Genomic DNA, 144179 nt, shown 5'->3' on the forward strand with positions numbered 1-144179 from the left:
GTCGACTGTGGAGGTAAAAGTTATACATTACTTAAGTTTTAAAAATATTTGTCTTCACACACTAAGAGAACCAATAAATGTGTTGAAGTGATTTTTTTTTATTGTTTGCTGAATGTGAGCTAGAATGTGGAATAAGTTGTTTTCTAAGTTTTATCCTTAAATCTGTTTTATTCTCTTCCTGTTTGTCAACAGATGAAAACATTTACTTTACTACTCATGAAGTCCTGGAGGGAGGAGCCCTGAAGACGCTATATGAGGCTCCTAAAGACAATCTGGGGGGGAAATATGTGGAAGGAAAATTCAAAGAGTTCCTGATAGAAATCTTCTCTGATAAAGTCTGGAATGAATATAAACAAAACTTCCCCAATGAGGTTCAGAAGATGATGTATGATTTTATTCATCTCAAACATTTGGATGAAGATGTTCAGATCAGTTGCCCAGGTAACCTGGTCATAGTGGCTCAGAAACAGAAACAGATTGAAACGTTCTTTGATTCAGTGGAAGGAGCTTCCTGGGATGATGGATCTATCAGGATCTCCAGAGAGAAACTGAGATCTTTCTATGATTTGAGTCTGCAGGACATCACCAAGAAACTCAAAGAAATATTAGACAAAAATCCCAACATTGGGTTTATTGTGTTAGTGGGAGGATTGGCTGAGAGCCAGATTCTACGTCAGCACATCACTGATCAGTTTGGACGTCAGTATAAAGTCCTGTGTCCTCTTAGACCCCAGGAAGCGATTCTGAAAGGAGCCGTAGAGCTGGGGAGAAACCCAGAGATGGTGGAGCCTCAGAGGAAACGTCCAGCTTGGTTCAGATGTTGTTCATGAGATTTTATTTTACTTTCTTTAATTATGAATAATTCAGACAGTGTGCATAGTTTTCTTTTGTTTTTTGTTTGTTTGTTTAGTTTGTTTGTGATTGAGTAACTTTTTCCATGTTAAATTTTTTGCTGTTTTGTACCAGAAACCATTAAATCAGTTCTACAGACTTCAGTTTGTAAACTGAATTAAAAATAAAAGTTAATTTGATTTAACCTGGTTCTCCTTCCTCCCTTCTGTTTGTTCTGGTTCTGATTCTTTATTTTGAGTCATTTGATTTCTGATTGCAGGATTAATTTAGACCTGAACGTTAAGCACCAAAATGTAGGTGTTAATATTTAAACAATCCTGTAATTTTAATTGTTTTATTGTGGTGTTTACACAATGAATGCTTTACAAAACTAATATTTGCTCTTAAGTTTTAGCTTCAATTAATTAATAAACCATCTGAAGAAGTTTCAGGTGGTTTATTGTTCATGTTCTATTTCTATATAGTTGCACATTTATTAAAATCTCCAAGTAATATTTTTGAATAACTAGTTTTCTTATGGGTTTAATTAGTGTGTAATCTTTGGTCATTAACATTATTTCAGATAAAATAGAGATAAAAATATATAAACCACAGATGAAAACATTGATTTATTTATTTTTAATTCTTATTCCACTCAACATTTCCTGCAGGCAGCAGCTGCAGTAACACATTTAATCACTAGATGGCGCACTGAAACCAGAAAAGATGGAGATGGTTTGGTTTAAGTTGCGCCACATTTAATGACGTCAGAGCCGCTAGAAGTTGAGTCTGAACAGAGACCTTCATCATGATGGAGAATTATCACCTGGAGGCTCTTTAAATGTGTTTCATCACATTAATGTGTCTCATCTGGCTGTTTCTATCAGAATCTGAGCTGATGACCAGAACCAGATCAGAGCTGGTCACTGATCAGAGTGAGATCAGCAGCTGAAGCTGTTTACAGTCAGACATCATGTATCAACCAGCAGCTTCATCACCTGATGGTTTCCTCCTGATCTCAGACTCTGATCTGCTCTCTGGGAATCAAACGTGTCGTTTCTGTGTGAATCTCTGAGGCTGAATGTGGAACCAGAATCTGAGTCTCTCAGCTGTGAAGGATGTTTGTGAAACGGTCGACTGACAGGAAGGAATCTGCTCTGATTAAAACCTGCAGCATGATGGGAAGTTTTCAGGACAGAAAAGCTTCAGATGAACCTGAGGATGAACTCAGTGCAGCTGATGGAGGTTTAGATCTTTAGTCAAGTTGATCATGCAGAAATTAAAGCTACTCATAAGAAAACTGCAAAGAAAAAAAATTTAGTGCTGCAACTAATGATTATTTTAGAAATCGATTATCCTGATGACTCATCAGATTTTTATAAATAAATTACACAATGATATTATTTTCCTTCTCATTCACATTTGTTCTTCAATTTTAGTACCATCTTTCACCACCAGAGGGAGCTGTTGAAAAGGAAATGAGCCATTCAGGAAACTTGTCGAGATGGCGAACAGGTAAACACACATTATTTATTTACTGATGTAACTTCTATGTTCATTAAGACTCTCGGTTCTTGATAAGAACTTGTTTTATTATCAGACATCATTACATCAACCCTGCAGCTTTTCTACACTGAAATATCATCACTGGCTGTAATGAATACAGATCTTCAGCCTGAAATCTGTGGCCATGAAGTCATTTGAGTGACTGATGTTGAACCATCTGAACAAGACAGAATGGATTTCTGTTAAAAATATCAATCAGGAGAAATACAGCCATGTTGTTTTATGGACACGTTAGTGGATGTGAGAGTTTATCAAACTGGGAGATTGAGCTGAATGAGCTGCTGTCTCCTGGTGACCCATTTTGTTTTCATTTGTTCCAATGTTGGTTCTATGGGATGTGAGCATTTTTGGGAAATATATCTTCAAGTTATGCCGACTGAGCAACAGATTCTGGGTAAACAAGCAATTATGCATTTGATTTATATATCAAGTACACAGATAGAGCTCTAATTAAGCTCAATCTGTGTTAGTTATTTTCCTTTCCTCTGCAGCTGCTCAGCATTATTCTCTGATTAAACTCATCTGGTGCTAGTGTCATCTTTCACCTTTTCACCAGAATATAAAGTCCTTGATTTTTGTTCTTCTGCAGTTTTAGAGGAAATAAAACAAGGATAAAGACACAGGATGAACAGGTTGTCCTGCTAGTCTGATTTCTCATTCTCTAAAGTTTTTGTTCTTTGTTATTAAAAATCCTTTCACTCACCGTGCTGCTCACAAGCTCTACTCTGAACTTTGGTCCAGCTACAACCTCATAAATCAGATGAACCTGAGGATGACTCAGTGCAGCTGATGGAGGTTTTATCTTTAGTCAAGTTGATCATGCAGAAATTAAAGCTTCTCATAAGAAAACAGCAAAGAAAATTAGAGCTGCAACTAATGATTATTTTAGAAATCAATTATCATGATGGCTAATCAGATTTTTTAAAATTTGCAACATTCTGCAGATTTTTAATTTAACCACTTATACCTTTTTCATGCAATATTAGAAATGTGTTAGTTACAAATAAATAATTACATTTATTTTAAACAAACAAAAATAACATTTTATGTCCTAAAATGTTTTTAGGAAGTAAAACCATTTTAGAGGCTCTTTCAGCAAAGAACCTCTAAGATGTTTTCTGATTTATAGCAAATAAAACATCTGCAGCTAAAACGATACAACATGAACATTTGATAATCTTTCTGTTTGACTGAACATCAATACAGTGAGAAACTTAACTTTGTGCTGATCTTTTCACTATTTTCATAATTGGAAAGCAAAAGTTGTTCAATATCAGATTTTCTTTTATATGGTTTAAACCAGGTGAAGCTAAAACTGCCACTTGATGAGTTTTGGATCATCTTAAATGCAAAATGTTTATATTTTGTGCAAAATTCTATCCTAATTACTGCTGTGAATTTGTTGTTTTCTGTAAATGTTTTTGTTCTGTATGTTCTAGTTAAAAAAAATTCATTTTATTTTCTAAATCAGTTGTGGATTTTTTAAATAATCGATTCAAAATGATTAATCTGATTAATTTCCAATTAATCCACAGTGTCGAGAAAAAGTCGAGCTCAGCCCACTTCCCCATGCTGGAGATTTTAGTTTAATAATAACAATAAATAAAGTTATCTTTAAAACTGATTACACAGGTGACATCAAGACCCAACAGTAGAGTCAGACAATAATAAAATTAATCTGGTTGTGTGTGTTGTTATAGTGTCCTGCAAACTTTGCTTTAATTCTACTTTTTTCTATTTAATCATAAAAAATCATAATCAGGCAGAAAGAGAGTCATGGAACAGGAAAAGCAAGTTTCCTGGAGAAAGAGGAAGTTTCCAGCCTGCAGTGATTAAAAATAGTTCAGACTGCTCATTTTGAGCATTAAAGGTTTAAAGAATAAAATCTAAACATTTTGAGTAATTGGATAAAACCCAGAGTAAAATACTTACATTAATAATGATAACTTATGATTAAACTAATAATTAATATTGGTTTAACCGATGGTTGATGTTGGTTTGATTATAAGAATATTTACACGTACTCTTATACTTATGGAAGTACTTACAGGTGAAACAAGTAACTAACTTTGGTATCAAATAATTAGAATAATGGATGATTCTTGGTTTATTTTCAGAAATGTCTGTAATAACACATCATGATTACAATAAGAGTAACTAATAAGTTATGGTTATTATAAAATTATAAATGAATGCTAAATCAGAGAAACTAAAAGGTTATAAATGTGATTTTGACATTGAACTTGAAATGGTGTAAAATGTGTAACTGTAACTAAAAGCCTCTATGTTGTGTTGGAGGTAGATGGTAGGTGAAGGGTCAGGGAGAAAGAGGAACCGAAAGGAGAGCAGAGGTGACCAAGGCATTAGGTCGTTAGAACAGACATCATGTCTCCAAGATGGTGATGGATATGAGATCATCTGTCCAAGCAGTCAGTACGGAGGAAACAGGTGCAGAATTCAGACAGGGAACTGAAAGTGCAGCTCAGGAGAAATAAAGTTCATCTGTAGTCTGAGGCTAACTAAAGAACAGTTGACGTCAAGTAAAAACGTCCACGAGGAAAGAAAGTGTGTGGCTGCTGATAAGAATAAAAAGACACCAGACAGGAGGATCGAGGTTCTTTGTTCCGCAGCGTTCGAGTCGAGCAAATGGAGAAGCAGAGTCAGCGGAGGCCTGAGTGATGATACCCCGGGATGACTACGTGCTGCACACGAAAGGGACAAGATCCGTTTACCCACAACCCGGGACTCTGATTCGACCGCGGCCCTGCACTCAACCCAAAGTATTACAACGATGCTGCAGTGGACATGGGGAATATACCAAGATCTTTTGTGGATAAAGAACTGAGTTCGTTGAGGATTCTCACCAGTTCAACTTTGGATTTATTCTGAAAGGATCCTGCCAAGACAAAGACAGGACTCCATCCATGGACGTTAAAGTTTCTGCTGCCAAAGAAACTTTAACGTCTCTGCATCTGGGTTTGAGTCACTGCCTCCTCCCAAAGCCTCTATTTAGATTTAGACACAGTGTAGGGTTAGAATTAGGAGTAATTGCTGTTGATTCTTAAAAGTTTTAATCTCTTAATTTTACATTGAAATGCTGTATGTCTTTTCCCCTGCTAAAGCTTGCTAATAAAATTGCTAAAGTCTAATTTGATGTTGTGGACAGTTAAATTAATTGAGTCACCTAGATTTAATTTCTCTGATCATTGTAAAATCAATGCTTATGGTCCTAGCAACTTAGGGTGGCTTTGTACGTTCTTTAGTTCAGATAAATCATGTCCCTGGGACTTATTCCTAGTCGCTAAAATTATCCAAGTCGGTTACCAAGTGCACGTTAATTATAGGGGAAGAGCTACCGTTAACAGATGTGGTTTATGAGTTCGGACATCGGCGGGGCTACTCCGATGTCCGGGTCATGAACTGAAGCGGGGCATAACGTCTGGAAGAAGGTAGTTAGAACTTGGACGAATCATCCCCGTTCCCAGCTTAAATAAAAGTACTCTAAATTCTTATCTGCGGTAAGACCCGGGAATTAGAGTCTTTTCGGACCCGTGAGACGGAGAGCTGGTCAGTAGTCAGTCTGCTAGAGTTGGGAGGAGTTAAGGGCGTGGCTGAGTACTGAGAATTAACAGAATGGCGTCCCTGGGTGGGCGTCGACTCTTAGAAGAGGCAGAGCCCTAGGGAAGTAGGTGGGCTATAGGAGAAGAGCTCTGAGGCAACCTACTTAGAGTAGCAGCACTACAGAGGTAGAGCTGTGGGTGACTGAAAGGCCTCAGTCACCACCCTCGCAGTAACTACACGGCGTGTGGGTGAGGGGGGCTCACTGTGGACAGTGACCACGTCCAAACAGTGAAGCTAGTAGCCAAAGTAGCTTGAACCCATCCCTGCTCTAAGGTACCTAGAGAGGCTTTGAGGTCAGGCAACTCGAGGACAAAGACAACATGGAGAATGAGGAGGACGACGCGCATTCGTATGTCAAGCAGATGGAAGTCATCCCATGAGGAAGTGATGATCAAGGCCCAGGAGGGCAAAGCCAGAGAAAAGAAGGAGAACAATCCCTGTCTAAATCCCTGCTCCAGTCAGCCCCAGTGAGAGTGATGCTGTGTACAGAGGGATTCGAGACATGGACTCAAGTGAGCCAAAGGATGGTTCATCAGTACCATTATGGCACCAATCAAGAACAACTGAAAGAACACCTGAAGACAATGCTGCAGATGAAAGACCACTACAACTGCACCCGCTACAACTATGGGACCTGTCTTGTGGTGGTTCGGCATCCAGTGGAAGTGAGCAAGAAAAGTGGATCAAGAAAGGTTGTATTTGTCGGAATCGAGAAGTGGGACAGTACTCCCAGAGGATGGGAGGTCCCAGAAGAACACGTGGAGGAGGGCGTGCGAAGCGTGCATGAGGCCTTAGGACATGCAGGCATGCGACCTACATGTGAGGAGCTGGTGGAACAGGACCTGTGGATCCCGGTGAGAGAGGTCCAACGCGTGCTGAGGGGCTGCGAGGTGTGTGGTCAATACAACGCAGGCCGCCGAGGGCAGCGTATGGAGGGGTTGACCATCAAGAGCACCGTCCCCTGGGGCTCAATCTGCATGGATGTGGCAGGCCCCATGGAGGTAAATGGGAGGAAAGGTGAGAGATACCTCCTAGTGATTGTGGATTCTATGTTGGGATTCGTCATCGTGAAGGCAGCCCGGAGAGCGAACGGCAGCAGTGTTGTTGGCATACTGGAGCAAGTGTGCAGCGCTCTGGGGATCCAAGGTGTTGAGCGATTGAAGCCAGTTCCTAACTAAAGTAACCAGAAGCCGGTGAGGGCCAGCGGACCATGTAACATTCCACCCTACGTCGAACTGGCCACGATAAAAGGGGTGGTTGTGATCAGAAGAACACCCTCGGGGTTGTGGACAGGAAGAGCCCTGAGGAAATTGAACAGCGCTAAAGAAGAACTCCTGTCACAAACTGATGAATTACACTGGAAAAGGGACTGAAGTCGTGAGGAAGGAGTGGCATCATAGACAACCACCAAGATCATCCTGCAACAAAGCATTGGACACCTGGAAGGGGAAGGGTCAACAGTTTCCTCCCAGGACCTGGACAACTTCTGATGCCTCCGACAACTGCAGTACCCCTTAATGACCTCCAGCGACGGAAAAGGATTACGATTGTGGATAAAGCATCATGCTGCTTATGCTTTTTGCTTTGTTATGCTGAACTTCCAGATTTATTTTTGGAGGTTTCTGCCTCAGCCCGTCAGCTCATCAACATGTTCCTAAGGAATGTTCCACATCCTGAAGAACCGACAGTTCATCCAGCTGAGGATCAGAGCGACCTGGGTTCTCTTCGACATTCATCACTTCCTGGGAGACATCAAAACTCCAAGGAGGGGGTGTCAGAGAGCAGTGGAGTTTTGAGAATCTCCATCTTCACATCACAAGCTGCTGAGTCCTTTGTGACGACTGAGGATCTGCATCTTCACATCACAAGCTGCTGTGGCCTTGGTGAGGACTGAGAATCTGCATCTTCACATCACAAGCTGCTGTGGCCTTGGTGAGGACTGAGGATCTGCATCTTCACATCCCAGAGGACCATCTTCTCTTTCCAGAGGATGAAGACGCAGACCTGAAGGAGGGTGTTGGGTTCCCAGCATGTGAAAGGTCTGACCTCGAGGAGGGGGTGTCGAGAAAAAGTCGAGCTCAGCCCACTTCCCCATGCTGGAGATTTTAGTTTAATAATAACAATAAATAAAGTTATCTTTAAAACTGATTACACAGGTGACATCAAGACCCAACAGTATAGTCAGACGGTAATAAAATTAATCTGGTTGTGTGTGTTGTTATAGTGTCCTGCAAACTTTGCTTTAATTCTACTTTTTTCTATTTAATCATAAAAAATCATAATCAGGCAGAAAGAGAGTCATGGAACAGGAAAAGCAAGTTTCCTGGAGAAAGAGGAAGTTTCCAGCCTGCAGTGATTAAAAATAGTTCAGACTGCTCATGTTGAGCATTAAAGGTTTAAAGAATAAAATCTAAACATTTTGAGTAATTGGATAAAACCCAGAGTAAAATACTTACATTAATAATGATAACTTATGATTAAACTAATAATTAATATTGGTTTAACCGATGGTTGATGTTGGTTTGATTATAAGAATATTTACACGTACTCTTATACTTATGGAAGTACTTACAGGTGAAACAAGTAACTAACTTTGGTATCAAATAATTAGAATAATGGATGATTCTTGGTTTATTTTCAGAAATGTCTGTAATAACACATCATGATTACAATAAGAGTAACTAATAAGTTATGGTTATTATAAAATTATAAATGAATGCTAAATCAGAGAAACTAAAAGGTTATAAATGTGATTTTGACATTGAACTTGAAATGGTGTAAAATGTGTAACTGTAACTAAAAGCCTCTATGTTGTGTTGGAGGTAGATGGTAGGTGAAAGGTCAGGGAGAAAGAGGAACCGAAAGGAGAGCAGAGGTGACCAAGGCATTAGGTCGTTAGAACAGACATCATGTCTCCAAGATGGTGATGGATATGAGATCATCTGTCCAAGCAGTCAGTATGGAAGAAACAGGTGCAGAATTCAGACAGGGAACTGAAAGTGCAGCTCAGGAGAAATAAAGTTCATCTGTAGTCTGAGGCTAACCAAAGAACAGTTGACGTCAAGTAAAAACGTCCACGAGGAAAGAAAGTGTGTGGCTGCTGATAAGAATAAAAAGACACCAGACAGGAGGATCGAGGTTCTTTGTTCCGCAGCGTTCGAGTCGAGCAAATGGAGAAGCAGAGTCAGCGGAGGCCTGAGTGATGATACCCCGGGATGACTACGTGCTGCACACGAAAGGGACAAGATCCGTTTACCCACAACCCGGGACTCTGATTCGACCGCGGCCCTGCACTCAACCCAAAGTATTACAACGATGCTGCAGTGGACATGGGGAATATACCAAGATCTTTTGTGGATAAAGAACTGAGTTCGTTGAGGATTCTCACCAGTTCAACTTTGGATTTATTCTGAAAGGATCCTGCCAAGACAAAGACAGGACTCCATCCATGGACGTTAAAGTTTCTGCTGCCAAAGAAACTTTAACGTCTCTGCATCTGGGTTTTAGTCACTGCCTCCCCCCAAAGCCTCTATTTAGATTTAGACACAGTGTAGGTTTAGAAGTAGGAGTAATTGCTGATGATTCTTAAAAGTTTTAATCTCTTAATTTTACATTGAAATGCTGTATGTCTTTTCCCTTGCTTAAGCTTGCCAATAAAATTACTAAAGTCTAATTTGATGTTGTGGACAGTTAAATTAATTGAGTCACCTAGATTTAATTTCTCTGATCATTGTAAAATCAATGCTTATGGTCCTAGCAACTTAGGGTGGCTTTGTACGTTCTTTAGTTCAGATAAATCATGTCCCTGGGACTTATTCCTAGTCGCTAAAATTATCCAAGTCGGTTACCAAGTGCACGTTAATTATAGGGGAAGAGCTACCGTTAACAGATGTGGTTTATGAGTTCGGACATCGGCGGGGCTACTCCGATGTCCGGGTCATGAACTGAAGCGGGGCATAACGTCTGGAAGAAGGTAGTTAGAACTTGGACGAATCATCCCCGTTCCCAGCTTAAATAAAAGTACTCTAAATTCTTATCTGCGGTAATACCCGGGAATTAGAGTCTTTTCGGACCCGTGAGACGGAGAGCTGGTCAGTAGTCAGTCTGCTAGAGTTGGGAGGAGTTAAGGGCGTGGCTGAGTACTGAGAATTAACAACAGGTTGAATATTACAGAAGGTCAGTAAAATATTATTTTCAGTAGAAATATTAGGGTTATATAAAGTAAGTTAATTTGCTCTCAACAGGAAGTCAAGGCACCAGAACCAACGATGTATTTGACCTGAAGGTCGTTGTCAAAGCAACTGGACTTCCTGAACATCCCAGCAGAACCACAGGCTGATATTCTTCATTGATCCATGATCATTTAAATATCATTTCATTATTGATCTTTAACTTTCTCAGAAACCTAATTTTGTGTTTTCACAATCTATAGATCGTGATAATCAAACTTACAAAAAATGGTCTTAAAATATTTTGCTCTGTTTGAATCTATTTTAGTGTCATTTTCTGAAATAAGAGACAAAAAAGTTATTTATTCATGAAATTTTCATCTTTGAGATGTACCTGTACATGGTGTCACTACTGAGGTTAAATGTATGAAATAAATATTTTAAAAATCATTGATCAAAGTGTATAGGGTTAATATTTTTTTTCTCATGCTGCCACATTAACAGCTGGTTTTATAATTTTCCTGTTCAAAGTTCAGAGTGTATTTTCTACATCCAGGCATCAGAGCCAAAAATCACCCAGTTAACAAAATTAGTTTAATTTTTCCTTGGATTTAAACAAATCTTAATCTAGAAACGTGTTTCCCTGTTTTATCACATCTAATAAATAATCTTTGAAGAGGGTTTCAGTCAGAGTTCACCAAGTCAGGGTTTGGCATCTGGTTGTCATAGTTTGGCAAACAGCAGAGAGTGTGGGTGTGTTGGACCTGCTGATCTGGTTTCTGGCATTTTTTCCTGTTCGTTGTGTTTCCAGAGAACTTGAATCAAACCAGAAACTCACCTGAGGTAAAATGTGTTTACAGAGCAGTAATGAAGGAGAATCAATAAAATGATCTTTGTTTTCTAAACTTTAACTGATTTACTTCTAGACATCACTCATCCTGTATGATCTTCAGAAACACATTTACCTCCAAATACTTTAGCCATATTGTTTCATATTCAGTGGATTTAAAGCCTTTTGTTGTCCAATAACTGGTCAATGGCCAGAAAACTGTCTGGGGTTTTTTCAACAGTTTCAGGATCTTTTTGATGAGCTGAATCCAAATCATGTTAGTTTTTCTCAATCAAGTCGACTTTCTGAGCTATGGAGCAACATGAGCATCAAAATGCAGGACTAGTTCACACATCTGGATCAGTTTCCTGAGAATCTGATCAATGAGTGAAAAGCAGGAGGAGAAATCAGGACAGAAAAGAGACGGAGAATTTAGCACATTGAAGATGTAATGATCAGTTCACATGTATTTACCCTGGTCAGTGTTTATTATTCGATTTACAGAAATCCAAGTTTGTAACATTTAATTACTGTTAGAAAACGATTTTTCATCCTAAAACCTTTTCTGGATTAGAAACATTAACGGAAATGAACTGATAATGTCACAAAAATGTCATCAATTTAGTCAGAAGATCTGATTTCTCTAAATAAAATTAGAATAAAAACTTGATTCATTTTTGGATTCAGCAGTCCTAAATAGTTCTAATTCAGTAGAAAAACACACAACTTCCAAAAAATATATTTTTTTAACCCAGTGTAAATATTCTAGCAGTTTTTCTCTTACGATCTGCTGTTGTTTGTGTTTGTTCTTTATTTATTTCCTTTCTGTTCATGTCTGGGTTGTTCATTAATGTTAAGGTCTTGTTGTACTTTACTGTGTCATATATTTGTTTTTTTACTTATTTCTTGTCTTCTGTTCTCTGTAAATTCTTGTTAGACTCTGTTTTCTTTAGGTTTTTAGATCCTTTATATTTCCACATTCCTCTGTGTTCATTAGACTCCTTCCATCAGTTTTTCTGCTCTCTGCGGTTTTTTTATTTTTATTTCTTTATTTAACCAGGTAAACCCCATTGAGATCCAGATCTCATTTTCAAGGGGGACCTGGGCAGAAGTCTACAGCGCACAGCAACCTGGTTACAAAACAAAATTGATTAATACATATACACAAATATAAAACAGTATAAAACAATTTAAAAACAGTGACACTGTTTAAAAGAATCACGTTGCCTGTTTTTAAGAATCGCTCGAAATAAATCCAGTAAAATCAATTCTGACATCTTGAGTTCAGACTGTAGCTGATTCCAGGCTGAAGGAGCATCGCACTGAAAGCTTGCTTTCCTTTTTCAGTTCGGTAACATGGAACATGCAAAAGAAAATTGTTGTTGGAGCGTAAAGAATGGAAATTAACAGATCTATGTAAAAGAGAGTTTAAATATGCTGGAGCCAAACCGAGTAGAGATTTATAGATCAGGATCATCAAGTGATTGTTTCTCCGTACGCTTAAAGGAGGCCATTCAGCTTCTCTTTGATTAAATTCACCTGGTTTCCATGTTACTCTCAGTATTTTAGCTCTTTTGTTTCCATTGTTCAGTTCTGGTTTCTTCCATTGTGGTGGTTCCAGTTCCATAAGTTTGGTTCTGGTCCTCCTACAAATCTCACTTGTTACATATTTATCTGTTCTGTAAAAAGAGTGGATCTGTAATTTATGTCAGTTTGTAATAAATCATCCTGTAGTGGCCGGTTAGTCTGTTACCTGAACCATAATAAGTTAGTTCAATATTTAAACATCTTTTATATAAACTATTTGTTCATTTCTTACTGTTTTGAGATTCCATGTTAGACTAAAACTCAGCAGTGACTTGAGGCCAACATTGTTCATAAAGAACCAAGACAAATGTTTTTATAAATATCTGCATTTTCCCCACATAGGATGAAATCTGGATATCAGGAGGTGAAAGAAATTAAATTCAGTTCAAATCAGTCTCTTTATACAGCACCAACATTTATGTTACAATTTTTACTAGTTAATCTAACCATCATTTAATCTGTAATTCTTGTCCAGACTTGGTTTGTTAATGTTCCACCAGCTGCTCTGATCCAACCCGGAACAATAAAAACTGGTTTTACTGGTTGACCTTTGACTAACAGCAGTGAACTTTCAGTTTGTTTTCAGTTTGTCGTCAGAAACAGTTTCAGAGAGTTTGGAGGAAATCACTTTTCAAAGACTTTGGTGTTTTTATTTTTAGGAAGATGAAGCTGTTTGCTGTGTTTTTGCTCCTACTTTACGGTAAGATCAGATATGCTGTATAAACCTACCAGACTCTGTGGCATTCAGGTTTTTCAGTTTCAGAACAGGTGATATAAACCAGGTAACTCATTTCTGAGTTAAGTCGATCCTGAGCAATACTGTTGCTGCTGTAATAGGCCAGCTGTGAAAAAGCTGCAATCCAGAATCTTCTCCTATAAACAAATCAATGGAAGAGTTAGCAGCAGCTATCAGAGGCTAACAGCTCAACTTTCAAATCTGGAACATCTTCTGAGCTCTGGTTTGAGCATCAGTGACGTTTGATAAAGTTGCATCTCAACCTTGGAGCTCAGCTGGTCGGCTGCTTGTCTTCTTCTCTGGTAATCAGTGTCAGTTTCTGACAGCAGCTTTCATGATCTGGCATTTGAATTGGAAACTTGTTGGGTTTCAAAGTAAAGTCTCTTTATCTGCATACAGAAAAGAGGAGGTGGGGCGTAAAGTTCAGGTGATAAAGTTGGTTAGGAAGCTGTTCATCTTCTTGGTTGTAACATGGCTACAGTTATAAAAGCTTCCATCACATCAGAACTTCTGTCTGAAACTTTAACCTGCTGCAGAAAGTGGGTTGATGCAGTGGATTATGGGATATATAGTCCTTACATGCCTGATGACCCAACAATGTTATCAACATGATACTTCCTGAAAGTCGAGGTAGAAACTAAATTTTACAGTAGAGTTGATTGTTACAATTGAAAAAGGCAACATTGTTACCAGGTGAGTCTGTTCTCTCTGCCTCTGGTCTCTAACAATATATATACTATTCACATAAAGAACTGCAGTGAGATGAATTTAACTTGAGCTGAAATTGTAAAAGTGATGCTTTTTTATTTCAATCACTGGAGTTTTTGTTATTCCTTCATAACACTGCAGAATAGAAATACAGAAAACTGGGAGTAAGTTGTGATTCTTTGGTTATTAAATGGCCAAAAGATAAATATTTAGGATTAAATTTGTATTTATTTTAACACACTGATTTAAAACATGTATTTTATTTATTTATCATTCCAGCCTCTGAAGATGTGTTGACTGTAAAAGTGGAGGTTGACGACTGGGAACCGTCTGTTGTTCTGCCCTGTCAGTACAGTAAAGTATTAGAAGATATTGTTACAGTGAAATGGAGCCGATTGGATCTTAACCCCAACATTGTCCATCAACGTCAAGAAGCAGACGACCTGCGAGGACAAAATGAGATTTTCAAAGAACGAACATCAATGAGACTTGAAGCTCTAGACTCTGGTGATTTCAGCCTCACTCTGACTGAACCTCAAGTTTCTGACAGCGGGGTCTACATCTGCAGCCTGGATCAGGAAACAGAAGAAATTATGGTGTCAGATGTTCAGCTGAATGTTACAGGTTAGCAACTTACACACACACACACATCATATTGCAGAAAGTATTGAGTCATGACCCCGATTATTGAACTTTGGTGTTAAAATATGTAGAAAACGTCTCATTGACGACTCTAGACCAACGTTTTGCTGTGGTGTACCAAACCTTTTTTCCTTCTCAGCACTCAAGTTCATTTTTAACTGCATTGCCTTTAATATTATAGTTTGAATGTTTATATTAACAATCACTTTCCATAAAGGTGATAGACTTATAAGTGATTAATTATTAATGTAGTGAACAAAGTTACTCACTTGAAGCAGAATTGTACAAGACAGATAACATAGTGAAAAAGTATTTGAAGTTTTTCATTGAGCTGAAATTTAAACTTAAAAACATCTAAAGATAAATTAAATGATCAAAGAAAACCAGAATTATAAATTCTTTTAAGGGCTAAACATCTAATGAACATCTGAAAACAAACATAATAATAAAATTAAGCCATTTTTCTTTGGAAGAATTATTTCAGACTAACTTTTGTCTTTGCAGTGTGGTTGGTAACTTTAAAGTTTATCATAATTTTTCCCTCATCTGATGATCTGTTGACTGCAGCTGGAAGGCAGCAGGAAGAAGGAACATAAAGCATGTATCACAATATGTAATGTGTTTAATAGATGCATTGTACTTCTGCTTTGTTTCAATTTAAAAAGCTTCAGAATCACAAATGCATTAATGTCAACCCGTTTTTTCCACAATCTGTACAGTAAATTCACTTCATTATATTATTGGCTTTGCTGTAGTTCACCGTAATAATTAAACACTGACTGATGTTTTCAATTCTTTATTTAAATTAACTGTAATTTTGCATGTACAGCTTTTGATAACAAATTCATGATTAGAATATTAAATTAGACCAATGGAAACATTTGAAAAACAGAAACGGGATTAATAAAAAACTATGTTTAATACCTGCTTACAAGACAAGAAAGTTTGTTTAAAAGACTGTCATGTTTTCTAACTAGACAAGAAAGTTTAACTGGAACTAATATTCTAATTTATTGAATATAAACCTGTGTGTTCAGGGTTATCTTCTCAAGTTAATTATTTTGGCTACAATCTTTATGTATTTAGGATTTATTCTTTGGTTTCTTGATAGATGTTAAAAGATAAGATTAAAAATTATGTATATTTAATGGACAATAAAGTATCTGACCTTTTATTAGCTTTCTGTATATGAATTTGATTTTTTCTTTTTTTTTTGTAAGTTGCCCTGAAAGAAATTTATTATCAATTAACATTAAATAAATAACTTTGCTAACTATATATTTCTATGTAAACCTTTTTTTTTTTTTTTGCTATTTAATGCTTTTTTTCAAGGTACTTTATGTAGGAGACATGCAACAAACAATGACATTAAGAACATACTAATGAAGATTTTTTACAACTTTTAAAGACAATTATATCCTAATTTTTAAAGGAAACTCTGGGATATGTTAACATATTCTTCAACCGATCATATTTTTCAGACAAAAACAAAACTGCACAAATCTCTAAGATCTGCTTGGTCTTAATTTTTCTCCATAGAAAAGTTTCCAACTTGGGTCAAAGTTCTGCTGGTTCTGCTGGTTCTTCTTGTTTCTGGAGGCCTTTTATTTCATTTCCGACATTATTTCATATCAGGTAAGTTAATTTTACAACAGAATCAATAGAAATGTTTAACATGCTGATATTTTTAGTTTTCCTCAGACACATTGTGACCATTTCAGACAACGAATATGAGCTGATACAGAGAAAGTGAAGATGGTTTAAATGATTTGATGGAAATTATTCTAAAATTATGGGTTGGATTGAACAACATGTTGAGTTTCCAGGCTTCATATGTGTTTTGGTCTCTTCTTGTTTTCTTTTATTGTTTCTGTAGTATTGTTCATGTGAGAAAGTGGCTCATTATGTTACTTACAGCTTTTTATACTATAACACAGGATGCAGTTTCTAGATCAGTGATTCTTAACCTTTTTTGAGCTATTGAACCCACCAATTTCATATGTCCACTCACTGAACCCTTCTTTGGTAATAAATAAATATGATTTTTATTTTTATTTATTTTTTCAAAAAAATAATTGCTCTGCTGAATGTCAATGATTTCGTCAAGGTATTCATCATTGACATCCGCTGTCTCAACAGCAAACATAAATGGCTGTCTCACCCACGCTGGATAGGACTCTCTTGGAGGGAAATATCCGTCGAGAGACTTTGCAAGCTCATTTAAGTGTGTGGCAAATTTTTGCTTTAGTTCCATGGATACAGAAACATATCAGATTCCAGGCACATCTTCAATCTTACACAGTCATTCAAAAGGGGAAATATTGGCAAGTTATTGTTCTCTGTTTGTCGTTTCCATAACAGCAGATTTTTTTTGAAAAGCCATCAGACCTCTTCTGCTTGCATGATGTTGACACCACCACCCTGCGTTTGCTGATTGAGATTATTGAGCTGCAAATATATCAGCCATGTAAGCTAAAATCCCAATGAATTCAGGATTTTTGAAGCAATCTGCATAACGATGTTGCTGCTCTTGCAAAAACAGGGCTAATTCCACACGCATGGCAAAAACATGATTCAGCACATGTTCCCGGGATAACCACTGAACATTAAAATGGTACAGGAGTACCTCGAATTCAAAGCCCATTTCTTTTCACAGCTCACTGAAGATGTGATGCCTCAGAGCACTAATTTGCACATAGTTCACACATTCCACCACCGTTTTTAATACTGCTGCCATTTTTGGAGGCGAGGTTTTAGTTGCCAATGCATGCCTGTGTAGAATAAAATGTGTAACAATGATGTGTGGTGCATCGGCTTTCCAGACTTTCTTCCCAGCATGACTGGAGCTCCGTCCGTACAAACTGCAGAAACCATATCCCCATGAAAGATTAATGTCTCTGAAGAAGTCATCCACAAGCTTCTTGACATCAGCTGCCTTAGTTGTTGTTGTAAGAGGCTTACAAAATAAACAATCTTCTTTTATCATGTCTTCTTTCACATAGCGCACAAAAACAGGAAGCTAGCTTAGGTTAGAAACATCTGGTCTCATCAAGTTGAAGGCTGAATTTTGCCTGACTTGAAAATAGATCTGCAACTATTTGAGCCAAGATGTCTTTACTCATGTTCTTTATTCTGTCGCTGATGGTGTCATTTGAAAGAGGAATTTGGGACAATTTACCTTTGACCACTGTTCAGAGTAGCAGATTTGTCATCTTATCACAGCTGGTTTTATGAGTGTTTCACCCTGCTGTGTTATCAAGTAAGCAACTTCGTACGAGCAGGCAGAGTGGCCCTTTCATCGAATCTGGATCGTTTCACCTTGAATTCAGCTATCGTTGTGTTCTTGTATTCCCCTCCATGCAGCTTCATGAAGTGTTCCTTTAGTTTTGCCGGTGCAAGACTAGAGTTGCTCAACTTGGCATTGCATATCATGCAGAGAGGACGCTGACTCCCATCCTGTTCCGTGACACACTTGAATCCATGTTGTACATATTTGTTGAGGATTTGACCTCTGTTGCTGGATTTTCTTAACTGATCACGATAGGGCTTCGGTCAGAAAGCAGGCTGGTCATCAGGGTGTTTAAATGGTTTACTGAAGAATTACTGACAGGACGGTGCAAATAAATTGAAGCAGTTTCTGAAAATACAATAATAATACAGATTCAAATTACCATTTAAAAATTAACATCATTGAGCAAACAAACCTTAAATATCAGCATTAATTCCTTTCTAAAGCACTGTTTAAATTTGAATGATGCAGAACAACATCTGGAATCAGTCTATTTCCAACTGCCCAAATCTCAAGACCAACAGCCAAATACAAAGATAGTTTCAACACTAAATTCCAACCATTAAGAGCAAAACAGACATTCAAAAACTATAGAACACACTTGTAACTAAATAAGTGTTGTCAGAAGTGACAACCAACATCCACCCATTCATGACACATGACTAACACCACGACTTACATCATCAATGACTGTGGCAACAGCCTCAACAGTAAACAACAAACAAATCAACTGAATGTCAAGAAGAAGAAATAAACGGAACAAACCTCCTTCCAATAAAAGGAACCACTTCAAAATAAAAGCATAGACATGAGTCATTGAAGTACTTGAAGAATTAATAACAATATTCGTCCAACCACCTTTTTTTGCTTGACATATCTGGTGTATTAAAATATTAAGGAAAAAAACCGCACAATGTACAACTACGCCAGCCATTGACGACTGCACGCACTAAATTCCCCACAGCCAATCACGTGATCTTCTGCACTGTAGAGGATGACTCTGCAGCCATCACTTGCTGCAGGGCCTAGCAAGGTGTGTCATCATGACTTTACACAAGTGTGTCTTTACCTCCGCGACAGAGGCTCCATCGAACCCCTGAGACTGACTCAACGAACCCCTGGGGTTCGATTGAACCCAGGTTAAGAACCACTGGTCTAGATGAAGGTTGTTATTAAAAAGGGAGAAAAAAATCCAAACCCACCAGGCTCTGTGTGAAAAACTGTCTAAAACACACAAATCACATCTACGGAGCCCCTAAGGGGACATGGAGAAAAAAAAAGGGAAAGAATTCCCGACTTATTATCTCGAGATCCCGACTTAATTCATCAATAACCAGCTACAGTCCTCTGGACATTAATGAATTCTACCAAAACTGCCAAGTAGGAAAAGGACTTGCGCCGAAGGAGTCCCCATGCTCTGAAAACTCTCTTCAGATGTCTCTCACTAATACAAAATCCATGTCTGCTGTCAAGCACTGATTTAATGTGTTTATATTCAAGCCCAAGCTCAAAATAAAAATCTGTATATCTACCCCATGGGTGGGTGTCCTCCATCACTGTGATTAGGTCGTTATGTACTGATGTCGGGATCTCGAGATAATAAGTCGGGATCTCGAGATCTCGACTTAGTTTCTCGGGATCTCGAGATAATAAGTCGGGATTTCTTTCCTTTTTTTTCTCTCTCTCCATGTCCCCTTAGGGGCTCCATACAAATCCACTTCTGGATAACTAAAGATCAACAAAGTGAAAACTTTGGCATAGTCTACTCAAAGTCCTGACTTGAATCACATTGAGATGACCTTAAAAAGACCGTTCATGATTGAAAATCCTCCAATGTAGCTGAAATAGAACAATTCTTCAGACATGAGTGACAAGAATTCCTCCTCAGCTGGAAAAGAGTCACTAATTTATCACAAAAAACTTGATAAAAGTTGTTGCTGCTCAGGTTGGGCCAATCAGTTATCAGGTTTAGGGATCAATCACTTTTTCACACAGGGAGATGTAGGTTTGGATTTTTCCCGTAATAAAAACCTTGATTTAAAACCTGCAGCTTGTATTTACTTGTTTAGCCTCTAACTAATATTTAATTGGTTTGATGTTCTGACGGGCGGCAGCCGAGGGTGGGGACTCTGGGGGTCTGATCCTCGGCTGCAGAAGATGGCTCTTGGGACGTGGAACGTCACCTCTCTGGTGGAGAAGGAACCGGAGCTAGTGTGCGAGGCTGAGAGGTCCCGGCTAGAAATAGTAGGCCTCACCTCAACACATGGCTCTGGTTCTGGAACCAGTCTCCTTGAGAGGGGCTGGACGTACTTCCACTCTGGAGTTGCCCACGGTGAGAGCCGCCGGCAGGAGTGGGCATACTTGTTACCCCACATCTTGGCGCCTGTACATTGGGGTTTACCCCGGTGAACGAGAGGGTAGCCTATCTCCGCCTGCGGGTGGGGGGACGGGTTCTGACTGTTGTCTGTGCTTACGGGCCAAACAGCAGTTCAGATTACCCACCCTTCTTGGAGTCCTTAGAGGGGGTACTGGAGGGTGCCCCTCCTGGGGACTCCCTTGTTCTGCTGGGGGACTTCAACGCTCATGTGGGCAATGACAGTGAGACCTGGAGGGGCGTGGTTGGGAGGAACGGCCCCATCGATCTGAACCCGAGTGGTGTTCTGTTGTTGGACTTCTGTGCTCATCATGGATTGTCCATCACGAACACCATGTTCAGGCATAAGGGCATCCATATGTGCACTTGGTACCAGGACACCCTAGGCCGCAGTTCGATGATTGATTTTGTCATCATTTCATTGGATCTGCGACCGTATGTCTTGGACACTCGGGTGAAGGGAGGTGCGGTGCTGTCCACTGACCACTACCTGGTGGTGAGTTGGCTCCGGTGGTGGGGGAGGAAGCCGGTCAGACCAGGCAGGCCCAAACGCGTAGTGAGGGTCTGCTGGAAACGTCTGGCGGAGTCCCCTGTGAGACGAAGCTTTAACTCCCATCTCCGGCAGAACTTCGAATGTGTTCCGGGGGAGGTGGGAGACATCGAGTCTGAATGGACCGTGTTCCGTACCTCCATTGCCAAGGCGACTTATCGGAGCTGCAGCCGCAAGGTTGTTGGTGCCTGTCGCAGCGGCAACCCTCGAACGCGTTGGTGGACACCTTCGGTGAGGGATGCTGTCAAGCTGAAGGAGTCCTATCAGACCTTTTTGGCCTGTTGTCCTCCGGAAGCAGCTGATGGGTACTGGTGAGCGAAGCGGCATGCGACTCGGTGGTCGCTGAGGCAAAAACTCGGGCGTGGGAGGAGTTTGGAGAGGCCATGGAGAAAGACTTCAAGGCGATTCTGGTCGACCATCCGGCGTCTCAAGAGGGGGAAGCAGTGCAGCACCAACACTGTTTATAGTGGGGATGGTGTGCTGCTGACCTCAACTCGGGACGTTGTGGGCCGGTGGGCAGAATACTTCGAAGACCTCCTCAATCCCACCAACATGCCTTCTGCTGAGGAAGCTGAGCCTGGGGACTTTGGGTTGGGCTCTCCAATCTCTGGGGACGAGGTCGCCGAGGTTGTCATAAAGCTCCTCGGTGGCAGGGCCCCGGGGGTGGATGAGATCCGCCCGGAGTTCCTTAAGACTCTGGATGTTGTAGGGTTGTGTTGGCTCACGCGACTCTGCAATATCGCATGAACATTGGGGGCAGTTCCTCTGGATTGGCAGACTGGGGTGGTGGTCCCCCTGTTTAAAAAGGGGGACGGGAGGGTGTGCTTCAATTACAGGGCGGTCACACTCTTAAGCCTCCCTGGTAAGATCTATTCAGGGGTCCTGGAGAGGAGGGTCGAACCTCGGATTCAGCAAAAGCAGTGTGGTTTTCGTCCTGGTCGTGGAACACTGGACCAGCTCTACACCCTCAGCAGGGTCCTGGAGGGAGCATGGGAGTTCGCCCAACCGGTCTACGTGTGTTTTGTGGACTTGGAGAAGGCAACCGTGTCCCCAGGGGAGCCTTGTGGGGGGTTCTCCGGGAGTTTAGGGTACCGGGCCCTTTGATACGGGCTGTCAGGTCCCTATATGACCAGTGTCAGAGTCTGGTCCACATTGCCGGCAGTAAGTCGGGCTCATTTCCGGTGAGAGTTGGACTCCGCCAAGGCTGCCCTTTGTCACCGATTCTGTTCATTACTTTCATGGCCAGAATTTCTAGGCGCAGCCGAGGTGTTGAGGGGATCCTTTGGTGGCCTTGGGATCGCATCTCTGCTTTTTGTGGATGATGTGGTCCTGTTGGCTTCATCAGATTGTGATCTGCAGCTCTCGCCTGAGCGGTTCGCGGCCAAGTGCGAAGCTACCGGGATGAGGCTCAGTGCCTCCAAATCCGAGGCCATGGTCTTGAGCCGGAAAAGGGTAGAGTGCCTTCTCTGGGTCAGGGGGGTCGTCCTGCCTCAAGTGGAGGAGTTTAAGTATCTGGAGATCTTGTTCACGAATGGGGGAAGAAGGGAGCAGGAGATTGACGGGCGGATTGGGGCAGCATCTGCCATGAAGCAGGCGCTGTACCTGTAGGCGCTGTACCTGTCCGTCGTGGTGAAGAGAGAGCTGAGTCAAAAAGCGAAGCTCTCGATTTACCGGTCGATCTACGTTCCCACCCTCATCTATGGTCATGAGCTTTGAGTCATGACCGAAACAACGAAATCCCGGATACAAGCGACCGAAATGGGTTTCCTCCACAGGGTGGCTGGGCTCTCCCTTAGAGATAGGATGAGAAGCTCGGTAATCCAGGAGGGACTCAGAGTAGAGCCACTGCTCCTCCACGTCGAGAGGAGCCAGTTGAGGTGGCTCGGGCATCTGGTAAGGATGCCTCCTGGATGCCTCCCTGGGGAGGTGTTCCGGGCACGTCCCACCGGGAGGAGGCCCCTGGGGAAGACCCAGGACACGCTGGAGGGACTATGTCTCTCAGCTGGCCTGGGAACGCCTTGAGATTCCCCCGGAGGAGCTGGAAGAAGTGGCTGGGGAGGGAAGTCTGGGCCTCCCTTCTGAAGCTGCTGCCCCCGCGACCCGACCCCGGATAAGCGGAAGAAAATCGATGGATGGATGGATGGATGGATGGATGGATGGATGGATGTTCTGAAACATTTGCAAAAACAAAAGAATGAAATCAGGAAACAAGCAAACATTTTCGTACCACTATACTGTTGTGGCTGAACAAGAACACAAAGAATAAAAATCATCTCTACTTTGTTGAACCATATTTCTCTGATGCTACAGCAATAAGACTTTTGAAGAAACGTCTCTGCCAGCTTTGCTCATTTGTATTCGTCCTTGCTAAAGAGCAAAGTTCACTCTGGATGGACAGAGTCTGTAAACAGTAATTAATGACACTGTGCCACAGAATCCAAGCTGGGTTTAGAATAAACCTTTGACTAGCTCATTCTTACAGATGAATCTGCTTTGATACAAAACATCACATTGTAGTTGTAGCTTTAGGTTCAGGGTCGTTGTGCGGGAAGATGGATGTTCACTCCAGTGTCGTTCTCAGCCTCTGACAGGTTTCCTTCCAGGATTGCCCTGCATTTAGTTTCATCCATCTTCCCATCATGTATAACCAGAAACTGTCACTGCTGGAGGAAAGTCTTCATCCTTTTCTTTCTCTTTCTTTCCTGTTCCCTTCGATCCTCCATCTAATCCCCTTCTGGATTCTGAGATTATATTCCAGTTGTTGCAGGTCAAAACTGACATTAATCCAAAATTTCATTTAAATATGAAACCTGCACAGCAACCCAGCTGCAGACCAACAACCTTTTCTCTGTAAGACCAACTGAGTGAGTCTGATTTGTAAGGATGATGGGCTGCAGTACAAGATCATCAAGTGAAACAAAGATTAAATAATTACTAACAATCAAATCTTCAATGTGAGATATTTCCAAATTAATCTCCCTAAAGGAAAGGAAATGTTTAAGCTTTGTAAGACTGACAAAGTTTAATAAAACCACAAACTCTGTTAAGTTATCAGAACCAGAATTCTGATCAGTTTCTGTCTGTCCTGCTGAATATTCCTGCTGTCTCCTCTAATTGAAACTCTTCTCAGCTTTGGATCCATCAGCAAACTGTTTTTCTCTCCAGTCAGTAAAAAACAACAGTAATGTAGTTTATCTGTTGGTTAAAAACCAGAAACATATCAATGATTTCTCTTGATAAACAACCATGTGGATGATAGTGAATCTTTTCTTCTGAGTCTTTGAGAGGAAGTTTAGATCACATGGATCCTCTGTCAGCATCTGGTCACTAAATCCTGAGCTCCACTTTGTGACTGAGGTGTTTTTCTCCTGGATTATCACTGAGGCTCCATCACTGTGAACATCAACATCATCAATTCTGCTGCTGTCAGTGCAGCTCATCTGTTTGTTTCTCAGTCTACAGGGTGGAGGTGGATTCAGGAGAGGAGTCTGTTCTGCTGCCATTTAAAACTGCAGTCCGTCTGCCTGAAAGAGTCACAGTAAAGTGGACGGAAAAAACAGGCAGGATTGTTCACAGGCATCAGGGGGAGTCGAATAGTTTATTAAGGACTGAACAACAACTATGGCGTTACGAAGACAGAACAGAGATGAAGCCAAAATTTAAATCTGGAGACTTGAGTTTGATCTTGAAGGATCCCACAGACAGAGACACAGGAACCTACACCTGCACCGTCTACAGAAGGGACAAAGTCCTGACCATGAAACAGGTGGTGCTTAATGTCAAAGGTCAGTACTGTCATAAAATTAGAATATCATGAAAAAGTTGATTTGTGTCAGAGTGACACTGGTATATTCTTTTCATCAATTACACACAGATTGATATATTTCAAATATATATTTGCTCACTAACATTAATGGTCATTTTTATTGCTTGTGAAAGAAAAATGTAGAACTGATTTTGAAATTGTATCAAATCCAATTTACAACTTGCTTAAATTCGCTGTCCAAGCTGCTGGACAGAGTCTCAACAGATGAACCTGACATATAAATTGTGATGTCATCAGCATACATCAGTGTTGTGGTGCACTGAAGGATAAAAGGCAGGTCATTGATGAAAACTGAAAACAACAAAGGTCCTCAGCAGCTGCCCTGTAGAACTACACATTGTAATTTCTTTATAGATAAAAACTGATATTAAAATTGAGTGCATGTTGCTCCAAAGTTATTCGGTGATTTGTAAACTAACAAAACTGGGGAGATGTGTTTTAGTAAAAATACTTGGAGCTGCTGTCTGATTGTTATTTTAGCCAGACCTGTGAGACACAAATTGCATTTATTTTTAATCAATGCAATTAAAAATAAATGTGGCTTGTAAGCTGGAAAAACCCCTAAATCTCCCCCTCTAACTTGAACGATGAACCTACTACTTCTATTCCACTGGGTAAACCTCCAACAGCCTCTCTCCTGCTAAACAGGTGAAAACAGATTATTAGACTCATTATTACTCCTCTCTGCACATCACCAACTGTTAGAAGATGTAAATGTTAGGAATTCAATCCATTCAGGAGAGACTGATTGAAAGTATTTTATCTTATTGCTGTGCTTTACTATTCAAACAAAGGAACACAAACTAAACACTTTATTTTATATAGTGGAATTATAAGAACAGTTTAACAAGAGAGACTTCATATCTTCAAAATATATAGAGGAATGAGCAGAGAATAAGTTTAAATATTCAACAAAATTCTTCAAATGAGAGACTCTTGTGATTCATAAAAATTTTGATGGTGCAGTGTGTAACTTTTATAATAAATATTTTTGTACATATTTGTTGAAACACTATTCCGTGACAGTATTGCATGAGAAAGATAATCTATTAAAAAATAAGCTCCTTGTGGAAGAGATTGATATATTCACAGATTGTCTCATAACAAACTCACAACATGGTGACAGTTTTAACAAGTGTATATTTTGATTACTTATCACAGTTGAATTCTCCAACTTTAAAGAACTGAAACAAATGTAGAAAAATATATCATTTGATTAAATTCAATAATAGAATAGAAAAGAGTATATTGTTCTATAGCACTTTTAGGTAGTGCGTTGTCTCTTTGAAAAGTAAGTAAAGCAATTATTAAAGCAACTAATTATTTTTGAAAATAAGTAATCACTATACTAACAGGATCAATTTCTTGGAGAAATTATCAGATATTAGTAGCTAATATCTTCCAACACTTACCAACACTTACCAACACTTCCTGCCAACCATTTTGTGTTTGTGCTGGGAGTTTACCTGAGCTGAACTCCAAACTCTAGGGAAATATAACACAATAAAAAATGTTTGTGTAATTTCAAAATTAATCACATTTTTTGCACAAAAATCCCTATTTTGAAAAAAACAAAACAAAAAAAACTACTTGTTTATCATTTAGTGGTTGTCGAAAACAGGTGTGTCCTTCTCCCTACCTCAAGTCTAAGACTTTTCACCCAGAATCTCACACTCATTCACATATTTATGTGTATAAAGAATAATTATTAATATTCGAGAATAACTTGTCAATGCATAAAGAGATGTTTAACAGTGAACAACTGCTCTTTTTTCACATTCCAACTTTCTTATAATTTTTGAACAGGTGGAGGAAGTTCTGCAACATGTGACTCATTTATTGTTGCAATAGACCTCGGGACTTCATACAGTGGGTATGCCTTTAGTTTAACAACAAGAGAGGAAAAAATTGATCCCATGTTACCAAGGTGGGGAAAAGAGTATGGATTTGACTCCCCAAAGACTCCAACCTGCATTTTGTTTAATGAAGATGAAACATGTCTGAGTTTTGGCTATGAAGCCAAAATGGCATACAAGGAAATGAGCAGAGAAGAAGCAAAGAAGCATTATCTCTTTGAAGACTTCAAGATGGCCCTCTACAGCAAAGTAAGTATGAACAATAATTTTTGACATTTAGTTAACGTTCCTTATTCTAGATTATGTGATGAAACCTTTCAATGTCAAGAATAGGAATGGAGATTGATCATTTGCTAAACATTATGCTTGAAATTATGTAGGATAGAAATGAAGAGTACAATCACTGCATATACACTGCTGTATCTAACATCTAAATAAAAATGTAATCAACAGAAACTCAGCAGTAATCTGAAGATTAAAGCTGCCAATGGAAAATCTATGAAAGCATTGAAGGTTTTCTCAGAATCCCTGAGATTTCTTAAAGAAGAAGCACTGAGAACAATCAGCAGAAACACAGAAGGGAAAATCTTCTTGGCCTCTGACTTCACCTGGGTCCTGACTGTTCCTGCCATCTGGGATCTTTCAGCTAAACAGTTCATGAGAGAAGCTGCAATGCAGGTAACATTGGGTTTTACAGAGACCAATAAAGTTCTGAAATGTTCAGAAGGATGAGAGTTTTTCTTTTTATAGGCAGGTATTGTAACAGAAGGAGATGAGGAAAAACTGGTGATGGCACTGGAACCAGAAGCTGCTTCAATCTGGTGTAAGAAGCTTCCATCTGAGGGTTTCATCTCTGAGAAGCACAATGAAGAGTCACTGGATCAGTCTGCAGGGACGCAGTACATCGTTGTCGACTGTGGAGGTAATGAGTCTGTGATTCTAACGAAATGTTATTGATTCATTCACAAAGATCATTACACAGGAGAATATATGAGAGGTTGTTGATATTGGTTGTGAACTAAACTTGAATACTGTAAATGTGATTCGTTGGATTATTAAACCATTCTTCTCTATTACTCCCTCTGTTTATTTAAGGAGGAACCATTGACATCACTGTTCATGAAGTCCTGGGTGGAGGAGCCCTGAGGGAGCGACACAAAGTCTCTGGAAATGATCTGGGAGGACAAAGTGTGGACAGAAAATTTAAGCAGTTTCTCAGAGGGATATTCCCTGAAGGAGTCTGGGATGAATTTGAACAAAACTTTCCCAATGGAGCTCAGAAAATTATGTATGATTTTACCTATCTAAAACAGGTTGAAAAAGATGTTCAGATCAGCTGCTCATTCACACTGGGATCATTAGTTAAAGAAAAATCAGACACAGGAAACATTAAGTCAGAACTTGGTGCTTCCTGGGATGGTGATTTCATCAAAATCTCAAGAGACAAAATGAGATCTTTCTATGATGAAAGTCTGCAGGGCATCACTGAGAATCTCCAGGAAATCTTTACCAGTGGTCTCAACATCAAGTACATTCTGTTAGTGGGTGGGTACGCTCAGAGTAAAGTGCTGCAGCAGCACATTACTGACCAGTTTGGACATCAGTGTAAAGTTCTGTGTCCTTTCAGAGCTCAGGAGGCGATTCTTAGAGGAGCTGTAGAGTTTGGAAGAAACCCAAATGTTGTGGCTTCTCGGAAAAGTTCCTATACTTATGGATTTGCTGTTTGTGAAAAGTTTGATGAGAGCAAACATAAGAAAGAAAAGAAATTTACAGCCAAAGGTGTGGAATGGAGTCGAGATATTTTCAGGAAACTGGTGGAAGAAGGTGAAGATCTTGGTTCAGAGGAGACAAGAGAGTTTCTTTGTTTTCCAGAAAGAGGTGATCAGAAACAGATGAAACTGAGATTCTTCCGCTCAGTAAGAAAACATCCAGTGTATGTAGATGAGTGGGGAGTGGAAGAGGTTGGTTCATTCATTGTAGACATGACTGGAGGCGGTAAAGTCAAACTGGAAATTGACTTTGGCTCCACAGAGATAACAGCTACAGGGACAAACCTGAAGAGTGGGAAGAAACAAACAGTAAAAATTGACTTCATGACTACAGACATGGAATGTGTCATTGATGGTTATGAAGAAGATGATGCTGTTAGTGTTGGAACAGAGCAATCAGGTCCTTTAGAGGGCGCTGATTAAAACACGCTGAGCCATAATAGTTCCCTTGATATTTTCTTTGAATTTTTCTGTGTGTTTATTTAGGTTTCGGTTTTCTGTTGAGTCTCAGTGTTGTCCCGTCTACCTCTTGATTGTCCCCAGCTGTCCCTTGTTTCTCCTGATTGTCTCCCTGTGTATTTAAACCCACCAGTGTTCCTTGTTGGGTCCTCATCTTGTCTTCCATCAAGTCTGTCATCTGTGTGTTGTTCTCAGTATCACCAATTGTGACCAGTTTTGAGCCTCTGCCTTCTGATGTAACTGTGCTGCCTGGACATTGGAATATTTGTGTGCTATTTATCATTAAAACCGTAATTTTCATAATTTCAACCTGGGTCCACTGCATTCTGCCTCACCACCTCTACCTCAGATCATGACAGAATGTGTCATTGATAATGATACAGAAGAGCTGCTTCACCTTCATCTTTAATGTCTTCATGTCTGAAAACAAGCTGCAGATTATCTGAGTTTCCAGGTCAAAGGTCAGTCTGATGGCCTTTCTGCTGCATGTTCTCCTGATGTTGGTGATGAAATGAAGAGTCTGTTTCAGTTTTCCTGTTTTCTTCTGGCTGCTGCAGAGAAATGGAGATGAAGGATCATCAGTCAGACTGAACTGCTGCAGCCTGTTCAGAGCTGAGATGAGATTCAGTCTCACATGATGGAGAATTATCACCTGGAGGCTCTTTAAATGTGTTTCATCACATTAATGTGTCTCATCTGGCTGTTTGTATCAGAATCTGAGCTGATGACCAGAACCAGATCAGAGCTGGTCACTGATCAGAGTGAGATCAGCAGCTGAAGCTGTTTACAGTCAGACATCATGAATCAACCAGCAGCTTCATCACCTGATGGTTTCCTCCTGATCTCAGACTCTGATCTGCTCTCTGGGAATCAAACGTGTCGTTTCTGTGTGAATCTCTGAGGCTGAATGTGGAACCAGAATCTGAGTCTCTCAGCTGTGAAGGATGTTTGTGAAACGGTCGACTGACAGGAAGGAATCTGCTCTGATTAAAATCTGCAGCATGATGGGAAGTTTTCAGGACAGAAAAGCTTCAGATGAACCTGAGGATGAACTCAGTGCAGCTGATGGAGGTTTTGATCTTTAGTCAAGTTGATCATCATTAACTGTTTAACTGGTCAGTCCAGGAGAGAAGAGCTTGAAGAAATTAAAGGTCCTGCAACTTACAATTATTTTAGAAATTGATAATATGACTAATGAGAGATATTTTTTTTTAAAAAAAAGGTACATTTTGCAGATTTTTATTTTAATCACATAAGCCTTTTTTATGCAATATTAGAAATACATTAGTAGATGCAAACAAATAATTCAGTTCTTTTGGAAAAAAAGAGGGTTTAAAATGCAATAACATTCCTTTAGTGAAACTGCTGGTTTATAGCAAAGGAAGCATCTGCAGCTAAAATAACACTTTTAACATAAACATGTGAGAATAATTTTTGCTTGACTGGACATAAATACAGTGCACAGCTGAAATGTTGACTATTTTAATTATCGGACAGCAAAATGTGTTTCATTAGTTATTTGTTTTTGTATTTAATCCAGTTGAAGCTAAAACTGCCACTTGAAGAGTTATGGGTTATTTTAAATACAAACACATTTATTTTTGGAAATTTTGCCCTAATTGCTGCTCTTAATGTGATGTTCTTTTAGAAAATGTTTTTCTTTTGTCTGTAAGCTTCTGTTAATAATTCTTCATTTTCTAAATTTATTGTAGATTATTTAAATAATTGATTAATAATGATTAATCTGATTAATCATTTCAGCCCTAAAGAAAATCCATCTAAGTTGTTCAATGTCATTTTTCTATTTTTCATTCATAATTTCTTCCTGAAGCTCTTCAGATTCTCTTCACACCAAATTATGATTGTGTTATCATTTTTAAACCTATACAGCATTCTCTCCAGGTAGATGCTGTTTACTTCACATTTTAAATGATAAAAACAGAAATTGTTTTGAACAAGCTCATATTTTCTGTACCAAGATTCAGATTATTATCAATGACAAGAATATTTTCTCCTAATTGAGTTTCTTATTCTTCATGTCCTTTCAGTTCAGAAATTAAATGTTGTGTAACCTGGATTAAAAATGGATGGATGGATTTCTGCACAGTGTATTAACGGGACTCTTGTGTCACAACATCTGATTATCAAAGAATTTTGTGTAATTTGTGGTTTGAGAGCGGCCTCTGGTGGCAACAAGCTGGAACTACTTTTCTCTACTGGGTAGAAAATGTATCAGAAAAATCATCCACAGCTCCCATCTTTCCCTTCCTTCATTTATTTTCTGACTCAAATTTGTTTAGTTTTTAAATAAATAAAATTAGATCACCATAAAAAAAAACCATGTTGCACACATTTAATAGTGTGACGCTGATGTAGGAGCCGTTTATTTGGGAAACATGGATCAAATGTTTAAGGCATAACTGACAAAGCCTCTTTAAAAATAAAAACTCATTTGCATCCTTCCTGTGTTGTGCAGTCAGTAACTGCACAGAGGAATTTATTCAGTTATTGTCTTAATTCATAATGTCAGAGCGTCCAGCCTTATTGGCAGGAAAAGAGACCTGGTCGGTGTTTCAGGCTGAATAATGATTATTAGTTCTAGTTTGATTAACTTTCACTAATTATTGATCTAGAATATAAGAACAATATCAGTTTATTACAAATCAAACATTTTTTGGTTTAATGCTTACATGAATTATTTCCAGTTGTGTTTCTTATGCTGTGAATTTGTTTTTACTGAACAGAATGTTATTCTATGTTTGTGTTCATTTCCATGTTTTGATTTTTCCTGTCACTCTGCTGCTGGTGTAGTTGAGTTTATCAGTAATTTTATTCTATTCTGGAAAGTTTGAATATTACTGAAGATCAGTGAAAATATTATTTTAAGTAGGTTTCTGTAAAGTGTGCTAATATCTTTGCTCTCAACAAGAAGAGGAAGATGAGGCACCAGAACCAAAAAGATATTTGACCTGAAGGTCGTTGTCAAAGCAACCTGGACCAGAACCACAGGCTGATATTCATCATGGCTCCACGATGATCAATGAATCTTTATTAATGTCACTTTCTGAAACAAGAGACAAAAATTTCACTTTTTCATTCAATTTCCATGTTTTGAGATGTACTTGAATATAGTGACATTTGAGGTTAAATATATAGAATAAATACTTTTTAATAATCATTTATCAGAGTTGAATATATTACTAACTTTTTCCTCATATTTTGAAGAATAAATGCCAGGACATTAACAGCTGCAGTGTGAAAACATATTATTGTTTTCAGACTGATTCTCCCCAACCACACACTGAGTAAAAACAGGATCAACTTATTTCTGCAGTGAGTCTTTAAATATCAGGGAAAGGTAAACTTTGATTAATCAGAGCTGATTTTTTAGAGTAAATTATGTGTAAAACTGCTTCTTATTAACAATAATTACCTGAACTCCTCTTTTGATGTACAGTCTGTATTTTCTACAGCTGTGCATCAAAGCAACAAAATCATCCAGTTAACAAAACGAGTTTTTCTAATTTTAAACAAATCTTAGTCTAGAAATGTTCTTTGATCACATCTAATAAATACTTTTTGAAGACGGTTTCAGGAAGATCCTGTAGAGTTGATCTCAGGTCAGGGTTTGGTAAACATCTGTGTGTGTGTGTGTGTGTGTGTGTGTGCGCGTGTGTGTGTGTGTGTGTGTGTGTGTGTGTGTGTGTGTGTGTGTGTGTGTGTGTGTGCGTGTGTGTGTGTGTGTGTGTGTGTGTGTGTGTGTGTGTGTTGGACCTGCTGATCCGGTTTCTGACATTTTTTTATTTTCATTTCCAGAGAACTTATTATGAATCAAACCAGAAACTCACCTGAGGGCAAAAATGTGTTTTATAGAAACCAGAGTCATCAAATTGATCTTTGTCTCCTAAACTTCAACTGATTTATCTGTTAACATGATATTATTTTATATTCAGTGGATTTAATGTTAAATGTCCAATAAATATTCTATTTATTTGTTTCTATGCTGATAATTTATACGTAGTTTGTTCATTATTGTTTGTCTTTAAGGTCTTAATTCATTTTGTTTTACTTATTTCTTGTCTTCTGTTCTGTAGATTCTGGTTAGACTCTCTTTAGTTTTTCTCTCAGTGTTTAAGCTCCTTGGTTTCTGTTGTTCAGTTCTGGTTTCTTCCATCCTGATCGTCTCAGCTCCATGTCCTGTTCTTATGTCATCGTTATAAGTTTCTGTGTTTTCATTATTATTACCTTTCAATTACATCTGGTTCTCCTACAAGCCTCTCATTATAACATATCATTTTTTCTGTTAAAAGAGTGGATCCATATTGCAACTAAAAGAAATTTACTTTAGTTCAGTTCAAATCAGTAAATCAATGGAGCACCAACATCTGTGTTGCCATAGATTTTCACTAGTTGATCTCACCATCATTTAATCTGTAATTCTTGTCCAGACTTGGTTTGTTTACGTACCAGCTGATCTGATCCAACCCGGAACAATGAAAACTGGTTTTTCTGGGAGATCTTAGATCAACAGCAGAGTGAACTTTCAGTTTCTCCAGAGAAACTATTTCAGAGAGTTATAAAGAAATAATTTAGCAAAGACTTGGTGTTTTATATCGAGGAAGATGGAGCTTTTTGCTGTGTTTTTGTTCCTGCTATACGGTAAGATATTTTTCCTCTCTCCAAGCTGAAGTTTATTCAGCTGATCTTTATTTTTTTTACCTTCTTCACGGTCAGTAAAATAATTACCAGGTACAACTAAGGCCACAGCAATGTTTTAAAATGTAGGTCCTTGCTCTTTCTCATAAAAAAACCTTGTGATTCTGTCAAGTTTATTGTGAAGTCATTTTCAGAATCAGCAGAAAATATGGCAACTAAAGAGTCTCTTTACGGTAAATACATCATCCAGAGACATACAGCATCACTGTAGCATCATGTCCTTGCAGAAGCTTAATAACAAATAGTGTCAAAGTAAAATTTAAATCTCTACTGTAACAAGTTCTGGCACGGCTGATTGACAGTAGATTACAAACTGCCTCCCTGTGAGTTTAAACTACACTTTTAGAAATGGCTGTAAATTTACGGTGGAATTCCAGCAGTAACATACTGTTATTCCAAAATGCGGTAGGAAATTGTCAATTTGATGTCTTCTTCTGTTGTCACAATCAAGACTGATGACTGGCAGTAAACTACCGTAAAATAATTGTACAATATAGTTTTTTCCCCAGGAAAGACATTTTACTTGTATTTGCATCTTAGAGAACCAGCATTTAAAGACAATATTAAACAGAAAGAAAAAAAAACATTCTATCGGTGATAACAGCCGCTTGTCGCTAATAGAACCTTATTTTTTAACCTTTTTTTAAAAACCTTTATTTATAATTTATCTGCTAATTTGAACAGGATATTAAGAATTTATTAAAAATACAAAAGCCAAACGTATCCGTCATAAGATTTTAATTAGGTATTTAAAAACAACTCACTAAAATCTAAAACCGGAGGGGTTTTATTGTGCTTGTTGTTAGCTTGATTTAAAAGCCTTAAAAAAACAAAACAAAACAAAAAAACTATCTTTGAGTATGATATCAATGATTTACACCAAATAAATTTAAGAAAAATTAAGATGTGTTTTCGTTTGTGATTGTAAACCTTTTAATATGTTTGATTGAAATAAAAATAAGGACGGATCCCACAAAAACCCAAGAAGAAGAATAAGCTGACGTCATCCTATGCGACACTTACACTCGGTGAGTATAAATCTGCATCTGTCAAAATGTTTTTGTACTCTAAAACCAAAAATAACTACAAAGTGTTACGTTATAAAATTACTGATGATAGTTTTAGGACTTAGTGGCAGTAGGACTGTGATGCGAATGGTTGAAGACACGTTTGTAACATTTTTTTTGCCGGAAAATATACGGTGGACGCTAGCTAAATTAGCCTCTTGGAGGCTAATTGTACCTGTACACTGTACCTGTGCTTAATACGTTTAATTAGCAATGATAGAGTCACATAATAATGTTTATAGTCATGGTTGTTGTTGCCACTTTGTAATATTGGAGGGTTGCTAAAAACATCAGTGCCCCTAGGCTGTGATGATCTTTAAAGTTCTGAACCCTGTCTGAATACACTGATTGCAGCTGTAGGTCATTTACTTGAATTAAAAATGAACTTGCGTCAGTACAGGCACATTTCTTTTCTCCTGTCTGTTATTTATTGCTGTTGCAAGCCAGATGAAGAGAAGTAAAGAGCTGAGAACCTGATCTTTGAACAGACAGAGACCATAGCTGAGGAGCATCCAATGATGATACCAGAGAACCAGGAAGAGACTGTGATAGTGCTTGATTTGGTTCCTGTTTCTCATCCTGTTGTCCCATCCTCTCAGTCTTTTCAGAAGAAGAAAAGACCCAGAAGCATCTCTCCAACTGCCTCTCCTCCCGCTCCGTCATCTCTCCTTCCCCCACCCCCGCCCGTAGATCAGCCACATCTGCATTCATGTCACCTGCTGACCATGCCGTCTCCTTAAGTCAGGGTAGACTATAAGAAGAGAAAGCGTAAGTTTTGTTTTCTTTACATTCATGCATCCAACATGTCAACCTCTTTAGCACGATTCGTACCTGTGGAGATCCCAGTTAGAATTTGATTGTCCATCAGAATGTTTGAGGATCAAACCAGGACAGGAAGTCACTGTGGTCATGCTCAATGGTTGTACTTTCTAAAACGTTCCATGTTTGTCTTGTTAGTCAACCAATTTTTTTCCAAGAAGTCTTAGTGATATTGTAGATTGAAATTTGGCAGATGTGACCAAAAAAGATATTGGTTGGAATCTAGTTTTTCCCTGAGTAAATGAAAGCACACCCTTCTTTGTGCAAATTATGCTTATTTGAATGAATAACAATTCTTTGAATGACTCAAAACCATAATATAAAAAACTATATTATCAAAATTTAAATGACTGTCAACTTTGGCTGTGTGAGTACTTTGACATACATATCCCAGAAGGGCCGTCTGACTCTATTCTTGAGTGGTTATGCTATTCAACATTTTGGTGTAACTGGTTAAACACTTGAATCAAATGGCTGAGGTGCCACCTCATTCATTCTGCATTCAGATCATATGAAGTCCTGGTAACATCAACATTAATTGAGTGAGATGTTTTGTCCCAGAGAAACACCTAAAACTTGAAAGACACCTAACCTATTCTTGATGCCTGGTATTTGGACACCTATGTCCTATTTTATGTTTTCTTTTTCTATCTCTCATTTTAAATCACAGTTAAGATCTCGGCTGACAGCTTCCTGAAATGATTTTTGAGCGGGAAGCCATAATATGAGTTGGATAAGATGTTAAGGAAGGATCCCTTCAAGTGTCAAGCTTGTACCCCAGATGTGCTTTCAGTTTCAGTGGATGGAAACTGCAAGTATTACCATTTAAAGAATGCAGCAAGGTATTGTAAAATGTGTAAAATATAACAATTCTTTGTATATGTTAGTGATGTTCACTACCTTTGGACTGTAACACCTCATGAAGTGTATTTTATTGCTTTGTTTTCAGATTGGAGGAACAGGCTATATTTCAGGACCTTTTCATTGCCAAGGATGAAAACGTAGGAACATTTGTGGACTGTATACACTAATCAACCAAAAATGTAAGACTGCAGATTGTAAATGTATAATAACAGTAACCTTTTAGCCTGTAATAACAGCTTGCCTGACTGAATTGTATGCATTCTGGATTTTGTGGTGGGCAGCCAGGGAGATCTCTCACAGATCCAGCAGCAAACTGGATGAGGAGGCTTGGAGCTAGCGTTGTGTAGACATGGAGTGCTGCTTAGTGCTGTTCGAGATAGTATGAGATATTTGCATAAGCTTTGTTCTTTCATCAAAGGCTGGCCAACAGACAATCACTTTTTTCCATGGATGTAACATGTAAGTACTGGCCATATCTTGACAACTAACAAAAAGCTGTCCTGAGCTCCAACACCTGCTTAAAATGAAGCCATTTCTCTCAATTTTCCATGGCAAAGCCCATGAATGTAAGGTAAGGAACACTGACCAGGCATTGTATAACCTTGCTGGTACATACTGCATAAACATCTTTGACACAGTTGATGATGTTTGTGCAGATACAGATGGACAAAGCTTGTGCCAAGGCTCATCGCAAGATCAGAAAGGAGAAAACATCTTAGCTTTAGAAGATGTTGGTCACTTGAAGACTGATACAGACACAGAAGTTCTGTCTTTGGAAGAGATCCTGTCCGGTGACACAACATTGCCATGGCAACAATCACACAGTGGTAAGTAAACATACACTAATATGTTTTATACTGTCATCATACCTGACAGATAATGTGACTAGATACTCCAGGTGTTGACCTCAACTTACAAATTTAAACTTTTAATGAGTTGATTTGTCCTTTTCATAAATGCATTTCAGACTCTCAGTCTTCACACAAGAACAAGGGCAATCGATGACATCATGATAGTAAAGAGACTGGAAGAGGAAAAGAGGATCTTTGTTGATGGACCATCGTTGGAAATCTCTGTCATCCTATGAAGACACTCTAAAGGAGTTTCCCACCTGTTATCAGGAGGTAAATTTAAAAGTAGGTTTTTAAGTAACGCATAATCATACCGAAAGTAAAAGCATCTAAATTTTGGATTTTTATTCATGTTCAACTTTAAAGGTTTGTCCTGTGACCTAACTGACGAAGGACCAAGAGGTCTCCAGAGCATCATCCTCAGAGAGCTGCAGCACCAACAGATGAAGCTGCAGGCAACAGAGTATTATCTACAGCTGGGGAGCCCAAAGTGGGTCCTGGAGGCCCGGCATCCTGCATGTTTTAGTTCTCTCCCTGGTTTAACACACCTGCATCAAATGATGGCTCGTTAGATGGCCTAAGAAGAACATTGACAAGCTGAAAAGGTTGTTTCTACCACCAGGGAGAGAATAAAACATGCAGGATGCCGGGCCACTAGGACCGACTTTGGACACCCCGATCTACAGACTTTGTCAGGAGCAGAGAGCGTTACCTTTGACGACGACTTCAGTAGTGACTGATAATATTCATATATATATAGTTTGCTCATAAGTCACATAGAGACACCTTACAATTTGTTCTTGTGCTTTCATGTTTCCAAATGGGCAGTGTTTTATCTTGTTGATTCTTTTTTTTAAAATAGTTAATTTGTTTGTGCCTTTGTATTTTCTAGAAGGGCTTATTAGAGCTGTAATTACTTCCACATGCATGTCATTGAGTGTGTTTCTTTTTCACTTATGTTTCTGCACATCTAGTGTATTTTCTAGGTAATAAGAGAAATTGTAGTTAATTTAATAGTTTTACTATTTTTACTACAAGTGGAGTAATAACACTTGTGCTTATGTTGAGCAGTTAAATGGCTACAATGCTACGTTAAGCATATATATACATATACGTATATATATATACGTTTTTATCATGCTCTTCATCAATAACTTCACTTAAAGTTGCTGTGTTTAAAAATAAGTACTGCATTTGAAAGCAATTTTATTATAGCATTTTGCAAATACAGTCTTGATTGACAAAATCCATGACACAAAAAAGATAATATTAAAATAATAGCTTTTTGAGTTAAAAAAAAAAAACACACTTCCACTTAGTTATATTGACATCAAGTTGTGCTTATTTTGTTATGTATTTTTATAGACTTTACTTTGTACATCCACATCAACATTAAAAACACTCAAAAAGAAGTGTGTACAATACCATGTTTAAAGTTTTTAAGACTTTAGGTCATATTTACTGAACAAAATCTACAAACAATTCTGTTCTAAATTTCAAGACTTAATACAGGAACAATACCTGCCTGATGCAGTGACTCAATCAGCCTCACTTAGTCTTTAACAGAACTTGACAAAAATGTGTCAGTAAACAGCCCAACATAAGCTTACATATATTACAACCATAACATTCATTTCAGTGAATGGACGAAAACAATATTACACAGAGAACTTCGTAAAATGGTCAAACTGCAGTAAAAAAAAAAAGAAAAGAAATTAATACTTTGTAATACAAAAAAGAAAAGGCAACATCATGGAAGGACTTGTTCGCTGTCTGAAGGAAGTGGCACTTGGGGGACAGCAACATGAGAGGATTTACTTGCAGGTTCCCAGGTATCATCCCAGATTTTTCCGCTAGAAAACAATAAAATCAGGATGTGGATTTTTTGTGCTGTAAGATTCACAAATCTGTCTTTCTAAGATGTATACCTGACTTTAAGAGGAGGTGATGTAGCCACAATATTTTCTCTGCCTACATCCACCCAAATGCCAGCTAGTACTTACATATTGTTTTGTCCCAAATATACAATATTATCTTGACTTATTAAGTGTTAAATGATAAACTGACTGCAGTCATTTTTACCACTACACAAACAATGAAAATCTCTCATAGTGCTTCAGTTTCTTAGAAAAGTCTAAAAATCAAAACAGAAAAAAAGTGACAGTTTCAGATTAAATGTCCAGCTTATATTAATTATAAAAGGCAAAGTGTTAAATAATAAGTGTTGAATCACCTTTAAAGAGTCCAAACATCAAAATCAGCATTCCTTTGCTGATAAACGGCCTAATTACGATATTTGGAGTTCTATTTCTATATTTCTGTGCAAATGCTGACTTTTTGTATGAATTTGTTTCACCCAAAGATGTTGCAACTTATGTGGTATAAGTATTACTGATTCATGTTGTAATGCCCGTTTTTGTCCTCATAAAAAAATAAAGACAAATATAAAGAAAGAAAAGGAGTCTGGTAGGCCAGTAATTAAAGCCACAAAGTTTATAAGTAAACAACTGTGCTTATTTTTTGCAGACCACTGCCTCCCTTATCACCCCTCCCCCCATCTACTCATCTGTACCTTGGCATGTTTGACTGGGGTGGGGATGTACTGTCACAGGGTGGATTAGTTAAACTTTTAGACTTACCGCATTATTTCTACGCCCAGGGATTGATTTTGGGTACTACATTTCCACCAACCTAAATAACAAGAAAAGGAAAAAAAACTATTTTAAAACAAAATAAGAAATGAAGTCAAAGCGTGTACACTTGAAAATTGAAAACTAGTGTGGTGACTGTCATATTTTATAATCCTTCTAAACTTTACTCTTCTTTACATGGATTAACACATTTTCTCAAATTAGTTTAACATTAACTTAAACCACTTTACAATGGCCACAGAAATGGAAACTAAGCCCAAAACAAGTTGCCTTTCCTTGTAAACGGTCTATATAGGTTTTCTGTTTCTGTGAGAATTTTGACATTTTAGGGCTGGACTCCTTAAGTCGTGAGTTCAGTTTTCTTCTGGGTTCGATTCTTGGCCCGAGGTCTTTCTGCATGGAGTTTGCATGTTCTCCCTCTGCATGGTGGGTTCTTTCCGGGTTCTCCGGCTTCCTCCCACAGTCCAGAAACATGACTGTCAGGTTAATTGGTTTCTCTAAATTCTCCCTAGGTGTGTGTGTGTGTGTGTGTGTGTGTGTGTGTGTGTGTGTGTGTGTGTGTGCATGGTTGTGTGTTCTGTTTCTGTGTTGCCCTGCGACAGACTGGCAACCTGTCCTGGGTGTACCCTTACGCCACCCTGACTTAAGGAGACGGCATGGTCTGCAGGTGACATGAATGCAGATGTGGCTGATCTACGGGCGGTGTCGCGGCCTTCTAGTTTCCAAAAAACAATACTCCAACAAAGGCCGTGGGTGTTGACAGGTGGTTTCTGATTAGAACGCACTTCCAACTTAATTTGTTTGAAAAAATATATTCTTTATTTCTTGTAAAAATAGCGACAAAATAATTACCAAAAAATGTCCTACAACTTAGTCAAAAATGAAGGTAAAAGTGGTCAAAAAATCATTTACAAAACCTCCCATTCACACACCAAACATTTGCCAAAACCATCCCTCCACTCAGGACCCGGTGTGTTTTAATTACTTAAATTAATGGGAGGGTCTAACCAATTACCAACATAATCAATTCAAACATACAAATTAACTACAGATTTTGGATCTAAACTAACTTAAATAAATTCTAAACTTCCCAAAATGAAAGACTAAATTAGTAGAAATTATAAGTTTCAAACATTACATAAATGGCCACCACATCCCGGCCCCTAATTCATGTACAAGAATTATAATATCTGCATACGAGGCCATTACCAAATACAAGATCAATATTAACATTAGCAGATTTTTAGCTCTTCAATGTTTCTGTATCAATGACAAAATTCACTTAAACATCAATTTATGCAGTAGTCCACAATGTTTTTTTTTTTTTTTTTTTTTTTTTTATCCATTTGTTTTAGAAAAAATGAAAAAGCAAAACAGTCAATGTGTTCCATGACTTCCAAGTTAGTCTTGTCCATGTGCATGGTCTGTGTATGTATAAAAAGGTGTATGTAGCAGAATGTGATGTTCAGCATGTCAGTAAATGAGCATCAGTGTAAATGTAGAGCCAGAGGTTCCAGAACTTAGCTCAGTTGGAGACAAACATTTATTGTTGTCTCTATACAGCCTCCAGCAGGAGACATATCTTGTTGATAGGCTTCTCCAGCTCATTTGTTCTTGTCTTGACTCGAACACGTCGAACTAATCCACTTGCATCTGCCATGGTTTCTGTGATGCGTCCAATAGGCCAAGAATTTCTCGGTGCAGCCTCGTCGACAACAAGCACCACATCATCAATGGCAAAGTTTCTGTGAGTCTTGTTCCATTTCCGTCGCTCTTGCAACAAAGGAAGATATTCTTTCACCCACCGTTTCCAGAACAGGTCCACAATGTACTGGGCTTGCCTCCAACGTCTCCGAATGTACAGGTCCTCTTTCTTGAACAAACCTGGCGGTAGCACAGGCTTACCCTTTAACTGGAGCAAATGATTTGGAGTAAGAGCCTCCAAATCATTGGAATCTTCAGAAGAAGGTGTAATCGGGCGATCATTTAATATAGCCTCCACTTCACAAAAAACTGTGAGCAAGCCTTCATCATCTAGTACCTGATGGTTTGTGATGGAGCACAGCACTCTTTTTATTTCCTGCACCAGGCGCTCCCATACACCACCATGATGGGCTCCATAAGGAGGGTTGAAAGACCACTTTATGCCATCTTGTGCTAAGCATTTTTGGATTTTGCTTTGTTCTAGCTCCAACACGGCTTGCTTTAACTCACGATTTGAGCTGACAAAGTTGGTTCCGTTGTCCGACCTCATTTCCTTTACTTGTCCTCTGCGGCAGATGAATCTCCTGATGGCGTTTATGCAGGAATCTGTGTCAAGAGAATGTGCCACCTCCAGGTGAACTGCACGACATGTTAGACATGTGAAGAGAACTCCATATCTTTTAACAATAGTTCTCCCTCTCTTCACTGCTATTGGTCCAAAGTAATCAACACCAACATAAGTAAATGGTGGAAGATCAGTTAAGAGTCTGTCAGTAGGAAGATCTGACATTTTTTGCTCACCTGGCTTTCGTCGTTGTCTTTGACACATCATACAGTCTCTGATTATCTTTCTAGCTGCTGAATTAGCATGTGGGATCCAGTACTGTCGTCGAAGAGTAGAAAGCATGTGATTTCTTCCTCTGTGTCCAACCTTTTCATGGATATGTTGAAGAATGAGCTTTGAAACATGGCTTTCTTTAGGCAATATTACAGGATGTTTTGTTTCTTCAGGTAATGCCGCTTTGCTCAGTCTGCCACCTACTCTCAACACACCATCAGTAACAACAGGATCAAGCTTGTACAGATGACTTGACTTCTTCACTGCACCAGAGCTCAGGGCAGCTATTTCATCACCAAAATGTTTTCTTTGCACAAAGCTCACTATGGCTTCCTCGGCCTTGAAGAGATCATCAGTTGTAAGATGAACATCCATTTTGTTGTCCTGATCATTATACATTTTATTTCCACAGTGTCTAGTTAGCAACTTCTTTGTTTGCATCTTTTCTTTTAGTTTCAGGATCCATGCTACACTTCTTTTTAGCTTTGTCCAACTGGAAAAGTACATTAACAGCTTAGTAGTGGGACACACTTTTTCCAACAAAGCTACGCATGTCAGGATCTGATCTTTAACCTCTGGATCAGTTTCCAAATGGACAGGTCTTTCTTTGATCACTGTTGGCCATTGAATCTCAGGTTTTACGAGAAATTCTGGTCCACTGATCCAGGTGGAAGACTTTAAAAAAGGGCTAATCTTCATGCCTCGAGAGGCTGCATCAGCGGGATTTAACTTTGAGCTAATGTATCTCCATTGAGTAACCTTTGTAAGATCACGAATGATGGACACTCTATTAGCTACATATGTTTTAAACCGTGTTGTTGTGTTTGCAATGTACTGCAGGACGGTTGTGCTGTCACACCAGAAAACTGAGTCGCTCAGGTTGAGTTCAAGTTGAACTGACAGCATTTTGTCCAGACGCACAGCTAAAACTGCAGCCGCAAGTTCAAGTCGTGGTATGGTGACTTGTTTTAATGGTGCTACCCTTGCTTTGCCAATAACAAAGGAAACACACGCTTCCTGTTTGTCATTAGATACCCTAAGATAAGACACAGCACCAAACCCAGTTTCACTGGCATCACAAAAATGATGCAGCTGTGCACTTTTTATCTCTCCAAATTTTTTGGGTGTGATGCATCTTCTGACACTAAAGTTGTCAAGAAGAACTAAATCTTCGACCCATTCTTTCCAAATTTGTGCCTTTTCTGGTGGAATTTTCTCATCCCAGCCAAACTTCAGTTTACATAAATGTTGAAGAATCTGTTTAGCAGGGAGAATAACTGGAGCTAAGAAACCCAAAGGGTCGTAAATAGAGCTGACAATGGACAGAATACCACGCCTTGTTAGTGGCTTGTGTTTGTTTACAATGCTAAAGGTGAAAACATCCTGTTCAACATCCCATTGCACCCCCAGGGCTCTTTCAGTGGGAAGCTGGTCCCGGCTAAGATCTAGCATCTTTACACCTGTTGCTCTATTTTCCTCCAGGATCTGAGAGAGGACAGAGCGCTCACTACACACCCATTTATTGAGCTTAAATCTCCCCTTGGCACACACCTCAGTGAAATGGCCTGCTCAACAGTCTGGACAGACCTGAGACAGTCATCTACATAAAAACTGTGTCTGATTGTATTAATAATCTCTTCTGGGTACAGATGTTCGTTGTCATCAGCAGTCTTTAAAAGTGCATATGTGGCACAACTAGGGGAAGAGACTGCACCAAAAATATGGACCAACATTCTATGCTCAACAAGCTCTTTTGTGATGTCACCGTTGGGCCACCAGAGAAAACGTAGGTAATTTACATGTTCTTCAGCAACTCTGACTTGGTGGAACATCCCTTTAATGTCTGTCATAAGTGCTATTGGACCTTGCCGAAAACGAATGAGCACACCTAATAAGGTGCTAGTCAAATCTGGTCCCTGTAACAGCTCTTTGTTCAGTGATGTTCCAGCAAACGTTGCCGCACAATCATAGACGACCCGCAGTGTTTTCTTGCGGGGGTGGTAGACCCCATGATGAGGTACATACCACACCTTTCCTTCCTCATGTTCCACTTGATCTTGTGGAATGATTTCTGAATGTTCTTCCACACTGATGTTATGCATAAATTCTTTGTACTCTTCGAAAAATTGCTTATCCTTCTGAAATCGTTTTAACAGACATTGCGCCCTCTGCTGGGCCACCTGTTTGTTGTTGGGCATTTTTACTTCAGGATTACGAAAGGGTAACTTCAGGTAATAGTGACCGTCTTTAAGCACCGCTGACTTTGACATAATGTCCATGAACTGTTTGTCTTCTACAGACATTTCAGCATGCTCATTGAACTGGTGCTCTACAAAATCCTGGTTATACTGACTGACCAGCATTTCTTCCAAACTACTTATAGACACACGGTTCACCTGGATAGAACCAGCAACATGTCCATTTTCTTCACTACCCTGACTGAGCGGACCATTAACAACCCAACCAAGGCGTGTTAGCACAGCATAAGGCCCACTACCTTCACTGTTAATTATTTTCCAAGGTTCCAATGCTTTAGGAGCGTTTACACCAATGAGCAGCCCAATGCCAGCATCTATTGGCGTCAACTCAACACCTTTTAGATAAGACCATTTTCTTAAGTCTTCCTCTTTAGGGATATTTTCTTTAGTGACAGGAATGGATTGTTGAGTATATACGTCAGGCAACTTCAAGTACTCATTTTCTTTTAAAGCAGCTACTTCCAAACCAGATAGTCTATAGCTACTTACAGGCTTTTCCTGACCCATGGTTTGTAGCATGATTTCCACTCTCTTTCCAGACGCATTTAACTGCATCATCAAAGCCTCTGTACAAAATGTTGCAGAGCTGCCTGGATCTAGAAAGGCATAAGTCTCTACAATCTTTGTCCCCTTTTCCAACTTTACTTTTACTGGGACAACTGACAGAGCACATTCATTAGACCCGGCCCCAGTGTAGCTACCAACATTCAAAGATACAAGAGCACTTGAGACTGGTGACTCTTCACCCTTAGTCTTAACTGTTTGATGCTGCTGCTCTTCTGGTTCAATATGCAGAACCGTAGGGTGACTTTTATTACAGGTGAGGCATGTTAAACGCTGTGGACAGTTTTTACTTGTATGCCCCTTCTGTAAGCAGCCAAAGCATATACCTTTACTTTTAATGAATGTCACCTTTTCTTTGTTGGTTTTCCTCTTAAAGGAGTCACACTTTTCCATGCAATGACTTCCATGACAGAACAAGCATAGAGTTGTAGTCATCTTTACATCTTTATGACTAAACTGGACCTGTTTGTCATTGCTTTGTTTAGAAACTACAGCAACAGAAGTGACAAAACTGCTGCTTTTAGGTTTAAAAGGAACCTTTGATGGTTTTAAAGCCATCTTTTCTTTTGCATTTTGACTTTCTCCAAAAACAGGATCTAATGCAGCTTTTGTTTGTTTTTCCAAAAAATCAAGAAGATCTTTAAACTTTGCTCTACGATCGTATTTTTCTGCTATGTCAACCACAATAAGTCGCCATTTGTCACGAAGTCTAAAAGGCAACTTTGAAACAAGAATTCTCATATTGGTTGAGTTTTCAAGCTCATCAATAAAACCAGCTTCATCCATTGTGTTGAAACAACTTCTTAGAAATAATGTATAAGCTCTTAAAGCAGTGGCATCATCAGACTTTAAAACTGACCAATTCAGAGCTTTGTCTATAAATGCAGATGTTATTTTTGCTCTGTTACCAAAGTTCCACTCAAGCTGTTTTTTGGCTTCTACATAAGCAGTTTCTGGACTCATGTGCATACAACTTCTCACTAAAGTTTTTGGCTGACCTGAGGTAAACTGTTCTAAGTAATAAAGCCTGTCCTGCATGTTGTCTGTCTTAGTTTCTATTCCTTGCTCAAAAGCCTTAACCTGTTTGTCGCGAGAGGACCCAAATTTGGGTCCTCTGCGCTTGCCGCAACAAGATCGATTGAAAAAACATGCTATACATTTATCAATATAGGCATATTGCATATCCACAGATCGGGAAAAAGCTCTTCTAAATGATACAAACAATATTTTCTACATCAACAACACCCAGCCTGAACACGAAGTAGCTTGGTAAAACGAAACGTAATTAGATGCTAACGAGGCTAACGAGGCATACGCGGTAAAAAATGCAACAGTGAAAGAGCAACTATTCCCAAAGCCCACAAACTATCAATCAGAGTAAAGCCGAAGCTCTGCCGTTTCCAACAATACCAGAATCACCACGCTACGTGCAAAACTCACTGAACCAGCAGCTGAAGAAGAAAAAAAGAAATCGCTAATTTCACGAAGCGAAAAACATAAATTCAGTCCTACCTTTGCTGTTTCGTGGTCATAATCCTTATTAGACTAAATATTTCCACTTGGTTCGATAATCCATTTTCCCTAAATCCATCTCATACTGTTTTCGGCTCTGCCCAGAGCCTCTTCCGCCTCCTGGGCTTCCATATAAAAATGTAGAGGCGAACTCCGTCAATGCACGTCACATGCGTTTCCCGTCCTCTAATTGGTGAATGGCTTTAGTTTCCGTATTAATGTCAACGCCCTCGGATTCTATTGGCTCTGACGGTTCGAAAGACGTGTCAATCATCAAAATTGGCCAATGGGATCCCGAGAAACCGCCCCGCGTAAGTTTGCATATCTGTATTGAGAACTGCATGGTTTTACTTGCAGAGCGCAGAGCGCAGACTAGAGACTCCAGGAGGAAATTTTTTTTCAAAGGAACCCCCAAAAACAATTGTTATTAGATGTAATTACTTATCTATGACAAGTAATCATTTATTCTATAAGAATAAATAATTGAAACAGAACCTACAGAAAAAAAACTGAGAAAGTTCAAATGGCACAAATTGTGCCAAAATGGCTAATTTGGAAGGTCCGCCTAGATTTTTATCAAGTAGTACCTCTCTAAAACTCATGTGATTCACTTTCTTTCCATGAAACTTGGCACAGTAAAAGGTCAGATTGTGTACTGTTGTTTACTACATCCAAAACATGTAGTAAACATGCTTTGAAAGGAATCTTCATATATTGAACTGGGTTTTTTTTTGGCGGAAATAGATATTTTGCTTAATTTCTGCTGTGTATCATATTAATTCACTTTCCTCAGTAACAGGCAGGGTGGGTTTTAGAGCTGTAACATATTCTCTAGAGTCTTGCCTTTATTTTGATACCAAAACAATTAAAATAAACTCTGTAGTTCTTGAGATACATTCAATTCATTTTGGGCATGTATTTTCAACCATATTTCTCAAAAAGAGGCCTAGAGATGAAGAGGTTTTAAGAAAGGATCTAAAATGCAAAGGATCGCCACTAAAAACAGGGATTTCTACAGATGGCAGGAGTGACAGTCTTTGCTGTTTTACAAGCATCTCAGTGATTTCATTCTGCTTCTTCATGATCTCTGTTAAAGCACTACTATGAACATCAACCTGAGACATTTGTCTTGGGCTTTCCCCTTCCGGTTTCACTAATGTTTCATTAATAGATGTCTCGTGGGGCATTGGCAAAGGTGCAAGAGTTGCCGATCGCTTCTGTGTTCTTGGAGCCTTTTCAACTGTAGCAGCGGGTATGAACTCAGTAGATGCTGTGGAACCTGATGTTTCCTGGCTTGCGACGTCAGCGCTGGAACTTTTCTGTTCTTGCGCAGAGTTGTAGATTTTCATCTTTGCATCCGCCTTCACCAGCTTGGTTCTCAAAGCCAATGCTTCTTTTCTTGCTTTTAACTGGAGTTCTTCCAGCTCGAGCGCATGTTTTTCTTGCAGCGCATCCGCCTCCGCTTTCAGAGCTGCTCTTTCCACCTCGGCTTCCATCAGCGCCATTGAAGCCGCACGGGAACTCGAACTCCGAGCACTAGAGGCTTTACTCATTATACTGGGCGCCGTGCTGGCCGTCTTGCTGGCTGGTTTAGCTGCGGACCCAGATAGCCTTTCAAAGTTTTTGCTGATCGTTTGTTGCGCAGTCTGTGAGACGCTGTCATCCGGCTCAACGTCACGGTCATGAGATGCCGCCTTTGATTCAACATCAAACGCTGAACATACTTCGCTCTTCTGTGCATCAGGATCGCCATTCATCCAAACTTCGATCTCATCCAAGAACTCTTTAAAACTGATCAACTTTGGTTCATACTAATCGCCGTGATCGGTTTCCTTTTCATCGTCGTTCAGAAGTCTTTGAACTGAAGATTGCAAGTCCATAAACTCTGCTAAATAATTATTAAAAGTTTTCATATGCTCATCTATGGAGGGTTTTGATTCTCCAGCATCAATTAAAGCATGAATGTCATTTCTTTTTCTTGTCAGAACGCCGAGTTTGGCTCTGCGCCTTTTAATTAAATTAAAGAGTTCCCTTTCCTTTTGAAATCCTTCATCTTGTTCATCCATTTAACACAAATTTCGTTTCTCTAAATCTAAAAGATAATTGTCCAAAACAAACTTTTCAATTTGCAGCTCAGCGTCTCTGCTTTCTCCAACAAAGTATCGCATTTACTCACGAACTTTGTGCGTCTTCTCCAAGTCCATTCCATGAAGTTTCAGTCGCCCAAGTGCGATCATCCAATCTTCCAAGCTTTTCCAATATCCAAACGTTCCAAAGATGGTCCAAAAAAATGATTTTTTGACTTAAATGTCGCGGCCTTCTAGTTTCCAAAAAACAATACTCCAACAAAGGCCGTGGGTGTTGACAGGTGGTTTCTGATTAGAACGCACTTCCAACTTAATTTGTTTGAAAAAATATATTCTTTATTTCTTGTAAAAATAGCGACAAAATAATTACCAAAAAATGTCCTACAACTTAGTCAAAAATGAAGGTAAAAGTGGTCAAAAAATCATTTACAAAACCTCCCATTCACACACCAAACATTTGCCAAAACCATCCATCCACCCCGGACCCGGTGTGTTTTAATTACTTAAATTAATGGGAGGGTCTAACCAATTAACATAATCAATTCAAATATACAAATTATCTACAGATTGTGGATCTAAACTTAACTTAAATAAATTCTAAACTTCCAAAAATAGAAAACTAAATTAGTAGAAATTACAAGTTGCAAACATTACATAAATGGCCACCACACAATGTTTAATTCAATAAAATATATCGATGTCACTCTATTCCCCAACTACCCCTAAAAGAAATGTACTGAGTCAAATCTGACCTAGAAGTCAAGAAGGAATTCAGATTTGGAGAGATGTGGAATAACATCTTGCCTCTCTTTAGGCAAGTAACATCTTGCCTTAAAAGAGGCAAGATGTTATTTTTAAGCTGTTGTGCAAGGAAGTTCCAGCTCTTTCGCTCGCCTGTGACGGAACCGGGCCGGAGCCCAAGACTTGGGAAAGAATCTCTGTTTGGACAGATAAGGAACAAACAACTTGACTAGTAGTTCTTCTGATGGAGCAGATTTGATTCCAGGAGGTCAACGCCTATTTCTCAGAACTTCCAAATGCACATCCAGTGTAAATGGAGCCAGAATTCCTACACAAATGAAGGGCAGTAACGCCTTTGGTCAAAGCTTCCCAATACACACCAGTAGAGCTAGAACAGTATAAAAAACCGATGTCAGAAATAAAAGTTGATGCGAATGTGAAATCCCCTGGTTCCGCAGATGTGCATTAAAATCTCTTCCCGTTTTATGGCGATGAGCAGAACGAATTCAGTCCAGTGTGTTATTTCTTTTTCACATGTTCCATAAGTTTAGCCACCTTTAAATTCCTCCATAACACTAAACTAGGGTTATATGGGGGAATTTTTCTGCCATAATTTGAGAGCACATTTTCTTTCCAGAAGCAGGATTTCATGTCTCTTGCCTCACTCTATCCATCTTTTACACAATATAAGTACAGTACACAACACAGAATAAGAGTCACTAAATATACTTAGTTATTGTTTTGAAAACAAACGAGAAGTCTCTAGAGGAGTCTGAAAATTTGATAAACATAATGACAAAGTGGATAAGTTAACAACAGAGCTTCTTTCATCCTGATCACATCCCCACCCTTCCCTTTGCTCACTCGGCTGTGTCTCTTTGCTCCGCCGCGTTTGCTGGAATTTTTCCAAATTTTCCAATGGCGGATTTAGCTTTCAGAGGTTAGTTACATTTGAAAGAGTCACGTCATGATTTTAAAAGAATGGGTGTAGATTGTATCAGTTTGATGGGTTTTCTATCAACATCTATCTAGATAAATTGTCCTTATCTATAGATCAAAATAGAATAGATACCTATCTATCTAGACCAGGGGTGGGCAACTCCAGGCCTCGAGGGCCGGTCTCCTGCAGCTTTTAGATCAGTGTTTCTCAACCTTTTTTGGCCCAGCACCCCCCTAGCCTTTATCCAGGTCCCTCACCAACCCCCACCAAAGAATTTCTCTCTTGCTCTATTTTTGTTTTTCTTCTTTCTTTCTTGCTTTCTTGCTTTCTTTCTTTGTATTTTCTTTATTTATTCTCAGTACTAGATGTGGTCTTAAACCCAGTGCACTTCAACAATATTATTTTACCTTTTATCTCAGTGTTTCTCAACCTTTTTTGGGCCAGCGCCCCCCTAGCCTTTATCCAGGTCCCTCACTGCCCCCCACCAAAGAATTTGCAGTCTACTTTGCACTGACTATTTTATCATTAATATTTCTATCACTATTGTAGATGTTTTGATTTTTATGCTTGTTTCTGTATTTATCATCAAAAATAATTTCCCAGAGAACAAAAGACTCATGGGAATAGAAATTATTTTCACAGGTGTTTACAAAAAATGCAAAGAACATTCAAGTTAAATTCAGTAGGCCTAACAGCAGCCAATCAGAGTAGAAAAAATATTCTTATTCTTTGCCATTTTCTAGTTGTTAAATATTCCACAAAATGATCAGATAAAAGATGAACAACATGCCAGTTTAAACTTTGATCTATTTGCAAACTGACTGAGCTCTGCAACATTAAAACATGGATAGAACTGTAACTACATTAATCATAGCTCTTCTTCTCTTCAGTGTTTCTGTTTCTGGTGGTGCAGCTCTGTGCTGCCTTCAGGAGAATGGGACATCAGAGTATCATCCATAAAACTTCACCCACATGGCATTTACTGTGCAAACCAGAGCTTTCAGTGGAAAAACAAAAGTTCTAGGTCCTTTTAATGCCATAGAAAATATGAGACAGAAACATGGATTATATCTTTATATAGACGTGTCTACTGATTTATAGATTAATAGTTTTACTGGACAGAAATTACAAAGAACAAATCTGGTTCTTAATCAAATCCTAATGAGTCAAATTGAAAGTGTCATGGAGTCGTCAGCCTCATGACATTAACACTGAAATGAAAAATAATATTGAAGAAATAAATATATCAAATCTTATTAAAACATAAATAAGTGATAAGTTATTTACTGTTATGGTGTATAAGTTATATTTATTCTCAGTACTAGATGTGGTCTCAACAAACCCATGACATTTCAACAATATTATTTTACCTTTTATCTGGAAATAGTGTCTGTTTATTCTTGCCATACAGTCTCTGTATTAATTATTGCTCGAAAAGTCTTGCCATACCAGTTTATTCCTCTGTATTTACTTTAGTTTCTTAGTTTATTCTTGCATTTTGTTCTTCATTCATTTCCATTTAGTTTCCTTTGATTAGTATTATCCTCTCTTGGTTTATTGCTATGTCCACTTTAGTTTCTTTCCTGTTGCTAGATTTATTTTATCATTTATTGATCTTCACTCATCACCTGTTGCGCCTCCTAATCATCATGTTTCACATCATGTGTTGATTTTTCACTGTTCAGCGTCGGATTCTCTGTTTTTACACCATAATTCACATCTTTCGTCGCTCCGCTTCTCCTGTTTCAGAGTTTTGCACAATTTGCGCGTCATTTTTTTTTTAAGCCCCTAAGGTTCAGGGCGGTCGGGAAACGTATCGATGGGGAAAAGGCAGACTGAAAAAAACCTTTTAAAACAACGGAAACAATTTCGGTATTCTGATTATTGAAATTTAAAAGTGCTGTGTTGTTCTATCACCCCTGTTTCATACCGGACCACTTACAGCTCCGGTGTTAACGCTATAAAATGAACGCTCTCTATCGTGGTATCACTATGGAGGGATTTCTTTATTTAAATGGCTTCATTTTTCAGAGGGATACAAAGTGAGGGTATCGTGATTTTAGTAATTACATGTTTATAAGAGGGAAGCCGGCAGCCTTCAAACGGAAATAAAACACTTTTTAATATAAGTTGCTGCTTTGACATGATCACAGAACTGTCAAAACATATGCACAAAAATTCTCAATAAAACATAAAAGAAAATCAGACACCAGACAAAGTGAATCACAGCAACGTCATCAGGTGTAAATGCCCGTTCAGTGTTTTTTGTGCTGATTGTCAGTTGTTACCCGTAGTACCCAGTAGGGGCGCTGTAGTTTGGTTCATGTTGAGTTAGTGCCTTCATTTAAACTGTAAAAAGTGTTGCTAGCCTCCTGTCAGTCAGCACTTTGGGCTGAAATAGACATGAAATCCTGCTTTCAATCTTCAAAAGTATGCTCTTGAATTATGGCAGAAAAATTCCCCCATAGGTTTAGTACTGGACAAGATGTGTTTTTGCTGTACATTAAATGCTGCACTTCTATATTTCACATTGTTCTTTTGAATGCAGCTTCGAATATAACCATGATAACCTTATAACACCACTGCCAGGAACATGTGTTATTTGGCATAAAATGCAGAACTTTAACATAATGAAAGACTTTTTTTTACGGTGAATGTGTATTGCAGACTGGAATACATTATCTTTTGCCAGCATAATGGCATCTATCGAACTAATCTTTTTCTTTTTCCCATAGAAATGTCACCTCGTTGGAAAAGCTTCCTTGTTCTGAAAGCTCTTCTGTTTTTGTTGGGTCCTCCTGTTTATTTGGGCTTAGCTTTTCATAAAGGTAAGTCCCTTAATTACAGTATCAATGCAAAAATCTATTATTGAATATCAAGACTGTTTCAAACAAACACACTCAGACATATTTGAACGTTAAGAGCTGAAAACCTTCACAAGAACGGTACTATGTCAAGTTCTGCATGGGAAACAGTCAGGTTTTCCAAAACCAGATATCCTGGATTCTGGTTTGCGACACTGACTCCAGGTCAGGTGGCAGAGCTCTGTACATTTCTGATCAAGCTGATCTGAAAAGTGGAATTCTAGCTACTGTCAATGAAGATGGACCATGAGAAAAGTCCCATCTGTCCGGCTTAAAGCACCAGGGTGTGGTTGTCATAATAAAGAAATTTTTGTCTAAGTTAATGACAAGTTGTCATAACAAATACATACTGAATAATGTCAACATTGCATTAAAAGTGTCATTTACCGAATGACACTTAATGGTAACAGTCATAAATATTCATGAAGACCTCTTCATGTTCATGACGGGTGTTATGTCATATTTGTGATAGTGTCATGTCAGTCTTTATACACATCCCTTCACATAAAGTGTTATCCAAATTTTTGGAGCTTATTAAGATGCAGGAGTTGCCATAACAAACTTGTATGTTTTTAAAACCACGGCTTTCACCTTGGCATAATCACAGCTATTGGAGTCAGACAATGTAGAAAAACCCTCCTGGGTACGGCCTACAAGCTCACACTGCAGCAACAAAATGTGTGCAGAGTCTAACCAGCAACTCGCCACAGCCACATGCCCAAAAATGACAAAGGAGGAGTCTGGTTTACATTCATTACATTTAGGCAACAAACATCAATTGCCAAAGACATCAAACTCTGCTTCCACACCATCAGCATCACTATGTTTGACTTAGTTTAACTTTGTTCAATGTCCAACCTCGTTTGCTCTGCTTCCAGTTGGGATTTATTCTGAATTTTTTAAGCTCAAATTGCAATAATAAGTTCTCTATGTTGCTCAAATATCAGGCTGCAGGGTGAAATGGCAAGATAGGATGCACTAGGCTTTCTAGTTGGTTGCTGCAAAACGTCTTTTTCTAACAAATTTGCGACCAGTTTCTCGTTTCTTTAGAAAGGCGCTCAGCAAGTTGAAGACTGTACTGCTTACCCATTTAAAATAATTTATCTTTAGTGAAATCATCCACAATCTCCTCTAAGGGACAATCAAACTCAGGAAGAGAAGTCATTTCTGCTCTCAGCAAAACACCATAAAAATCAATTAAGATAAAGCACTGATTCATGTGCATAAACATAACCAGATTACGGTACCCCGCTAAATTACCTGCCTATCCAAAACGTAGCTAGCAACAAGCTGATCCCGAGTCTTCATGCGAGGTGTTATGCATGTTAAACCAGCAGGCAAGTAAGGCCATCTATATAGGCCACCACAGAAGTACAAGTAGCTTCTGAAAAATAGGTACATTTCTATGCACTCACTTCTTGGTTGGGCTTCCTCTTGCATAAATTACTGCATCAATATGCCACAGCATACAGGCCATCAGCCTGTGGATCTGTGTAAACATAGTGGAAGCCCAGATTGTTTTGATGGCTGTTTTCAGGTCATCTTCCTCTTGACCACAGGAGTCACATCCAGAGTCTGGAGGAAAAGTGCAAAGTCTGCAATTCAGTTGGATCTTTATTTCTAACTGAATTGCAGAATTTTTCATCTGAAAACATGAATTTACTTTCATCTGAAAACATGACTCTTTACGCAACAGTCCAGTTCTTTTTCTCCTTAACCCAAATAAGAAGTCTCTTACGTTGTCTCTGGTTCAGGAGTGGCTTGACATGGGGGATGCAATATTTGAAGCACATTTGTGTCTGGAATGGATTTTATGCTGAATAAAAAGATAATTACGCTACTATGCAAAATGTAAAGTTTTTCCAAAAATGTTTCCTGGATGTTTATTGGGCATGCATATCTAAAATCTTGTCTTTGTGTTTTTTAATAGAAATCCCTTTTCTTTGGAGAGGAATGTTGATGGTGTGGTTCCTTTTCATTCAGTCTGGGAGAAATTTATTTCATTTTCCAAATTATTTGTTATCAGGTAAGTCTCTTTTACCACATATCAATGCTAATATCTAAGATGTTGAGGTGATGAGTTTATCTTGCTCTTCGTTCACACTGGAGGTGTTAATGCTCAATTCCGATTTTTTGTGAAACCTGACCTTTGTGTGTATGTGTGTGTGTGTGTGTGTGTGGTCGTTCATCCTTCCAAATATGCGACTTGTATGTTATCTTCATTGTGAACTGCAAACAACATGAACGTGTCCTGCATGCGCAGTAAAGGGTGTAATAAGGTCACAAAAGAGAACGTTCTCAGTGTTTGCAGAAGTAAACATGGATGCTAATGTTGGAGCGTATATTTTGATTCTGAACTTGTTCTCCGAACGGAGCAGCATATTTACAACGTAATCCTCATTGTAGTCCATCATGGTGGCTGTTTCTCCTCCTGCTTGTGCGTATCAGGACACAGAATAGTGACATTTGTCGCATGAATGCAACCTGAACGATCCTCGGGTCACATTTGAAAAGATCATCAGATACGTAGGAGATTTAGGACCAAATATTCAAGTACCCTGGGTCACATAAAAAAAAAAAAAAACATAAAAAATGTCATATAAAGTTGAAACAAGAAAACCGAAAAAAAAAATAATAATAATCAAAACATATTTACGTTCTCAATATCTAAAGTTAAATCAGACAAAAGATCTCTTGTTTTAGGTTAGTCAGAGTGACCAAAATTATTTTTAAGTGTTAATAGCCTCATTAATGAGAGAATCTCTGAGATTTCTTTATTGATTTTTATTTTAAAAAATCAAAAGTTTACATACAGAATGATTATTATCTTTTTAAACAATGAAGAAAAGCCCATAATAATGTCATGGCTTTTGACACCCTATGATATGTTAATTGACACATTTGATTTAATTAGAGGCAAACCTGTGGATGTATATTAAAGGCATACCTGAAACGCTCTACGTTCTTGTTAAACATGATATGAAGTCAAAATAAATCAGCCAAATATCAGGAACAGAATTGTGCAGTTGCACAAGTCTGGTTCATTCTTTGGAACTATCAATGCTTGAAGGTGCAGCAATGTTCAAACAAGAAAATGAAAGTATTGGCATGATGGGAATCTCCAACCATCATAATGCTCAGGAAGGAGACAGATTCTGTATCCCAGAGGTGAATGTGCTTTGGGCTGAAATTTGCTAATTGACCCCAGGACAAAAACCAAAGATCTTGTGTATGCAGCTTATGCAGCTGAAGCTGGTAAGACAGATTCATTGTCCACAGTGAAACTATTCTGCACCAACATGAGCTCAAAGGCCACTCAGTGAGGAAGAAGCTTTTATTCCAAACATAAAAAGCCATATTGCAGTTAGAAATGCCCACAGGGACAAAGATCTTCATCCCTGGAGACATGTTCTGTGGTTTGATGAAACTAAAGTAGAACTGTTTAGGCATAATGACCATTGTTAGGTTTGTTTGGGCATAGTGACCATTGTTAGGTTTGTTTAGGCATAATGACCATTGTTATGTTTGTTTGGGCATAATGACCATTGTTAGGTTTGTTTAGGCATAGTGACCATTGTTAGGTTTGTTTAGGCATAATGACCATTGTTATGTTTGTTTGGGCATAATGACCATTGTTATGTTTGTTTGGGCATAATGACCATTGTTATGTTTGGAGGAGAAAGAAAAACCTGTAAACCTGGGAACACCATCCCGACTGTGGTGCATTTCATAAAATAGATGGCACCATGAGGAAAGAACATTATGTTTTAGCATGGCCATCACACAGTCTTGATCTCAGTCCAATGGAGAATTTGTGGGTAAATCTGAAATGGTGTGTGCAAGCAAGGTGGCCTACAAACCTGTCTCAGTTATACCAGTTCTGTCCATCTTAATGGGTCAATTTGTGTAAACTATTGTGAGAAGCTTGTATTAGGAAACCAAGCATATTTGGAGCAAGTCATAAGACTTTAAGCCAAAGCTGCCAAATAATGAAGAGATGCATGAACAATTCTGATAATCCAGTACAACATTTGATATGAACCAAAACTTCTGGAAGCCTTTGTAGGAGAATTATCCAAATTTCAGAAGAGGTGCTTTCCACTGGAGAATAAACTGCAGAGGAGCAATATCAGAGATGTGTGGCCAGGTATGAAGACTGCAGGCTTCAGGCAAAAAGAGGATCAGATAGATGGAAGTTTGGACAGAGCAAATGAGTTGAACACATTCTTCAATAGGTTCAGCTCAGGAACAAGCTCATCACCCTCCTGTCCTCTCCAGCCATATAAACATCCCACCTTCCTCGGCCCACAACTTTACTGTCAAACCTCAGATGTCTTCCACCTCAGTCATGGACTCTTCTGCTTCCACAAGTTTGTCTTCTACCAGATCAGGAGATGCTGCTGTTCCCTTTGCTGCTACTCCCTTTGCCTCTCCCTCCCACTTTTCTGTATCTAGAAGTCAGATGAAGAGGCAGCTGGAGGGACTGAACCGGATCAAAGCTGCAGGTCCGGATGATGTCAGCCCCAGAGTCCTGACGTCCTGTGCAGAGCAGATCTGTGGGATTCTGCAACATCTCTTCAATATTAGCCTGACCCAAGAGAAGGTTCCACTGTGGAAAACATCCTCCCTGGTTCTGATACCAAAGACAAACTCATCAGTCGTCAACGACTATAGACCAGTTGCCCTGACACCCCCCATCATGAAGGTCCTGGAGAGACTCCTGTTGGCCCATCTGAATAAGCAGACAAGCACATATCAAGATGCCCTGCAGATTGTTTATAATCATGGATTTGGAGTTGAAGATGCCATCAAACACCTGCTTCAACAGACCCACTGTCATCTGGTCAAAGCAGGCAGCACTGAGGATCATGTTCTTTTATTTCTCCAGTGCATTTAACACAATTCAGCCTGATCTGCTCTGTGAGAAACTCCAGAAGACGCAGCTGGAGGCCTCAACAATCAACTGGATCTATAACTACCTCACAAACAGACCACAGTTTGTGAGACTGGAGGACTGTGTGTCTAACCAGGTGGTTAGCAACATGGTACGCTCACCATTCCTTTTCACTCTCTACATTTCAAACTTCCAGCACAAGTCTGACTTCTGTCATCTACAGAAATACTCAGATGACTCTGCAGAGATGGACAAGAGGCTGAATACAGAGAGCTGGGGGACCACTTTGTGTCATAGTTTGTGAACAATCATCTTATGCTGAATGTAAACAAAACAAAGGAGATTATTGTTGATTTCAGGAGAAACAGGATTAGATCAAACCCTATTCCCACCATGGGAGAAGAAGTGGAGGTGGTTGAGGAAGATAAATAAGTCTGTGTTCGCCTTGACAACAGACTGGACTGGAGACCCAACAAGTGCTTATAGAGCTTATAGATCTTTCAAGGTTTGCAGCAAGATGCTACTGATCTTCTATAAGTCAGTTGTTGAGAGCATCATCTCTTCTGCCGCCATCTGTTGGGGCAGCAGCATCAGAGCCAGGGACCTAAAAAGACTCAACAATCTGATAAAGACAGCTTGTTCTGTTCTGGTTCTGTTCTGGGTACGACTGTGGAGCCTCTGGAGATGATCATGCAAAGAAGAACATAAAATCAATACATTTTTGGACAATTCTGACCATCCTCTTCATGAGACTGTCTTGGGAAAACAGAGTGTCTTCAGACAGAAGCTTCTTCAGATCTGTTGTAACACAGAGATCTTTCCTGCCAACAGCCATCATTATCTACAATAAGTATTTGAAGACTTTGAAATAATGAGTTACAGCAACATTTAACTTCCCTTTTGGGATCATTAAAATATTTTTTTAATTTGAATTATTTTTTGCTATTTAACAGTCAGTTCAGGTATTTGATGGAGACATACAAAAGCAGAGCACTGAAAAAACAATACTTTTAAGAATATTAGTGACAATTCTGACATTGTCCAAAGAATATTGTATTCCGATTTTAAGGGAAACTCTGATATGTATTAAGTTAAATGTCAAAACTGTTGAACTGTTTAGAAAATATAAGAGGTTTGAACTGGAAATGCTTATTTAAGATCTAACTGATCTTTATGTGTTTTCATAGGAAGTTCTGCTCGGATGAGAAAGTTCCTGAAGTTGCTGACCTGGCTGGTTTATCTGTCTGTGCCAGCTGTACCAGCTGTGGTGTTGCTGCTGTCATTCCTCTTAACGCTGGGTGTTCCTTTGTTCAGTCTCAAATTCTTTTTAGGTAAGTCACTTTTACAATGTCATCAATGTAATAACATACTGATAAATGATAGTTCAATGAAAAGTTGCAAAACATCACTATGTTAAACATTAACATGATTGTGACCATTTCACAAAGTGAACAATGACCTGATGAGGAAAGGGGAACGGTAAGGCGGATTCAACGTTGTCATTTGACAGTTATGGTTTGGATTCTCTAACATGCTGAGTTTTAGCATCTCTATGTTTATTAATTAAATCCACATCAGCACCAAAATATCTTTGTGGATGGATGAGTTTACAAACAGTGTTCACATTTATAATGCTAAGTATTGCACTATTCCTTCAAATCATCCATTTATCCAGCCTCAGCTGTGAAAGTAACAGATTAGAGAGAAACCGTGGCGTCCTTCGTCCCATCAATACTCTCCAGTTTCATCTGGGTTTTTCCAATCCACTATGAATAAAGATGCCTTGGAAAAGTATTCACAACCTCTCTAGCTTTTTACATTTTTTACATGCAAATGACATTGTAATTATAAAAAAATTGGGCTTTTCTGTTGTAGACCAACACGAAGTAGTACATAACTGACAACGTTAGCCACTTCTAAAGATGCATCATCACCTATCTGAGTTTGCTCTTCGAAGGCAGACAGATACAGACTGATTCTGAGAAATCACTAACCTCTGAGTCCCAAAGACAAATCCAAAGAATTTATCACAATATATCCCAACTAATTATGTTAAAAAGCCCAAAACAAACCGTTGGTATGAATTTTACTATTTTCTTCATTAATAAATATCCGTAAGTTTGAAAATATAAATGAGTGCAGTTACTGTATGAGGTGTAATGATACAAATCACACTTCTTTATGTGATTGATGTCCTAAAAATCCTATTTAAAAATGGATGATTTCAAGAACTGTGAACTTTGATCCCAAGATTGCCAAGAAGTAAGACATTTTTTCTATCATCACTTTTATTAATATCATAATAGTACCACAATAATGGGATCAAATTTTAGATCCATATCACCGGTAACTTTTCTTCCAGTTCCATTTTTGCCCAAAGGAAGACCTTTCTCCATCCAGAGTCCTCCCTGATCATTTATAGCTCTTGATGTCACTGGTCTTCCACCTTCCAAGGGGAAGAAAGTTATCACGACCATCGACCACTTTTACAAAGCTTATCAACTGGTGGAAGGACGTTTGCTTCTCCGTTGGAGCCAAACTTCAGCTGTCCTCCAGCTTTCATCCTAAGTTCAATGGACAACATGAGAGGATGATGTCATATGGTGGGGTTGTTGGTGGTGAGGAGAGACGCTGAGACCCAGGTATGGTGAAGATGATGTATTTAATGGTGAAAATAGCACACAAACAGTCCAAGGCAGGCAGCACGGCAGGAACAAGCACGCAGCTAAATACCGGTAGCAACTGACAAAACGGACTAGACGGAACAAACACCAACCAGGACTTAACAGTTCTACTGGCGAGTGAACGGAAAACAAACACAAGCCAGGACTTATCAGTTCTACTGGCGAGTGAGAACAACACTGAGACGTTAGACAAACGACGACAAGGACCCGACGAGGAACACAGACAACAGGAGGGTTTAAATACACACGGGGTAATCAGGGGAATGGGACACACCTGGGGAGCAATCAACGGGAAGGACAGGACAGAGACTCACAGGAACACAGAGAACTCAAAAATAAACATACGGAAACACGGAACATGACAGATGAATCAGGAAAGGAAAAATAAACTCTGCTGTGTCTACTTAATCGATCCGATTGGAGCTTTCACTTACTGAACCATGGTTCAAAAACACAAAACTCGTATACATCAGCTGCTAGCGGACTTTGACCTTTTGAGGCGTCCCTCCTTCACTGAAGGAAGAAGGAACTGGTCATTGAACTATGACCAGTCTAACCATTCCCTCAGGGCCTGAAATTTTAACAAATATGTATTACAACTCAAGTAAGATTCAAGTAATACAGAATCTCATTTGTTCATTCTTTAATTCCCTTCTCTTGGACATATAATTTATAAATTCACTTTGCTTTCGGTCCTTTCAAGAACCTGTCCTATGAGTCGGATCAAAACCTCTATGTACAAAACTTAAAACTGATTTGTGTTTCCATAGTTGAATAGTCAGTTGACTCCATAGTTGAGTCAACTGACTAACATGACACCATTTTTTAAAATGTTTAAAATTATTACGCATTGAAGTTATTAAATTACAGTAAAATAAAATTTGAATTATGTTGTGAAATCATACATGAGCACTTTTATTTTTATTTTATGTACTACATTATAAACTTTTTAAGCTCCTTCTGTATTTGGCAAAATAAAACATCTCATTGCTGATCTGAACGGCTCTGCAGCGACCCGTAACCTTTTGAGGAGTTAGATCATTAAATGATTTTGATTTGTGAGGCTAAGAAATTTAAATACATTTATGATGTGCTGAATATGACCACTAATAATAATAATGATGATGAATTACTCCTAAAAAGTAAAAAAAATAAATTACCATTCAACTTTCATATTTTAATTTTCCTAACAAAGGTTAGTCCTGGATCGTATAAATACACTAACATAATGTTTCTCTTTTAAACATGATTGGCTCTCTGTGTTTTTGAGATTTTCTTACCTTATTTATTTCAGCGACGTGGTTCGTCCATTTTGGGATTTATTTTTATGGTTTTACTAAATCCTGAAAAGGAATTTCCTTTTATGTACATTTAACATGCAAAAAAGAAAACAAATTGTGTGAATCAATGTTTTCACACATGGCATTAAGACCAACAATGGTAGATAATAGATTTTCCACCATTTTCCAGAGTACTGGAATACACTTAGTTGTGGCTACAATCTAGGTCTAGTAGTTTTCCATCATCAGTGGTAATCTACTAGATTTCCACATTCCCATCCATGATGTACGTGAATAGGAATGACTAGTTTCAATGTAAGGTGTCTCTTAGTGTCCATTAAAGCTCTATATAAATCTGATGTAATTTTATTTCATTCCATAGAATTCCCAACTTGGGCCAGAATTCTCCTAATTCTGTCGGTTCTGCTGCTTCTTACTATTGACGTGGGCCTTTTGTTTCATTTTCAACAACAGTTTATATCAGGTAAGTTTACAATTGTATCAATGCTAATGTCTTAACGTCCTGATGTTTTGTGACCATTTCAGAAACCAAAGAATGACCTGATAGGTAAAAGTAAAGAAAACTTCTGATTTGCTGTGGTTTCATAATTATGGGTTAGATTTCATCGTTTCCATGGTCATCAGTTGAGACCACATTAACCCCAATGTACCATTGTGGGTGAATGAGACTAAAATTGTGTATAAATTTGTAATGGAAAGTATTGCAGTTCTCTATCAGCCAGTTTTTTCATCTTTCTTGAGTTGTGATGATGGGAGATTCAAGAGAAACCATAAAATCCATCCTCCCACCATCACTCTTCAGTTCCTGCTTTTGGTTTTTTCAAGCCTAAAAGCCGAAACCAGGGATGGACTGGGATCTAAAAATGGCCCTGGCATTTTTGGCCCTGGCAGCCCATCATAATTATTTACTCAATATGTAAAGGTACATGACTTCATATCGAGGCAGGTGAGGTGGCTCGGGCATCTGGTCAGATGCCTCCTGGACGCCTCCCTGGTGAGGTGTTCATGTCCACCAGGAGGAAACCCAGAGGAAGACCCAGGACACGCTGGAGGGACTTTGTTTCTCAGCTGGCCTGGGAACGCCTTGGGGTTCCCCCAGAGGAGCTGGAAGAAGTGGCTGGGAGAGGGAAGTCTGGGCCTCCCTTCTCAACCTGACCGCAGATAAGTGGAAGACGATGGATGGATGGATGACGTTTTTAAATAAAGAAGCAAAGAAATATGGGAAAACAAAAACCTGACTTCCATCAGACTACTCATTCAAAAAGTATAAGTAAAAATTAAATATTTTTTTCTTAAAGAAACAAACATTAATACAGTTCATTTGGTGTGACACCACTCTTCCACAGAACCGAACTCATTTAGTTGTCTGGTAGAAATATCCAATCTCCCTTCATTCCTCATGATTCATTAAAACAGCAGGTATCAGTCCTAATGTCTCCACTTCTCTGACTCTTAATAGTTTTAAAAAGCAGCTCAAAATGCATTTTTTTTAAATGGGCCTTTTCATACTTTTACATAATTTGTCAGTCAGGAATTTATTTTTCTTGCATGGTTACATTTATAGCCATGCACAAGTATCGCTACATCTCTCTTACCTTTTCAATGACTAATTTTATTTTTGGTATTTTATGCACACCTTTGCTTTATGTGCTTTAAGCTTCCCAGTGAAGCACTTTGTGATACTTTTTATTTGTGGAATAGGCCATAGAAATGTCAAACTGTGAAGAAAACAAATTGCTCCATTGCTGCTCTGCATTTGGTGGCAGCTGGATGAATGAGAGGCTGCTGAGCTCCACCTGGAGCCAAATGTGTTAGAGCTCTAGGTGGCAACAGAGCAAAGCTACCAGAGATCAGCCACAGCATCTGCAGCCAGATGCTGCTGTCTTTTTATATCACCACAGAAACATGCTGTTGATCTGTTTTGTTTCTCAGTCTACAGGGTGGAGGTGGATTCAGGAGTGGAGTCTGTTCTGCTGCCCTTTAAAACTACAGTCTGTCTGTGTGCTAAAGACACAGTAATATGGACACACAACACTGGCAGGATGGTCTACGAGTATCAAAGCTCTTTAAGGCTTGAAGAACAACAGTACAGAGACAGAGCAGAGATGAAGAAAAAATTTGAATTTGGAGACTTGAGTTTGACCTTGAAGAATCCCACAGACAGAGACTCAGGAACCTACAGCTGCACCGTCTACAGAGGGAGAACAATCCAGGCCATGAAACAAGTACTGCTGACTGTCAGAGGTTAGCTAAATAGATATAAGCTACATGTGATCCATGGTAATGTCTTTAATGAAACAAGAAGAGTTGGTCTTTATTCTGAGGCATTAATATGCAAATTTGAACAAGGATACATTTTGTGCTATTTACTTTTCTAAAGAAAGTGATGTAATAAATAGTATTGCTACTCTCAGTTTAGATGCTTTGAAACAAATGGATATATACAATTATGGAATATTTAGGGGTTACCCCGACCTCTCATCATTGAGTTAGGGGGTTTGAGCTGCAGCCTGGAGAGGTCACCAGGCAACCACAAGGCACATGGACCAGTACAATCTGTGTAAAATTTAATATTAAATTGCAAAATATTAATGTTTCAATTTAATGTTTTAGTTGCTGGGGGAACATTATGAACTTATAAATCAAGTATTTGTGGATTTATTTCAATAATAACTTGTTATAAAACAGTAACTTCTCTTTAATCATATTCTAACTTTCTCCTCTCCTCCATCCAGCTGGTCCTGACTCTCTCATCATATCCATAGACTTTGGTTCAGGATTCAGTGGCTACGCCTTCAATGGTAAACCCAGACAGGAAGGAGGAGAGACCCAGATAAAGAGATGGAGGAATGGACTTGGACTAGACACCCCAAAGACTCCAACCTGCATCCTGTTTGATGAACATGAAGAATTTATGAAGTTTGGTTATGAAGCTAAAACAGCATTTAATAATATGAGAGAAGAAGAAGCTGAGAAACATTATTTCTTTGAAAACTTCATCATGAATCTCTGTGACAGAGTAAGTAAATTATCCGTGTGTTCTCGGTGAACATAGCTATCTTCTCAATTTAAACTGTCACTATTTGAATTATCTGCACCTACACAGCATTTCATTTGCTAACATATAAATAGGCTTTAACGCTGTGGTTCTCCATATCAATCAATCAATCAATCAATCAATCAATCAATCAATCAATCAATCAATCAATCAATCAATCAATCAATCAATCAATCAATCAAATTTTATTTGTATAGCACATTTCAGCAGCAGGGCATTTCAAGGTGCTTTACATAATTTAAGAAAAAAAATTACATTAAATTAAAAATAAGAACAGCATGTGACATTGAATAAAGTAAGAAAGAGATAAAAAGATAAAAACACTTTTGTTACAGAATTTAAGCGCCTGTCGTCACCGGACTCCACCGTCTGTTTAACACGGGTTTTATCCAGGCTCCAGGCTGACAGGACGGAATTTACAGACTTTTAGTCAAAACGCCATTTGACAAGGATTCTCAAACCTGAGTTTTAGTTAAAACACCATTTAAAAGAAATTATTAAATAGATAAAAAGTAAAGATAAAAACATCGAAGACATCAAAGACATCAAAACCCACACTCTAATCCTAATTTAGCCAGAAGCAACTCTAAACAGGTGGGTTTTAAGTTGAGATTTAAAGGCACCCAGTGTTTCAGCTGTTTTACTTTTCTGGAAGTTTGTTCCAAATTTGTGGTGCGTAGAAACTGAATGCTGCTTCTCCTTGTTTGGTTCTGGTTCTGGGGATGCAGAGCAGAACCAGAACCAGAAGATCTGAGGGGTCTATGTCACAAATGTCACGGCTCCTGGTTGTTTGGGTATCATCTTTGTTTGTATTTTGATTATTTCCTAATTTTTTCATCTCATTTTTATCTCTGTATATGCATGTTCTCACTTGTGTCGACTGTTTTCTGCAGGGTTCTTGCTCTACACTTTCATGTTTCTCTAAGTTTGCTTTGGTGTTTTTGAACTGGCCGTATTAAAATCCTTCACTTTCACTCCACCATTCATCTGCTGTCCTCCTGTTGCAACTTAATTCTCTACAACATCAGCAAATTCTGAAAGCAAACCTAATCAACATCAGCTTCACTGCAGAAACTGTAATAGTTTCTGAATGTTTTTTTTTTTTACAGATTTTGGAAAAAGCCAAAGGAAGACCTTTCTGTTCTTAACTTAAGACCTTTTTCAAAAATATATAATTTTTGTTGTAGAGAATGTCGTTTATTTCCAAAAAATATTAATTCCTCTTTGATCTCTAGACCTGCGTTTAGCTTTTAATGAAATTGTTTACTTTTTAAGCCACAATTTACAAAAAAATGTGGTCTCAAGAGATTTTACAAACTGATCCAATTTATTAACAGCAAAATGAGGTCAGTTTGATCTGAGTATTCATACAAGCTAACATACTGAAACTTATTCCCAGGACATCAGCAGGCAGACAATTAAAGCAGCCAACAGGAAGTCGATGTCGACCCTGAAGGTTTTTACAGAAGTTCTGAGGTTCCTGAAGGACGATGCTCTGAAAACCATCAGATCTCATCCAGAAGGAGGAGAGTTCACAGCATCTGACTTCACCTGGGTGCTGACTGTTCCTGAACTCTTGAAGGATTCCACTAAAGAGCTCATAGTGAAATCTGCAGTTCAGGTAACATCATGTTTTTAGAGTCATCATCTCTAAATGTTCATCAGAATCAGACTTCTGGTTTCTCCTCCAGGCTGGTCTTGTAACAGACGCCACTAAAGACAAACTGATGTTTGTTCTGGAGTCAGAAGCAGCTTTGACCTGGTGTTTGAAGCTTCAACCTGATGGTTTCATCACACAGAACCACAGCAGAGACTCACAGGATCAACCTGCAGGAGCAGCAGAACCTGGTACCAGCTGGAACGGTACTGAGTGGATCTGTAACGTCTGGCAGACAAACATTTAACAGGTTTTACTCTGTTTGATAGGACAAGTTCAACATATCAGTAAACTCATATCAAGTTGAGCATAGAGATGGATTCTAGGTGATCTGTTTGGACTAATCTTATTGATACACATTACCATGTGTAAATATATTTGCATTCATTTTATATTCATTCTTAAATGTTTTCAACCATTAAAATAATCAGTTAAAGATAACCTGAGTACCGGTAAATACAAATAAATTGTATTTATTAGTGGAAAAAATCAATCTGGACCAACCTCAGTCTTTTTTTTTTTAAGTTTGTTCTTGATAACTTTTCTGATGTTTAGTGAATAGAAATTGTTCTGGTAATTGTAACAAAGCTAAAATAAGGAAGGTTTAGTGTGATTTAAATTCAGACAGTGAGAAACATGTGTTTTTGTCTTTTTATTTAAACACACTCCTCAAACATGAAATGGACTACACCTGTTTCAGGTGTAGTCATAGGTGTTCGTCCAATTAACTCAAATGTGTCAGTTAGCCTAGTGGGTATTTGCAGAAGGAATCCCAGAAGGTTTGATCCAAGTTATATAACATAAAATACAGTTATCCTTGATTCTGACCAAATGTGTGTAAACTTTTGAATTTGAGGAAAGTTACGAAAAAAATTAAATATACTTGGCAAGTTTTATGGCATTTCCAAATCGAAATAGTATTTATAATTCTTAGTAAACTAAAATGTTGTAAACTAAAATATTAAACATTTGGGCTGATTTAACTTCAGGCAGTGAGAAAGAAATATTTTGGTTTTTTTTATGTATATAAATTTTAGTTTTCTGCTGTGCATATAGTCTATCTACAGTTTCTTTTTCAGTGTTTTGAGTTACTCACAGAGGCAGCCATTTGATTTTAGATGAGCACAGCATTGTTTGGTCATATGCCATTCAGTTTTGTGTTTTGTTTAAAACCTTCATGTGACCAGATGAAAAATTCATTAAGATTAAGACACAAGGGTAATTTGGCAAAGAAACAAATCAGCACACATCATAGCAGACAACACAAATGGACTATAATAAAAAACATGAAAATATATCAAGGCATTGCAGTGTTTCGTTCCAGCAGCCATACAGTCACTGAATTGATGCTTTGAACAGATAAATGTGTGGATGTGCCAAAACGGAAACAAACTGAAGTTATTATCTTTGGACCTAAAGAGGAACAATCTAAAGTCAACGCAGAGCTTCAGTTATTACAGCTGGAAAACTAGCAGTGAAACCTGGGAGCAGTGATGGACCTGAACCTTCAGAGCCACATTAAGACAGTCACAAAGTCGGCCTTCTGTCACCTGAAGAACATCTCCAGGATTAGAGGACTAATGTCTCAATGAGATCTAGAGAAACTCATCCATGCGTTTATCTTTAGCCGCATTGATTACTCAACAGCGTCTTCACAGGTCTGACTAATGAATCAATCAAACAGCTGCAGCTGATCCAAAATGTTGTTGCTGGCATTCTGACTAAAACCAGGAAGATTTCTAGCACTACATAATTTGGAGGGAGAATTGAGGGATAAAATCTAGAACCAAGCCTTAATGCATCTGCAAAAACATTGAACATTTTTCATAGCAAATCTCAGTGAGGTTTCTATGTTTCTACAGATCCAGCAGGAGGTCAGGAGGTCGTACAGTTTACTGTGGAACCAGAAGAAACCAAAGTCCTGCTGGAGACCCAAAGAGACGGGAAACGGTACCTTGTTGTCGACTGTGGAGGTAAAAGTTACTCACTGTTATTAAAGGTTTAAAGACGAGTTTGAAAACTTTTTTGGTTCACACACTAAGAGTCCCAATAAACATACTGCAATGATGTGACCTTTTGGATTAATGTTTGCTGAATTTGAGCTAAAATGTGAAATAAGTTGCACTATGAGACAAATTCTTTAATAATTTTTATTCTCTTGTTGTTTGTCAAAAGATAAAGATATCAATTTCACTGTTCATGACGTCCTGGAAGGACGAGCTCTGAAGACGCTGCATGTCGACTCTAAAATTGATCTGGGAGGAAAAACTGTGGAGAGAAAATTCAAACAGTTCCTGATAGAAATCTTCTGTGATGGTGTCTGGGATGAATATGAGGAAAGCTTCCCTAATGAGGTTCAGAAAATCATGTATGATTTTACTTGTCTGGATGAAGATGTTCAGATCCGTTGCCCGGGTAACCTGGTCATAGTGGCTCAGAAACAGAAACAGATTGAAACGTTCTTTGATTCAGTGGAAGGAGCTTCCTGGGATGATGGATCTATCAGGATCTCCAGAGAGAAACTGAGATCTTTCTATGATGAGAGTCTGCAGGAAATCACCAAGAAACTCAGAGAAATATTGAACAAAAATCTCAACATTGGGTTTATTGTGTTAGTGGGAGGATTGGCTGAGAGCCAGATTCTACGTCAGCACATCACTGATCAGTTTGGACGTCAGTATAAAGTCCTGTGTCCTCTTAGACCCCAGGAAGCGATTCTGAAAGGAGCCGTAGAGCTGGGGAGAAACCCAGAGATGGTGGAGCCTCAGAGGAAACGTCCAGCTTAGTTCAGATGTTGTTCATGAGATTTAATTTTCTGGAAACAGACTTCAATGAATGAGGCTTTGCTTTATAAATAGAACATGCATTTCCTGCTTTCTTAACTGGCGTTTTAACTAAAACTCTGAGGTGTGAGACATTTAACTGAAGGGGTGCGGGTTTTAATGCTTTTATCTTTTTTTAACCTTTTTTTTCTTTTTCTTTAAAAAAAATTATTTGTCTTTCTAGCTGTTTATTCTATGTCACATGCTGTTTTTAATTTTGTAAAGCACTTTGAAATGCCTTGCTGCTGAAATGTGATATACAAATAAAATTTGAGTGATTAATATTTCTGAGTTTCTCCTGTTGGTTTTGAGTCTCATGTTTGTTTCTGTTCATCAGTTTCTGCTCTTTCCTTTTGTTCCTTTAATTTCCTCTTTTATCTGTTCTCAGTTTTTCTCTCAGCTGCTTCCACTCTTTTAATTGTTCTCTGTTTCTTGTTGCTCTGATCCATCAGATTCCCTCCATGGTTCTGATCTCCGTCCTTAGATTTGTTTGGTTTTAGGTTTTTTATTATTATTATTATTATTATTATTTTCTAACTTTCTGTTCTGCTCACTAAATATCTTTCAGTTTCTACCCGCCTCTTCTCTACATTAGTCTTCTCCACACATCCACCAGTGTTTCAGTGGCTAAACTGGACCAGAACCTTCCTGGGCTCCAGAACATTTGGCAGCGCTGCATCTGTAAAAGTCAGATTTCTTTTTGTTTTGGTTCTGAATAATCCAGACACTATGTATAGTTTTTTTTTTTTTTTTGGTTGACTGATAGAAACCAGACCGAGGTTGCAGTATACAAAGACAAAGATGCAAATATAAAGCTTTTAATGCATCAGCAATTTTTTTTGCTTGTTTTTACCCTGATTTTAGTTGCAATTTTTTATGTTTATTGCTTCATCTTAAAGCTGTAGTATGTAACTTTTATAGAGCTTGGGAACGTGACGTCACAGCGTGACGTGAAATGAAACGCTCCTGACCAAAAGCAGCCAATCAGAGCCAGGAGGCGGGTCTTAGCGCTGTCAATCAACCTCAGTTACTTGCTGGTTCATTTGCTAATAGCAGAGAAACAACATACCTTTACAGGAAAACCATTTATCTGCTGTCAACTGTGGCTATGCTAACTAGCCTAGCACTCACAACAGACTATGCTATCAGGAAGAAGCTGCAGCTAAACCACTTTTAAACCAGAAGTTTTGTTTGGTCTTGTGAGCAAAAATATTTTCCTATCAAATGATTTCATCTTTAGATAAAAAGATGTCCAGAGTTCATGGATTAGATCAGGTTTCTCCAGTTAGCTGAGATTGAAGATGCTCTCTGTGTATTCATGACGACTCTGTTACTTTGAGTTAAAATCACAGTACAAACAAACTGGATTTTTATGAAGTCTGGATTACATAATAATGTGGTAAAATCTTGTCTGATTACACCATGATATTATTTTCCTATCAGATTATGGCCTCCTCATTAATATCTGTTCAGAGATGTTCCTCAGGAATCAACAGGATCTGTTGTTCTGTAATTTTAGTACCATCTTTCACCACCAGAGGGAGCTGTTGAAAAGGAAATAAACCATTCAGGCAACTTGTCAAGATGGCAAACAGGTAAACATTCATTATTTATTTACTGATGTAACTTCTATGTTCATTAAGACTCTCGGTTCTTGATAAGAACTTGTTTTATTATCAGACATCATTACATCAACCCTGCAGCTTTTCTACAGTGAAATATCATCACTGGCTTTAATGAATACAGACCTTCAGCCTGAAATCTTTGGCCATGAAGTCATTAGAGTGACTGAGGTTCAATAATCTGAACATCACAGAATGGATTTCTGTTAAAAATATCAATCAGGAGAAATACAGCCATGATATTGCAAACAATTCAAAGGATGTTTTATGGACACATTAGTGGATATGAGAGTTTATCAAACTGGGATATTGAGCTGAATGAGCTGCTGTCTCCTGGTGACCCATTTTGTTTCCATTTGTTCCAATGTTGGTTCTTTGAAATGTGAACATTTTTGGGAAATATGTCTTCAAGTTATGCCGACTGAGCAACAGATTCTGGGTAAACAAGTAATTGTGCATTTGATTTATATATCAAATACACAGATAGAGCTCTAATTAAGCTCAGTCTGTGTTAATTATTCTCCTTTCCTCTGCAGCTGCTCAGCATTATTCTCTGATTAAGCTAATCTGGTGCCAGTGTCATTTTCCACCTTTTCACCAGAATATAAAGTCCTTGATTTTTGTTCTTCTGAATTGGTTCCTGATGTGAAATAACACCATCATTTTCTTCTCTGACCCAGCGTTACGGCCCCTGGCCTCTTGAGGCTGTGCAGGCTCCTTTTTGTTATGCAGGTTCAGCTGTGAGAGCACATCTCCCTGATTGGCTGCCTGAAGGCTGCAGGAAAGCAGCTACACCATTGGACCATCAGAGGATTGTCAAGCCAATCAGATGTTGATGAGGCCCACCTGCACCATATAAAAGGCTCCTGAGTCAATTCTTCCAGTAGGGCAGCTAGTTGGAAGAGGTTTTGTGAAGCTGTACCCCTTGTTAGGCGTTTTAACTGCTTTAGGCAGTTTGTTTTGAACCAATTTGTACCTGTTTGTTCTGCTGAGTAGCTTGACTGCTTCAGATTGTTTTGCCAAGCTAGAAGCTTGTTTGGGAGGCTTGGTACTCCCTTTGTGTGTGTTTTTTTCTTCCCTTTTCTCCCCTTTTGGGTTATTTCGAGTTTACGTTGAATTGACTTGTGTGGACATTTTGTAACTTTAATTTGCACCTGACATTCTTGAGTTTGTTAATCCCTCTTGTTTTGCATTAATTGGGGTTAAATTATATTGTATTGTGAAACTTTCTTTTGCAATAAATCATTTTACATTCCACTTGTTACACTGGACACATTTTATGTTACAGCCCCTGGACCCCTAGACCTTGGGGGTGTAACACCCAGAATCAGAATAGTTTTATTTGCCAAGATTGTGTGCACAGACAAGGAATCTGACTTTGGTTTTTAAGCAGTAATACTCTGCAGTGTAGATTATTGCTGCAGTTTTAGATTAAATAAAACGAGGATAAACACACATTATGTACAGGTTGAGCAGCCAGTTTGATTTCTCATTCTCTAAAGTTTTTGCTCTTTATTAAAAACTTTCACTTGGCTCTCATCAAAACTGAACTTTGGTCCAGGTAAAACTTTATAAACCGCTGCTGTTGTTTGGTATGTTGAGAGTTGGATCAAATGCAAACAGGAACATGAATATTTAATGAAAACACTGAAAACTTATAAAACACAAGGAGAAAAGGACATGGAGCAAAAGTAGAGTAATAAGAGGAATCAGACAAAAACAATAAAAACCAGATAGTTTATGTAATGGGTTGAGAAATAAAAACGACATTAAATGCAGGTGATTTAATCAGGATTATGAAGAGCTTTGAAAGAAACCAAACAAGCAGGGAAGATGAATAATTAATCCAAGTGAAGCCATAAACTAAACCAAAAAGAGAAAATTAACACTGATCTACAGAAACTAAATCTAAATACACAAAGACCAAAAGACAAGAATAAACTAAGAAACTAACCACAAAGGAATTAACTAATATGGATAAACCTTATTGACAATAATGAACACAAAAACTGTAGAAAACAAGAACATAGAAGCATAATTAAATGACTAAATCATCAAAACCCAAATAAAAATCCAAACCTGAACACCCAACCAATCACATAGAAACTCCCAATAATCAACACCTTCAAGAGCTTAAAGAGACACACCCCTTCATTATTCTGGGAAGAGAATAAACATTAACTAGACCAACTAAATAGGAAACATTTTCTTTTCACAAAAGTTAGGAAACTGTACATTTAGTTTTTTATTAAAGCAAAAGAATGAGACAATTTCAGCTCTACTGTGTTTTGTTCTTTTTTAGTTTGCTTTATTTGAAATTTCTGTATTTAATTTGTAACTTTTTCTCAGGTGAAATAGAAAGTGAAATTGTTTCCATACTTATACAACATTTTATAACTGACATTTTATTACCTGGCCTTTGATCTCTTGCAGAGTAAAACTTTAGATTTCTGTTTGTTCTATCTGTGAAGTCGTGTCATTGAGTTTCAGGGATGTGGCAGATTTGGACATGTAGGAAAATGGAGCTGTTTGTCGTGTTTCTGTTCCTTCTTTATGGTAAGATCTTTGTCTTCTTTCCAAGGTGAAATTTATGAAGCTGATCTTAATTTATTTCCCTTCTTCACAGTCAGTAACGTTATTACTTGCTGCCTTTCTCTGCTCCACTTAAAAAATGTAGAATCTGTTTTCAGCCAGACAAATCGATGTCAAGAGATCAGGCCTCATTGTGAACAATAAATCTACATTTTGATGCACCGTTACATTTGCATCTCAAACTTGCACTTCAAACTATTTTACATCCACATCAGCACAGTTGTGATATAACAGCTTAGTTGTACAATAGAAAGTTCACTATTTCTGGTATTTTATTTTTATTTTCATTTCCAGAAACTCACCTGAGGGTAAAATGTGTTTTACAGAACCGTAATGAAGGAGATTCATCAAACTGCCTTATAAATGTAATCATGTTTATCTATAGACAACATTCACCCTGGAGGACTTTTGAAAACACCCTCAGTTTCCAAATTCTGCAGCCAAATTGTCTAACATGCAGTGGATTTAATGTTATTTAGTGTCCAATAATTATTCTGATAGTTTTTCTGTTATGATCTGCTGGTGTTGGTTTTTTTCTGTTGTGATAATTTGTGGTTTACAAGGTTTTGTAGTTTTTGTAGTTTATTTCTCTTGTGTCATTTAATTTTATTTTTCTTCCCTTCTCTGGATATTGATTCAGACTTGTCTTGTTTTTGCTTTGCCATCATTATGAGTTTTTTCTTTCCTTTATTCCTTTTTGATTACATTTCTCTGCTTTTGGTCCTGCTACAAACTTTCTTAATATTCATCTGTTCTGTTAAAAGTGTGAATCTCTGTTTTATTTCAGTTTGAAATAAATCATCCTGTAATGAACAGACAGACAAATTTCTATAATTACCACCTGCATCATTATCAATTAGTTACATATATTTAACCAGTTTGTTGGTTGACTATCTGCTTATTTTTGGCTGTACATTATGTGATTCCATTGTGGACAATAACTCAGCAGTGACTTCAGACCAAATCTTCTCAAAGGATCAAGAGAAATGATTTTGTAATTTTTTTGCCCCCTTAATCTGACATGTAGAAAAGGTTCCCATGACAACAACAGAGTTTCTTTCCTGAAACTCCCCTTCTGAAACCAGAGTAACTTTATCAACTCAATCCTTTTTTTTCTTTGGTTATTAAAGTTTCTATTGTTTCAAAACACATACATATAAATACATAATCGCTCTCAACCCTCCTCACACCCTCACAAAACAAAAACCACAAACAAAGCAAGACAACCAGGTCAGCACATGTCAAATCAATGAAAGTTTCACAGATTAAATATCCTCAATGTTGGCAGAAACAACCACATTAAACAGAAGTAGTCACTCGTCAGTATTTTCCAAAGCAGCAGTTCATCAAAGGAGTTTATTTGTCTCAGTATTGCAGGAGAGGAAACAGTTCCAGGATTTGTTGACGTTTTCTGTCATTATTTATCTTGACCAGCATTTCTTCATATATTTCCACTATTTCCATCATTAAATCCAACCAGCTTTTAACATTCGGAACAGTTGAAGATTCCCATAATCTGAGGATTATTCTAGCAGCCGTGATCGTCCCACCTGCACCTCAGTGCTTTGGTGTTTTGATATATTGATATATTATGATTTTTAGATCATAATAATCAAACTTACAGAAGGTCTGAAATATTTCATTCTGTTTAATGAATCTATATTAGTGTCACTTTCTGAAACGAGAGACAAAATGTTATTTTTTCAATAAATTTACATTTTTTGAGATGCACCTGAATATAGTGTCACATTCGAGGTTAAATATATAGAATAAATACTTTTAAAAAAATTATTCATTAGAGTTAATATGTTCACTTTTTCCTCATGTCTTGAAGAATAAATGCCAGAACAGTTGTGCTGGCATCTCCCCTCACACCCTCCAACCACTGAGTTAAAAACAGGATCAACTTATTTCTGCAGTGAGTCTTTAAATATCAGAGAAAAGTTAAAAGTTAACTGTTTCTTCATCAGAGCTGATTTTTCAGAGCCTCAATCATCTGTAAAACTGCTTCTGATTAACAATAATTACCTGAACTCCTCTGCTGATGCAGAGTCTGTATTTCCTACAGCCAGGCATCACAGCAACAAAATCACCCAGTTAACAAAATTATCATTTTTTCTCTTGAGTTTAAACAAATCTTAGTCTAGAAACGTTATTTCCTGTTTGATCACATCTAATAAATACTTTTTCAAGGCGGTTTCAGGAAGATCCTGTAGAGTTGATCTCAGGTCAGGGTTTGGCAAACATCAGTGTGTGTGTGTGTGTGTGTGTGTGTGTGTGTGTGTGTGTGTGTGTGTGTGTGTGTGTGTGTAGGTGTGTGTGTGTGTGTGTGTGCGTGTGCATGTGTGTGTGTGTGTGTGTGTGTGTGTGTGTGTGTGTGTGTGTGTGTGTGTGTGTGTGTGTGTGGGTGTGTTGGACCTGCTGATCCGGTTTCTGACATTTTTTTTATTTTCATTTCCAGAGAACTTATTATGAATCAAACCAGAAACTCACCTGAGGGCAAAAATGTGTTTTATAGAAACCAGAGTCATCAAACTGATCTTTGTCTCCTAAACTTTAACTGATTTATCTGTTAACATGATATTATTTTATATTCAGTGGATTTAAGTGTCCAATAAATATTCTATTTACTTGTTTCTATGCTAATAATTTATGGTTTGTTCCTTATTGTTTGTCTTTAAGGTCATACTTTATAGTTTAATTTACTTTGTTTTACTTATTTCTTGTCTTCTGTAGATTCTGGTTAGACTCTTTTCTTTAGTTTTTCTCTCAGTATTTAAGCTCCTTGGTCTCCATTGTTCAGTTCTGGTTTCTTCCATCCTGATCGTCTCAGCTCCATGTCCTGTTCTTATGTCACCATTATAAGTTTCTTTGTTTTCATTATTATTACCTTTCAATTACATCTGGTTCTCCTACAAGCCTCCCCTTATTACATATTTATTTTGTTTTCTGTTACAAGAGTGGATCATAATTATTTTTTTGTTTAAAATACAATCATCCTGTATTTAGGCAGGTGAACTACTACTGTCAGATGGATTATTATAATATAATTAAAACTTAATTGGTATATGTGCTAAATGAGATTCCACTCTAGACTACAGCAGTGACTTGAGGTCAAACCATGCCAAAACTGTTTTTGCAAATATCTTCATCCATCAGCCCACATAGGAAGAAGCTGGAAGCAAAATGCACCTAAAAAAAATTCACTTTAGTTCAGTTCAAATCAGTAAATCAATGGAGCACCAACATCTGTGTTGCCATAGATTTTCACTAGTTGATCTCACCATCATTTAATCTGTAATTCTTGTCCAGACTTGGTTTGTTTACGTACCAGCTGATCTGATCCAACCCGGAACAATGAAAACTGGTTTTTCTGGGAGATCTTAGATCAACAGCAGAGTGAACTTTCAGTTTGCTTTCAGTTTGTCCAGAGAAACTATTTCAGAGAGTTATAAAGAAATTATTTAGAAGACTTGGTGTTTTATATCGAGGAAGATGGAGCTTTTTGCTGTGGTTTTGTTCCTGCTATACGGTAAGATATTTTTCCTCTCTTCAAGCTTAAGTTTATTCAGCTGATCTTTATTTTTTTTCCTTCTTCACAGTCAGTAAAATAATTACCAGGTACAACTAAGGCCACAGCAATGTTTTAAAATGTAGGTCCTTGGTCTTTCTCATAAAAAAATTTGATTCTTTCAAGTTTATTGTGAAGTCATTTTCAGAATCAGCAGAAAATATGGCAAATAGAGTCTCTTTATGGTAAATACATCATCCAGAGACATACAGCATCACTGTAGCATCATGTCCTTGCAGAAGCTTAATAACAAATAGGGTCAAAGTAAAAATTAAATCTCTACTGTAACAAGTTCTGGCACGGCTGATTGACAGTAGATTACAAACTGCCTCTCAGTGAGCTGAATGTAGCCGTTCTCAGTAAAAACCGAAAACTGTTTAGTGGATCATTCTGCCTCAGAGATGCACAAATGAATCTTTTTTGCTGTTTTTCTTTTTCCTCATTAGTAGATAATATTATTAATCCTGGTCTGCAGTTATCAGCAGCTCTGTGTAGCTCAGGTTTCTCTTGGGGTCACAGTTTCCTTTTGTCATGGTTACAACACTGGATTAGGATTACAGGAGCAATGTTAGAGTGGTTCTGCTCTGACAGACACTTTGTGTTAATGTTGGCCATGTTTACTCCACTTCAGCACCACCTACATGCAGGGCTCCACAGGGTTTCATTCTGGGGTCACTTTTATTTCCATTGGGTCTGTTATAAGGAAGCATCATATTTATTTTGGTGGTTAAGCAAACCCAACTGCAGTGAGACTTCTGTGTGGTTTGATTGTGATGTGATTCTCTTCAGTGACACAACCTCTTTACATAATAATAATCATAATTTTATATTCTGGCTTTTTCTGCTCCAGAATAATGATGCATGTCTCACATCGATGACATAAAAGTCACATAAAATGCAACATGACCGATTTGACTGCAGATACTTTGAAAACAATCAGATATGTATCTGAATTAGTGTCACTCATTCAGATACAGTGTTGGATTGAGTGACTCAGATCAGATTTTTATGGGGGTGAAATAATAGGAACTGAGCCATTAAGACTGCCAGGAAAAAGCCACATACAGGCAACATGTCAGTAAAAAAGAAGATTTAAGTCGTATTTGCCTGCTGTGTGATCGTAGCCTGTCTTGGGCTCTGGTCTTTCTTTCATGTCTGCAGCTTGTTCAGATTGTTACAGCTCAACTCTTAACAAGAGCTCATAGGTTTGAAACAATTTAAAGTATATTCTGTGATTCTATCGGTTACAGAATATAGTTTAAAATGTTCTTATTGACCTTTAAATGCCCAAAGAAGAGTTGTATGCATGTTAGCCTGAACAAGTGCAGACATTCAGTCCTGAAGCTGTTAATAACGGCTCTACTTCATGTGAAGTGGAGAGAGATTATAGTTGACTAAAAGTTTAATTTCAAAGATCTACATGTTGTTAGCAGGTGATTCTGTCCTCTCTGCCTCTTTCATCCTCAGTTATATATAGTATTATTCAAATATGAAGAAATGCAGGATTATTGTAAATAATTAACTTGCTGAAATTGTGAAAATGATCCTTTTCTGTTTTTCAGTCAGTCTTCATAACATTGAAAAAGCACTTAGAAATACAGAGAACTGGGACACAGATTGATCAACAGTAAATTAAATATTTATAGACTGCATGTCTTTGGTTTAAATGTATTTATTTTAATAAACTGATTTAAAACTTGTCCTTTATTTATCTTCCAGCCTCTCAGGATTCTTTGGCTGTGACTGTGGAGGTTCAGGAGGGGGAACCGTCTGTCGATCTGCCCTGTCAGATCAGCCATAAATTACAAGAGATTGTTACAGTGAAATGGAGTCGCTTTGATCTCAATCCCAACACTGTCCATCAACGGGACGTAGCAGATGACCTACATGGACAAAATCAGGTTTTCAGAGGAAGAACTTCAATGAAACCTGATGCTCTGGACTCTGGTGACTTCAGCCTCACTCTGAGAGAACCTCAACTTTTAGACAGCGGCATCTATATCTGCAGCATGACTGAGAATCAGGAGGAAACAGCTCTGTCTGGCGTTCAGCTGCATGTCAAAGGTCAGCTACCTTTCACTCCTCCCAGTTATTAAAACCAGTTGTTTCCTGGTTTGTAATGTCTAATAAATAATCTTGGTTGAATATGGTCACTCAGCAACCATTGAGCTGATTTATGGTCAGGGTTTTGGCAAATGATTTTCATTAAATAAAAAACATATCCGAGTAAAAAATATGTTTTACAGAACAGTGATAAAGTCATCAAGCTGACTGAACTATGTCTCCTAAAACATTTTATTTTCTATAGATTTTTGTCACTTTTCAATAATTATTCAATGACAGATATTCTGTCCTGATAATCATCCTGTAGTTGGCAGATAAACTAATTCAGCTGTCAGAGTCTTCATCATCTATTAGTTAAATATCTCATCACTTCCTTATTTGTGGATTCAACTTATTTTGGCTGAAATGTATCAGATTCTACTGGTGGGAACTTATTACATGGAGGCATCAGCAGTAAAGATAACTGATATAAACTCCAGCTCCTCCCAATGACATTTATTTACAGTCCAATTAGGTTCTAGTTGTGATAGAAAACAAAGAAAGCAGGTTTATCTAACGAGATCCAGCTAATGATATTAAGTTACTGACTTCAGACTCATTTTGAGCAGAACCTGAACAAGGTGGAATAAAAGAGAAGAATATTGGATTTTACCATGTTGGGGGAAAAGCCTAAAGCAACACTGTAGGCAGGGAGCCCAGTCTTACCTAAGATACCTGGTAGTTTAGCTAGGCTTAGTGTAAAATATTATATAAATTAGGTAATGGAGCTGTTCAACTTCCAGCTTAGGGCAGCAGAGCCTCTCTGTGCTGTTCAGTCTCCAGTGACCAGCATGTTGAAATAACCTGTTCAGGTTGACAAAGTGTGCCGTATTTTCCGCACCTAAAAACCTTCAATTTCCTCAAAAGCCGACAGTCCGCCTTATAATCCGGTGCCCCTTATATATGGACCAATATTGAGCCACAACAGGTCTAGCAACTACGGTAAGCAGCCGCCGACTACATTTTCCCCGTAGAAGAAGTGCGTGGTGCATTCTGGGATAGTTGTCAGAACGCTGGTTTGTTAATAAAGTTTGATAATACATTTAAAGCCAGGGGGGCCGAGGGGCGGGGGAAGAGAGACAGAGACTTTTTTTTTCTAAAGAACTTTATTTAAATGAAATTAGTATACATCAAAACAACATAATGAAGTATACAACACAGTACAACAGCCAAGCAACACAGCCAGGGGTGATTAGATAAGAACATGCAAAGATGTACATATTGAGATTGTCCTTTGAGTCATTTGTAGAGTTTGTTATTGATTTGATATATAGTGAGAGACAGAGACTGCGGCGGCAGCGTGTCGGTTGGTCTGTGTTACCCAGAAAGCAGTTGGGCACAATATCACAACACCAACACCGTGAGTGAAACAATGACTCAGGCAGATTACTATTTAAAGTACTTGGGGGCGAGTTATTTATAAATGTAGATGTGTAATAAGAGTACGGACCAAATTCTTAAGAGTCTAGTCTATGTGCCTTATATATGAAAAAAAGTTTTAAAATAGGCCATTCATTGAAGGTGCAGAAAATACGGTAATCTACGGTGGCCGACAGGTGCAAATGCGCACCAAAAGAGAAAACATGCAAACAAAAGAAAAGACACACCCCCGAATCAAATGCAGCAAACAAAAAAGAAAACACCCCCGAATTAGAAAACACCCCCGAATCAAATGCAGCAAACAAAAAAGAAAACACCCCCGAATTAGAAAACACCCCCGAATTAGAAAACACCCCCGAATTAAACGCAGCAAACAAAAAAGAAAACACCCCCGAATTAGAAAACACCCCCGAATTAGAAAACACCCCCGAATTAAATGCAGTAAACAAAAAAGAAAACACCCCCGAATCAAATGCAGCAAACAAAAAAGAAAACACCCCCGAATTAGAAAACACCCCCGAATTAAATGCAGCAAACAAAAAAGAAAACACCCCCGAATTAGAAAACACCCCCGAATGAAATGCAGCAAACAAAAAGTGTTGAATACGGAAGTGCTCCAGACCACTATGGGGAGTCTAACAAAAAATAGCTGTGTCCAAATTCAGGCTCTGCATCCTTTAAAGCGGGTGTTCAGAAAAGCAGCAATGGCGACAAAATAATTTTTGCTGTATTACACTTAAAATTACACAAATTTATTTTTTACAATGTTTTTAGGCGAGAATGTAGATGTATAGATCTGAAATATCTGCTCGGTTCATTAATAAATCACCTACTTCCAATATTGCTCCGACGTTTTCGGAGATGTCTTCTCCCGCTGCATTAACAGCCAGCTTCACTCGCAAGCTGTCAGCTGGCCGGGCGCTCCATGTAGATATTAATAAAGTATTTAATTTATTCCTGAGCAAATGGGTTTGACTGATTAAAGTTAAGCCTTCAAACATAGTTTATTTAACTGTAATATCTTACTACCTGAGATCTGGAGAGTATTTGAAAATGAATAATATCCCTTGTATACATTAAACATTTTAGAATCAGACAGATTTTCTTTTTACTATGGAACAACCTTTATTACAAAAGGTGAAGAATAATACAGAAATAAAGAGTAAAAAACAACCGAGTCCGTTTTTTTTCCTTCGCTGCTCTGTGCTTCACGTTGTCACGGTTGCTAAGCAACATAACGCCGAGATGGAGGCTAGGCAGCTAGCCGGAGGCTACAGCTTCTCTCTTCTGGTCGTCCATATTCGTGGCCTTCGAAGGATCCGTCTTCTGTAGATCGGGCCGTTTCTCACATAGATAATAATAAAAGGACAGACGCCTAATGAACCGCTCTCGTCTTATCAATACATACTTATATAAGTATACAAACATAAATAAATAATCATTAATACTGAATAATATACATTAGGCTATGCATGATTATGCACGCACACACACACACACACACACACACACACACACACACACACACACACACACATATATATATATATATATATATATATATATATATATATATATATATATATATATATATATATATATATATATATATATATATATATATATAATGTTTTCCAGCCTACGAGTTCTGGTTTAAGAGTGATTCAGCAGCTGAGATTGGGTCCAAAATCCGATACGAGATTCATCCGTGCTGTGCAGTGAATCTGTCTCTCCCTTCTTCCTCACGTCGTAGGAAACCTTCAAAACAAAAACGGGACATTTTCGAGTTATCTTACGTTGACTGAGTTAAATAATTAAATAATAGCCATTGTCATCTGTGTAAACTTTGCTGGTGAATGTTATGATTTTTATAATATTGTTTCATTTCTATAGTAGGCTCTTGTATCAGATAATCTAAATGTTGGAGAATGACTGAAACATTTTAAGATTTACGGAATCTCGGTTAGCTGTCAGAGCGGGGGCTGAACACCAAGCACTATAGCTAGCATTAGCTGGTATTTCGCCAGTGGACATAAATACAGTATAGTAATATTCTAATCACAAAAATACACAGTAATATGTCCATCTTACTTGCGAAAAGTCTGTCGAGCCCTCACGTCAGTAGTCCTTCGATCCGATCAACAATATTCCGCAGTGCTGAAGGCATCTTCTGCTGTTTTGGTTGAGCAAAGCAAAGTGTATTTGCGCCGGAGCAGCCAATCGTGGGGGGGAGGGTGTACTCTTTTATTATGTCTATGCTTCGAAGGATCAGTTTCTCAGGGCCCTTGAAAGGATGCAGAGCCTGAATTCGGACACAGCTATTTTTTGTTAGACTCCCCATAGTGGTCTGGAGCACTTCCGTTTTCAACACTTTTTGTTTGCTGCATTTCATTCGGGGGTGTTTTCTAATTCGGGGGTGTTTTCTTTTTTGTTTGCTGCATTTAATTCGGGGGTGTTTTCTAATTCGGGGGTGTTTTCTAATTCGGGGGTGTTTTCTTTTTTGTTTGCTGCATTTAATTCGGGGGTGTTTTCTAATTCGGGGGTGTTTTCTTTTTTGTTTGCTGCATTTGATTCGGGGGTGTGTCTTTTCTTTTGTTTGCATGTTTTCTCTTTTGCTGCGCATTTGCACCTGTCGGCCACCGTAGTAATCTCCACTCCAGTTGTACCAAATGTACTAACTGGAAGGGAACAAATTAAGAGTTTAATCAAAAAGAAACAGCATGGTTGTTGACTATCAGTGGTAGTCAAAAGGAATCCAGTAAATAATAATCAATATTGATGATGATAATATCACTCCAGTGCTTACAGTAAGCTGGGCTGAAAGGGAAATGTTCTGTTAGCGTTGACCATCATTTCCAAAGGGCTACATATTGTTATCTTATCTAGTGTTATTCACATAAGAATTGATGTGATGAATTTGTGAAAATGATCCTTTTTCTGGACTTCATTAACTGTCTGGAGTTTTTTCCTGTTGCTTTATAACACTGCAAAAAGTAGTAATATAGAGAACTGGGAGCCGGTTGGGTTATATGATTAACTGATTAAAAGAAAAAAGTTTCTAATGTTTAAATTTATTAATTTTGACATGCTGATTTAAAACATTTATTCTCTCTATTTGTCCTTCCAGCCTCTCAGGATTCTTTAGATGTGAATCTGGATGTTTATCAGGGGGATTCATCTGTTGTGCTGCCCTGCAAGAACAGCCAGTTATCAGAAGGGATTCTCTCAGTGAAATGGAGTCGCTTTGACCTCAACCCCAACACTGTCCATCAACGGGGAGAAGGAGACGACCTACAAGCTCAAAATGGACTCTTCAGTGGACGAACATCAATGAGGTCTGATGCTGTAGATGTTGGTGATTTCAGCCTCACTCTGAGAAAACCTCAACTTCTAGACAGCGGTGTCTACATCTGCAGCCTTCGTCAGGAGACGGAAGAAAAAATGCTGACGGGCATTCAGCTGAATGTCAGAGGTCAGCTAATTTGGTGTATACACACACACACACACACACACACGCACACGCACACCCCCCCACACACACACACAGTATATATCCAAAGTATTGTGTAATCCACAATGTGGGTCATAATCAATAATTGAATTCAGATGTTTCAATCACGTCCTTGGTTGCAGATATAAAATCCAGCATGTAAACATTCAGGTTATAACAAACATTAGCAACAAGATGCTCTGAGAAGTTCAGTGGATTCTAAAGTGGCATCTTGACAGGATCTAATTCAGTTTATTTATTTATATATATATATATATTGTGTTTTCTACAAAAACATATAATTTTAATTCAGTCAAACATACATTCCAATTAATTCTGGATATTAAACAGTTCATTAAGTTCAGCTTATTATTCAAATTAGTTTAAACATTTTCTTTCTAAGGAAACCCAGCAGATTGTATCAAGTTACTGACAGGATGAATCTGTGGAATGAGTCTGAGATATTCTCTCTATTAAATGTTTTACTTTAGTGATAAACTGAAAGAGACTAAGAATGACAGACAGCAATATGTACCGATGTTAAAAGATCAGCAATCTAAATGTTTACAACACAAGTCTGGATGTCCAGATATGAGTTTTGATATGGATGTTATGAACAACTCGTCATTATTTCTGTAGGATTCTCCACTCCTGATGGTTTATGCTTCCGTTTTTGGTAACACTTTATTTGAAGGGAGGTGAATAAGACTGTCATGACACTTTCATAAACATGTCATAACACCTGTCATGAACATGAATAAGCCTTCATGAATATTTATGACTGTTGTCATAAAGCGTCGTTCTGTAAATTATGACACGTTTAATACAAAGTTGACATTATTCAAAATGTCTTTGTTATGACAACTTGACATTAACCAATAAATCATTACTGTTCAAACTTTACCTTTAATAACATAAAGTTACCTAATTTTTAAAGTAAAATCAGTAATTATTTTATAACAAATTTATATCAGTAATGATTTCTTGGTTAATGTCAAGTTGTCATAACAAAGACATTTTGAATAATGTCAACTTTGTATTAAAAGTGTCATAATTTACAGAATGACGCTTTATGACAACAGTCATAAATATTCATGAAGGCTTATTCATGTTCATGACATGTGTTATGTCATGTTTATGACAGTGTCATGACAGTCTTATTCACCTCCCTTCAAATAAAGTGTTACCCAGTTTTTTTATGTCTTCCTGAGATTGTGAGCTAAAGGGCTTTGCTGGACACCAGCATGATCACACAGGGTGAAACTGGCTGTATTCATCCTGAAGTGACATTAGAGATGTGTTGAGTCAGTTTTCACTCTATTATTGAGTGGTTTGGAGAAGTCTGGACTAAAGTCATGAGTCTTAGGATCGAGTCAGACTGGAGTCACAAATTATAAAACTGTGAAATTGACTTTCACACTAAAATCTCCTGGCTGGACTTTAGTTTGAACCCTGATATCTTACAACAAGCAGAAGGTTTGTTACAATGAAAACTCACCTAATGCATAACTGTGCATCCTCACTTTTTACCAATATATTCTCAACCTGTTATCAAGTTTTGTCAGGTTTGCTTTACTGTGTGATTCCCCACTTGAAAGGAATAGTCTCTACTATGAAACTTTTAACTGGTTTTCACTCAAAGAGCCTTCAATTTAGCTGATCCATCTTTATTGTTTATGACGGTCACCATGGTGATGTGATGTAGCCTTTCACCCATAGGTAAAAAACCTCAGAAGAAAGGTCAGCAGAGAAGAGTGGCTGCCTGGCATTTCACCAGAACAGTTATTACAACATGCATGATGTATCTTCAGGTGTGATGCATCATAAACATGTCATACTTTAGTAACTGTTAAAAATGTATTTATTTTCCACATGCAAATTTGTAAGATATAAATTGCCAGTTACAATGAAATACATTGTTGTTCAGATGATCCTCATTATTTTGAGTGATCATTTACATATTTCTTTAATTAGTTAAAGATTTATTAATTTGCAGCTTAACTCCTCATTATTCCCAAATCTAACAAAATTGAAAAGAAAAATATACATTTTTGTTAGGAAAACCAATTGGTCAAAAACCTAGAGAGGTAACAATATCTAATTTTCATAACATACTTAAGGCTGCAGTAACTTTTATTTTAAAAAATGTTTTTCTACATATTTGTTAAAACTGTCATCATGTCATGACAGTTTAAGACAGATAATCTGAAAAGATCACCTCCTCCACCTCCTCCCTGTGCTGCTGTCATCTGCAGAAATCAGAAACAACCAATCAGAGCCAGGAGGAAGGTCTTAGCGCTGTCAGTCAAGCTCATGAATGCGCTGCTCAATCTGCTAATGGTGGAGGAACAATTTACTGTTACAGGAAAACAGTTTAACTCAGGGGTGTCAAACTCCAGTCCTGAAGGGCCACAGTCCTGCAGTTTTTATTTAATGAAAAGATTCACTGAAACATAACATGGTACCAGTTAACCTGTTGGTTCCTTTCAAGTTCTGCATCCAATCAGAACTCAAAATCCCAAATTGACTCCAGTCTGAATCCTGAACCTGAGAAGAAGAAAAAATGAGACGGAAAACACAAACTGACTGACGGACATGTAACAGGTTAAGCAACTTGATTTGTATTTTAAGTTAGTTAAAAGTTTAGGACTCAACTCAAGACTGAAATGTCTTGATGTCAAACCCGACCTGAGACTATCATGCATTTACTTGGATGGACAGAAAAAAGAAATTAATCCAATATTTTGGTGAAGCTTCAAGTAAAACAGGTTACTGATTTTGAATACCTGATAACAATTAAGGATAATAGATTTTCCTTGAACTCTATGCAGATTATTACTTCAAGTCAAGATGGCAAAGTTTTACCTTGAAACAACTGGAAAGCTTTACCGCCAGTAAACACACATTGATCATAGATTATAAATTACTTACTGAGTGTTTTGTCCTGAAAAGCTGATCAGACAATTAAGATTAGCTCTAAACAATTCTTACTTTATGATAAATACGTCCATAAGAAAGACATCAGGTCTATAAAGATTCATATTTATTCAGTAATTCAGCTTTTTTCCATCTGGCAGAAGATAAAATTTTCTGGTCTGAAAAAACTGCGATGAAAAACATTTTTTAATTTTTAGATGTAACTTTTTAAAGAAGGAAATAATGAAATATCTCAGTTTCTTCCCAGACATGAATATCTCTATGTATGTTTTTGTTTGGAATTATGTACTTTGCTGATTTATTGATGCTACAAGTTTTGTACATTTTAGGATTTCCATTTGTCTACATTTATAGTCAAAGTATTTTATTGTCAATCACATATATTAGAATCAAGATTACGTCTCTTGTTATCCCTTTAAGCTAAAAACTCAGCTGTCATACAATTAAACAGAAGGTTTTTAGAACCCATTAAAAAAACAAAGTTGGAGTTGCATTATAAAATATAACGTATCTTCATAACATTTTGTGTTATGAAGATAAATAAATCATGACTCTCTTCCTCTCCCAGGTTTATTTGGGTTTTCACAGCCAAAATGCCCTGCAAGGTGGACAGTGAATTATCCAACCTTATTTTACCTTTTCTAGTCATGAGTGGATTGAATTTACTACATAAATTTTACTGAAAAATTATTTGTCTTTTGGATCAACACTTTAACTGAATTAAGTTCTTAAAATGTAACTATTTGGACAAAACTTTCTGACATGAGGCTTTTTACTTCAACTAAATGACTAAAAGGAAAGTAGAAAAGAGAAACAAAATGTGACCAGCAGGGGGAGATTCTTTATGCACAAGATGCACCGGAACACAAACTGAATGCACAAGATTTTATTAACAATTTTCTTAAAATATTTCTCTTTTTAAAAACATGGCTTCAGGCATAATACTCGGTCCCTGAACATAAAGGTATGAGGTGAGGACAAATTCATTTATTAAAAAAGAAAATAAAGAAAAAAAAAAGAAAGCAGACACATTAGTAATTTCAATAATGCACAACAAATACAAAATGTGAAAGAAAAACACTTAAAGCAATGGAACAAATTGTTGTCGTCCAGTTTCAAATGCCTCAACAAGCCAGAGGAGTCATGCCACACAGCCTGTCCAACAGCAACAGGTTAACAGGTTTAGTCGAGAGCAGCCAGGTAAAATAAATTAAAATCTAATAGGTAGCTTAGCCAGGAGTGGAAACACAGCCTGAACAGGAGGGAGCAGATCAGCAGGTCAGGACTAGTTGGAAGCTGCAACAACCTGCAGCTGCAGCCGCAGAGCAACGCTGCAGAAACACAGCAGGTGCAGCACCTAAAACCAACCATAATCCCAGCCATAGATTGCAAAAATACCACTTATGATCTCAGATGAGCAGATCAAGAACACAAGCCAACATGTAGCAGGGGAAACTAAAACACACACACCTTGATTGATGCTTCACACACACCTTGATTGACGCTTCACACACACCTTGATTGATGCTTCACACACACCTTGCAGTGCCTGTCCAACTATGAAGGTATCTGCCACCAATCAGCAGTGAGCTTCTGACTGCATCTGAGTGGGGAGGGTGGAAAACCATCCACCACAAAAAGAAACAAATGATCTCAGAATAGAAAAATATCTAATCTCTAACTGCTCTTTGTTTTTCCATAGAGATTTTTCCAACTTGGGCCAGAATTTTCCTGGTTCTGCTGATTCTACTTCCTGTTTCTGGAGGCCTTTTATTTCATTTCCGACATTATTTCATATCAGGTGAGTTCCTCTTACATCAGTATCAATGCTGATGCCTAACATGCTGAGGTTTTCTGAGTTTTCCTGAGACAGATTGTGAACATTTCAGACAATGAAGCCTGTATTGACACAGAAAGATGAAGGAAGCTTCATAGTCGTGGTTTCATTGTTTACGGTTATGGATAAAATGCTGAGTTTTCCTGGTTTCTATGGTCAGGAGCTGAACCCACATGAACTCAATATACGTTTGTGGGTGAATGAGAATAGAAATAATCTACAAGTTTATAATAGGAAGTACTGCAGAACTACACAAAATGGTTGAATTATCCGACTTGTTATGAAGATAAATAAATCATGGCGTTCCTCCTCCCATCAACAGTCTCCAGGTTCACCTGGTTTTTCTGAGCCAAAATGGAAAAACCCACTGGAAAAACTTGTAAAAGTTTCCACAATGCTTTGATTTATGGCATTTTGTTTCACTATAACTATAACTATTATAACTATAATCCTGCTGATCTTAATCCTACTGTTGAAGACCAAAAATAACAGAAATTCTAAACGGATCAGGTTTTTGCCCCCAAATCAGAGTCTTTATTTTGAGTTTTGGCCGACACAGAGTCCCAATCTGATACTTAAAAAAATTCATTTAAAAAATAAAGAACAAAGAAACAGAATAAACGTACATATATAGCCGATCCCTGACTGAGATTTAACACTCGATTCCGATTGAGTCTGAAATTACGTAATGTCAAACAACGTGGTAGATAAAACATTAAAACATTAAAGTTACACATAAATATTTTCATTGTTTTTTATTTTATTTTCTCTACCATTGCACATCATAAAAGGCTTTAAGCTGCTGCTGTTTCTGGCAAAAGAAAGACAAATGTCTGATTAGTTGACCTGCAGCTTCAGACCAGCAAACGTTTCTATGATTCACTGAATGATTTATGTCTGTAAGGTTGATGCACTGCAGCACAAAACCTTCAAATGCAATAATGATGAAATAATTACTAATAATTAAAAACTTGAATGTAAGACTTTTCTAACATCAACCTTAGCCTTGTAGGGTCGATTCCATAAAAGGACAAACTGAAATTCCCAGATCCAAAGTTCTGATGAGTTTCTGTCTGTCCTGCTGAATATTCCTGCTGTTTCTCATCCACTAAACATAAATCAAACCCACATTACAGGATGATGATATGAAGTCATTGAAACTTTTCTCTACTTTGGATCCATCAGTAACTGTTTTTCTCTCCAGTTAGTAGGAAACAACAGTAATGCAGTTTGTTATATGTTGGTTAAAAGGTACAAATATATTCATAACCATGTGGATGATAGTGAATCTTTTCTTCTGAGTCTTTGAGAGGAAGTTTAGATCACATGGATCCTCTGTCAGCATCTGGTCACTAAATCCTGAGCTCCACTTTGTGACTGAGGTGTTTTTCTCCTGGATTATCACTGAGGCTCCATCACTGTGAACATCAACATCATCAGTTCTGCTGCTGTCAGTGCAGCTCATCTGTTTGTTTCTCAGTCTACAGGGTGGAGGTGGATTCAGGAGAGGAGTCTGTTCTGCTGCCATTTAAAACTGCAGTCTGTCTGCCTGGAGGAGTCAGAGTGAGGTGGAGACACAACACTGGGAGGATGGTCTATGTTAGTTACAGGGGCTCGGTTTTGTATCAACACAGGCTTTATAAAAACAGAACAGAGATTAAAGAGAAATCAAAATTTGGAGACTTCAGTTTGACCCTGAAGAAACCAACAAGCAGAGACACAGGAACCTACAGCTGCACCGTCTACAAAGACTCATCAGATGAAATCCTGACCATGAAGCAGGTGCTGCTGAAGGTCAAAGGTCAGTACTGTAAATATAGGCTACATTTTATATCTGATAATATCTCCATTAAACAATAATGAGGATAAATGTTACAGAAATATAATCTATAATAATAAAGAAAACGATGTAATAAATAATGGCAAGATTATTCACAATAAATATTATGAAATAAAAGTAAATTTGTGGGTTTTATTTAAAATTATTAACTATTTAAACTACCAGCTTCCATCCTTTCATCCATCTGTTGTTCCTACCAACTTATCCATTCAGGATGACACTGAGGTTTTGGTTCCTAGAACCACTGGGTGAGGAGGGTTCAGCATAAACTGGTCACCAGTTCATCACAGGACAGGTGGAACCAGAATAATCTGTATAAAATGACTAAACTTTAATGTTTCAGTTTAGTTTCTTATCAAAGGGATAAAATTATAAACATATACAAACAATTATTTATGTCTGTGGATTTATTTCAGTAACTTGTTATAAAACAGTAACTTCTCTTTAATCATATTCTAACTTTCTCCTCTCCTCCATCCAGCTGGTCCTGACTCTCTCATCATATCCATAGACTTTGGTTCAGGATTCAGTGGCTACGCCTTCAATGTTAAACCCAGACAGGAAGGAGGAGAGACCCAGATAAAGAGATGGAGTTATGGACTTGGACTAGACACCCCAAAGACTCCAACCTGCATCCTGTTTGATGAACATGAAGAATTTATGAAGTTTGGTTATGAAGCTAAAACAGCATTTAATAATATGAGAGGAGGAGAAGCTGAGAAACATTATTTCCTAGAAGACTTCAAGAGGAATGTCCTTAACATGGTAAGTAAAAGTAAAGAACTACAAATAAATCTTCTTTCTTGGATTCTATCATGTTTTCTATGAACACACCAGCCTTCTCATTTTGAAACTGAGTCAATATTTGAATCTAACATATTTTAAACCTGAACTCGGTTCCCTTCACAGTTTTTCTCCTGCTGTCATGTAGAAAGGTCTTAACACTGGGTCTCTATAATTATAATATCTCTTTCATTTCAGGATGTAGTCTAGCAGATTATTTTATTCATCAGTAATCTGACAGGAAGGGGGGAAGACAAGCAGCAAAGAGACTCATTATGGCTGTATCTAGGTCTATAGCCTGTAGGGGGCGCCACTGCACCATGCGACACCATTAGTCTGATCGTTTATGAACTTTTAGAAAAAGCAGAACTTATACCTAGGGTCTCATTTATCAAAAAAATCCCTAGGAATTATACTAAATGTGTAAATTTTTGCATTTATAAAACCAAAAGTTTTAATCTTGATTTAAATTTACATCCAGAGAGAAATTCGCTTTATAAATCAAAGCTGCACCTCCATGTTTCCATAAGGTTCCTCCTCAGGTTCTGCTCTCTACTCTCCCATATTCCATCATAAAGGTCAATGCAAATTATCTCATGAATAATAAAGTTTATTAACTGATTCAGACGATTGTGTGAAAATCTGTTCCTCTGTCAGGAGCGTCACTGCAGTCAGAGAAGCAGATCTGATCATTTTCACAGCTTCTGACTGATTTCTTGGTAAAATAACTCATATAATCATGTCAACGTTGTAACTTTCACTTTTATTGGCAGCTGCTGTTAAAAAACAACAAAAACAAAATAGTAAAATAAATAAATAAATGAGGTTTTCTTACAGTTTTGTGTTGTTTTTTTAATCTCGAAGAGAATCTGTCTTTTCCCAACTTTCACCACTTAAGCTTGATAAATAAAAGTCAGTCACAAATTATTTAAATTAAAATTGAACTGTAAAGCCATTTACAACTGTTAAAATTAAATAAGCACAGAATCTACATCTGATTAGATTTTAACCAGTAAAATCTGTTATTTCATCTTTAAATCAAACTATTGTTCAGCTCATTAAAGGAATAAGTTTCTGCTTGAACTGACTTTAAGACTGCAGCAGTTCATCATGAGTAGATTTGATAAACTAGCCTGGTATGAACACAAACTAACAGACTGAAACCTGTTGACAGGACTACTGGGAGGAAATCTACACAGCCAACGGGAAGTCGATGTTGATCCTGAAGGTTTTTACAGAAGTTCTGAGGTTCCTGAAGGACGATGCTCTGAAAACCATCAGATCTCATCCAGAAGGAGGAGAGTTCACAGTTGATGACTTCACCTGGGTGATGACTGTTCCTGACACCTGGAAGGATTTCCATAAACAGTTCATGATAGAATCTGCAGTTCAGGTAACATCATGTTTTTAGAGTCATCATCTCTAAATGTTCATCAGAATCAGACTTCTGGTTTCTCCTCCAGGCTGGTCTTGTAACAGACGCCACTAAAGACAAACTGATGTTTGTTCTGGAGTCAGAAGCAGCTTTGACCTGGTGTTTGAAGCTTCAACCTGATGGTTCCATCACACAGAACCACAGCAGAGACTCACAGGATCAACCTGCAGGAGCAGCAGAACCTGATACCAGCTGGAACGGTACTGAGTGGATCTGTAACGTCTGGCAGACAAACATTAACAGGTTTTAGTCTGTTTGTAGGATATGTGTGATATATGAATGGATTCTCTAGATGATCTGTTTGGACTAATTGAATTGAAGCAAGTCATGTAAAAGTATTTGATTCTTGAGAATAGGGACAAAATGGGTTTAAATTTCCCCATTTTTTATTATTCCTCAACCTTATGTATTCAAATATGACAAATAATGTTTAGGAAATGTAAAGATGCTAAGGTGCAGGCTCCCAGTTGCAACATTTATTTTGAAAATTAAATTTTTAATGGACCTGATCCAGAACTTTGTCATCACCATCTGATAAAAATAAATATAAAATTATTTTAATGACCCTATTAGTGATATTTTTACTAAGACAAATGCTTCTCAAGAAACAAAAAAATATATATTTAAAACAAAAAACAACAAAAAGTTCATCTGACGGAGTTGATACAGAACTGAAGGTGACAAACTAGTGAGTAAAATGAAAAACTTGATACATGTGAAGTAATGCAATTCATGTAAAATACATTAAAATGAATTAATTGGAGATTTAAGTGAGATTTGACAACAATTTCACTGAAAGAGTCACAAAAACTGATGGAGTTGACAAAAAGCCAAACTACCTCAATTTATATGATGTTATTCTGAAGGAGGTCATATTGTAGCTCATCAGGTCCATGAAATCTTTACATTTTACCAAAATTAAGCTTTTATTTCACAAAATGTCATCAAAGTTGTGTAAATTGTTAGTTATTGTGTTGACACATCATGGTTGTGACGAGCGAATAAAAGAAGAAAAAACTAAAGAATACCATAAGCTAACCAGAGCTAACTAGCCTCTTAGCAAAGGAAGAGAAAGGAAGAGGTCATGGGGTCATCAGAGGTTCTGGTGCCCTGACAGGTCACCAGCTGGAGATGGGCACTATGACCTCCTGACCCCACTAGGGACAAGGATGAACAGAAAATGGATGGATGGATATTTTGTGTATATTTTCTTACAGTGTTGTTCTTTATCCATAGGACCTGTTTGGTCCTCCAGAATCACTGTTTTACATTTTTGTTCATAAATGTTTCACCACATCTTTTACCAACCTAACAAATTCTAATTTCCTCCTTCATCTAATAACTGATTGTTTTCACCTCGGCCCAGAATCTGGGAATAAATCTTTTAAATCACTGAGGAGGAAATTTGCTTCACTCTTTATTGCTGAATAATTTTAATTCAGCCACAATGGAGAGTTTTCCAGTATTAGTTCATGTTTGAGACGATGTCTCAGCATCTTGATGATGATTTTATTTTAACCAATCAGAGGCAGACTTCCTGGTTTCCTTCTGTTTTTCTTGAGTCCATCAAATTTTCTTATAAATCTCGGATATCAGACCTTTTGTGGACCGAGTCTTTATGAAACCAGAGTTTCTCTCTCTCTCTCCCTCTCCATGTGTGGAGTGGAAGGAGAACGAGTGTGAGGTTTTCTAAAGGTTTGAACTTCACCAGTGGTGATTCACTTGTTTCACACTTTAACACGATCTGTTTCCACTGGTGTTTCAATAGTGTCTTTTTTCGGCCCACTAAGCTTTTATCTCGATGCAAAGGCCAGGAAAAGTTACGGTGCTGCAGCTTTAGGAGCCTTTCACGTCGACATGGTATTAAAATGTTGGTGTGGATTTTTCGGTTGAGGAGGTTTGGCTGTTGGGGAACTTGTTGGGTGTGAAAGTGTGAAGGCAGCGTCCAGGATGAATAATGCAGTGGTTGTTTTTGGACTCGATCGACAAGGTGAACAGCGTAGTTGAGGGGAATTGTTTTGAGAAATACCCAAACTACTGTTTTCCCTTTAATGAACCTGCTAAAAAGATCATCCTGTCTAATTTGCCTCCTTTCATCAGAGATGATGTGTTGCTGAAGGAATTGTCTCGTCACGGTCAGATCGGTCAGATCGGGTCGGCAATGAAAATGCTCCAGTCAGGATGCAAATCAGCAAAACTGAAACACGTCGTTTCATTTAGAAGACAAGAGTTTATGATTCTCAAAAATGATACAGAGGAACTGAGCATAGTGATGAAATTTAAAGTTGACGGCTTTGATTACACTATTTTTGCAACAACTGAAACTATGAAGTGTTTGGATGTAACCAGGAGGGCCATTCGGTTCGTATTTACCCTGAAAAGGTTCAAAAAGAGACAGTTCAGGTTAATGGAGACCCAGAGCCTGAGACATCAGCAGATACTATGAATGGAGCTACATGGGAGCAGCTGGGAGGAAACTCTGGTGGCTGATGCTGGAGAAGGAGATCAAGAAATTAACGCTGGGGAGGGAGTTTCAACAGGAGACCAAAAGACGTCGAATGTTTCAGAACGTGACATTGAGGATGTCATTACTTCTCCTGAAGAGAGTAAAGAGTCAAACGACGACACAAGAAGGATGACAAGAAGAAATGGATGTTGATGACTTGGTTCATATGGAGGGAATCTGATCAGGATGATCAAAGTGTTTTTAAAGTACCAAACACTAAAAGAAAATCTAGAGAAGCTGAAGGGGTAAAACCTAAAAAGACTCAGTTGGAAGAAAAGAGTGAAAGAAAGTGATTCAGAGGTTTTATCTGATTCTGACAGTGATAGAGAATCTGATTCCTCTCTTCCTGATGGCCAGAGTACTAATGGTTACAGTCCAGAGCAGGTTAGAAGGTTTTTGGAAGCAACAAAAGGAAAACAGGATGTGGTCATAGAGGATATTTTTTCCAATAGAAAATAGTTTGTTGACTCAGCTAAATGGTTAATGAGACGAAGGACTTCTGATGGGTTAAGAGACACTGAAGTTTATAGACTTTGAAAACTGCTGCAGAAAGTCAGAGCTCAAATTTTGTTTCATGAACGTCAGTATTTTATTTTCCTTTGGATCTTCTTTTGTGTGAATATGAGTAGATTTAAAATCTCATCTTTAAACCTTAATAGTGCAAAGGATGTGAAAAAGGGCTGTGTACTTTGAACTTTTAAAATCTAAATGCATTGATGCAGCTTTTGCTCCAGAAACTCAGTGATGTTGATAATGAGGCTGATTGGATGGAAATCTTGTTCTGAGTCATAAAACTTCACTAAGTGCTGGAGTAGCTTTTCTTTTCTCAAGAAACTTTCTTCCAGTTTCTATGGAAACTGAAGATGTTGAAACTGGAAGATTGTTAAAAGTTATTAAGTATGAAAATATAAAGTTTATTTTACTGAATGTATATGCTCCTGTGAATCCAAGTGAACGTTGTGTGTTTTTAGAAAAGTTAGCAGATAAACTATTAAATTGTGTCAACAGATTATTTAATTTTAGGAGGTGATTTTAATTGTACAATAGATGATTATTGAGGATTTGAAAGGTGGCTATACTCTTAAATATCTAAGTAAAAGAAATAACGCACACAGACGTAGTTCTTGCTGCTAAGCCATAGACGAGCCGGAGATTTATTACACTACCACGGATACCTCGTTACAGTTTCTTCAGTTCAGTACAAAAATCTTCATCATCATCGTCTTGTCACAAAAAATCTCCCCGAAGTCTTAATCTCGACCTGTTTTATACTTTTCCATCTTCATCAGTGTGTGTTGGAAAGTTTCAACCAATGGCGGGCAACTGTTGTTTTGCAGAAAGATTCTGGCACGCTTTATACTGAGTGTGTATTGGGCGACCTTTAAAATATTTTGGACCTCACGAACTCAACATCTGCTCCATTTCAGAATTGCTGAATAGGACAATTTATCTCAAATTGTTGATTTTATCTTGCACAAACAGACATCCTTTCCAGTAAATTCTGGCTCCATTTGCGCTTTGCACGCAAATGGAAGGAAAGAATTTGGTCAGGTTGACCTAGTGCGAAGCCAAAGTCTCTTTCCAGAGAACCGAGGTGCCAAGGTCTTTTTTCCGTCAAACACTCCTTAAATAGTATTTCCGCTCTTACATGATCTAGATGGGAATCATTTGGAGCCACATATACAGTCAAAGAGAAAATTGAAACGTATTATTTAAACATGATTTAGCTGATGTGTGGCGGTTTAAAAATGGAAAGATAAGACAATATTCCTGGTCTCATTGTAAAGAGAATTATATTACTTTGGTAAGATTAGATGGGTTCTGTTGTTTTGGGCTCCATTTACAGATATTTAAATCATGCACTTTATGTCCAGTGGGCTTTTCTGATCATTGTATGATTATAGGGAATGTGTTTATTAATAATTTAAGACCTAAAAGTGCATATTGGCATTTCAATACTGTTTTGTTAAATGATGGTTGTTTTAAAAAAGGATTTTCTTTTTTTTGGAAGCAGTGGAAACTCATGAAATGTCAGTTTACGTCGGTACAGCAGTGGTGGGATATCGGTAAAATTAAAATTCAGCAGTTTTGTAATCAATACACTTACAATGTTACAAGAGAAATGGTTTGATCTGTTGAGGAATTAGAGACTGAAATTGTGGATCTTCAGAGTTTTTGTGAGTCCACAGGAAATCGAGGCCATTTTCAGGCTCTCAAAAGGAAAAAATCTGTTTTGGCTGATTTGCTTGGACTCAGAGTGCAGGGAGCTCTGGTACGTTCACGTTTTCAACATATCTCTGAAATGGATGCTCCCTCTAAAGTCTTCTTCAGTTTGGAGAAGAAAAATGGACAGAATCGTCTCATTCATTCGTTCTGTGGAAAAGAGCTGTGGACTTTTTTTCACAGTGAGTTTAGAGACGACTCTGTGATGACAGAAGAGTTTCACAGTGACTTGCCAAAGGTGTCAGACCAAGACAATGTCATTTTGGAGCATGCTCTGACGTTGGAAGAACTGCAGGGGGTGCTGCTGAGCATGGAGAATGTTGGCCTGGCTGGCTGAAGATCTGTTGGAAATCCTCAATAACAATGTGACAAAGGGAATGTTACCCCTTAGCTGTCGCAGAGCTGTGCTCACTCTTCTCCCTAAGAAGGGTGATCTGTATGAAATGAGGAACTGGAGGCCAAAGTTAATTGGAACAAGAGAAAAGCTTTGCTAGTTGGTAAGTGGACAAAACAAGAACCTAAATTACCTGGTGAATTAAAGTGGCCGAAAAATGGTTGGGTGTTTACCTGGGGGATCAAATAGAGGTAATGAGAAATTGGGAAGGTTTTATTGAACTGATGGAGGGCAGGTTAAAGAAATGGCTCTGGCTTTTCCACGATTGTCTTACAGGAGCCGTACAATAATTATTAATAATCTGGTTGCTTCAACTTTGTGGCATCGTTTATCTGTTCTGGAACCCCCACCAGGTTTTTTGGTAAAACTACAGACTATCATTTCAAATTTCTTTTGGGACAGATTACATTGGGTCCCTAAGAGTGTTTTGTTTTTACCAAAGGAAGAAGGAGGTTTGGTTCATTTAGAAAGCAGGAAAACAGCCTTCAGGTTACAGTTTGTACAGTTTTTTTGTGTGGTGATCAAAATGTTTTGTGGAAACAAATTACAGAATGTTTTTTTCAAAAGCTGCTAATTTAGGTTTTGGTAAAACTTTGTTTATTGTTATTTCAAAATATAGTGTAAAGTGTTTGTCATCTTTTTATGTTAGTGTGTTAAAATCTTGGAGCCTCATGGAAACGAAGAGAGTTGGAACATCCACATGTTTAAACTGGTTCTTATTGGAACCTGTCCTCCAGGATCTCGTTTGGGTTCAGCTTGGGACAACATGGTGATGGTTTCTGACCTGTTGATGAGAAAAGGGGTGGTCACATTGAAACATCTGCTCTAACTGGTTGGAACTTTATAAGCCACCATTGACTAAAAATGTTGGTGATTTACATTGGAAATTTAGCACAGTATTATTGCAGTTAATGATTTTGTTTCTATTATTAATCCTGGTGTTTCAGATAAATGTCCCTTTTGTTTATTAAGAGAAACTATCTTTCATTGTTTTGTACAATGTTTCAGAAGAATGGATTTATTTACTTTACTAAGATATTTGAAAATTATTTGAAGAAAATTTCACAGAACAGTCCTTTATTTTTGTTTTTTATATGGCAAAGGAAAGAAGAAAATTGGACGATTGTTAAAATGTTTTCTTGATCAAGCAAAGTTTGCAATTTCTTTGAGTGGAAAATTTAAAATGAATAATGGACAGAAAACTGATTGTGTAAAGCTCTAAAAGTCTGGTTAGAGCAAGAGTTATGTTAGAATTCAAATATTATCTAAAAATGGATGAATTAAATATTTTTCTGAATATTTGGGACTATGAAGGTGTTTTATTTAATTTAAATTATTCTGAACTTTCATTTATGGATGTGTTAATTTGAAGCTGTGTTGAATATTCCTCTGGATCACTATAGAGTGAATAAATTAGTTTTAAAGTCAAAAATCTCTCTCTCTCTCTCTCTCTCTCTCTCTCTCTCTCTCTCTCTCTCTCTCTCTCTCTCTCTATCTATCTCATTGTTGAATCATCCTCTGCTTTTGGTTTTCCATAAACCAGAATGAAGCTCAGGTTTTTTCACCTGTAGCTGTGACCTTTGACCTCTGGTCATCTGCTGTTGTGTAAATTGTGTTATACAATTAAATTTGACATGAACTCTGACCTTTACTGAGGCAGTGAGGCCTGCAGAGCTTTAGATGTTCGCTCCTCTTTAGGTCCAAAGATAATAACTTCAGTTTTGTTTCTGTTCAGCTGGAGAAAGTTTTGGCACATCCACACATTTATCTGTTCTAAGCATCTATTCAGTGATTGGATGGGTTCAGAGTTACCTGGTGACATCGTGATGTAGAGCTGTGTATCATCCGCGTAGTTATGGTAGCTAATCTTATTTCCTGCTATAACCTGAGCCAGCGGGAGCATATAAATATTGAAAAGAAGGGGTCCTAGGATTGAACCTTGGGGTACACCACATGTGACCTTCGACCTCTCTGATGAGAAGTTTCCGACTGAAACAAAGAAATCCCTGTTCTTTATGTAAGATTCAAACCAGTGGAGCACTGGACCGGAGAGTCCGACCCAAATCTCCAGTCGATTCAGTAAGATGTCGTGGTCAACAGTGTCGAAAGCTGCACTGAGGTCCAACAGAACCAGCACTGTGGTTCTCCCACAGTCTGTGTTTATATGGATGTCATTGAACACTTTTACAAGGGCCGTCTCCGTGCTGTGGTGAGACCAGAAACCAGACTGGAAGGAGTCAAACCGATTCATTATTGTTAGGAAGTTATTTAATTGTTTAAAAACAGCTTTTTCAATAACTTTGCTGATGAATGGGAGGTTGGAGATCGGCCTGTAATTCTGCAGTAGTGATTTGTCTAGATTGTTCTTTTTTATCAGTGGTTTGATAACTGCTGTTTTCAAAGCCTGGGGGAAAACACCTGAAGAGAGCGATGAGTTTACTATTTGGATCAGATCATTAGCAACGACAGGCAGGACTTTCTTAAAGAAATGTGTGGGTAGGACATCCAGACAGCAGGAACCGGAGCTTAATTGACTTATAATTTCTTCTACGGTTTTATAATGAAGTAGTTGAAACTGGGTCATTTTTCCTGCATTTGTTTTGTTTGGGCACAGCATTGGTACTGTCTTTGTAGAGGATGTACAGATTAATCCTCTGATCTTTTGAATTTTCTCTGAAAAGAAACTGGAAAACTTGTTGCAGGCGGCATTAGATTGAAGTTCAGGTGGTAACGTCATAGGAGGGTTTGTGAGCCTGTCAACAGTAGCAAATAAAACTCGAGCGTTGTTAGTGTTTTTGTTTGACATCTGCAAAGAAAGCCTCTCTTGCATGTTTTAGTGTTGTGTGATAGTTACGTAGTCTTTCTTTGTAGATCTCATAATAAACATGTAGTTGAGTTTTACGCCATTTCCGTTCGGCCCTACGACAGAGTTGTCTTGCAGAGTGAACTGTTTGTGAATTTCTTCATGGAGATTTCTACCTACCAGACACAACTTTCACTTTAATGGGGACAATGTAATCAATGATATCTGAAAGTTTGCACTGAAAATCATCTACCAACTTATCTACGTCATTATAGGTTAAGGGCGAGGAAGAAGAGTAGATTTGATTAAATGTTTCTGCTGTGTTTTCTGTGAAAGTACGTTTTGTGATAGTAGTTTTTTGTCCAAGTGGGTTAACGGATAAAGAACAGTCAAAGATAACAGCAAAGTGATCCGACAGGCCACATCAGTTACAGAGACATTGGAAATATTCACAGCCTTACTGATAACCAGGTCCAGTGTGTGTCCATGAGTGTGTGTTGCTTGTTTGACATGTTGTGTTAAACCAAAACTCTCTAATAAATTAAACAGCTATTTTGCCCCTCGGTCTTGGGGGTTGTCAACATGAATGTTGAAATCACCAACAATTATCAAACAATCGCAATCAATGCATATGAGAAATAGAAGCTCTTTGAAGTCCGTAAAGAAATTTTCCACATATGTTGGGGTTTTGTATAAAGTTAGTGTCAAAGTTCGTTTGTGGCCTTTTACCTCGATTCCAAGATATTCAAAAGACATAAAATGACCCAGAGAGATTTTACTACAGTTCATGGTATTATTAAATATTGAAGCCACGCCTCCTCCTTTTTTGTGATTTCTATTTTCACTTAAAGAATTACACGTAGGAGGTGCTGATTCAATTAGTACGATTGCTTCATTATTGTCATTCAGCCATGTTTCTGTCATAAATAAAACATCAATATTATGCTCGGTGATGAAATCATTAATTAATAGAGCTTTAGCACAGAGAGATCTGGTATTTAAAAGAGCCAGCTTAAGTGACTTGGAGGCAGGGGATCAGTCTGAGGTTTGAATTAAGACCACTGTTTTTTGTATTTCTGTTTTTTATAACTTGTCTTGTAGTGAACCGGACAGGTATTGTCCTGTTTTGCAGTGTTGGGGGGCCAGACACATTCTGGAGGAAGACGGTTGTAAAAATAATATCTGGACCCCGGTCTCAGACTTCAGAAACGCAGAGTGCTGGATCCTCAGGGAGGTCAGAGGCAGGTGGCTTAGATGAAGTGAGGTCTGCTATGTTAACGCTAAGGAGAGTCGTACCGAGGCGAACCTGTTGATCCATACCATCCTATTGGGAAGAGGAGGAGTCTGTCCGCCTTCCTTTCTGACCCGGAGCCTGACTCTCTTTAGCGATTGACTTCCTGAGAAACTCTGTTCTTGTGAGTGAGTGTAGGAGCAGAGAGGGAGGGGGGAAAGAGGAGGGGGGGTGGAAAGATTAGGGAGGGGAAAGGAGGAGGGGAACCAGTCATTCTGTCCCCAGCACTTTGTTTTAGGACACTGTGATTCTGATAAGCGGGGGGTTCCATCCTAGTCAGACATCCTTGAGCCAGTTCTTCTGAAGCGATGGTCACATTGTTCTTGTTGACAAAATAAAAAATGTTTGCAGTGAGCAGCCTTATTCCATGTTTGTTAAGATTGCGTCCTCCTCTTCCAAAGAGGTGAAAGCGATGCCAATAGAGCCAGAGGTTATCGATGGTAGAGCAGGTTTTAATCAGCCATTTGTTTATCATGTCCAGCCTGGAATGTTTTTCGTCTCCCCATTGAGGCGATGGAATTGGACCGCTGAGAAATAACTTCATTTTTAATTTTCCCATAGTGTCCAGAAGAATATTAAAGTCCTTTTTCAGAATCTCCGATTTCTGCTTTGCCAGATCGTTGGCTCCAACATGCTTCCTCTAACATTGAATCCTGACGCCTTCATCATCATTTCTACTCAGATTTCTGTTAAAGTCTCTCTGTCCATCTTATTATTTTCTTTCTATGATCGGTCTGAGGAGCTTTGACTCTGGATCATCACTGATCTAGAAACTTTTACTCCAGAGATTTCCAGCATCACCATGGCAACAGAGATGGGGGATAAATGAACTAAAAACCAGAATCTACCTGTAAAACCATTGCTTATTGTTCATAGAGCAGCTCAGTGAGGTTTCTGTGTTTCTACAGATCCAGCAGGAGGTCAGGAGGTCGTCCAGTTTACTGTGGAACCAGAAGAAACCAAAGTCCTGCTGGAGACCCAAAGAGACGGGAAACGGTACCTTGTTGTCGACTGTGGAGGTAAAAGTTACTCACCGTTACTTAAAGGTTTAAAGACGAGTTTTAAAAACATTTTTATCCACAGTAAACATGTTGAAGTGATGTTGTGTTGCCCGGTGGATCAGCTGGTTTCTCTGCTGCCTTGCAGCAAGAAGGTTCTGGGTTTGAATCCCAGTCTGGGGTCTTTCTGCATGGAGTCTCCATGTTCTCCCTGTTCATGCCTGGTTTCTCTCTGGGTACTCCGACTTCCTCCCACAGTCCAGAAACATGACTGTTGGGTTAACTGGTCTCTATAAATCATCTTTAGATGTGAGTGTGTGTCTATGATGGTGACCTGTCCAGGTGAACCCCGTCTCTCGCCCAATGATCACTGTAGAGATAGGCACCAACCCCCCATGACCTTGCAGACATAAATGAAGGATTTTTTTGTTGAATGTGAGTTAGAATGTTCAATAAGTTGTTTTCTGAGATATATTTTGTTTAATTTTCTTCCTGTTTGTCAACAGATAAAAATATTCACTTCACTGTTCATGAAGTCCTGAAAGGAGGAGCCATGAAGAAGCTGCTCAACGACTCTAAGGACAATTTGGGAGGAAGATCTGTGGACAGAAAATTCAAACAGTTCCTGAGAGAAATCTTCTCTTTTAGAGTCTGGAAAGAATATGAGAAAAACTTCCCCAATGAGGTTCAGAAAATCATGTATGATTTTACTCGTCTCAAACATTTGGATGAAGATTTTCAGATTAGTTGCCAAGATAACCGGGGAATGTTGGCTGAGAAACAGAAAGAGATTGAAAAGTTCTTTGATTCAGTGGAAGGAGCTTCCTGGGATGATGGATCTATCAGGATCTCCAGAGAGAAACTGAGATCTTTCTATGATGAGAGTCTGCAGGACATTACTAAGAAACTCAGAGAAATATTAGACAAAAATCTCAACATTGGGTTTATTGTGTTAGTGGGAGGATTGGCTGAGAGCCAGATTCTACGTCAGCACATCACTGATCAGTTTGGACGTCAGTATAAAGTCCTGTGTCCTCTTAGACCCCAGGAAGCGATTCTGAAAGGAGCCGTAGAGCTGGGGAGAAACCCAGAGATGGTGGAGCCTCAGAGGAAACGTCCAGCTTGGTTCAGATGTTGGTCATGAGATTTTATTTTACTATCTTTAAATATGAATAATTCACACTGTGCATAGTTTGTTTGGTTTGTCTGTTTTACTAATTGATACAATTGTAAACATTTTCCATGGTCCATCTTTTGCTGTTTTGTACCAGAAATCTACAGACTTGTATCAGTTCTACAGACTTGAATTTGTAAATTGAATTAAAAGTAAAAGTTATTTTTTTATTTAAACTGGTTCTCCTTCCTCCCTTCTGTTTGTTGTGGTTTTTATTTTTTTTTTTTTTTGAGTCGTTTAATTTTTGGTTTAGGTAATTAATTTGGACCTGAAAGGTTAAGTATCAACATGCAGATGTGAATGTTTTAAAACTTAAATTCCCCTGATAGAAAAATCAGTGTTGCTCCCTTAAGTTTTGTTTTTCTAATGTTATTAATGTGTTGCTTAAATAATTAGAGCTTTAGAAAACTGAGATTTGTTTTGAGCTTAAATTGATTAATAAAACATCTAAAGACGCTTCAGATGGTTTATTGTTCAGGTTTTATGTTTATACAGCTGCACATTTACTAAAAATTGCACATGACAATTTGAATAACTGTTTTCTTGTGCTTAATGTGTTTTTGGTTATTAAATATTATTTCAGAAAAATAAAAATACAGATGAAAATATATGAACCATATATGAAAACTAACTATTTTGTTTTATTTTTAATTCTTATTCCACTCAACATTTCCTGCAGGCAGCAGCTGCAGTAACACATTTCATCACTAGATGGCGCACTGAAACCAGAAAAGATGGAGATGGTTTGGTTTAAGTTTCGCCACATTTAATGACGTCAGAGCCGCTAGAAGTTGAGTCTGAACAGAGACCTTCATCATGGTCTGAGCTCCTCCTCTTCCTCCTGTGACAGACAGAGGAGATCCGAGAGGAGCAGCAGGAGGAAGAGAGTGAGGAAGAGGAGGAGTCCTGCTGCTGAATGAACGGCTTGTTGGAGTGAAGAACAGGATCTGATCAGAGGACTGAAGTTCTCCTCCTGCTGCTGCTTCATCAGGTTCCTCTGCTGCTGCATCAGGTCAGACCTGCTCACTAACTTTCACCTTTAGCTGCTTTGACCTCCGACCTCTGAGGTGGGCGGAGTCAGAGCTGCTTCACCTTCATCTTTAATGTCTTCATGTCTGAAAACAAGCTGCAGATTATCTGAGTTTCCAGGTCAAAGGTCAGTCTGATGGCCTTTCTGCTGCATGTTCTCCTGATGTTGGTGATGAAATGAAGAGTCTGTTTCAGTTTTCCTGTTTTCTTCTGGCTGCTGCAGAGAAATGGAGATGAAGGATCATCAGTCAGACTGAACTGCTGCAGCCTGTTCAGAGCTGAGATGAGATTCAGTCTCACATGATGGAGAATTATCACCTGGAGGCTCTTTAAATGTGTTTCATCACATTAATGTGTCTCATCTGGCTGTTTCTACCAGAATCTGAGCTGATGACCAGAACCAGATCAGAGCTGGTCACTGATCAGAGTGAGATCAGCAGCTGAAGCTGTTTACAGTCAGACATCATGTATCAACCAGCAGCTTCATCACCTGATGGTTTCCTCCTGATCTCAGACTCTGATCTGCTCTCTGGGAATCAAACGTGTCGTTTCTGTGTGAATCTCTGAGGTTGAATGTGGAACCAGAATCTGAGTCTCTCAGCTGTGAAGGATGTTTGTGAAACGGTTTTGTCTTTAATTCATGTTGATCCTCTTCGTCTGAACCATCAGTGTTTATCTCAGTCTGCTCTCTGATTAGCTCTTTGGTCTAATTGGAAATGAGGCAGCAGTGATGAAAAAAACAAAATTCAAACTGATAGATAAACTCTGTTTCTAGCATTTTTTAAAATCAGAGTAGCTTAAAAATAAATTTGAAATCTCCCCAAACTAAAACCACAAAGCAAATCCATCTTTGTTCTTTAATATATTTTTTCCACTTGGTGAAGGAACAGAAATCTTTCGTCCCCAAACTCAGCATTTAGTGAGTCGCCCCTCAGCTGTGGAGCAGCTTTTAAGTATTAAAAGCATTGATGATGTCCAAAAATATTATGGTTTAGTTAAAATGTATTTTGTTTCTATCATCATTACCTTATAATATGAAGATACAAATATATTGTATTTCCCAATATGCTCACAAAATTTCACTCCCATTTTTCCCACATGTTGATACAGTAGAACCACATTTTAACAACTAAAATCAATTAGTTCATACTGAATCAAATGAAACTTGGTTTGTGTTTTTTATTGCATAATTTACAAACTTTTTGTTCAGGAACTCCTTAACCTGATCTTGAAGCTAAACCACTTTTCAACCAGAAGTTTTGTTTGGTCTTGTGAACAAAAATTAGTTTCCTATCAAATGGTTTCAGATTTAGGTGTGTATGAGACTTCCAGAGGAGGAGGAGGAGATGAAGCAACAATGTTTGCTTTTCCTTGTTTTTGGCAAATGTTTAGAGTAGATTTAACTATTCAACCCTCCCACAGTTTTAACTCTACGCTCGGGAAGAGCGACAGATGTCAGCCAATCAAAACCACAGTAGCTCATAAACCAACGATCCACCAGAACCTCACACACGGTAAAAAGCTCAGGTGGGATTAAAACAACCGCTCTTAAAACTATGGAAGGGTTCAAACTTCGCTCATTAATTTTTAGCTTACAGAAAAAATGCCAAGCCGCAAACTAAACTGACCTCACTCTTGTGGGAAATTTAGAATCACACAGAAGATCTCCAAAAACGAATCACACTTAAAACTCTGAACTAAAAACTTCTCATCCCATAATAACAATTAACCACATTTGCCATGGTAAATCATTACTGATAACTGTTGTGAATAGTTCTTAGCATTAATATAATGTAATCATCATCATGTAAATGTTTCCCAGGAGTCAAAAACAGGATAAACTGTTGTTCTGTAATTTTAGTACCATCTTTTACCACTAGATGGAGCTGTTAAAGAGGAAATCATCCATTCAGGCAGCTTGTCGAGATGACCAACAGGTGTGTGTGCAACCTTCTTCTGTATTTACTGATCTAGGTTCTAAGTTTTAATAGATATTTAGCTCTTGATAAGAACTTGTTTTATTATCAGACATCATTACATCAACCCTGCAGCTTTTCTACAGTGAAATATCATCACTGGCTGTAATGAATACAGATCTTCTGTGGCCATGAAGTCCTTTGAGTGACTGATGTTCAATAATCTGAACATCACAAAATGGATTTCTGTTCAAAATATCAATCAGGAGAAATGCAGCCATGATACTGCAAACAATCAAAGGATGTTTTTTTATGGACACATTAGTGGATGTGAGAGTTTATCAAACTGGGAGATTGAGCTGAATGAGCTGCTGTCTCCTGGTGACCCATTTTGTTTCCATTTGTTCCAATGTTGGTTCTTTTAGATGTGAACATTTTTGGGAAATATGTCTTCAAGTTATGCCGACTGAGCAACAGATTCTGGGTGAACAAGTAATTGTGCATTTGATTTATATATATCTGCTTGTGTCTCAGTCTGTGTTAATTATTCTCATTTCCTCCACAGCTGTTCAGCATTGTGCTCTGGTTAAGATAATCTGGTCCCAATGTCACTCTCCACCCTTTCATCAGTACATAGTTGTTGATTTTTGCATTGTTCCTGATGTTACATAACACCATCATTTTCTTCTCAGAATCAGAATAGTTTTATTTGCCAAGATTGTGGGGACAGACGAGGAATCTGACTTTGGTTTTTAAGCAGTGATACTTTGCAGAGTAGATTATTACTGCAGTTTTAGAGGAAATATAAAGACACAGGATGTGCAGGTTGTGCAGCCAGTTTGATTTCTCATTCTCTAAACTAAAGTTTTTGTTATCTGTTGTCAGTAAAACCCTTTCACTCACCATGCAGCTCACAAACTCTCCAATGAACTTTGGTCCAGTTACAACCTCATGAATGTTAGCTATTGTGTTTGATATGTTGAGAGTTGGATCAAATGCAGACAGGAAGATGAATGTTTAATGAAAAACCTGAAAACTTATAGAGCATGAGGAGAAAAGGACATGGAGCAGAGTAATAAGCAGAGTAATAAGAGGAATCAGTCAAGAACAATAAGACCCGATTGTTTATGTAATGAGGGGAGAAAAGAAAAGAGAATAATATTAAATGCAGGTGATTTAATCAGGATTATGAAGAACTTTGAAAGAAACCAAACAAGCAGAGAAGATGAATAATTAACCAAGTGAAACCATAAACTAAACCAAGAAGAGAACATTTATTAAATCCAAATGCACAAAGACCATCCTGGGCTACTATTCTGTAGCCCATGATGGAAAAACTCACAAAATCTGATAAATAGGCCAATACAGCATCCTAAAGTCTATGTAAGTGTACATTTCTACTATTACTGATTAACTTTTTTATAACTAACAAACTAGACAAGAGTGACACGCTAAACAAACCCCCACTAAACCCCCAACATATACACCAGTTAAGGTTATAGCCCAAGTCTGTAACTTCAAATTACAGCTCATAATCGCCTCCCATAGACAGACAGTGTAGGCATACCATACATTTTCTGACTCCTTAGAGTCTGTTGAGTATTTTAGTCATTAACTCTTGTGTCCCTGATGTCCCTGGATACCGATGGGATGAAAGAAATGTATCTAGTTTGGTCAAAAGATGTGGAAAAATGTGTAATAATTTTGGTTTAACGACCTCTAATGACCTCTGTGTTGGTCAGAGAAACTCAAAACATGGCTTAAATGAAAGTCAAGAGTATCCCCTTTAAGATGATACCAAATATTGCATTACAGACCTTTGACAAATGCCCATACCATGACCCTAAACCAGAGTTACAGCAGTCCCAAAAAACAGAATTTTTCCAAAGGGTTTGTTTACTTCATGAGATGATAACTATGACTCAGCTACCATTTTGGAAGGGCTATCATATCAAAATATTAACTAGAGACATGTATCTTTTCAAAAAATATTGATAGACTTTGCCACCCTGAAATGGACAAAAAAATGGTCTGGCCCATGGACTACAAGGAAATTAACTAATATGGCAAAAGATGGGAAGAACATAGAAGCATAATTAAATATCAAAATCATCAAAACCCAAATAAAAATCCAAACCTAAACACCCAACCGATCAAATAGAGCCTCACAGACCCAAACACCCTCGAGATTTTAGAGACACACCCAATCATTAAGTTTGCTCAATACAGAGAGGCAGATTAAACTTTAACTAGTCCAACAAAACAGGAAACACTCTTTTCACAAAAGTTAGGAAACTGTAGATTTTTAATTTTATAAATGCAAAAGTCTGAGACCTTCAGGTTTAATGTATTTTGTTCTTTTTTTTACGTTGTTTTATTTGAAATTTCCATGTTTAATTCATGGGAGTCAGGTGAAATGGAAAGTGAAATTGCTCCAATAGCCTCACATGAGTGAAATTTGATCATTTGCTCAGTTAAATATTTACATAGTTCTTAGTTCACTCTGTGAAACCGTGTCAGTGAGATTCAAGGATTTGGTGTTTGGACATGTTGAAGATGGAGCTGTTTGCTGTGTTTCTGCTCCTTCTTCATGGTAAGATCTTCTTCCTCTTTCCAGGCTTGGATGTATTTTGTCAATCTTCAGTTTTTTTTTCTCTTATTGGTAAAATAATTACTGGGTATTGCTGAGGAATACTTTAAAACATAATTTATTCTGTCACAGGAACTAAAACATGTATTTTGTTTATGCACCTTTCAGCCTCTCAGGATTCCTTGACTGTAAAAGTGGAGGTTCAGTGGAGCCAATCTGTTGTGCTTCCCTGTCAGTACAGCCAAGGATTACAAGATATGGTTACAGTGAAATGGAGCCGCTTTGATCTCAATCCTGACATCGTCCATCAGCGTCGAGAAGGAGACGACCTGGAATCACAAAATGAGCTTTTCAAAGGACGAACATCAATGAGACCTGATGCTCTGGACTCTGGTGACTTCAGCCTCACTCTGAGGGAACCCAAACTTTCTGACAGTGGGAACTACACCTGCAGCATCATCAGTGATGAAGAAGAAACAAAGCTGTCAGATGTCCAGCTGCATGTCAAAGGTCAGTAATTTAGCTCAAAAAAGAATATCTCCAAGTGGCATCTTGATTAATGGCCTTCTGATTGGCTTTATTAAATCAATGTAGACATTGGCTTTATTAAATCAATGTAGACATTGGCTTTATTAAATCAATGTAGACATTGGCTTTATTAAATCAATGTAGACATTGGCTTTATTAAATCAATGTAGACATTGGCCACATTGATGGAATAAGAACCTGTGTTTGGCCGAACCATGGATTCTTTCATGCTGAGTTTACGTGCAGCGGCTCGATTTCCCTCCTGTACTGCCAGATCGATAGCGTTCAACTTAAAAGCTGCATCGTCTGAACTACTTCTTGTGGTTTCCATGATGAGGGGGTATGACGCCCTCACCATGGAGGGTACCCGTTGTGCCTATAGCAGCAGCTACGATGGAGAAATTTCTTCAAACTCATCCGGTATGAGTCGTGGCTGCTGCCACAGGTTTAAATGCACAGATGTAAACACACATATTTAACCCTTGTGTGTGCGAGAACTGAGGCAAATGATACAAGTGTTACGGGTGTGGGGTCGGTTGGACCCCATTTCTAAACACAAGGGTTAACAGGGTTAACTGCGACAGACTGGCAACCTGTCCAGGGTGACCCCGCCTCTTGGCCGAAATGTTAGCTGGAGAGGCACCAGCACCTCCCAACCCCACTAAGGGACAAGGGTGTAAAGATTAAATAATGTAGTGCATCACCGTTCACATAGAGATAGGGGTGCACCCTGGACAGGTCGCCAGTCTATAGTTTACCAAGATATTCAAATGAAGGAATCTGGTGGTTTTAGAAAAGTTTTCATCATTCATCAATATTTTTTTAAATGCTACATATAACTGCTAAACGCCACTTAAACCTGGTCACTTAAAGAACGGTTTCCAATTATATTCACTAACTGCTGTGGTTTTATAAACATGACAGTAGCAGTTTTTGAAAGGTAACACAGACATAAATGTCTAGATGCGCTAGAATGAAATCTGATGAGTGATGTTCTGACGATCTTTCTATGCGCCACAAGGACAGATTGTTGGGTAACACAGATAATCAGAACACCGGCACACTAATGACTCTCTTCAGATGCCTCTCACTTATATGAAAACCTTCTGTCAAGCACTGGTCTGATATGTTTATGCTTGAGCCCAAGTTTGAAATGAAAACCTATAAATCTCCCCCTGTGTGTCCTCCATCTGTGTGATTTTTTCATTACGTCTCTGACCTTTTGATCTCGAGAAAGTAAGTCGGGATTTCTTTTTTATATATAAATGTATTTTTTTTTTATGTACAGGAGATAATCCAACATGCTCAAAACTTTACTGTGTATGAATTTTATTCATTTTATACTGAAATCATCTTGAAGCAAATTTGTTGTGATGCTCCATAAATAAACAGATTTGAACTGAGTTCTTAATTAGAAAATATCTGGATAAAATGTGATGTTCTGATTATGTTAACTCGTGCTATAAACTTTACCTTTTTGCCACATAGTAGAAACTTCAAGATACTTCATGAAGGAGACATGAAAGAAAAATCGTAAACATTTTATTCACTTAGTTACATTAATACTAAGAATTTGCTCATTGTGACAATTTAAAGCATTTTTTTCCGTCTGTAAAAGAGCATCTGATTTATCTGAATTGTTATGTAAATTAATAAAATGTTCAGAAATTATAAGGTCAGTTATGACTATGCATGTCTTCAGATCTGATATTTACCTTTTTTTCTATAGAAATTCCAATGTGGGCCATAGTTCTCCTGGTTCTGCTGGTTTTACTGCTTCTTGCTGTTTCTGGGAACCTTTTATTTCATTTCCGGCGTTATTTGATATTAGGTAAGTACTTCTTAAAATCACAGATTAGCTAACATGTGATACCATTAGACGATGGTACGACTGGTAGAACCAGGTGAAGAAATAATTGTAATTCTATGAACTTGGGTACAATTATGGATAACAGACTTTCTTTCAGACTTTCTTTCCAGGTGATTGTGCTTATAAAAGACAATCATTTCTTTTATGAGGAAGTTTTGACGTTTGAATCCCTGAAAACAGTTGTTAACAGATTACTACTTTTTTAATATTACATCTCGACACACTCAGCTTTTGTTAAACATTGACAACTAAATTATGTAATGAATCAGGCCAGCAACACTTTTGGTAAAACATTATAAAGTTTCACTGTTAATCCATAAAATATATGACTAACCATGAAAGATATTCAGGTCTATAAAGATCATCTTCTCCTCTATATTCATTGTTTTAGTTGCTGGTGTTGTTGTGTGCAAAAGACTCAAATACAGTCAGTATAAAAACCCTTTAGTGAGAAATATTTTATATATACATATGTGCTTAATGCATTTTAGGATTTTAATTTATTTTTTCCTAGATATTTAAAAGACATTTCTATCTTATGTCAGTCTATTGCACAATAAGGGATCTGACCTTATTGGAAATTTTTTGAATTTCCAAAACCGTTGTTAATCAGCACCATATAAGTAATATAGACTGTAATTGTCTAAATTAGCACATTCAAAATGAATAGTTTATTTTTACTATTTTACCCTCCTGCTGTGTTGGCGCGATGCTCAGTGGTAAATGTTGTGGTCAGACGGCAGGGAAACACAGGTTGTCCTGTCAGACTATCAGTTTAATAAAAACTAGACACAAAGAAACATTTATAAAAGCACAGAGAGTCAGTGCAGCCCCACCAGACCATGAACAGAGTAAAAACCTCTTGGGAGATAAATGTCCTGATGTTTTAAGACCACAGGAGGGTTAACAGTCATCTTCAAGAAGAAAACTCTAGAAACGAAAGCTGAACCCCAGAAAATGCTCACTGATATTATGAACATTATTGCTACTTAGTATTTTCAGGGATAATTGTTTTAGCATTTTTAATGTAATCTCTGAAATATGATTAGCTGATTATGAACATTAAACTTTCATAACACATATTTGAGGTCTGAACTATGCCTGCATGTCTAAGATCTGACTGACCTGATTTTTCTGTTTTTACACAGAAATTTCAACTCGGGCCAAAATTTTGCTGACTTTGCTGATTTTGGTGGTTGTTTTTGCTGTTTGTGGGGGTCTTTTATTTCATTTTGGACATAAATTTAATGTCGGTAAGTCTGATTTACCACAGTATCACTTTTAATGTCTAGCATTCTGAGGTTTTGAGGAAGCTTCAGGGTTGCCATGGTTTAAAGATCAATTTCAAGAAGCCTTTATTGTCATCATGTGTTCACACCCTCCCTGACTTTAAGAACATTAATTTTAGATTTTCACAATGACTAAGAAAATGTGATTATTATTTTTGAAGGAAACTCTGACCTGATTAAAGACAGTTATGTTTTCCCATAGAAATTCCCATCTGGGTCATTGGTCTCCTGTTTCTGCTGCTGTTTCTTATTCTGGATGTGGCCCTGTTATATCATTTGCAACAACAGTTTAAATCAGGTCAGTGTCTTTCACAGCAGTTCCAATGCTACTGTCCAACATTCTGAGGTTTTAGGAGTTTTTCATAGACAGATTGTGATCATTTCAGATAGTGAACCATGATGCAGAATGGTGAAAACCACTTCAGAGTTGCCATGGTTTCCATAGTTGTGATTTTACAATTATGGGTTCAGTTTCTCATTATTCAGAGTTTCTATCGTCATCACCTGAACCCACAGTTGCCTTTATGTTATTGATTATGGCTTGGTTATTTGTGCATTGTGTCTTTTCCTGCTGGGTCCTGAAGAAACATTTCTGTCCTGTGTTATGGACAAAGCCTCTGACCTCATATTACCTGTTTATATATGAACTCTAAAATCCAACCAGCTGAACAAAATTCTGTGTTTAATCCTGATTTTTTTTTTCTCACTGACTTTAAGAACATCATCAGTAAAAATGTTCAGAATATTCAGACAATTTTATGCTCATTTTTAAGGGGAACTCTGAGATCTGTAATTATGAAAACACTTTTCAGAAATTACAAAAGGAATGTCTAATATCTGATCTTTATGTTTTTCCAAAGAAATTTCAGCTCAGGCCAAAATCTTCACGATTCCACAGGCGTTGGTGGTTCTGCTGGGTCCTGCTGTGTTTGTGGGTCTATTATTTACTTCTATATCAGGTAGGTCCCTTTTACAACAGTATCAGTGCTAAAGTCTAACATGCTGAGGTTTCATAGTTCTCATTTTAAAATCATGAGCTGGATTGTTTTGGAGTCTTTTATCCATTAATGTAACATATTTGTTATATTAATCTTTTTGTTAAACAAAAAAATCTCTAAATCAGCTGATCAGATCAGTAACATCACTGACTTTAACCAACAATATTTCAATTCTTTGTCCATAATTATTGACTACTCCATGCATAAGAAAGATATGTATGCCTATAAAGAGCAAAGGAGAGGAGAGGAGCTCTTCTTTGCTTGTTGTTTCAGTTGTTACTATGTGGCAGAAGAATGATGGCACCATTATGCCCTACGGGACATGGAGGATTATTTTTCTTTTGCATTCCCTCACAATAGGTTTTACGTTCTCTTGCAATAAAGTGCTGATAATGCGGCATAACTGAATACCGTAAGCCTTTCTTACAGTGGCCATCGTACTTTCTGCTTTAATATAAGGTTTTCATAAGGTTTTTACATGAATATTAATATTTCATTGTGACATTTCTGAAGCTTTATTTTTTTTTTTCTTTAGTATAGAAATGCACCACAAACCTATGATATAAACAGAAACTTTCTGTAAGAAGAAATAAGAAATACATCCAAACTATTTGGACTATTTCTGAGTTATTATCATGGGGTAATAAAATCATCTGACAGTTTTGATTGTGTCTCTTTTGTGCTGGTCTGAACGGATCAAAGGTCCGTTTTCATGTCCAGTTCCACCTCAACCTGACATAAACATGCAGTTAATAAAATGATTTTCAATCAGTTTTTTTGCACCAAAGAGTTAAGAATAAACACATTTTCACTGAGGCTCTTTAAATGTGTATATATTTGAAATTTATTTTAAATTGACATGTGTGACTGTATAAAAAATAGACCAGGAAATATTGCAGTAAGTGTAGTGCGAGGTAAGAAAATAATTTTCCCCATGTCCCCTAGGGGGCGCCGTACCATTAAAATGGAAAAACTGCAATGTGAATTATTTTATTTCTTTAGGTGTGACTCTAAAGTATAAGGTAAAATAATGCTTCACCTTTTGGTGTTAGATACTTAACTTATTTAGTTTGATTGTTTTTTGAATTTTAAGATAAATTTCTTTGATCTTGATAAATGCTGGGGAGGAAATTCCTTTTAATGTAAATTTAATGGTCAATAAATCTGAACTAGTATGACCTTATCCTAATAATATGACTGGATCTAACTATATATTTTGCATAAAAATTAAATCATCTTTGAAAAATGTCTGAAGCTGTGTTGTCATCCCACAATATGTGATTAAACTGAGGCCTTAATGCAACCAGCTGGACAAACCAAACTCTTTCTAATCACATGAAGTCCAGCTGTGTACTTTATGTTTTGCTGTTAATCAGTCATTTTATGGTACTTTAAGACAGAGACACATTAAAAATAGAAACCTATTGACATTAAGAACATTAGACAAAGGATTTCCATAGAGGTTAAATTAAATTGTATTCTAATTTTTAAAAACAACTCTAAAATAAAGAGGCTAATGTAAACTATTAAACTTTTCAGATCTTAACTAATCTTTCTGTTTTTCCATAGAAATATATATTACTTCTGTAGGAATCATCCTGGCTCTGATGATTTTTCTTGCTGTTCCGGGGAGTATTTTGTTTCATTTCCAAGGATATTTGATGCCAGGTGAGTCTCTTTTACAGCTGCATCCATGCTGCTGTGTAACATGCTGAGTTTAATCAGTTTTCCTTAGACAGACTGTGACCATTTCAGATATTAAATCATGAAGAGATTCAGGAAGATGGAGGATGCGTCAGGGTTGCCATGGTTTCATAGTCATCATTTTACAGTAATTATTTTTCAATATTTGTAACGACAGGAAATGAACCCACATTAACTCAACTGTGCCTTTTGTAAGTGTATGATGATACAAATAATACGTATATTTTTTTTTGCATTTTGTGTTATAACTACAATAATAATTACATTTAATTGGGATTTTATGTGATAGAAGAACACAAAGTAGATTATAGTCAAGTAATAACTGATCATTATTTTCCAAATAAAAAAAAACAATAAAAGTATAGAAAGTTTGCATTTTCTTTTCTTTTATCCCCCTTTGAGTTCATATTTTGTAGAACCATCTTTCACTGATATCACACTGTAATCCTCTTGGGACAGTCTCTCCTCTTTGCACATTTAAAGACTGAAGTCTTTGCATGGAGCCACAAGTTCAGCCACAGTGGACAGGAAGTGTCTGTGGACACCAATTCTCAAGTTTATGCCACATAAATAAAGTTTGGTATAGATCTAAATATTTGACTGCATCATCTTAATACATAAATATACTTTTATATATCTAAGACACCCCACTGCAGCCCTGGCTTTTTGTTTAGGGATGATCTGTGTGAACATTAACACTCCACCAATCTCATGTCACTTATAGAGAGAAGTCATTTTCCTTCCTCTTCTCCCTTCATTTCCTGCTCTCTTCTTTCCCCCTTTCTACCTGCTTCATGCCATCTTTCTTTAGTTTTTGAGATGATATCACTGCTATTAGACAACAGAGCTCTGCAACATTATTGGCTTGAAATAATGTTTTAGCTCTTACTCTATAAATTACCAATCCAAGCATAAGAAAGACATTCAAGTCTGTTTGACTGCATATTTGGAGGATAAATTTGGAATTTTTGTTCTGGACGTTGAAACTTAATCCTTGATTCATACAGGAAAATCTTTTAAGATTCATTCATGGTCTCATTCAGAGAGAGATCTGCTGCATCTGATTGGATTGAATAGATTTTTCTGTGAAGGGCTTTGAGACGACATGTTGCAAATTGAAACTATATAAACTGGAACTAACTTGAGTAGGCAGTACAATTTTAAACTAGAAAATAATGAAATCATGTTTCCTGTTTTTAGACATGACTGGCTCAGAGTGATAGAATAAATGTCTTTACTTAATCTACCTGTTTTTCTGTGCATTTTATGATTCATTCTGGTTTTTCCTTGATAGATGATGAAGAAAAACTTCTATTTTATGTACATTCAATGGAAAGAAATATTTCTGAAAACATAAGACGTTTATACTGTGCATCTATTTCTAATATCTAACTGATCTTCATGTTTCTCCATAGGTATTTCAACTCAGGCCAAAGCTTTCCTCACTCAAAAAAATGAACTTAGGGGGTTATTAGATTAATAAAAGCATATCATGTACTTTTAACACAATAATTTCATGTTTTAAACAAAAACGTGATAAAATCATGTTGAACAAACAAGAAATTCATCAACTTAACGTTTATGAAATTGAATCATGTTGAGATAACACGATTCATTATAGTCAGACTGATCTTGTGCTGGAGGCGACGAGCGAGATCACGGCAGATCCCGATTCAACTTATTTACTTTAGTTGGACCCAATGTAATTTAATAGAACCAGACCAACTAATTTGCAATGTTTTGGACCAAATAATTGACTTTACTTGATTAAGATGAATGCAAATTTAGTTGAAACCAACTTATTTAACAGTGATACCTTCACACTATGTAATTGATGTACTCATGTCAGTGGCTAACATGTGTTAACATCACATGAAGTGATGGTTAGCTGGTAATTAATCAGCGTTTTTTCTAACATTTATTGCCTGCTTGCTCCATGCTTGTGTCAAAGCACAACTGAATTGAAGTGGTTATTGCATTTATAAAAAATAACATGTTTAACAGAATTATTTTATGTTTCAAATGCAAATATGACAAAATCACGTCAAATAAACATAAAATTCAACAACCTAGCGTTAATAAAATGTATTCGAGTTGAGACAACGTGATTCAATTTAGTCAGACTAATCTCCCGCCGAAGAGGGTCTAGCGAGACCCGGAGATCACGCGAGACACTGGCGAGATTACGAAAGATCACGCGAGATGCTAGCGAAATTATGGAAGATCACGCGAGATGCTAGCGAAATTACGGAAGATCACGCGAGATCTTGTGTCTGGGAAAACTTCAAACTGTTCTTTCAAGAGAAGCGGGAAGATTCCTGATTTGGATCTGCTTAATTTGAAAAAGGTAAGATTCAGTCTATTTTCATCCGTCTAAATCAAAATAAAAATCGAAATAAAAAGATGCAAATTAAAATCATCAGACTTAAAAAAAAAAACATTTTTTTCTATGTTCGGTCACGTTTCTATGTAATTGATGTACTCAAATCATGCTAACATCACATGAAGCAGTGTAAGGGTCACAAAGCTGCTGTCAAGACAAAAAACGGACCCCATAAATGTCACAGTTTTGCTCCTCCTCAGGTTGTTAAAACTCCCTGGAAAAAAGTTGGACTGATGTAAATTCAGCATCTGGTGCCATACAAACTCTGAAGTCTGAGGTTTAGTGGATTGTAAACACTGGGGCCAAACATAAGTCTATTTTTTTTATTATTATTTTATTTCAGTACTGTTATTATGTAGGTAAATGCAGAGTGGACATTGGATACACACACACTTTTGTGGCTTTCTATCGTAATACAGATTCTTCATTTATTAATAATAAAAAGTATTAAATTTGAGTCAGAGGAACCTGTGGAGACCTTTGCTGTTAGAGCTTTAAATGTGCTTGCAATGTCCACATAAATGTCCACCTTCTAACTATGGATTTCTAGTATTTTTTTCTGGCTGAAACACTCAGAGGATTGTCCATTATTCCTATTAGTCCATGAACAGACTTGAGCTTTCTTATTTTTTAAATGCATATATTCCTCTGCTCTAAAGATGTATTTTGTTATTGTACTTGTTTTTCCATAAATAATTGTAGTTCAAAAACAATTTTTAAGTTTATCGGTTTAATTTTGAAATGTTGAGGTTTTTGTTTTGATTTTTATGTTTTATATTTTCATTGCTTTCTACCATGTTCAAGTCACCACTGTTCTGCACATACATGCTTGTGGTTATATTCAGTTTCAGAACAGCTGAAACACTGGGTGCCTTTAAATCTCAACTTAAAACCCACCTGTTTAGAGTTGCTTATAGCTAAATTAGGCTTAGTGCGGTTTTAATGTCTTCAATGTTTTTAATGTTTTTGACTTTACTTTTTATCTGTTTCACTGTATATTAAATGTTGCATGACTCTGTGTTTCTGTTGTTAATTATGTAAAGCACTTTGAAATTCCTTTCTGCTGAAATGTGCTGTACAAATAAAATTTGATTGATTGATTCATGATGCATTCAAGAGACTTGTACTAAAAGTTTGAATGTTCAGATACAACTCTGCTCAGGGTGAATTACATATTTTAATGTTTGAAAATCTGATCTCTTTTAGAACATCACCTGTCTGTTATCCACCTACATAAGCACTGGTGAAGTGGGTCATCGGCCATCAAGTTTTAGTTTGCAGTGGCTAATGATAAGTTTTGCCAGATCTAAAATGACTGAATCTAGTGTTAGAGCGATCATAAGGGTTCAGCTGAACTTGTATTTGGCAAGTCAGTTTTATTTGTCTTTATTTGCGTGGGGATGTGGAACTGTAAGGAGTGTTGTCTCTCTCTGTCTAGTAGATATGAGCTGCTATCAGCCCTATGCTAGCTACAGAATAGTACAGAGCAAGGGGGAAGAAGGATGAGCAGCAACATGAGATTGTGATTGACAGCACTAAAACTCTCCTGCTACTGACTGGTTGTTTCTAGCACTGGGAGAAGGCAGAGGAAATAGATTTTTCACAGTATATCCCCCTGTACTGAACCCTTGTTTCAGACATAAATATTTCTTAGGTGACAGCTTCAGTTAGAAGTTTAAATAAAATGTTAAACTTAATTTTAGTCATGGCATAATGAAAGGAGAATAACAATTTTAAAGATCTTTCAAATAGGCTGCAAGCCACTGATCACTTTCGTTGTGACTTCATTTGAATTTAAGTTTTCAAGTGTGTGACCCTATAGTATACTGCTGGATTTTTGCGGTTGTTCTCATTGTTTTCTGATCTGCATATTTAGGAAAACACTGCTGAAGTCAGACGAGAGTGGATCCTAAAAGGTCTGTGTGCATACCTGAATGAAGATCCAGAGAAGCTGGAGAAAGAGTACATGGTATGTTAATTTATCTTTGTGTCTACAAAAGAGGTGATGATAGTTGGAGTTAATTGGACTTCCTGTGAATTACCAATAAATTTAAAGTAAGAGAAGATCATTAAAACTCTTCTTTTTTTTTTCCACTTGGGTACATTCAATTTTAATTTGACTTTTGAGATGCTTTTAGATTTCTCCCACAGAAAAGGATAATCATTAGTAAGATTGATATAATTACAGTTATTGTTAAGTGGGTTTAAAATGAGGATTTTTAGGTGAGTTAAACTCCACAAAAAGATCTTTGGACTGTTTTATTTAGCCTTTTTTTCTAACAGCATTGTTTCATATGCAGACAAAAATATTAAGTAACTTTACCTAAGATGTTAGTACTGATCTATTTGGAAATAACTACCACACATAGTCATGACATTTCCTCCATCCAGGAAATAAGACAGGTTCTTCATGTATAAGATGTTTGGTTTGTGTACAGAGTCAAGGCTTTGTTTGCACATAAATTGGACTGGTTTAGAATGACAGTCTGTGTGGTGGATCCTCAGACTGTCATTTCAATTGAGGAGAACAGGCCATGGAATATGGGGCCTATTTGGGATTCATCCCTTCTCTTCATGTTTTTCCATATGAGACAATATACCGTATTTTCCGCACCACAAGGTGCACCGGATTATAAGACGATTTTTGTGAAAATGTAGAAAATATGGTACCTTTTCTAAATGGGAAATCTTACCACTGGACTCACAATTAACACAGACAGGTCTTTGATGGACCTTAGCTGTTGGTGAGTCAGCCAAACAAGTGTAAAGTTATTTTTTTATTTAATGAGATGTGAAATCTCTCCTCCCCAATACCCCACCCTTGTTCCCATCATCAAGGTGCACAAATGGCCGAGACCGTCTGTGGAATCTTCGTTATCCGACCGGAGAGTGCAGAGCCTGGCGATGCCATTGAGGATGTTGGGATTCTCCTGGACGGGGTGGAAGTGATGAACAACTTGAGCAATCTATCTTTACATGTTTTTCTAAAGACCGCAATGGAAAACTAAATTTTAACTGTTACAGTTCGCAAAGTTGAGCGAATTTACTGACACTTTTTATGTTGTTAAGAATTTGATCTATGCTAAACACAGCCCAGTTTTTTTCTGGAAAAACAAAACTGACCTTTTGTTGTTTATTTCAACTTTCAACTCAGCTGTTTTTTGCGCTGTGTAAAAAGAAAATGGATAACAATTTTGAAAATACAGTTCATGTTGTACTTTTTCTCATTGTTGAGTGTTCTTTCTTCTTTCAGTGTGGTCTTAAAACACTTCATTTAATAGCACTTAAGAAAATGTCTTTGATTTAACATAATTCAATCATGGAAAGATTTTCCACACGATTAAATAGCTTTCTTTCAGCATGAAGCATGTTTGTTCAGCTAACTTAATTTTCATGGGTTGGATCAACTTAATTAAGTAGTGTGAAGTTATCAGTGTAAAATTAGTTAGGCTGGCTCTATTAAATTACATTGGGTCCAACTAAAGTAAATAAGTTGAATCAACCACAAAAATTAAGTTGAGCCAACACATTTCCTTTAAATTGGAATAACCTTAATAAATTAAGTTGAACCAACACATTTGCTTTAAATTGGAATAACCTTAATAAATTAAGTTGAACCAACACATTTGCTTTAAATTGGAATAACCTTAATAAATTAAGTTGAACCAACACATTTCCTTTAAATTGGAATAACCTTAATAAATTAAGTTGAGCCAACACATTTGCTTTAAATTGGAATAACCTTAATAAATTAAGTTGAGCCAACACATTTCCTTTAAATCGGAGTAACAAAATTACATAGTGCTGAAATAAAGCAAAGTAATCAGGTGGAAAATCTTTCCATGATTTTTTTATGTTAATCCAAAGAGTTATTTTTTTCAGTGCTGCTTATGCTGCTTCTGCAGTTACTTTTTACCGTTTATGCAGGACTTTTCTACCATTCTCAGCAACAGCTCATTTTAGGTAAGTCACTGTTACGACTGTATCGATGTAAATCTCTAACATGCTGAGGTTTTGAAAGTTTCCTGAGTTTGACAATTTCATGCAATGACCCATGTTGCAACTTACAATATGTTTCTCTCTCTTTGAAATGAATGTAAGTCTCTGTGCTTGACTTGCATTCATTTCTACTGCTAACCCTGACTGTTACCCTAACCCCACATATTACCAGGATAATAAGCTTAACCTTAAACCTAGTATAACCTCTAACACAAAACCAGTACTTCCTCTCATGTGGATCAGGTTTTGATCCTCAGTTGGTCCTCACACAGGTTCATATATCATTATGGGACCTGTTTACAAACCCTGATTTAATATATAAATCTTCATTCACCAGATATCCTCTCTATAGCACAAAATATGTTCTGTCATAAATGGGCAATCAGCTTCTTCATATGGGGTGCCATGAATGCCTTGGCATGACATGGAAAAACACAAAAAGAGGAAAAAGTGCCTTGAAATTTTTCACACCAGCCTACATTTTGTTACATTATAGCTGCCAAAGCAAGTGGATTTAATTGGGATTGACTTCATTACTGGTCTTTCACATTCCAAAGGGACAATTTTACTTTAAATTTTAAATCAAACTCTGAGATATGTAAACTTTTAAACTTTTCAGAAAAAAAGGTCTGTATTGGAAATGCATGTCTTATATGTACCTGATCTTTATGTTTTTCCATAGAAAGTCCAACTTGGGCCAAAATTCTCCTGATTTTGTGGATTCTGGTGCTTCTCTTTGTTTGTGTGGGTCTTTTACTTTATTTTCGGCAACAGTTTATGTCAAGTAAGTCTCTTTTACAATAGTATCAATGCTAATGTCTAACATGACATTGTTTTGAGAGTTTCCATGAAAGCACTTAATCATTTTATTATTTTCTAATTAAAATATGAATCAAATGTACTGTAAAATCATACAAAATATATTTTTTTCCAATTACTTTTTATTTTCTCTACAGTATATTGTGAAATATTTTAAACAATTATACAAATCTGTGTCTAGCAAATATATACCATAACCTGATTAGTTAGCCTGGACAGCAATTCACCTGCTTAACTCAATAATTTTATTACAGTAGCAGTTCACCCACTGAGTGATGATTATTACAGAATGTGACTATCTTATAAAATAGTGATAAAATAATTTCTACCAATTTAAAAAGTTGGAAGTTTTATTTTAATGCTGTCAGTGCAGCTCATGTTGTTGTTCTCAGTCTACAGGGTGGAGGTGGATTCAGGAGTGGAGTCTGTTCTGCTGCCCTTTAAAACCACAGTCAGTCTGCCTAAAGATGTCAAAGTGACCTGGACAAACGACTCTGGCAGAATCGTCCACATGGATCAGAGGTGTTCATGCAACTCAATAAGGCTTGAAGAGCAATACAGGCTGTACAGAAACAGAACAGAAATGAGGAAAAGATTTCATCTTGGAGACTTCAGTTTGATCTTGAAGAATCCCACAGACAGAGACTCAGACACCTACACCTGCAGCATCACCAACAGCTCGGGAAAAGTCCTGATCAAGAAACAAGTGCTGCTAAATGTCAAAGGTCAGCAGAATAATTACTGGTCACATTTTACGCTTGATAACATATTTATTAAAACTAGGGGAGTTTTATCCTGAGTTACTAATATGAAAGTTAGAATGAGACTGTGTTAAAGAAATATAACATTAACAAAACTAATGCAACAAAGAATAGTATGATGGATGCTATAAAACCAATTATTATTTTAGAACTTTATTAGACATTTAGGAGTCCCAGGATCCAAAACCACTGGTCAGTTCAGGACGGAGTGAAGCTGGTTTCTATCTCCAGCTTTCATTTGGTGAGACGGAGGAACAGCCTAGAAATGTCACAATCACAGGCAGGTGGACCGGTATAACCTGTGTAAAATTAAATATTAGAATAAACTTTCATGTTTCAGTTTAGTTTTTCAAATGCAGGATTACATTTATAAATGTGTACGAAGGTTTATTTGTGGTTTTATTTCAATAATAACTTGTTATAAAACAGTAACTTCTCTTTAATCATATTCTAACTTTCTCCTCTCCTCCATCCAGCTGGTCCTGACTCTCTCATCATATCCATAGACTTTGGTTCAGGATTCAGTGGCTACGCCTTCAATGTTAAACCCAGACAGGAAGGAGGAGAGACCCAGATAAAGAGATGGAGGAATGGACTTGGACTAGACACCCCAAAGACTCCAACCTGCATCCTGTTTGATGAACATGAAGAATTTATGAAGTTTGGTTATGAAGCTAAAACAGCTTTTAATAATATGAGAGGAGGAGAAGCTGAGAAACATTATTTCCTAGAAAGGTTCAAGACGACTGTCCTTAGCAGAGTAAGTAATAAAGATCTGCAGATAAATCTTCTTCTTTCTGGGATCCTATCATGTTTTCTATAAATACACCTGTCTTCTCATTTTGAAACTGTGTTGCTATTATAATTATCTGAATATAGTTTATACTTGAACTCTCCCCTCTTCACAGCTTTCCATCTACTGACATGTAGGTGGAAATTTTAATATCTCAAGCACCAAATGCATGTAAATATGTGTTAATGCATACAGTGAAAAACGTCTTAGCTCTACTGCAGAAGCTAACATCCACAGTTCTTTCTATTTCTGTTATTTCCTGCAGAGGAAAATAAACTCATCTCCTGATTGGCTCCTTTGCAGTTGCCAACCAATAGCGATCCAGTTGGCATTGCACCTTCCCAAACTGCGATTTCTTTGGGATATTTAAACATGAAAGTATAATTTTACCCAAATTACTTGGAATCGCATTCCACAGAAAAATCTAAAACACAGAGTCACAATGTAACAAACTTAACCTTACATATAGCCAGCCTTTTTATATATTTTAAATGTCCTTCTTGTGAGCAAAGCGAGATCAAAGTCAAATTCCTTGTTTGTTTGATAAAACTTGGTAAGCTGATTGCTGAAGCTGATTCTAACTGAATCTGGTTTTCTACATGTTGTTCATGTGGTTTTACTCAGATGACATCATATTGTTCCCTTTTGTCAAAAAGCCAAAAGAGGACAATTGTATTAATTGTAACAGAATATATGGCCTGTGATTATGACAACTTTAGACTTTCAAACATGTTGGATTCATATAATATGAGCTTTTGGACAATCAGTGATTCTGTTTATCTTCAGCAGTTTTTATGATTTTGCTTGAAATTACAGCTTTTGTAACAGAAGCACGAATCCTATAAGCAACATCAGAAAAAAGTTTTCTGACATTAAAACAATCTGACATTGTTTTAGTGTCAGAAACTGACATTAAAACAATGTTTCTATGTGGACTGGTTTAAGTTTTCCATCAGAATTACTGATGGAAAACTGACCTCACCTGGGGATGAATACAAATTAATACAATGAAACTTTTTCCCAGGACCTCAGCAAGCAGACAGTTAAAGTATCCAACAACAAGTCAATGACAACGTTGAAGGTCTTTACAGAAGTTCTGAGGTTCCTGAAGGACGATGCTCTGAAAACCATTAAAGATCCAGAAGGAGGAGAATTCACAGCATCTGACTTCATCTGGGTGCTGACTGTTCCTGAACTCTTGAAGGATTCCACTAAAGAGCTCATAGTGAAATCTGCAGTTCAGGTAACATCATGTTTTTAGAGTCATCATCTCTGAATGTTCATCAGAATCAGACTTCTGGTTTCTCCTCCAGGCTGGTCTTGTAACAGACGCCACTAAAGACAAACTGATGTTTGTTCTGGAGTCAGAAGCAGCTTTGACCTGGTGTTTGAAGCTTCAACCTGATGGTTTCATCACACAGAACCACAGCAGAGACTCACAGGATCAACCTGCAGGAGCAGCAGAACCTGATACCAGCTGGAACGGTACTGAGTGGATCTGTAACGTCTGGCAGACAAACATTCAGAATCAGAATGTTTTAATTATTGTTGTACAGATGCGCAACAAAATTCATTTCAGTACAACACATCCAAAGAGACACAAACAAGTGAAGTTAACAAAGAGAGTTGCCTCTGGCTGCAGCCATTCATTAGGTTAGAAGAAATGACAACATGAAGGATGAGGGGGGAATCATCCTGTACTGTTAGTGGTTACAAAAAAGCCTCTGTATATTGCCAGAAGTATTTGCTCACCTGCTTTGACTCATATACAAGCTTAAGTATGTGAGTGACAACCCATTCCTAATCTGTAGGGTTCAATATAACGTTGGTCCGCCCTTCTGGGAAAGTCGTCCACAAGGTTTAGGAATGTTTATGGGGATTTTTGATCATTCTTCCAGAAGCACATTTCTGAGGTCACACACTGATGTTGGACGAGAAGGTCTGGCTCTCAGTCTTCTCTCTAATTCATCCCAAATGTGTTTTATTGGGTTGAGGTCAGAACTCTGCAGGCCAGTCAAGTTTATCCACAACAGACTTTGTCATCCATGTCTTTACGGACCTTCATGTATCTGTGTTACAGCCTTATTCTAATAGTAACATGATGGTCACTTTGTCAGAGATGTCATTCCTCTGTGGAGAGAGGAGAACTTTCTAGAATGACATCTAGAAGGTTCCATCTCTGCAGCAATCCACCAATCAGGCCTGGATGGTAAAGTGGCCAAACAAATGCAAATCCTTAATAAGAGGCACAAGGCAGAGCATCTGGAGTTTACTCTCATAAGAAACAAGATTCTCTGGTCTAATGAGACAAAGATTGAACTCTTTGGTGTGAATGGCTTCATTTTTGGAGGAAACCAGACATGATTCATTACCAGGCCAGTACCGTCTCTACATTGAAGCATGGTGGTGGCAGCATTAAATGGGGATGGGAACAGAGGAAAAGATGAAGGCAGCAATGCACAGAGACATTCTGGATGAAAATCTGCTCCAGAGGAATCTAGACCTCAGACTGGGCCAATGGGTCAGCAGAACATCCACCCAAGATCTCAGTGGCTTCAGAACCTTTGCCAGAGTCCAGAGTTGAATCTGACTGAACATTTCCAGACATCTGGAAGCTTCATATAAATGTCAGAATTACCACTTGAATAGTCAGATGGTATATCAATAAAGTCAACTGAGGTAAATATTGAACTACATGTAGTTTTTTTCTCAGTAGCTCATATCAGTCACTAAGCGACTCAGAGGATTCAGAAAAACTAGATCTTGTTTGTCTTTGGTAACAAGGCATTTTAATTCACCTTGAAACAGGCTTCATGTGGACACAAATCCATTTCACAACACAAAAAGGCTTTATTATGAGACATAATGTCACAATTTTTAATGCTTTTTTTCCTCTTTCTCTGATTGGTCCAAGGAACCGAGGAACCATCACTGATCTGGAAACTTCTTTTCCAGAGATTTTGAGCATTTCCTTGGATGACAAATAAACAAAAAACCTGATTCTACCTGTGAAAACACTGATCATTGTTCATAGAGCAGCTCAGTGAGGTTTCTGTGTTTCTACAGATCCAGCAGGAGGTCAGGAGGTCGTACAGTTTACTGTGGAACCAGAAGAAACCAAAGTCCTGCTGGAGACCCAAAGAGACGGGAAACGGTACCTTGTTGTCGACTGTGGAGGTAAAAGTTACTCACCGTTATTTAAAGGTTTAAAGACGAGTTTGAAAAATCAGTGTTCACAATAAGAGACCCAATAAATGTATTGAATTGATCTTTTTGATCATTTGCTGAATATGAGTTAAATTGTTCAGTGTTTTCTGATATCTATCATTTAATCTGTTTCATTCTCTTCCTATTTGTCAACAGATTATAGTCACTTCACTGTTCATGACGTCCTGAAAGGAGGAGCCCTGAAGACGCTGCATGAGGCCCCTAAAAATGATCTGGGAGGACAAACTGGAGAGAGAAAATTCAAAGAGTTCCTGAGAGAAACATTTTGTGATGAAGTCTGGGATGAATATGAGCAAAACTTCCCCAGTGAGGTTCAAAATATCATGTTCGATTTTTCTTGTCTCAAACTTTTGGATGAAGATGTTCAGATCAGTTGCCCAGGTAACCTGGTCATGTTGGCTCAGAAACAGAAACAGATTGAAACGTTCTTTGATTCAGTGGAAGGAGCTTCCTGGGATGATGGATCTATCAGGATCTCCAGAGAGAAACTGAGATCTTTCTATGATTTTAGTCTGCAGGGAATCACAGGGAAACTCAGAGAAATATTAGACAAAAATCTCAACATTGGGTTTATTGTGTTAGTGGGAGGATTGGCTGAGAGCCAGATTCTCCGTCAGCACATCACTGATCAGTTTGGACGTCAGTATAAAGTCCTGTGTCCTCTTAGACCCCAGGAAGCGATTCTGAAAGGAGCCGTAGAGCTGGGGAGAAACCCAGAGATGGTGGAGCCTCAGAGGAAACGTCCAGCTTGGTTCAGATGTTGTTCATGAGATTTAATTTTACTTTCTTTAAATATGAATAATTCACACTGTGCATAGTTTGTTTTGTTTGTCTGTGTTACTAATTGATACAATTGTAAAGATTTCCCATGGTCCATCTTTTGCTGTTTTGTACCAGAAACCAATAAATCAGTTCTACAGACTTTAATTTGTAAATTGAATTAAAAATAAAAGTTAATTTTTATTTTACCTGGTTCTCCCTCCTCCCTTCTGTTTGTTGTGGTTTTTATTATTATTTTTATTTTTATTTTTTTTTTGCAGTCGTTTAATTTTTGGTTTAGATGATTAATTTGGACCTGAAAGGTTAAGTATCAACAAGCAGATGTGAATGTTTTAAAACTTAAATTCCCCTGATAGATAAATTAATGTTGCTCCCTTAAGTTTTGTTTTTCTAATGTTATTAATGTGTTGCTTAAATAATTAGAGCTTTAGAAAACTGAGATTTGTTTTTAGCTTCAATTGATTAATAAAACATCTAAAGACGCTTCAGATGGTTTATTGTTCATGTCTTATATTTATGTAGTAGCACATTTACTAAAACTTGCACATGACAATTTGAATAACTGTTTTCTTGTGCTTAATGTGTTTTTGGTTATTAAATATTATTTCATACAAATAAAAATACAGATGAAAATATATAAACCACAGATGAAAACAATGTTCTGTTTTATTTTTAATTCTTATTCCACTCAACATTTCCTGCAGGCAGCAGCTGCAGTAACACATTTAATCACTAGATGGCGCACTGAAACCAGAAAAGATGGAGATGGTTTGGTTTAAGTTGCGCCACATTTAATGACGTCAGAGCCGCTAGAAGTTGAGTCTGAACAGAGACCTTCATCATGGTCTGAGCTCCTCCTCTTCCTCCTGTGACAGACAGAGGAGATCTGAGAGGAGCAGCAGGAGGAAGAGAGTGAGGAAGAGGAGGAGTCCTGCTGCTGAATGAACGGCTTGTTGGAGTGAAGAACAGGATCTGATCAGAGGACTGAAGTTCTCCTCCTGCTGCTGCTTCATCAGGTTCCTCTGCTGCTGCATCAGGTCAGACCTGCTCACTAACTTTCACCTTTAGCTGATTTGACCTCCGACCTCTGAGGTGGGCGGAGTCAGAGCTGCTTTAATGTCTTCATGTCTGAAAACAAGCTGCAGATTATCTCAGCTTCCAGGTCAAAGGTCAGTCTGATGGCCTTTCTGCTGCATGTTCTCCTGATGTTGGTGATGAAATGAAGAGTCTGTTTCAGTTTTCCTGTTTTCTTCTGGCTGCTGCAGAGAAATGGAGATGAAGGATCATCAGTCAGACTGAACTGCTGCAGCCTGTTCAGAGCTGAGATGAGATTCAGTCTCACATGATGGAGAATTATCACCTGGAGGCTCTTTAAATGTGTTTCATCACATTAATGTGTCTCATCTGGCTGTTTGTATCAGAATCTGAGCTGATGACCAGAACCAGATCAGAGCTGGTCACTGATCAGAGTGAGATCAGCAGCTGAAGCTGTTTACAGTCAGACATCATGTATCAACCAGCAGCTTCATCACCTGATGGTTTCCTCCTGATCTCAGACTCTGATCTGCTCTCTGGGAATCAAACGTGTCGTTTCTGTGTGAATCTCTGAGGCTGAATGTGGAACCAGAATCTGAGTCTCTCAGCTGTGAAGGATGTTTGTGAAACGGTCGACTGACAGGAAGGAATCTGCTCTGATTAAAACCTGCAGCATGATGGGAAGTTTTCAGGACAGAAAAGCTTCAGATGAACCTGAGGATGAACTCAGTGCAGCTGATGGAGGTTTTTGTCTTTAATTCATGTTGATCCTCTTCGTCTGAACCATCAGTGTTTATCTCAGTCTGATCTCTGATTGGCTCTTTGGTCTAATTGGAAATGAGGCAGCAGTGATGGAAAATACTAAAATGAAACTGACAGATAAACTCTTGTTTCTAGCAATTTTTAAAATTAGAGAAGCATAAAAATATATTTGAAATTTCCCCAAACTAAAACCTCAAAGCAAATCCATCTTTGTTCTTTAATATATTTTTTCCACTTGGTGAAGGAACAGAAATCTTTGGTCCCTAAACTGGGAATGAAAACATTTAATGAATCGTCCCTCAGCTTTTAAACCAGAAGTTTTGTTTGGTCTTGTGAGCGAAAATTATTTTCCTATCAAATGATTTAATCTTTAGATAAAAATGTTTTGCTGCCCAGAGTTCATGGATTAGATCAGGTTTCTCCAGTTAGCTGAGATTGAAGATGCTCTCTGTGTATTAATAATAACTCCTGTATCCAGAATATAAGATTTTAATCTGTTTTTTACATAATACATGATTTCAATTGGATTTTTCATGGTAAAACTGATCCTTGTGTTAAATATTTTCTCTTATTGATGTTTTTATTTTTTCGTTACTTTGAGTTAAAATCACAGTAAAAACAAACTGGATTTTTATGAAGTCTGGATTACATAATAATGTGGTAAAATCTTGTCTGATTACACATTGATATTATTTTCCTATCAGATTATGGCCTCATTAATATCTGTTCAGAGATGTTTCTCAGGAATCAAAAACAGGATCTGTAGTTCTGTAATTTTAGTACCATCTTTCACCACCAGAGGGAGCTGTCGAAAAGGAAATAAGCCATTCAGGCAACTTGTCAAGATGGCGAACAGGTAAACAAACATTCATTATTTATTTACTGATGTAACTTCTATGTTCATTAAGACTCTCGGTTCTTGATAAGAACTTGTTTTATTATCAGACATCATTACATCAACCCTGCAGCTTTTCTACAGTAAAATATCATCACTGGCTTGAATGAATACAGATCTTCAGCCTGAAATCTGTGGCCATGAAGTCCTTTGAGTGACTGAGGTTCAATAATCTGAACAAGACAGAATGGATTTCTGTTAAAAATATCAATCAGGAGAAATACTGCCATGATACTGCAAACAATTCAAAGGATGTTTTATGGACACATTAGTGGATGTGAGAGTTTATCAAGCTGGGAGATTGAGCTGAATGAGCTGCTGTCTCCTGGTGACCCTTTTTGTTTCCATTTGTTCCAATGTTGGTTCTTTGAAATGTGAACATTTTTGAGAAATATGTCTTCAAGTTATGCCGACTTAGCAACAGATTCTGGGTAAACAAGTAATTGTGCATTTGATTTATATATCAAATACACAGATGGAGCTCTAATTAAGCTCAATCTGTGTTAATTATTTTCCTTTCCTCTGCAGCTGCTCAGCATTATTCTCTGATTAAGCTAATCTGGTGCCAGTGTCATTTTCCACCTTTTCACCAGAATATAAAGTCCTTGATTTTTGTTCTTCTGAATTGGTTCCTGATGTGAAATAACACCATCATTTTCTTCTCTGACCCAGTGTTACGGCCCCTGGCCTCTTGAGGCTGTGCAGGCTCCCTTTTGTTATGCAGGTTCAGCTGTGAGAGCACATCTCCCTGATTGGCTGCCTGAAGGCTGCAGGAAAGCAGCTACACCATTGGACCAGCAGAGGATTGTCAAGCCAATCAGATGTTGATGAGGCCCACCTGCACCATATAAAAGGCTCCTGAGTCAATTCTTCCAGTGGGGCAGCTAGTTGGAAGAGGTTTTGTGAAGCTGTCCCCCTTGTTAGGTGTTTGAACTGCTTTAGGCAGTTTGTTTTGAACCAATTTGTACCTGTTTGTTCTGCTGAGTAGCTTGACTGCTTCAGATTGTTTTGCCAAGCTAGAAGCTTGTTTGGGAGGCTTGGTACTCCCTTTGTGTGTGTTTTTTTTTCTTCCCCTTTCTCCCCTTTTGGGTTATTTCGAGTTTACGTTGAATTGACTTGTGTGGACATTTTGTAACTTTAATTTGCACCTGACATTCTTGAGTTTGTTAATCCCTCTTGTTTTGCATTAATTGGGGTTAAATTATATTGTATTGTGAAACTTTCTTTTGCAATAAATCATTTTACATTCCACTTGTTACTCTGGACACATTTTATGTTGCAGCCCCTGGACCCCTAGACCTTGGGGGTGTAACACCCAGAATCAGAATAGTTTTATTTGCCAAGATTGTGTGCACAGACAGGGAATCTGACTTTGGTTTTTAAGCAGTAATACTCTGCAGTGTAGATTATTACTGTAGTTTTAGAGGAAATAAAACGAGGATAAACACACATTATGTACAGGTTGAGCAGCCAGTTTGATTTCTCATTCTCTAAAGTTTTTGCTCTTTATTAAAAACTTTCACTTGGCTCTCATCAAAACTGAACTTTGATCCTGGTAAAACTTTATAAACCGCTCCTGTTGTTTGGTATGTTGAGAGTTGGATCAAATGCAAACAGGAACACAAAGAATATTTAATGAAAAAACTGAAAACTTATAGAACACAAGGAGAAAAGGACATGGAGCTCAGGCAGAGTAATAAGAGGAATCAGACAAAAACAATAAGAACCAGATAGTTTATGTAATGGGTTGAGAAATAAAAACGACATTAAATGCAGGTGATTTAATGGGGATTATGAAGAGCTTTGAATGAAACCAAACAAGCAGGGAAGATGAATAATTAAACCAAGTGAAGCCATAAACTAAACCAAGAGAAAATTAACACCGATCCACAGTAACTAAATCTAAATACACAAAGACCAAAAGACAAGAATAAACTAAGAAACTAACCACAAAAAATTAACTAATATGGAAAAACCTTAAAGACAATAATGAACACAAATAACTGTAGACAGCAAGAACATAGAAGCATAATTAAATAACTAAATCATCAAATCCAAAATAAAAATCCAAACCTGAACACCCAACCAATCACATAGAAACTCCCAATAATCAACACCTTCAAGAGCTTAAAGAGACACACCCCTTCATTATTCTGGGAAGAGAATAAACATTAACTAGACCAACTAAATAGGAAACATTTTCTTTTCACAAAAGTTAGGAAACTGAACATTTAGTTTTTTATTAAAGCAAAAGAATGAGACGATTTCAGCTCTACTGTGTTTTGTTCTTTTTTAGTTTGCTTTATTTAAAATTTCTGTATTTAATTTGTAACTTTTCTCAGGTGAAATAGAAAGTGAAATTGTTTCCATACTTATACAACATTTTATGACTGACATTTTATTACCTGGCCTTTGATCTCTTGCAGAGTAAAACTTTAGATTTCTGTTTGTTCTCTCTGTGAAGTCGTGTCATTGAGTTTCAGGGATGTGGCAGATTTGGACATGTAGGAAAATGGAGCTGTTTGTCGTGTTTCTGTTCCTTCTTTATGGTAAGATCTTTGTCTTCTTTCCAAGGTGAAATTTATGAAGCTGATCTTCATTTATTTCCCTTCTTCACACTCAGTAAAGTCATTACTTGCTGCCTTTCTCTGCTCCACTTACTTAAAAAATGTAGAATCTGTTTTCAGCCAGACAAATCGATGTCAAGAGATCAGGCCTCATTCTGAACAATAAATCTACATTTTGATGCACAGTTTCATTTGCATCTCAAACTTGCACTTCAAACTATTTTACATCCACATCAGCACAGTTGTGATATAACAGCTTAGTTGTACAATAGAAAGTTCACTATTTCTGGTATTTTGATTTTCATTTCCAGAAACTCACCTGAGGGTAAAATGTGTTTTACAGAACCGTAATGAAGGAGATTCATCAAACTGCCTTATAAATTTAATCATGTTTTTCTATAGACAACATTCACCCTGGAGGACTTTTGAAAACACCTTCAGTTTCCAGAGTCTGCAGCCAAATTGTCTAACATGCAGTGGATTTAATGTTATTTAGTGTCCAATAATTATTCTGATAGTTTTTCTGTTATGATCTGCTGGTGTTGGTTTTTTTCTGTTGTGATAATTTGTGGTTTACAAGGTTTTGTAGTTTTTGTAGTTTACTTCCTTTGTGTCATTTAATTTTATTTTTCTTCCCTTCTCTGGATATTGATTCAGACTTGTCTTGTTTTTGCTTTGCCATCATTATGAGTTTTTTCTTTCCTTTATTCCTTTTTGATTACATTTCTCTGCTTTTGGTCCTGCTACAAACTTTCTTAATATTCATCTGTTCTGTTAAAAATGTGGATCTCTGTTTTATTTCAGTTTGAAATAAATCATCGTGTAATGAGCAGACAGACAAATTTCTATAATTATCACCTGCACCATTACCAATTAGTTACATATATTTAACCAGTTTGTTGGTTGACTATCTGCTTATTTTTGGCTGTACATTATGTGATTCCATTGTGGACAATAACTCAGCAGTGACTTCAGACCAAATCTTCTCAAAGGATCAAGAGAAAAGATCCCCACGACATCAACAGAGTTTCTTTCCTGAAACTCTCCTTCTTGTTTCTGAAACCAGAGTAACTTTATCAACTCAATCCTTTTTTTCTTTGGTTATTAAAGTTTTTATTGTTTCAAAACACATACATATAAATACATAATCCCTCTCAACCCTCCTCACACCCTCACAAAACAAAAACCACAAACAAAGCAAGACAACCAGGTCAGCACATGTCAAATCAATGAAAGTTTCACAGATTAAATATCCTCAATGTTGGCAGAAACAACCACATTAAACAGAAGTAGTCACTCGTCAGTATTTTCCAAAGCAGCAGTTCATCAAAGGAGTTTATTTGTCCCAGTATTGCAGGAGAGGAAACAGTTCCAGGATTTGTTGAAGTTTTCTGTCATTATTTATCTTGGCCAGCATTTCTTCATATATTTCCACTATTTCCAACATTAAATCCAACCAGCTTTTAACATTCGGAACAGTTGAAGATGCCAAGGTCTGAGGATTATTCTGGCAGCCGTGACCGTCCCACCTGCACCTCAGTGCTTTGGTGTTTTAATATATTGATATATTATGATCTTTAGATCATAATAATCAAACTTACAGAAGGTCTGAAATATTTCATTCTGTTTAATGAATCTATATTAGTGTCACTTTCTGAAACAAGAGACAAAATGTTATTTTTTCAATAAATTTTAATTTTTTGAGATGCACCTGAATATAGTGTCACATTCGAGGTTAAATATATAGAATAAATACTTTTAAAAAATTATTTATTCAAGTTAATATGTTCACTTTTTCCTCATGTCTTGAAGAATAAATGCCAGAACAGTTGTGCTGCCATCTCCCCTCACACCCTCCAACCACTGAGTTAAAAACAGGATCAACTTATTTCTGCAGTGAGTCTTTAAATATCAGAGAAAAGTTAAAAGTTAACTGTTTCTTCATCAGAGCTGATTTTTCAGAGCCTCAATCATCTGTAAAAATGCTTCTGATTAACAATAATTACCTGAACTCCTCTGCTGATGCAGAGTCTGTATTTCCTACAGCCAGGCATCACAGCAACAAAATCACCCAGTTAACAAAATTATCATTTTTTCTCTTGAGTTTAAACAAATCTTAGTCTAGAAACGTTATTTCCTGTTTGATCACATCTAATAAATACTTTTTCAAGGCGGTTTCAGGAAGATCCTGTAGAGTTGATCTCAGGTCAGGGTTTGGCAAACATCAGTGTGTGTGTGTGTGTGTGTGTGTGTGTGTGTGTGTGTGTGTGTGTGTGTGGGTGTGTTGGACCTGCTGATCCGGTTTCTGACATTTTTTTTTATTTTCATTTCCAGAGAACTTATTATGAATCAAACCAGAAACTCACCTGAGGGGAAAAATGTGTTTTATAGAAATGAGAGTCATCAAACTGATCTTTGTCTCCTAAACTTTAACTGATTTATCTGTTAACATGATATTATTTTATATTCAGTGGATTTAAGTGTCCAATAAATATTCTATTTACTTGTTTCTATGCTGATAATTTATGGTTTGTTCCTTATTGTTTGTCTTTAAGGTCGTACTTTATAGTTTAATTTACTTTGTTTTACTTATTTCTTGTCTTCTGTATATTCTGGTTAGACTCTTTTCTTTAGTTTTTCTCTCAGTATTTAAGCTCCTTGGTCTCCATTGTTCAGTTCTGGTTTCTTCCATCCTGATCGTCTCAGCTCCATGTCCTGTTCTTATGTCACCATTATAAGTTTCTTTGTTTTCATTATTATTACCTTTCAATTACATCTGGTTCTCCTACAAGCCTCCCCTTATTACATATTTATTTTGTTTTCTGTTAAAAGAGTGGATCATAATTATTTTTTTGTTTAAAATACAATCATCCTGTATTTAGGCAGGTAAACTACTACTGTCAGATGGATTATTATAATATAATTAAAACTTTGGTATATGTGCTAAATGAGATTCCACTCTAGACTACAGCAGTGACTTGAGGTCAAACCATGCCAAAACTGTTTTTACAAATATCTTCATCCATCAGCCCACATAGGAAGAAGCTGGAAGCAAAATGCACCTAAAAAAATTCACTTTAGTTCAGTTCAAATCAGTAAATCAATGGAGCACCAACATCTGTGTTGCCATAGATCTTCACTAGTTGATCTCACCATCATTTAATCTGTAATTCTTGTCCAGACTTGGTTTGTTTACGTACCAGCTGATCTGATCCAACCCGGAACAATGAAAACTGGTTTTACTGGTAGATCTTTGATCAACAGCAGAGTGAACTTTCAGTTTGCTTTCAGTTTGTCCAGAGAAACTATTTCAGAGAGTTATAAAGAAATTATTTAGAAGACTTGGTGTTTTATATCGAGGAAGATGGAGCTTTTTGCTGTGTTTTTGTTCCTGCTATACGGTAAGATATGTTTCCTCTCTTCAAGCTTAAGTTTATTCAGCTGATCTTTATTTTTTTTCCTTCTTCACAGTCAGTAAAATAATTACCAGGTACAACTAAGGCCACAGCAATGTTTTAAAATGTAGGTCCTTGGTCTTTCTCATAAAAAAATTTGATTCTTTCAAGTTTATTGTGAAGTCATTTTCAGAATCAGCATAAAAATTATGGCAACTAAAAAGTTTCTTTATGGTAAATACATCATCCAGAGACATACAGCATCACTGTAGCATCATGTCCTTGCAGAAGCTTAATAACAAATAGTGTCAAAGTGAAATTTAAATCTCTACTGTAACAAGTTCTGGCACGGCTGATTGACAGTAGATTACAAACTGCCTCCCTGTGAGCTGAAAGCAACTGTTCATAGTGGAAACAGGAAACTGTTTAGTGGATCATTCTGCCTCAGAGATGCACAAATGAATCTTTTTTTGCTGTTTTTCTTTCTCCTCATTCGTAGATAATATTATTAATCCTGGTCTGCAGTTAGCAGCAGCTCTGTGTAGCTCAGGTTTCTCTTGGGGTCACAGTTTCCTTTTGTCATGGTTACAACACTGGATTAGGATTACAGGAGCAATGTTAGAGTGGTTCCGCTCTGACAGACACTTTGTGTTAATGTTGTCCATGTTTACTCCACTTCAGCACCACCTACATGCAGGGCTCCACAGGGTTTCATTCTGGGGTCACTTTTATTTCCATTGGGTCTGTTATAAGGAAGCATCATAATTCTTTTGGTGGTTAAGCAAACCCAACTGCAGTGAGACTTCTGTGTGGTTTGATTGTGATGTGATTCTCTTTAGTGATACAACCTTCTTACATAATTACATAATAATAATCATAATTTTATATTCTGGCTTTTTCTGCTCCAGAATAATGATGCATGTCTCACATCAATGACATAAAAGTCACATAAAATGCAACATGACCGTTTTGACTGCAGATACTTTGAAAACAATCAGATATGTATCTGAATTAGTGTCACTCATTCAGATACAGTGTTGGATTGAGTGACTCAGATCAGATTTTTATGGGGGTGAAATTATAGGAAATGAGCCATTAAGACCGCCAGGAAAAAGCCACATATATGCCACATGTCAGCAAAAAAAAAGACGATTTGGTCGTATTTGCCTGCTGTGTGATTGTAGCCTGTCTTGGGCTCTGGTCTCTCTTTCATGTCTGCAGCTTGTTCAGATTGTTACAGCTCAACTCTTAACAAGAGCTCATAGGTTTGAAACAATTTAAAATATATTCTGTGATTCTATCGGTTACAGAATATAGTTTAAAATGTTCTTATTGACCTTTAAATGCCCAAAGAAGAGTTGTATGCATGTTAGCCTGAACAAGTGCAGACATTCAGACCTGAAGCTGTTAATAACGGCTCTACTTCATGTGAAGTGGAGAGAAATTATAATTGACTAAAAGTTTAATTTCAAAGATCTACATGTTGTTAGCAGGTGATTCTGTCCTCTCTGCCTCTTCCATCCTCACTTACATATAGTATTATTCATATATGGAGAAATGCAGGATTATTGTAAAGAATTAACTTGCTGAAATTGTGAAAATGATCCTTTTCTGTTTTTCAGTCTTCATAACATTGAAAAAGCACTTAGAAATACAGAGAACTGGGACACAGTTTGATCAACAGTAAATTAAATATTTATAGACTGCATGTCTTTGGATTAAATGTATTTATTTTAATAAACTGATTTAAAACTTGTCCTTTATTTGTCTTCCAGCCTCTCAGGATTCTTTGGCTGTGACAGTGGAGGTTCAGGAGGGGGAACCGTCTGTCGTTCTGCCCTGTCAGATCAGCAAGAGATTAGAAGAGATTGTTACAGTGAAATGGAGTCGCTTTGATCTCAATCCCAACACTGTCCATCAACGGGACGAAGCAGACGACCTACGTGGACAAAATCAGGTTTTCAGAGGAAGAACTTCAATGATACCTGATGCTCTGGACTCTGGTGACTTCAGCCTCACTCTGAGAAAACCTCAACTTTTAGACAGCGGCATCTACATCTGCAGCATGACTGAGAATCAGGAGGAAACAGCTCTGTCTGGGGTTCAGCTGCATGTCAAAGGTCAGCTACCTTTCACACCTCCCAGTTATTAAAACCAGTTGTTTCCTGGTTTGTAATGTCTAATAAATAATCTTGGTTGAATATGGTCTCTCAGCAACCATTGAGCTGATTTATGGTCAGGGTTTTGGCAAATAATTTTCATGAAATAAAAAACATATCCGAGTAAAAAATATGTTTTACTGAACAGTTATAGAGTCATCAAGCTGATTGAACTATGTCTCCTAAAACATTTTATTTTTCTATAGATTTTTTCAGTTTTCAATAATTATTGAATGACAATATCATGTCCTGATAATCATCCTGTAGTTGGCAGATAAACTAATTCAGCTGTCAGAGTTTTCATCATCTATTAGTTAAATATCTCATCACTTCCTTATTTGTGGATTCAACTTATTTTTGCTGAAATGTATCAGATTCTACTGGTGGGAACTTATTACATGGAGGCATCAGCAGTAAAGATAACTGATATAACCTCCAGCTCCTCCCAATGGCATTTATTTACAGTCCAATTAGGTTCTAGTTGTGATAGAAAACAAAGAAAGCAGGTTTATCTAATGAGATCCAGCTAATGATATTAAGTTGCTGACTTCAGACTCATTTTGAGCAGAACCTGAACAGGGTGGAATAAAAGAGAAGAATATTGGATTTTACCATGTTGGGGGAAAAGCCTAAAGCAACACTGTAGGCAGGGAGCCCAGTCCTACCTAAGATACCTGGTAGTTTAGCTAGACTTAGTGTAAAATATTATATAAATTAGGTAATGGAGCTGTTCAACATCCAGCTTAGGGCAGCAGAGCCTCTCTGTGCTGTTCAGTCTCCAGTGACCAGCATGTTGAAATAACTTGTTCAGGTTGACAAAGTGTGCCGTATTTTCCGCACTATAAGGCGCACCTAAAAACCTTCAATTTCCTCAAAAGCCGACGGTGCGCCTTATAATCCGGTGCGCCTTATATATGGACCAATATTGAGCCACAACAGATGAGCAACTACGGTAAGCAGCCGCCGACTTCATTTTCCCCGTAGAAGAAGTGCGTGGTGCATGCTGGGATAGTTGTCAGAACGCTGGTTTGTTAATAAAGTTAGATAATACATTTAAAGCCAGGGGGGCAGAGGGGCGGGGGAAGAGAGACAGAGACTTTTTTTTCCAAATAACTTTATTTAAATGAAATTAGTATACATCAAAACAACATAATGAAGTATACAACACAATACAACAGCCAAGCAACTCAGCCAGGGGTGATTAGATAAGAACATGCAAAGATGTACATATTGAGATTGTCCTTTGAGCCTTTTCATTTGTAGAGTTTGTTACTGATTTGATATATAGTGAGAGACAGAGACTGCGGCGGCAGCGTGTCGGTTGGTCTGTGTTACCCAGAAAGCAGTTGGGCACAATATCACAACACCAACACCGTGAGTGAAACAATGACTCAGGCAGATTACTATTTAAAGTACTTGGGGGCTATTTATTTATAAATGTAGATGTGTAACGGATCAAATCCTTAAGAGTCTAGTCTATCTGCCTTATATATGAAAAAGAGTTTTAAAATAGGCCATTCATTGAAGGTGCGGAAAATACGGTAATCTCCACACTCCAGTTGTACCAAATGTACTAACTGGAAGGGAACAAATTAAGAGTTTAATCAAAAAGAAACAGCATGGTTGTTGACTATCAGAGTTAGTCAAAAGGAATCCAGCAAATAATAATCAATATTAATGATGATAATATCACTCCAGTGCTTACAGTAAGCTGGGCTGGAGGAGAAATGTTCTGTTAGCGTTGACCATCATTTCCAAAGGGCTACATATTGTTATCTTATCTAGTGTTATTCACATAAGAATTGATGTGATGAATTTGTGAAAATGATCCTTTTTCTGGACTTCATTAACTGTCTGAAGTTTTTCCCCTATTGCTTTATAACACTGCAAAAAGTAGTAATGTAGAGAACTGGGAGCCGGTTGGGTTATATGATTAACTGATTAAAAGAAAAGAGTTTCTAATGTTTAAATTTATTAATTTTGACACGCTGATTTAAAACATTTATTCTCTCTATTTGTCCTTCCAGCCTCTCAGGATTCTTTAGATGTGACTCTGGATGTTTATCAGGGGGATTCATCTGTTGTTCTGCCCTGCCGGAGTAAAGCATCAGAAGGGATTCTCATCGTGAAATGGAGTCGCTTTGACCTCAACCCCAACACTGTCCATGAACGGGGAGAAGGAGACGACCTACAAGCTCAAAATGGACTCTTCAGTGGACGAACATCAATGAGGTCTGATGCTGTAGATGTTGGAGATTTCAGCCTCACTCTGAGAGAACCTCAACTTTTAGACAGCGGTGTCTACATCTGCAGCCTTCGTCAGGAGACGGGAGAAGAAATGCTGTCAGGCATTCAGCTGAATGTCAGAGGTCAGCTAATTTGATGTACCCACACACACACACACACACATACAGTATATATCCAAAGTATTGTGTAATCCACCATGTGGGTCATAATCAATAATTGAATTCAGATCTTTTTCAATCACTTCCTTGGTTGCAGATATAAAATCCAGCATGTAAACATCCAGATTATAACAAACATTAGCAACAAGACGCTCTGAGAAGTTCAGTGGATTCTAAAGTGGCATCTTGACAGGATCTAATTCAGGTTCAATTCAGTTTATTTATATATTTATATATATTTTGTTTTCTAAAAAAAATAATAATAATTCAGTCAAACATACATTCCGATTAATTCTGGATATTAAACAGTTCATTAAGTTCAGTTTATTATTCAAATTAGTTTAAACATTTTCTTTCTAAGGAAACCCAGCAGATTACATCAAGTTACTGACAGGATGAATCTGTGGAATGAGTCTGAGATATTCTCTCTATTAAATGTTTTACTTTAGTGATAAACTGAAAGTGACTAAGAATGACAGACAGCAATATGTACCGATGTTAAAAGATCAGCAATCTAAATGTTTACAACACAAGTCTGGATGTCCAGATATGAGTTTTGATATGGATGTTATGAACAACTCATCATGATTTTCTTATGATTCTCCACTCTTGATGGTTTATGCTTCAGTTGTTTTATGTCTTCCTGAGATTGTGAGCTAAAGGGCTTTGCTGGACACCAGCATGATCACACAGGGTGAAACTGGTTGTATTCATCCTGAAGTGACATTAGAGATGTTTGCTGAATGTGTTGAGTCAGTTTTCACTCTATTATTGAGTGGTTTGCAGAAGTCTGGACTAAAGTCATGAGTCTTAGGATCGAGTCAGACTGGAGTCACAAATTATAAAACTGTGAAATTGACTTTCACACTAAAATCTCATGGCTGGACTTCAGTTTGAACCCTGATATCTTACAACAAGCAGAAGGTTTGTTACAATGAAAACTCACCTAATGCATAACTGTGCATCCTCACTTTTTACCAATATATTTTCATCCTGTTATCAAGTTTTGTCAGGTTTGCTTTACTGTGTGATTCCCCACTTGAAAGGAATAGTCTCTACTATGAAACTTTTAACTGGTTTTCACTCAAAGAGCCTTCAATTTAGCTGATCCATCTTTATTTTTTATGATGGTCACCATGGTGATTTAGCCTTTAGGCCACATAGGTGGAAAACCTGAAAAGAAACAGAAACACATCTATTACATTCTGAAATTACCAAGATAAATAGTTTGTGAAATAATCAAACAAATTTCCAGCCCTTTAAACCAATTATTCCAAAAGTATAAGAAATAAATATTTTATAGTAAAATTCAACACCAATAAATAAATTAGCATATTCATCAACAGTTTGTTAAATATATTTTTTGTCAAAATTCTATTCAACATTTATTCTTTTTCACTTTAAACAAGAAACACCAAATGTATTTTTTTAAGTTGCTCCTTTGATTTCAATAATATTAAAAACTGCTCAGTGCAACAATCAGAGTCCATGTTCTGCTCCAATCAGATTCAGGAAATGAGCAACAGCATTGTGAGGCTTAGCGGCTGTCCTTCACAGTTTGTAGAAAACTTTTGCACATTTCTGATTTTAC

General features: G+C 37.6%; 5 protein-coding genes, 1 long non-coding RNA gene and 1 pseudogene across 9 annotated transcripts in view; all 7 read left to right on the top strand.

Annotated features, from left to right (window-relative positions):
* The window catches only part of LOC106907389 (heat shock 70 kDa protein 12A-like), a 24876-nt gene extending 23840 nt beyond the window's left edge, over window positions 1-1036 (top strand). Inside the window, exons 8-9 of the mRNA XM_088002628.1 lie at window positions 1-13; window positions 193-1036. The exon at window positions 1-13 is cut by the window's left edge and continues 98 nt beyond it. Coding sequence (XP_087858754.1) covers window positions 1-13; window positions 193-830 — 651 coding nt within the window. The 3' untranslated portion in view covers window positions 831-1036. The remainder of the gene's footprint in view (window positions 14-192) is intronic.
* A 12131-nt stretch (window positions 1037-13167) lies between these two features.
* Window positions 13168-29121, top strand: LOC148160928 (heat shock 70 kDa protein 12A-like). Its single transcript, XM_088002623.1, has 8 exons — window positions 13168-13303; window positions 14327-14671; window positions 16229-16324; window positions 24358-24687; window positions 26535-26833; window positions 27038-27262; window positions 27335-27506; window positions 27680-29121. The coding sequence occupies exons 1-8, from the start codon at window positions 13267-13269 to the stop codon at window positions 28774-28776; spliced, it is 2601 nt and encodes an 866-aa protein (XP_087858749.1). The 5' UTR covers window positions 13168-13266; the 3' UTR covers window positions 28777-29121.
* Window positions 29122-33360: 4239 nt separating this feature from the next.
* Window positions 33361-105144, top strand: LOC148160929 (heat shock 70 kDa protein 12A-like). The gene is made up of 10 exons (XM_088002876.1): window positions 33361-33471; window positions 79209-79553; window positions 84100-84444; window positions 89102-89200; window positions 90717-91037; window positions 91558-91841; window positions 93046-93252; window positions 93323-93494; window positions 103420-103530; window positions 104016-105144. Exons 1-10 carry the CDS (start codon window positions 33435-33437, stop codon window positions 104651-104653), a joined length of 2559 nt encoding a protein of 852 aa, XP_087859002.1. The 5' UTR covers window positions 33361-33434; the 3' UTR covers window positions 104654-105144.
* LOC106920776 (uncharacterized) lies at window positions 33516-38247 on the top strand. Of its 3 annotated transcripts, none has more exons than XR_015762021.1 (6): window positions 33516-34556; window positions 35195-35363; window positions 36085-36256; window positions 36364-37105; window positions 37246-37402; window positions 37496-38247. It is a non-coding gene; the product is annotated as an uncharacterized LOC106920776 (long non-coding RNA). The 3 variants fall into 3 exon arrangements; XR_015762020.1 differs by lacking the exon at window positions 33516-34556 and having other exon boundaries at window positions 34576-35363; window positions 36364-36849; window positions 36935-37105; XR_015762019.1 differs by lacking the exon at window positions 33516-34556 and having other exon boundaries at window positions 34576-35363.
* On the top strand, window positions 53164-69988 carry LOC106913844 (heat shock 70 kDa protein 12A-like). The gene is made up of 10 exons (XM_088002635.1): window positions 53164-53252; window positions 55219-55314; window positions 59370-59513; window positions 62529-62630; window positions 64100-64411; window positions 64903-65186; window positions 66625-66846; window positions 66917-67088; window positions 68745-68855; window positions 69058-69988. The coding sequence occupies exons 2-10, from the start codon at window positions 55242-55244 to the stop codon at window positions 69666-69668; spliced, it is 2031 nt and encodes a 676-aa protein (XP_087858761.1). The 5' UTR covers window positions 53164-53252; window positions 55219-55241; the 3' UTR covers window positions 69669-69988.
* A 19025-nt stretch (window positions 105145-124169) lies between the features above and the next one.
* LOC106912978 (heat shock 70 kDa protein 12A-like) lies at window positions 124170-129556 on the top strand. The gene is made up of 6 exons (XM_088002650.1): window positions 124170-124533; window positions 125046-125329; window positions 126387-126605; window positions 126676-126847; window positions 128429-128539; window positions 128726-129556. The coding sequence occupies exons 1-6, from the start codon at window positions 124185-124187 to the stop codon at window positions 129358-129360; spliced, it is 1770 nt and encodes a 589-aa protein (XP_087858776.1). The 5' UTR covers window positions 124170-124184; the 3' UTR covers window positions 129361-129556.
* Window positions 129557-137882: 8326 nt separating this feature from the next.
* The window catches only part of LOC148160930 (butyrophilin-like protein 1), a 12044-nt pseudogene continuing 5747 nt past the window's right edge, over window positions 137883-144179 (top strand). The window contains exons 1-3 of the transcript XR_015761973.1: window positions 137883-138030; window positions 139800-140144; window positions 142211-142552. The product of XR_015761973.1 is annotated as a butyrophilin-like protein 1 (transcript). The remainder of the gene's footprint in view (window positions 138031-139799; window positions 140145-142210; window positions 142553-144179) is intronic.

The sequence above is a fragment of the Poecilia mexicana genome, unplaced genomic scaffold (assembly GCF_051168715.1).
Source record: "Poecilia mexicana isolate PSO_F unplaced genomic scaffold, ASM5116871v1 scaffold_2, whole genome shotgun sequence".
NCBI classification, from domain to species: domain Eukaryota; kingdom Metazoa; phylum Chordata; class Actinopteri; order Cyprinodontiformes; family Poeciliidae; genus Poecilia; species Poecilia mexicana.

What these genes read in the sequence shown, in the direction of transcription:
- LOC148160928 (XM_088002623.1), top strand. Translation starts at nt 13,267, where the DNA reads ATGAAGCTGTTTGCTGTGTTTTTGCTCCTACTTTACG. An exon ending in GGTGGTGCTTAATGTCAAAG is followed by an intron (nt 24,688 to 26,534) that starts GTCAGTACTGTC and finishes ATTTTTGAACAG; the next exon opens with GTGGAGGAAGTTCTGCAACA. An exon ending in AGATGGCCCTCTACAGCAAA is followed by an intron (nt 26,834 to 27,037) that starts GTAAGTATGAAC and finishes TGTAATCAACAG; the next exon opens with AAACTCAGCAGTAATCTGAA.
- LOC148160929 (XM_088002876.1), top strand. Translation starts at nt 33,435, where the DNA reads ATGGAGCTTTTTGCTGTGTTTTTGTTCCTGCTATACG. An exon ending in GGTGCTGCTGAAGGTCAAAG is followed by an intron (nt 91,038 to 91,557) that starts GTCAGTACTGTA and finishes TCCTCCATCCAG; the next exon opens with CTGGTCCTGACTCTCTCATC. An exon ending in CCTTGTTGTCGACTGTGGAG is followed by an intron (nt 103,531 to 104,015) that starts GTAAAAGTTACT and finishes GTTTGTCAACAG; the next exon opens with ATAAAAATATTCACTTCACT.
- LOC106913844 (XM_088002635.1), top strand. Translation starts at nt 55,242, where the DNA reads ATGTTGATGGTGTGGTTCCTTTTCATTCAGTCTGGGAGAAATTTATTT. An exon ending in CAGTCTCAAATTCTTTTTAG is followed by an intron (nt 59,514 to 62,528) that starts GTAAGTCACTTT and finishes TTCATTCCATAG; the next exon opens with AATTCCCAACTTGGGCCAGA. An exon ending in ACCTGGTACCAGCTGGAACG is followed by an intron (nt 67,089 to 68,744) that starts GTACTGAGTGGA and finishes ATGTTTCTACAG; the next exon opens with ATCCAGCAGGAGGTCAGGAG.
- LOC106912978 (XM_088002650.1), top strand. Translation starts at nt 124,185, where the DNA reads ATGTTGTTGTTCTCAGTCTACAGGGTGGAGGTGGATTCAGGAGTGGAG. An exon ending in AGACGACTGTCCTTAGCAGA is followed by an intron (nt 125,330 to 126,386) that starts GTAAGTAATAAA and finishes ACTTTTTCCCAG; the next exon opens with GACCTCAGCAAGCAGACAGT. An exon ending in ACCTGATACCAGCTGGAACG is followed by an intron (nt 126,848 to 128,428) that starts GTACTGAGTGGA and finishes GTGTTTCTACAG; the next exon opens with ATCCAGCAGGAGGTCAGGAG.